The 127509-nt window shown below is 37.4% G+C and overlaps 1 protein-coding gene across 8 annotated transcripts; it reads left to right on the top strand.

Annotated features, from left to right (window-relative positions):
- Positions 1–6003: 6003 nt before the first annotated feature.
- CBFB (core-binding factor subunit beta) lies at positions 6004–115055 on the top strand. Of its 8 annotated transcripts, none has more exons than XM_016427679.2 (7): positions 6004–6439; positions 6726–6812; positions 14685–14801; positions 62766–62882; positions 67868–67991; positions 109517–109618; positions 112775–115055. In XM_016427679.2, exons 1-7 carry the CDS (start codon positions 6362–6364, stop codon positions 112795–112797), a joined length of 648 nt encoding a protein of 215 aa, XP_016283165.1. In that variant the 5' UTR covers positions 6004–6361; the 3' UTR covers positions 112798–115055. The 8 variants fall into 8 exon arrangements, with proteins under 8 accessions (XP_016283165.1, XP_056659679.1, XP_056659689.1 ...); XM_056803701.1 differs by having other exon boundaries at positions 6006–6439; positions 67868–67960; XM_007477118.3 differs by having other exon boundaries at positions 6008–6439; positions 67865–67991.
- The last annotated feature ends 12454 nt before the right edge of the window (positions 115056–127509 follow it).

The following is a 127509-nucleotide window of genomic DNA, read 5'->3' on the forward strand; positions in this document are numbered from 1 at the left end:
GCCTCTAACCTAACTACAAGCCTTCTTCCACATCACCCCTCTTCATGCCTTCATTAGAGCCAAACTAAACTACTAGTTATGCTCCAAACATATGACATTCTCTCTGTCTCTGTTTCTCTTTGAACTCAGATCTTCCTGAGTCCAATCCCAGGGTTTCTACCATCTAGCTACCTCATTACATGGGTAGCAAATAGCAGAACTGGAATTTGAACCCAGATCATAAATTATCTTAAAAAATCTCTCTCTCTCTCTCTCTTTCTCTCTCTCTCTCTCTCTCTCTCTCTCTCTCTCTCTCTCTCTCTCTCTCTGTGTGTGTGTGTGTGTCTTCTCTCCTTCCCTCTCCCTCTCTATCCTCCTCTCTCCCCCACTCTTTCTTTCTCTCTCCCAACTTTTATACAAACCATTTGCCTGCCTGCCTCAACACATTTCCCCCTCATCCTTACCTCTCAGAATTGTTATCTTAACTCAAGACTCATCTCAGGAGATGATACCTCCTTCACAAACACTTTCGCTGGTCTGAATGTAATAGAAAGTGTACAATACTTTGAAAAACATATAAATCAGTCATTATGGAATTGTATGAAGCAGGCAACTGATGAAAAAAAGCTCCCAGTTATGTGATTTCCTTGAGTTCATGTGAGTTTATCCACTAATCTAATGAACAGGTAAAGTCCGCCCCAAGAACTGGATGATCATGTAAAATGATCCAGTGATCTCAGGAAAATTGGGATCCCTGATTCTGGCATGGTAGAACACGCTCATATGATAGAGAGCTGACCCTCAATTTAGCTTCCCCCACAACTGTGAACTGTGGGCAAAACTCCTCATTTAGGGCTTAGAAGACAGTAAGAGAAAAAGGAGGTGAGGGCACTGAGTTTAGATATCTTTTTCAAGGCCTTTACTTAAGAATGAGAGGAAAGATAAAGACAGCTATGGGGAATGATAGAATCAAGTGAAGATTTTTTTTCAAGGATATGGGAGAAAGACAAAGAGTATGTTTGTAAACAGTAGGGAAGGAGCCAGTAGATTGGAAGACTGAAGATTACAAGGCGAGAGGAATGACAGTGGGAGCAGATGAAAGGGTAGGAGATGGAGTTTATAGGTTAAAGAGTTAGCCTTGGCAAACAGACAGGCATCATCTTCATCAGAGACTTGGGTAAAGGTGGAAATAGTGGGGGACAAACTCAGAAGGATGCTATATGAGAACAAAGAAGCCGATGATCTGGTTTCAAATTCCGGTTGTGCTCTCTCTATGAACCATGTAATGATATAATTAGGTGGTACAGAGAACCCTGGGCCTTGAACAGAAACAGCTGAGTTGAAATCCTCAGACGTGTATTAATTGTATGATCCTAGACAATTAACTTACTCTCTGTCTGCCTCAGTTTCCATATCTGTAAAATGAGAATATAATAGTTTACATACCTCACAATTGTGGGGGAAGCTAAATTGAGGTTCAGCTCTCTATCAGGGCCCTCACAGATGTGTTCATCAAAAAACTATTCCACTATGCCAGAATCAGGGATCCCAATTTTAATGAGATCATGGAGATCACTAGATCATTTACGTAATGATCCAGTTATTGGAGTGGATTTTACCTTTTCATTCATGTCATAGATAAATTCACATGAACTCAAGGAAATCTCATAAATGGGAGCTATTTTTGTTATGTGGATAAAAGGAGAAATATCTTTGTAAACTTTAAGACACAATACAAATGACAGCTATTATTATTGGTAGAGTCACTTCCCCTTACTGGGACCAATTTCCTCATCTGTAGAAAAGATGATCTTTAAGGTCTCTTCCAACTATAGGTCTATGATTCTACAAGTGGATGCTTCCTATAAACAGAGAGTTCGGTCAGAGTAAGATATATAAATGGCTCTGTTTTACAAAGCCTGAGAGGACCCTGGTAACACTTTAAAAATATTCCTGATTGTAATTAGAGATTCAGGCTTAACTATTCCTCATATCTTGGTGAGTCTCTGAAGTCCTATTCATTTTTTGGAAGGTGGGAGGGGAAGAGGAAGAGTCTTATTGAGGCTGCTTGGGCAGTAGCTTTGCCTCAATCTCTTTCCAGTCTCCTTTTTTTCTCTCCTTCCATACTCGATACCCACACCCTTTTGCTGCTTCTCCCATGATCATGTACCCTCCCCCTAGTTCAGGTTCTGTTTCCCCAAATACATTTTTCCCTACTACACATATTCTCACTTCCTCTTCAGTCTCTTACTCCAATTCCTACTTCCTCTCTCATTTTTCTGCCTCCCCACCCTCACTCTCTTGCTTTTTGCCTTGGGAGGTCAGTGAGAAACTAAAGTAGGTAGAAGTATAAATCACCTCATTATCATTGTATTATTTTTCAGGCAGTGTGGAAGGGTGCCAGATCTGATGTGAGGAGACATGAGTTTGAATCCCAGGTCCCTCACTTACTTACAGGTTGAATGAGGGAGGAACTTTCCCTCTGTGCCTCAGTTTCCTCATGTGTAAAATAGGAATAATAAAGCTTGCATTTCCTTCCTCACAGGGTTTCATGGGGAAAGCACTTTATAACTTCAAAGCAGTAGAAATATGAATTATTATCCAATGTTTACCTATTGTTTCTCCAGTGAAACTGTAAGTTCCCTGGAGGATAGAGGATAGGAAGGTAGAGGCTTCACCTAGTATATCTTATGTTACCCATAAAGCACCTAATACAATGAAGGGCACATACTTAATGTGAAGGAAATTCTTAAGAATTGAGTAAATTCATATTCAATTTACCTCTTTGATCCTCAAAGGAACCTGACTATAGAGACTGTGCTACCACTACTATTCCAACTACACCAATATTCTAACTTGAAATATTGTCAAATCTACCAACAAACTTGCTTTCTGAGGCTAAGTAATTTCCTGTCTTGGGGGGGTCACAGTTTCCTCAACTGTCAGCTGAATAGACTAAATGCTCTAACGTCATAGCTCTAGTCTAACATTCCTTCCAACTATAAAGTTCTATGTTCTAAGGTTCCTTCCAGACTTAACATTCTATACTCTTCTTACTTAATATTCCAACATTCCATGATTCCACTGTGATCCTGAGCATTCATTCTTTATCACAGTATGCATTTGAGTAAATATCTATAAATGATAGGGTGTCCTTACTTTCCATATCTTTACTATTATCTTCTAGCACTTTTCTTTATATTCATTTTCCCCCTTTTCTCCTTACATCTGCTTGTTGTCCATCTACATATGTGCAATTTTCTCTTCCAAATTCAGAGCTAAAGTTGATAGGAGAATGCATCACTTCATTATCATTGTATTATTTTTGCTGACACACAGCAAGCAATAGTACATTTATGTGTGGAAGCTAGGTTCTTGACAATTAGGTGCAACCCTAACCAATGAGTGTAACAGCTTTCTTGTTTTTTGAACCAGATCTGTGGTTCAACTTGGGGAGAGAAAGCTCAGCCACAATCCAAGCAGATCAGTGACTCAACTACAAAGTCTGCCATGGAGTCACCTGGAACACTAAAAGGATGTGACTCCAAGAGAATATCATAGCCAGGAATTGAAATTCTCTAGCCATTATACCACCCACCTCTCCTTTCCAGGCTTATCTCACATGGTATCCTACCACACTCTGAATGTCAGCCAAACTAGACTAATCTCTAACACAACAGAGTGCAATCTTAGATCTCTCTGCCTTTGCCCAGGTAGTTCTCAGTGCCTGGAATGACCTTCTTTGCCCCTTTCTGCTAAATTCTTACCCATCCTTTAAAGCTCAACTCAATGGATATATCTTCCAGGGAGCCTTCCCCTTATTCTTCCTCATTGTTAAGTGCTTCTCCTGAACTAGATTTTGCTTTGCTCTTTTTCTAATTGACTTAGATTGTTGCTCAGTTGTATCCTACTCTTCCCTTTTGGGGCTTTCTTGATCCCGTTTGGTGTTTTCTTGACAAAGATACTGGAGTGGTTTGCCATTTCTTTCTCCAGCTCATTTTTACAGATGATAAAACTGAGGCAAACAGGGTTAAGTGACTTGTTCAGAATTACACAACTAGGATTTGAAGCCTGGATTTGAACTCAGATCTTCCAGACTCCAGGGCCAAGGCTCTAACTAGTGTGCTACTCAGCTGCCCTTTATCATAGAATAAAGTTAATTGTTGCTATCCTCACACATTACTAGGCTAATATTCTGTCTTATATATAGAAACTACTAATCTCCTCTACTACACAGTAGGAATTGAGTGTGGACCTGTGATTTCATTGATAAAGGGAACTTCTAAGTAAGGAAACTCCTTCTCCAAATATAAATTGGGGCCTTTTCTTTCGTTTATAATCTCAGAGTTCCCTAGAGCATAATGAAGTTGTGACTTGTTTAAGAATTGCCCAAATCATTATGTGTCTGAGCTGTTACTGTACTCTCAGGACTTCCAAACTCCTAGCTCTCTATTCATTATGTCATTACTCAGTTGTTTCAGTTATGTCAGACTTCATTCAGGCACTTAATATTTGTGTGAGCCAGGGTAAGTCACTTTACCCTGTCTGCCTCAGTTTCCTCATCTGTCAAATGAGCTGGAGAAGAAATGGCAAATCCATTTGGGATTTTCTCGGCAAGGATATTGCCATTTCCCTCTCCAGCTCATTTGACAGATGAGGAAACTGAGGTTTACAGGGTGAAATGACTTGCCCTGGTCACTATTCCACTGTTTTATATAAACTTTTCATCTTCCCCCAGCACCTAGTACATAGCAGCAGTTTAAATAAAGATTTATTGAATGTTCAGCATCCCTGAAACCAATTTTTTAAAGTTAATCCTGTTTGTATTTAAGGGATGACAAAAGGCTAGAATGCTGCCCTAGTGTTCTAGAAATGTTTTTAAAAAGACTCTGCTCATGACTGAGGACACCAGCAAGGACCATATTACCAGTCAAGAAGGCTTGTTTGGGTTGTACTCTGCCATTTTGGGAGAAGCCCCTTCACTGATTAGACATTGATTCACATAGACCTAATCTGTCTATGGGATCACCTTGGCAGGGACTTTAATTGAACGGGCTATGGCAAACTTAGACTCATAACTTGAGTTGGAAAAGGGACTTTACAGATCATGGAACTTAATTAACCCTTTCTTTTGACAGATGGGGAAACTGAGATCCAGAGAGTTCTCCATTGCTGAAGGTGTCCAAGTAGAGGCTGTATGGTAGTTATATATCCGGGTGTTGTAAACCAGTATTTAGCGCTGGGTGGAGGTCTGCTACTGACCTCAGCAGTCCATTCCTGCTCCAGGTCTTCAGACCCTAGCGCTGCCCAAGTCCAGGGCCCTATCCATCCTACCATACAGCCTATATACCCTTGAGCTGAGCACCAGGGGTCTGAGGGGCATCTGCTCTCGACTTCAAATCAGATGTGTCACTTCCCGCTTCTTCGTAGCTGAAGAGAAACGTCAATTACGAGGGCTCCTCAGGCCCTGAAGGGCCTCGGCTAGGCTGGGGAGTAGCTTCTTTCAAATTACCCCCGAGAGCCCTGAGACCAAGCACACGCGGCTGCAGCGCTGTCCGGCCAGAGAGCGCATGCGTGGCGGCTGGAGCGTTATGAATGGTGTGACTTGTTTGCCGGGAGTTTAGGAGCAAGTGGGTAGGGCAGGGTGGGGCGGGGCGGGGCAGAGAGGAGGTGGAGTCGGGTCCAAAAGGGCTGGGCTGGGCTGGGGAAGCCAACGCATCAGCGCTCGAAAAGGTGGAAGAGGACTCTGAAGGGAAGAGAGATGGGGATCGGAGAGAGAGCACCAGCGGGAGGAGAGGGAGGGAAAAGAGGGAGGAAAAGGAGTACGGGGAAGAACAGCGGGCGGGGCCTGAGTGTGGAGCTAGAGGGTTGGGTTGAGGGAGGGAATAGAGAGGTGGGCAGGGCCTGAGAGGGAGGGAACGGGAGATAGGCGGAGTCTGAGGGGGAACATGGGGTGGGTGGGCGGGGAGCGGGCGGGGGCGGGACCAGCGCGGGGGCGCGGAGGGGCTGGTGGGGGGGAGAGAGGGAGGGAGGAAGTCACCACCGCGGCGGCGGCGGCGGCAGCGGCAGCCGAGGGGGCGGTGCGCTAGCTCAGTCAGTGTGAGGAGCGGGCAACGGCCACGGCGGCGGCTGAGGCGCCCCACGAAACCATCCCCATCCCCATCTCCACGCGCGGGAGCCGGTGGGGCGGGCGAGAAACAAAGGGAAGCCCCGGGGCAGGAGTAGGGGCGGACCTCGGAGCGCCCGCGGCGGCCGGGGGCGCAGCGGGAGCCCGACTCCGGGCTCCGACCTCCGGCAGGCAACCCATCGGCGAGCAGGCGCCAGACTCGTTCTCTCCGCTGCTCTGCCGCCGCCCCCGCCGGGCCCGCCCTGGGGCGAGAAGATGCCGCGGGTCGTCCCGGACCAGAAGAGCAAGTTCGAGAACGAGGAGTTCTTCAGGAAGTTGAGCCGCGAGTGCGAGGTGAGCGGGCCGGGCCGGCGGCGGCTCCTGCGAGGAGCTAGGTGGGGGGGGAGGGGTCTCACAGGGGGGAAAAGTTTGGGGCTCTTGTCAAAACTCATGTCTAACTTCCTGGGCGGCGGCAGGGTCGGGGGGGGCGGTCTACAGCTCCCCCACCCGTAGCGGGGCTGGGGGCTCCGACGGTGCTCCCCAGCTGCGCCCCGGCCCGGGCTCACCGCGCCCTCTTATCTGCACCCCGGCTCCCTTCTCGGATTTGACTTGTGATTTCTGGCTGCACTGTCTTCCGCAGATTAAATATACCGGCTTCAGGGACCGGCCCCACGAGGAGAGGCAGGCGAGGTTCCAGAATGCCTGCAGAGATGGGCGCTCGGAAATAGTAAGTGTCTCTAAGTCCTGGAACCACCACCCCCCTCCTTCCTCCCCCCTCCCCCTTTCCTTCTCCTCCCCCACCCCCTGCTCGGTTCCCGCCATCCTCCTGCAGACCCCCAAGAAGATACAGTTTAGTTTTTTAGATTTCAAGGTTGAGCCATTTCTCTCCTTCTCCTTTTTTCCTTTTCCCCCCCTTTAAAAAAAATCTATATACCTGTTGAACTTCACTTCCCTCCACACTGTTAATAGAAAACGTAGTCCAACGTTTCGGCAACCCGGAACTGTGCGAAGCTGTGAAACCCGTCGTACTTCCTATTCAGATTTTGAAAATATGAAACCAGATACTGACTAGTTTGTGTTTTAACAAGGAGACGGTTTCCCTGTTGCCTCCGTGTTTGCGGCCGGGTTTCCTAGGCGCTGCCTAATAAACAACTTTACCAGCGTATCCCTTTTTAAAGTGAGTAAAGGGTGTTCAGAAGAACAGGAGCCAGACTAAACAAAGAATTGATCATTTCATTGGCAGGGCAGGGTAGTATTCTGATAAGGTTCTGTGAATGGAAGAAGAAGGGACCTTTTTGTAATTGTGTTGGGAAATAATTTGAAGGCTTCAGGAGGACCATTCCATTATATACATTCACCCCATTAGCTGCTAAGCAGAGTAATAGTTCCTTTCTTAGAAGCTAGATTTGTTACCCAGCCTAGAACCTTTGTAATTTGGGAGCTCTTCGGAAAAGGTAATAATGGAGCTGGAAGAGAAGACCTCACTTCGAACTGAAAAACAAATCCCTCCTCCAAATGTCCTTTTTAATAAAGAAATCATTTCAGTTCCCTAAAGAAGAAAGTATGTGTGTATATATAAATATATATGCTTGTATATCCTTGTTCTCTTCTGGTTGTAAACTCATAGAAGATAAACTTATACTGTCTCAGAGAAAGGGTATGAGCATGAATAATTCACGTTTATATAGAACTTAAAACATTTGGTTCACAACTACCTTGTGAAATAAATATTAAGATATTTCTGCCCTGTTTTGAGGCTGAGAAAGAAGTGACCAGTCATGGAGCTAGTAAGTGAGTGGGTTTGGACCCAGGTTTTCTCCAATATCCCTGCTTTTTCCACTGTACTCTGCTGCCAGCTTCAGTTTGATGTTAAAAATTGTTGAAGATGGTTGATAATTTAAATCCACTGGTCTGCCTCAAACTATCTTCTACCCCAGGCCTTGGGTCACTCAGTCCACATAACCCTCACCCCCACTTTAATTCCTTTTTTAATTGACTCCATTAAAATAAAGTTAAGTAAAATCGCATTATGGTGGTGGTGTTGGGGTGAGTCCATAGCAAATATAGGCTCTAGACTAAACCATATTATTTATTGGGGGGGACAGGAGAGTAGGATATACTAATGATGTAGGATGTACTAAGAGACCCTGCAACTGAGTTTAGGCCTCTCGTGTTTCTTTTCCACTATTTTGGTTGAAGATGCTAATGAGCAGTGATAGGGTGAAGTAGGTAGAGGGGAAGGGGAAATCTAAGACCTAGGCCCTATTAATTTATTTAGTGCTGAGTCATAGAATCATAAATTCTCAAAGCAGGTAGGGAACTTAGAGATCATATAATCCAACTCTTTCATTTTGCAGATGGAAAAATTAAGGCCTCCAAAGAGGTAGAATGATTTACCTAAGATCACATAGGAAATAATAGTTGGGCTTTGTATAAATTTCTTGACTCATGGGCAAGTGCTGTTTCTACCATTCCATGTTGTCTGTAAACTTAAAAATTACAAAAACACATTTGTCTGATACATTTGAAGCATTATTTAACGGGAGAAGGAACATAGTTTTATCTACTTCATGATACAGAAAGACATAAACTTGTACAGTTAGGTTAACATTGGAAGAGAATGCTACAGAAATTACAAATTAATTTTTAATCTCATGAAGTTTTACCATTAAGATGAGGGCAAAGGGGGAAAATTCTGTGATATTTGGGCAGGTAGAGAAGGTAAATTAATATTCTTAAAGGAAAATACTTTGAAAATAGAACTATCCATTTTTTTGGTCACTGACTTATAAGTCTCATGAAAAAAAAAAAAGGACCTTATGTTACCTCAATGTAATCATAGTCTTTCCAGAATACTATGTAAATGAGATCTATTTATTTCTTCCCATCCATAAAATGTGAAGAGTCCAACTCTCCTTATCTATCTCTTGGGATTTTGTGTGGATAAAAGGAGCCAGTTGATGGAAAGAACTTTCAAAAATAAAAGCCCAGTGATACGAATGAACTTTGGTGTAGTGAAAAAGCGCTGGTCAAGAAACTTGTGTCTCATATTCTCTCTGGGTGATTTTAATCAAGCTGCTTCTGTGGGCCTTAGTTTCCCCAGCTACATGGAGAGGAGGGGTGGACTAGAGCATCTCTTAAGTTCCCTTCCAATTCGAATATTCTCCAATTTAGAAATTCTTAGTATGTTGACAAGAATGGCATCCAGTAAATATATAGGACCATCTTCATAACTGTAGTGAGAATGAGATTAATATTTACCCTGTGGACTAGTTATGTTATATGAAATTGTATTGTTTATTGTTATTTTAAGTGTATAATTTGACCTAAAGTAGATCCCAATCTTAGTGAGCTATGTTAAGAGCATTCTCTATTTGTTACAATTTTCTTTTTTTTAGGGATAAATGAATTTATTTGGTAGTGATTTTTTTGGTTCACATATCTGAATTTTAAAATTATAAGCCTCTTCAATTCTCCCAAAATTGCTGAAGATTAGAGAAAGTAGATTGTATTTTATTAATTTGATACTTATAAGGAGAAAATGATTAAATTTAATATTCGATTTTGTTTAGTGACACAATTTTTATATTTGGGAGCTAGTTTACATTTTTTTCCATTTAAAGAAATATTTCTTAGTATATATTTATACTACTTTTAAGGGTTAAATGGCAATTTGCATTTAAAAAACATTCTAAGATTTGTTAAAGTTCATTTTGACCTGAAATTTGAACTAACTTCTTACCTATTACATACATGTAGGAACTGATTTTAAATGCTTCATGTGTTAATAGTAATAATAATGCCCTCCCTAGCTTCTGTGGTACATATTAGCTCCTAGGAATTTTGATTTATGAAGAGCCTATTATAAGGGAGGGTTCTTTGGAGAGAGGAGAGAGCTATTGGGAAGTGATAGCAATGTATATTTTCTTAAACTTTAATAAAACAACCAATAAAAAATCTAGCACTTGTTCTTTATCCATATGACTGTGGTTTCTTAGGGATCTTTCCTCCTAAAAGAAGAGTGATCATTAGTAGTAGACTTATTAGTTAATGGAGTAAAGTACGTTAGCTGCCCTAAACTACTCTAAATTCTACTCCAGTTGCCATCTTGGCAATTCAAAGCAGTATGACCGGTGCAAATGAGAGAATTTTTTGATGCTTGCTAACAAATTTTATTAAAGTCTATAAGGTATGAGTGACACTGTTAGACTCCTCTTTACTTTAGCTAAGTTCCCTCAGAAAAAATTAGTATGAAGAAAAGTAGAACGTAGGAAGCAATTGATTCTGTTTCTGTTAGGTTCTTTCCCGTGATGTTTTGGGAGAAAGCCATCATACTTCTTGATGCCATTTAAATGAACATTAATGTTCTATACCTCTTAACGGTTGTGAGACCAGATTCAGGCAATATTTTAGAGTAAGAAATTGAGACTTATTTTAAAATTCAATATCCAAAAGTATATTTTGAACTCCTTTATAAAATGTGACTTTATTTGGCTATTTAAAATATTTGCCATCAAGATGGATTAATATTGGGAGGAATCTTTATTTTATTTTCTTCCTCTTGACATTTTAACAAACTGCCTGTAAATTTTTAAATCTAGACTGGGCCATTTTAACCATCTTCTCTGCATGTAGAGAATTAGGAGAAGGAATATTGGTGACATGATGGGCAGGAAATTTATTCCTGAAAATAGCAGTTAAACAAGAGGTAAGGTGGTAAATCTCTGGGCTATTGTAATCTTTACCTGGCAGAGGCTGTCAGCTTGGGGTCCATTGGAGTTAGTAGAGGATATTTATCAAATTCCATTTGCCAGAATTGTCACCTATATTCACAAGTAGTATTTGAAGACTAACCCATTCATGGATATTCAATACTGTCTCTGCTTTGAATAAAATAGCAGTAATTTAAAATTGACATTTATATGAGGTTTGCAAAGCTCTTTATAATGAAAATCTTTCTTATGTGTTTACTAGGATGCTGAAAATATTTTATGTTTTCAACAGACTTAATAATTGGGGCCCATTTTGTTTTAGTTCATATCTTTCAGTTTACTTTTTCATTATTTTTTTCTAAAATACTGAGGAAAGTTTAAAGAAGTATAATAGTGTAGTCTTAAAGAGCTACAACAATATTGAGACAAGTGCTTAAAATATGTATTTCTTATTCAGACAAAGGATCTATACATGGAAAGAGAGTGGGGCACTGCAAGGAGATGCCATCAAAGAGTTACGTTAGTAAACAGTATTTAGTTTATGTGTTTAGGTGGCAGGTCTGCATAGATCTGGCAGAGGGGTCTCAAGGGAATTTGTATTTGTAGCTTATAGACTTTCTAAAAAATGTCTTAAAAGAATGTTGTTTAATGGAAGCCATAAAATCTATTGGAAATTCTTTAAGTGTACCATAGTATAGTACCTTTATAGAAGATAAAATTGCTTTGTTATACAAATGTCAAAGCAAAAGGCTTAACCGTTTTTTAAATGGTGAGCCTTGGTCTTTAATATAACAATGAACACCATTTTTAGTTACATTCTAAACAGTCACTGTACTCAGTTTAAAAAACTTCATCATCTCAGGATTTTGTAGGACCCTAGAGATTCTGTTTCATAGATGAGGAGGTTGAAGGCCTTGCTTTGGGTAAAGTGCTAATGAGAAACCGAGTTCAGATTTAGGCCCAGATCTTTGCTCTTTGTACTTGACAACATATTTTCTTTCCCACTAAGATCTACCTGTTGGGAATTTGTTTCCCTGAATCAGCTAAGGCAGATGACTTGTAAGGGCTTTGTGGACTTGGAATTTCTCTTGTTTTCGTTGACATTTAGATCAGAATCTCAAACTAAAAGGAACTGTAGCTCCTATATGAAACTCATCGTTTTACTGAAAGGAAGCTGAGACTCAGAGAAGGGTCATGCCTATCCCCAGTCAACCAGATATGAAGTAGCCAGATCCAGGGCTTTTGACTCTCTTCATTATGTCATACCACTTGGCTTTTTAATTTAACCAAATTATACATATTTTAATTATTAGATTTTATTTTAAAAAGAACATTTGGGTCAGCTCATTAGAAACGTGATAAATTCACTGTAATACATAGGATAGTCATTGCTCTTCTCTTTATTTTCAACAAGTATCATAACAGAGTATTATACATTTGCCACTGGCCATTTGAGTTGTCCATCTACTCACGTTGAATTGCCTTTTTGTTTGGACAGTTGTTCACTTTTTACCATGCTATTATCAAAGTTATTTATTGAACAAAAATGCCTAAAATATCCATCCACCTCCCAAAAAATCTTAAATTAGTTTAATGCCTTGGGAAAATGCTGGAGTTGGAGTTAAAGCCTGGATACAAATCTTTTCTCCAGTGCCAGTGATTTCGATATTTAGAGGATTTCCCTCTCCTTTTGTCGTGTGTGTGTGTGTGTGTGTGTGTGTGTGTGTGTGTGTGTGTGTGTGTGTGTGTGTAGACAGGTGCTTTTTCTGCAACTGTAGTGTCTTGGAGAGAGAGCAGAGGTGTCAAACACTCTACTCCAATGCATGTGTAGCTCAAACCCATATAATTGGGAAATACATAACAAAATACAGTAAAATGTAGATAATATTAACATGTGGCTTTCTAAGTCAATACATGGCCCTGGGGAATCCTTTCTGTGGTTTAGTGGCCTTCTATTCTATGGAAGTCTGATACCACTGGCCTAGGGTATTAAGAGGTCTTGGGACTTGGCCACGGTCACACAGCCATTATGTGAATGCAACAAGACTTGAGCCCAAGTCTTCTTGGCTTCAGGGCCAGCTCTCTGTGCATTATACCATGCTGCCTTATCTATAGTATGAGGATAACATTTCTATTGCCAGCTTATAATACCTGTGCTATTTTGTCAATTTGAATGTAAGCTCCTTGTGGAGAGGGGCTGCCTTTCTGCTTTTGTTTGTATTTCCAACCCTTAAGAGAGTGCCTGGCACATAATAAATACTTGCTGAGGCACAGCTAGGTGGTTCAGTGGATAGACCATCAGGCCTGGAGTCAGGAGAAACTGGGTTCAAATTTGGCCTCAGACACTTTCAAACTGTATGACTCTGGGGCAGCAGGTTTCTTAACCCCTGCTTGCCTAACCCTTGCTTTCTTAGGGATGTTACTAAGACAGAAAGGGTTTTAGAAAAGAAGTGCTTATTTACTTAACTTTACATTTTAAAAACCCTTCCAATTACTAAAATAATCAACTTCTGAATATTGGAAGTTAGAGGATATTAATTTGAATTCTGACCTTCTCCTTGTCTATATGACCTTGGGCAAGTCTCTTGATTTTTCTAGGCCTATTTCTTCTATAAAATAAGGTTATTAGACTAGAAGGTATAAGATCCCTTACAAATGTGAATCCTTCCTCTGAGCTTTTTGTATCCAGTTTAAGACTTATCACCAACTTGAAAACAGATTTCTTGAACATGTTCCTTAATTAAAAAAAAAAAAATCTAATCCTTCCTACTAGATATTCAGCAAGTAAAATTTTCATTTGTTTGATGGTAATGTATTTGCCAAAAATATATATTCTTTGGGTTTGGGGATTTAAAAAAATTAGTTATTCCACAGATTAGCCCAAAGGAGTTGGGATAGTATTGTTTCCACTTTGCAGGTCAAAAAACTCACTCATACAAAGTTAAAATGTTAAGAGTCATAGAACATTTGATGTTGCTGGCTGAGCCATGTAAATGGTCTTTTAAATACATTGCATGTTGGGTGAATATTCTTATACTTAGTCTCATGTTCTCTCCCCTTTTTCCATTAAAAACTGCTTTGGAAGAGTATGATAGTTTCCAGTTCATCTAAGAGTTTAATAGTTGGCAGTTGCTTTCCCAATGAACATTTGAGAAGGGGGAAAATTTTTTTAATATCTTTGTCTCATGCATTTTTAGTGCCTGAGGACTTATCTTGAAGTATGTTGTAAGTAGAAAGAGTACTAGATTAGAATCAAAGGGATTCAGATGGAGATGTGGCACTTTGCTAGGCTGTCTATGCACCCTGAGCAAACCAGTTCCTCGTCTATAAAATGAAGGAGTTCAACTATTTGATCTCCCAACTCTCTTCTAGTTCTAATTCTGTGATCCTACTGTTAGCATAAATTCATGGAAGTCAGGAAAAATAGAGAAATGTTTTATTTATAAGTGCTTTGAAGCCAAACAAAAACATTTTTGGAACCTTTTTTAAAAATTATGACGTCCTGTAAAAATCTAATTCTTTACATCTTGAGTAATTTTTTGTATTAATTTTGTATTTATAAAATAGCCATTTTTAAGTGTAGAATTGATGGCCTCTAGTTTGAATTTTGCAACATGAGATTCTAACGTCAGCAAAAAATGACCTGAAAGAAAGTATTGATTCCATGTCTTTTTTTATATCTAAACAGCCAATGGCAAATGTCGTCAAAATGGAATCAGATGTTTGTAACTTAATACTTAAGAAAAATGATGAGTGTGTGTTTTTGACTTTAAGTATTCTTTTTGCTGCCTGGCTTAAGACATAAACTGATGTAAAAATAAATGACTGCTTGCATAATTTATGTAATGTCTTGCTCCTGATCCTGTTTGTATTGATTTTTCTAAAAGGCTTTTGTGGCCACAGGAACCAATCTGTCTCTCCAGTTTTTTCCGGCCAGCTGGCAGGGAGAACAGCGACAAACACCTAGCCGGGAATATGTCGACTTAGAAAGAGAAGCAGGCAAGGTAAGAGAAAATTCTTTGCATTTTAAAATAACGAGTTGTGTGGCTATAGACTGTACCTTTTTATGAAATCACAGATCTAATTACATAGTCATAGTCATGGAATGTGTAGACAACATAGCATGCCATTTTGTTGCAATGAAAATGCCTTGTAACTTCTGTGTTTTCTAATGTAACCATTTATTATAAAAACTTACAGCCCTCAAAGAATTTTGTACTGGGGCTTACCATATATGACATTTAAAACTTGATTCTTTTTTAAATGTTACAAATAAGTTTTTCCGTATTTATTAAAATGCTTTAATGAAATTTTATAACTCCAAAGTTTGGACTTGAGAAAGCTAGAGACCTCTGTAGGCATTGAAAAATGTTTGCTCATATACATGTTGGAAATGCTATTTACATTTTGGTTTATTTCAATTTAAACAAACAAAAATAGCTGTATTATAACAGATATATGTATGAAGCAGAATAAGAAGAATCAACTATTTTTACATAGTATTGGAAATTTTGAAAATTCAGAAAGAAATTTTTAGCTCTCAAATAAAAGTTAGCAACTTCATATTTGCTTTGCTTCCTGTGGGTTAATATAGAGAACTTAAATATTGAGGGAAAAATATTGAGGGAAAACCTTGTATAAAACATAACTTTGTGTGTTTTGAACTTCTTGGTTTTCCTTCTCTTCCTTTTCTCCTTCCCTCCCTCCCAGATTTTAATCTTGAAAATCTTCAGGAAAAGTAATTCAGTTGGGTCCTTAATGTTATTTTAATGTTAATAGTTGAAATGTAAACATTGGATGTGGAAATAAAGAAGAAAATATTTTGAACAGCAAATTTCTACTGAAAATCTCAGTTCAAATTATCCCAAGTAATTTTTAAAGATACATACCTTAGGTTTGGTTGAACTTTGTTATAGCACTGGTTGATCCATAAATTCCAAGTTGTATACCAAGTGTATGATTTGACATCTAGTTTAGTGTAGATGAACCATATTAAAATTCTAGAAATCAAATTAAAATTATTCCCCAAATAATCATTGGACTGATTTTACATGCAGAGTTTCTCAGCTTTTCTTAGAATCATTTTGGTCCTGTAACTTTTTTGTTGTTGTTGTTCAGTGACCTAGTTTTTCCTCTATAAATCTTTGATGCATAAGAAAGCTGTCATTTTTCTTGCAAGAAACAAACTTTTCAGTGTTCCTTTGAGAGTATTTAAGCATTAAACTCTACTAAGCAAATCATTTCCCTGCGTCTATAAACGTATGTATTATATAGTAATGGTCTTTTTTATTTTTATTAAATTTTAGGTAAGTGTAACCTATGAGCTTTTTGTGGTTGACAAACCAAACTAAACTTGGTTTTTGGATTTCAGGGAGAGAAAATATTTTATTAGTTTAGAAAAACAGAATGAAAAAACAGTTTTCTGTCTTCTTGTTTACTTGTTAGTGTGGTCGGTGGGGAGAAATTAAAGCAAATGATTCCCTTTTTTTTCTTATTTCAAATTACAGGTAAGAAGGGACAATTTATATGGATTTTGGTGCCTTTTTGGTTACCATCTCAAAGCCACATGTGTGATGGTCTAGAAACTAACTTTTGTTACACGACTTAGTTGAAAGTTGCTTAACAATAATTTCTAATGTCATTAAGAGTTAGACAATTTCTAAATTTCCTTCAAATTTTTATCCTAACTTAAACTTAACAGAAAATTTAAATAATGGGGCAAATGTTAACAAGCCACCTTCTTTTCCAGTGACTCCCATTATTCTCTTTTATTTGCTACTTTAAGGCATTAACCAATTTGAGGCTAAACTTTTGTAGCTTTGTATAACACTTGGGAACATTGATTATAGACCCAGAAGCACAATTTTCCTGGACTTAAGCCAGCAAGCTGTTTTCAATTATAGGAACAAAAAGTGTCGTCCAAAAAAGAGATTTATAATATATAATCATTTTTGATTACCTGAGGAAAATCCAAAAATTATTTCTCTTGATTCTAAGATGATATATTTGCATTTATTTTTTATTATAGATGTCTCTTGTTCTGAAAATGCTCTGTTTTGCAAGAAAGAAATAAAACCATATTATAAATATTTGTCATAGGAGAAACTAGAAGTCTTTATCTTTCTGTTATCATTTACATAGACTATTTTTTTAAAAGCCCTTTTTTCTTAGTACCAATTCTAAGATAAGAGTGGCAAGAGCTTGGCAATTGGGATTAAGTGACTTGACCAGGGGTCACACAACTAGAAAGTGTTTGAGGCCAATTTTGAACCAAGATCCTCCTGACTCCAGGCCTAGCACTTTATTCACTATACTACCTAGCTGCCCCTCTATTTGGATTATTAAAAATGCAATTATGCTCTCAGCCATCTCGTTTACATACAAACTCTGAGAGGTCCAGAGAGAAGGGACTTATCCAAGGTTAGACAATGTAGCCTAACCAGCCTAATGTAGAACTGGTCTTTCCTTCTAAACTTAACTAGTTCCTACCTTCCCAAGCCAGGAATAGGATAATTTTGAATTTTGTTTTTTAATCTAAAATCTTATTTTCAAAAACTGCTAGTCTAAAGAAAACCAGTTTAATAGAAGACTTTAAATATTCTAATTATACAGATATTGTGATCAATAAGTGAAAAAAGCATATTTATCACAAAAATACCCAGAATACAGTTTTCATATATAACATCTGGTGACAGACCATGTGTCTGTCCTTGGCCCAGCCAGGCTCAAGGAAACCCATTACTAGTTTGGCTGTGGCCCTTTTTTAATCTGGCCACTCTCCAAGTCTGTTCTACCCCCTTCCCCACCCACTCCCAGACATTTAATAACTATTTAACAAATCACTTACACTCCCTGGTCCTTAGTTTCTTCAACAATAAAATGCTAGGGTTGGACTAAATGACTACTTAGGACCTTTGGTCTTCAATCCTGGTATGTATCTACCGAGAACTGGAGATACTACAATCTATATTAGACAAAAATCCTTGATGAGAGATTTTGAAGTTTTAAAGAATGTAGTTTCCTGGTTGTCTTTTTTCTTTAAGGAATGGGAAGATAGTTTGACTTTAAGTTCAGATATACTCTGCTTTGAATAAATATGACTTTGTCATTTGTATATTTAAATAGTTTACCAAAGTGTTTTCTTTACTGAACAGATGTGGTGTACTAAACAGTTATAATTATTGTGTATATCATGGCATCTTGATCTTTTTAGCTCATATAAAATTAGATTATGTAGGTTTTAAAATCTTATATAATATCTATATTTAAATAAAGAATTGGAATCTTACTAGATGGGATATATAGCAATTTGTTCAGATTTCAAAAAATGACCTAAAATATTTTTCAGTTTGTTTTTGTGGAACTTGTCCATTATTTTAGAAATGTTGAGATTATTTAATTATGCTTCCAGAGTTGACAGGGTGAATTTCCCAGTAGGATTGTGCTCTGCTTCTTGTACAAAATTAAAAGGACAGTTAGACATGCTGTTAAATTATTTGTTTATATGCATTTATAGTATACTTCTGAAAGAAATTGCATTTAAAATATGATTTTGTACAGAGCAGCTAATACTTCTTCTACCTTCCTCTCCCACTGTTTTGTTTATGTTTTTTGTAGAACCAACTCAAACACAAATAGAATGTTAACATAGTAAATAGGGGGGGAAATCAGAACATTACAAATAGCTGTAGACCATATTGAGTATTGAAGAAGCTAATTCAAGTCGCTCTATCTAAATGGTCTATTTAAAAGAACTGGAAAGGAAATTCTGTGATGGAAGCTGCCTAGACCAATGAAATCCCAAGTCCGATAAAAAATGTGTGTAGATGCTATTGTAATGAATAAAATACAATTCATTTAAACAAAAACAATAACAAGAGAATTTTAGAGGTTAATGAGATTATAGTTTAGCCCTTTCATTTTATAGATGAAGAAATAAGTTTTTAGAGGTTGTCTTTGTTCCAGTCAAACAACTAATGTGTATCAAACCAGTTTAGATGTTGGATTGTTTGATTCCTGATTCCATGCCCTTTCTACTGCGTATTCAGATAAGCAAAGAAGTCTGAAAGAATTTTATACAGGTTTGCCTTAATAAGTAAAACTTGTGACTCGCCATTATTATGCCAACTGATTTCAGTTCTCATTAAAAGAAGCAACTATTTCTAAGACATTTGGGGTGGGGTTTGATATAGTAAAAAAAATTAATAATGTATGTAAGCTGGGACTTGAAATTTTTGATAAATGTGTGATCTATTTGATTAAACGTGAAAAAAAAGTTTAAATTACTCCCACTTTTTCCTCATAAAAATTTATCTTTGGTATATTAGAAAAAGCATTACATTTGAACTTAATGGACCCGGATTCAGTCTAGATTCTGCTATTTGCCACCTTACCTCTCAGAGCCTCCCTTTCCTCACCTATAAAATGAGGGGGTTGGATGAGATGATGTTTAAGGTCTATTTCCACTCAAAATCAATAATCTGTTGTTAAACCCTCTTGACTATGCTTGACCTTATTCAGAAAATAAATGCTGTGACCTCTATTGGCCTAAGAAGGTACTGCAGCAACCTCCCCAACAAAGAGCAGCCCATAGAATCATTCTTGGAAAGGACCTTAAAGATCTTCTATTCTTCATTTGAGGAAACTGAAGTTCAGAAAGTTTAAGTGACTTGGCCAAGGTCACCCCAGGTAGTAAGGAGCAGAGCTGGAATTTAAAACCAGGGACTGTATACCTCCAGACCTAGATTTCTTTCCACTGTACTTTCCACACATCACTGAAAAGTAAATAAGGTATTGCTTGGACCTTACTCCCTGAAGCCCAGGCTATGGGGCCTTTTGTATTTTCTCTCCATCCATGCTCTATATTCTGTTCATCACTGCTTATCACTGACCTATATGGGGCCCTTGTCCTTCAATACATAGGCATGGGCTTAGAATTTATAGTAGAATGGGAAAGACTTCCCTAAAAGTGACTATGAGGTTCTGTAATTTGGACTGGCATATTTCTTGACTCTCATTGCACTTCTGCAAATTTGGGCATTTCAGATAATTTTCTTTTTCCTCATTCTAGAACTGTGTGAATTTGAAGTCAGAGGACTGCATTTTTAATCTCTCCTCTCTTGCTCACTAGCTCCTGGACTTTGGCAAGGCACTTCTCCTTGAAATTTGATTTCCTCATCTGTTAAACAAATGATTCCTGAGATTCCATTCAATTCTAAATCCTTTGATCTTTTTTTATTTGTAGCAGGCCAGTTTTCTTTGAACCCTTCAATTTGGGTTATATCTCCCATAGATATTTGAATCTTCTAGTTGCCATTCTCTTTAGCCCAACCTGCTCTTCAAATAGATCTTCTTCCTGATATGTGTTTATTGCCTCAGGGTCCTCACTGCTCTAGTGAGGTGAGGGGTTCTCTTGCTCTAACCTCAGCTCACTCAAGCCAAATAATAAAAATGATAATAATAACAATGAGCTTTCATACAGTGCTTATGCTGTGCCAGGCACTGTGCTAAGCACTTTACAAATATTATTGGGTTTGATCCTTACAACCATCTTGGGAGCTAACATTTCCTCTATTTTACATCTAAGGAAATGGAGGCAAACAGGTATAAGGGACTTATACAAAGGTGATGGGGGGTCAGCAGACTTTTAACAGAGGCATAAACCTTTATGCTAATGAAGGCCAAGTCACAAGTTCAAGACCATGATTGTTGAGGGTGTGTCATATAGCAGCTTTGAAGGGTGGGGTTGACACTAAGGCCTATGCTAAAGCAGTTATTTACTTAATTCAAAACCTTAATACTTATACTAGAATAATCACAAAAGGCCTACTAAAATAATGACTTTTGCTAACTATCTTAGAATTATAAGCCTTATTATCTCAAGACTACTGCTAACATTAAACTCTAATCCTCACATAAGGGGGTAGGGGATTTTTCTCTCACATTACTACCTAGCTACCTCCTAACGGTGTCAATTATCATTTATGAAAGAACCATAAGTAGCAGGAAAGAGAGCACTTCTCTTTTTGGAGATTGACTAAGGAATTATTAAATATCACAACTTCCTGCTAAGAAGTTTGGCTTGCCATGGCCTTTTGAACTGACTGTAATCCTGTTTATGGTGGTTCTTCATAGCAGTGTTTCAAAGACTGAACTGCCTCACCTCCAAGATCTAAAGGCAGTATGTTAGAGTAGAAAGATCATAGAATGTTAAGTGGGAGAGCTAGATTTCAATCTTGCCTCTGATGGAGAGTGACTTTGTGAACATGAATAAGTAACAACCTCCTGGAGACAGTATTACCTGCTGCTGTACCTACCTTATGCCATTATTGAAGACAAAATGGGATGATGTATTGCAAAACCCAATGTGTCACATTAATGTAATGTAAATGACATTTTAAGTACCTACCATGTTTATTAAGACAATTTTATGCTCCTTTGGACTAGGGACTATATTTTATGCATTCTATAGTCTTCTCTATTGGTTAGCACATAGGCTAGACATTCAACAAATATTTGTCAAAATAATGAATCATCTGAAAGTATTCAGAGTATTTTCTATAATGGCATTATACAATTTGGCCTTTATGGAGATGGAGAAAGGAGAAAAAAACTCTTAATAGCTGGAAGTAGTCTGAAGCCCTAGACTGGTAGTTAGAGCTGGGTTTTGGTATCAGATCTGCCACTAATGAGTTCTGTGACCCTTAGGCAGCTCCCTTCATCTTAGTGACTCATTTTATAGTTTACTCATCTATAAAATGACTAGGTGAACTCAAGAGATCTGTGTAGCATTAACATTCCATGCTTTTGCATATTTCATTCTTTCTGGCTTTGAGGTTCCAAGATTGAAATCAAAAGAAACATTAGTAAGATCCTCTGTGGATTAAGAGCCTCATCCATATGCATTCTATAACAGTAATCAATATTTATTAGGCACCCACTGAGTGCGGGGCACTTCACTGGGATAGAGACAAAAGTGGAAAAAGTCTTTGCTCTCAAGAAGTTTACATTCTTAAAGGGAAGGGACAGTGTGTACATGTAAATAGAGAATATGAACAAAATTATTATGAGGTAGTTTTGGAAGGACAGGCATTAGTGTCTGGTTGGGGGAGGTGACACTCATGAATAAAGATTTTGTGAGGAGGATAGTTTGTGAGAGAAGTTTGGGAAGAAATTGGCAATTCCAAGATGCATACCTGAGGAGGACAGGCATTCCAGGCATAGGGGACATCCAGTGCAAAGACATGGAATTAGGATACCTTGAAAGTCCAGTCCAAATGTCAGATGTTTTTAGTCTGTGTAAGTCTAACATTGTTTAAGTAACTTTTTTTTAACCCTTACCCTCCATCTTATAATCATTACTGTGTATTGGTTCTAAGGCAGAAGAGTGGTAAGGGTTAGCTAATGGGGATTAAGTGATTTGCTCAGGGCTACACATCTAGGAAATGTTTAAGGCCAGATGTGAACTCAGGACTTCCCACCTCTAGGCCTAGTTCTCAGTCCACTGAGCCACCTAGCTTCCCCCTAAATCACTTTTTATATTCTTGCCTTGACCATTGTGGAAAGAGCACTGACTTGGAAATTTAGAGTTTTGTAGTCATGGTCCAGCTCTACCACTCATCTACATGACCTTAGGAAATCACTTTCCCTTTCTAAGCCTCATTTGCTTCATCTTTAATAATAATTATGATGATAATAGCTAACATTATATAGAATTTACTATTTCCCAGGCATTTTGGTATGGGTATTACAAATATTATTTCATTTGAACCTTACAGCAACACTGGGAGGTAGATGCTGTTATAGTTGTTCCTCACTATATCACAGTTCACTTATCGCAGCTTCACTATATCTTGGGTTTTTTTTCAATATATATGTATAATTCTGTATTGCAGTTATACTTATCGCAGTACTCTATTAGCTAATGGAATGAAAGGTGACCAGCCACAGTGCTGTGCTCTGTATCCTGGGTGCTGATTGGCTCAGTGATTGTAGATTAATAAGAGTGTGGAAACGGTTTATAGGAGAGTGGGAAGGGTTTATAAAGCCTTAAAATATATAGAAATAATAAAATAAATATAATGCTGCTACTTAGTATATTTTCAGCTATTGCAAGGGTCTCTGGAACAGAACTCCCACGATAAGTGAGGGATCACTGTATTATTATTATTCTATTTTATAGCTGAGGAAACTGAGGCAAATAGAGGTTAAGAAACTTGCCCAGGGTCACACAGCTATTAAGTATCTGAGCCCAGATTTGAACCTAAGTCTTCTTGACTCCCAAGTCCAGTGCCCCATTCACTGCCCCACTTTAAGGATAGGAGCTAGGTCTAGCCAGCTTGTAAGTCCCTTGCGAACTCTAGCATTCTGTACTCTGATGTAACTTCTAGCTCTGATATTGTGGAATTATATGTTCTACAACTAATTACTTTATTGGTTTTTAAAATATTAATACGTTTTTAAGAACTGAGTCAGGTTAAGGTGTATTCCATCATGTCTATGACCTTGACTTTTTTTTTTTTTAATGAGAAAGGAGTCCTTCACCTGGTTTGCAGACTAGTGTTTTTCTCCACCTCTAGAGCAGGGTTAAACTGTGACCCTTTGAGTGGAGCCAGAAGGTTTAGCTTTGGAGACAATTGCAGCTGTCGGAGTGGGGCATTAAACGAAACATTGACAAAGGACAGTAAGGCTATCTATCACCTCTACCTAATTCCATTCTGAACAGATTAATGAAGACTAGAGTTCCAGGGACCACTGAAGTACAGACAAATTTAACAGCTCCAGGACTAGAAGATGGTAGCACTTTTATCAAACCTGATTAATTCTAAACCAAAAGACCCTAAATTTGGCTATTACTGACATGGCTATGCTTATGGAGGGAAGGAACAAACACTTATCAAATGCTTAATGTCAACTAATCAATCATTAAACATTTTTTTAAGCATCTGTTATGTGCCAGGTACTTTCCTAAGTTCTTTACAAATATTATCTCATTTGATCGTTGGATTTGAGAATACATTCTCTACTTTTGAATTAGCTAAAACTAATAAAATTATAAAATATCAAATAGTGTGCATCTGGCCCAGAAAGACTATAGAGTGTACAGTAACAAAAGATTTGATTTATGGAGGATTCTGGAAGGCTGGAACTGAGTCCGTTATCCAAAGTAAAAATCTTGTCAGAAGTATGGCAGTCTTATGAGAAAATTAATCATGCAGGACCAGATTAGATGAGGCAGGGATCTATACACTGAGCACATCACTGGGGCAGGACACAAAGGGAATATAAATGAATAGTACATTTTTTTTCTCTAGTTTTAACAAGGTGTAATTATTTTGATCTCTTAAGCCTGTTTTATTTATCCTGTATTATTATTTATTCAGAAGGAAATTTTTTATTGGAATCATTGTGAAATGGCTTGATATTGGAACTTTTAAAATATTAATTGAATAAATTTAAAATATATGTTCTAATAACTAATTTACTACTTTTGCCCTCAGAACATCTTTAAGCCATTCACACTGACTGATGTCTTGTTTAGTAAGATGTACAAGCCTAGAATCTACTAGATTGAGTTTAAAAATAACTTAGTCATACAATTTATTCTTAACTGAAGGATACCTGAAAAGATTGTCTTCATCGTACGGTAAATGAATACTTACTCATGCTAATGATTTAGGTTGTATATTTTCTTCAAGAGTGTACATGTACACTCTTAGTATTTTGTAGTTGCCTCTCTTCATGCTTGTCATCCAGTCAGTTGAAAATGTGTTCCATCTGTGAAAATTAAATTTTTCTGTAAATTTTTTCATGGAGAATAACCCACCTTCCTTTTCATAGAAAATCACAAACTCAAAAGACAAAATTCAAATCATGCTTCAATTAAATCTTTTCTTCCTTGGACTAAACAATTATAGTTCTTTTGACCTTTCTTCATAGAACCTATTGCTAAGTGTTTATTATTGCAAAAGAATGTAAATGGTTATTATACTTAACTGGAAGCCATTAGTCTTGTGTAACCAGCTTAGTGACTGTACATCTTGTGTTTATTCCCATCCTCAGTGGGATTTGAGGATTCTGTACTTTGAGGAGGATTTTGAATTAACATAGTATTTTTCTGTTCATGCTTTTAGTTAATGTGTGAGCTTTACATTTTTCCTTTATAAATCTAGGAAATGTGAAGTAGGAGATTTTAAGGACCAAGAAAATAAGCCTCACCTAAATATAATATAGTGTTTGAATGAGTGCAACTCCAAATCTGTTGATTTGGATCAACAGAGTGAGAAAAATTAAAACTTGCTTTTGGCATGTATGTCTTTATCTTGTTAATCATGGTTAAAAATATTAAGAGCAGATATTCATCCATTCAAGGCATTATATTGTCCTCAGTTTGATCATCTGGACATTTTTTCTTGTTTCCTTTTTATGCTTTTATACTTCTTTGTATCATTACTCAAGACTTCAGTATAAAATATCAAAGCTCAAATTTATACAACTTATAACTAATGGGAACAGAATCCTGTTTTTAATAGTCTTCTCCAACAATTGGCTCTGCTTCTTCTGGAACATTTACAGTAATATGCCTGCAGGATCTTTGTCCCAGAATAAATATTGTTTCTGTTTATATGCCACCCACAATTTGGCAGGGTATAACCAGGCCACTTGGATGTTAGCCCCAAGAAATCCCTAGTCAAACTCAACTAGTTCCTTTTTAGCTAGCCTGGCTATGCTAAGTAAAAATAAGTATTTTAGAAGTTCAAGAGTAAGATTCTTCCTGTTGTAACTTAAGAACTTTTTCATTATTGGGGCAATCAGAAGGCATATACACAGACAGAGGGTGTGAGAGTAAGTTAACTATGGTGATATAATATCTACATATAGCCCCATGCCCTCAAAAACTTAAGAGGTCAAAAAGAAGATTGCTTTGGGAGAAAAGGGAAGGGAGAAGTAGAGTGGAGTAAACTATCTCACATGAAGAGATGTGGAGTGAGTTATTACTGTGGAGGAGAAGTTTGGGGTGATACAGGTGATGTGCAATACTTGAAGCTTACTCTCATCAGAATTGTTCAAAGAGGGAATAGCATCCATACACAATTGGTTATAGAAATTTATCTTATTCTGTAAGTCAGCAGGAGGGGAAGGGGAGGGAATAAAAATGAAGGGGGAGGGCTGATAAAAAGAACAGCAAATTGGGGGAGACAGTGGTCAGAATCAAAACCCTTATGAGGTGGGACACAATGAAAAGAGAAAGGAAGACAGAGGAAAACTAGGATGGAGGGAAATGTTATTAGTAATCATAGCTGTGAATGGGATAAACTCACCCAGAAAACAGAAGCAGATATAGCAAAGTAGATTAAAATCCAGAATCCATAAATATGCTCTTTACAAAGGTACAGTTCTCCCCAAGTCATTTTTAATCAGTGTTAATCATATTGCACTTCTGGGTTGAACACCACATTTGTAGACTGCTGTAAAGATTACAGTGTTCTTTTTTCACAGTTTCTATATGAGACAGAGATAACTATCATTTCCATTATACGGAAAAGGGAAGTGAGGTTCCAAAGAAGTTACATGACTTCTCAATGGCTACACAGCAAGTGTCTGAGATGGACTGGCACTGAGTTCTCCTGACCACATCCAGGGATCTTTGCCCTCAATCATACACCCTTTCTCTAATTCTCCTAAAATGAAAAGATGCAATTTGTTTTTTGTATTAATGTGTGAATGTATTTTAAATGTTTTCCATTTCCTCTAAAATCTTTGCCAAGTATCAGACTTAGAGCCCTGCCTCTAACGTTTATTGTCCTTGTGAGGTTGAAATACCTATGTTAGGGTTAACTATTAGAGCTATAAATGTGTGTGCAATTTATACTAATATAATACTAATAGTTGAAACTAATTTTGGAGAGGCTAATTTGAAATCGAATGTCTGAATATTTTTTAAGGAAATAGCTATTCAAGTTATCTGGAGACAGTCGTGTAAAAGAAAAGTGATTTGTAATATATCTACGCTTCTGTGGAAAATGAAATTTGCTCAACAAGTAGTGAATCTAAAGTGCTTGAAAATAGTTTGTCCCTAACATAAATAACTGTTCATTTGATAATTTTGCATACCTGTTAATTGCTTGGTAAAATTTTTTTTTCTTAGTATAAAAGTAAAGTTTACCCCTGTCCTTTTTTAAATTGAATATTACAAAACCCAAAATGGTGAATTCTAAATTAATGAATTTTCTAGCCAAAGCATCTTATAATCCAAAATACTCTAAAAAATCGATTCTTAAAATATTATCCTAATGATGTAGATTATTGAACTCTTTAAACAACTACAAAAGTGATTTTTATATTGTAAGATCAAAATGCCAGCTCTTTCTTCTTCCTACCTTCTCCACATCTAGAAAAGCACTTCATTCTATTTTTATTTATTTATTTGTTTATTGGGGCCCTTGCCTTCTGTCTTGGAGTCAGTACTGTGTATTGGCTCCAAGGCAGAAGAGTGGTAAAAGCTAGGCAAATGGGGGTTAAATGCCCTGGGTCACACAGCTGGAAAGTGTTTGAGGCTAGATTTGAACCCAGGACCTCCATCTCTAAGCCTGGTTCTCAATCCACTGAGCCACCCAGCTGCCCCCAGCACTTCATTTTATAGGACTTATTAAAACTAATCTTAAACTTAGCATTTCTTCTCTTCTACAAAATGACTAATATGGGAAAATTTTTTACATGATTGCACATGTAAAATACATATATTGCTTATCAGTTTTTAAAAGGAATGTTTAAAATTACTTTTACATTTAATCTGGGGAAAATAAAATATTATTTTAAAATCTTAACTTCTTAGTATATTTTTCCTCAACTGAATTTCTTTGAACATAGCTTTGTGATACATGGAATATATCCCTTTTGGTGCCATTCATATTCTCTTTACTTCCTCTTGTCCCTCCACATTGAAAGATATAACCTTTATTGCTACTTTTCCTCTAGTATTGAATTTCCTGATTTTAAACTAAATTTTTATGAGGGACCAGATTTAAATAGAGAAGCATTGTTATTTGTGACCAGAAAATCCCACACTCTATTCCTATTGCAATTACTCAATTATGATATAATTTTGGATTTAGTCATTTTCTTTACAACTCAATTTCCCTATCAATTTTTTGTTCTTATTTTTTAAAGAGAAAGAAAAGTCTATAATACTGGTGATGATGTTCCAGGTAAAAAAATTTGAACATTTAAAATGTATTAATGTTGATCTAATATTTTTCTTTTTTTATATACTTTAGGAGACTGTTAAAGATCTGTCTTGGATTACTGTTTTTCCCTTTTTTTTTCTTTAGTTGTAATAAAGCTAATAATTTTCTATAAGAATATTGGTAGAATGTTAGCTCCTCAAGGCAAGTTCTTGATTTACTTGTTAAAGAATAAAAGTAGAGGGGAATATAGCTCATTGCTAGAACAAATGTTTCGTGTATATAAGGCCCAGGAATTGATTTCCCCTAGCCTGATGGAAGGATCAATGAATACCTAGATTCTAATTGCAGTTCTGCCACTAACTTGGTATATGACCTGTATCATTTCTCTGATCTTTGGTTTCCTTGCCTAGAAATAATGGGGTAAGGCTAAATGAGCTCTTAGATTCTCAGATGCCTTTCAACTATAGAGTTTTTTTCAATTCTATGATAGCAATGAAGAGATTACACTGTATGGAATGAAAACTTTCATGGAGTTAACTGTTAGGATAAAATGACTTAATGTTATGAACATGGAAATGTTTAATGGGCACATTAGGAATATATCCATCTGGAAAACTAGTTAACTTGGCAGATTAACTTAGGAAACATTGATCATACCTGACAAATGGGAATTAAATCAAAAGGCTTCCTTTTCTCTCACATGGAATACTACAGGCATTTCAACCACAAGCATATTTTGCCAACAAAAAGATTCTCACAATTGCCTTTGGATGGGAAATGTCCCAGATACTTGAACACAATAAGATTGTTTGCTTTTTCTTTCCTCTGACGCTCATTTTCAAAACTCTAGTGCCCCACTAAATCTTCATAGACCGTGATTACAGGCAGAGTTCAACTATATTCTTCCTTTGTGGAGAAAAAAAAGCGAGGTTTAGTTCTGTTTTACATGTATCAAGAGATGCAAATACATATAGAATTACATATTATGAACATTAAAAATTTAAGTCAACTCCTCTCCCGAGTCCCCCAAATTAGCTGCTGGAAAGCAGGAATTTTAGTAAACATTTTAAAATTACATACAATATTGTTATTGCTTCCTTAAGAAGCTACTTGAATTACTGACATCAATTGTCACATCAAGGTAAGCCTGAAGGATATCATTTCAGTGTATGAGACCAGTTGAGCATATCCCATTTTTAAAATAAGTCTTAGTTCATAGAGTAGAAAAAGGACCTTAGAAATCTAGTCCAACTATATCCTTTACAAATGAGGAAACCAAGACCCAGAGATTTTAAGTGACTTACCCAAAGTCACAGGTAAAATAATGAGCAGTTTGAAATGTAACCTGACTTCTTTAGTTCTAAATTCAGTGCCCCTTCTACTTGGTCATCCAAATCCCTCTTTTAAGAAGGGTGGAGGAACTGATGGCTTCAGGATTTCTACTTTGAAAACTTGGTTCTTTTTCTCTAAAAATGTGAATTTTAAAAGTCTCCATCTTGGTCTAGCACCCAAAAAATTGTGCAAACCCACACTACACGGGCATGTGCTAGTCGATGACAAATCAGAAATAACTAACTGCCCACCTGGGCTGTCCTAAGCCAAGCTAGATCCACCATTAGCACTTGTGAGGCACAAGAAGTGAGGTAGGGAACAGCCTCTTGAATTCGCTGACTTCCTGTAGAGAGGGCTAGAGACCAGTTCATGTTAGAAGCTTGAACAGAGAGGAGGCCCACAGACAGCTTCCCTTCAGATTGGTCATGTGAGTCAAGGATTGATTCCTTCCACCTTGGCCCTTTGGGCCTAAACTCCCTCTGCCTTGGTCAGAGGTTGAGTAACCCCTTTCCCTTTTCTCCTCTCTCCTTCTCTCCCTCTCCTTTTCCCTACTCCCATTGTGATTAAACCTCCATAAACTCTATTCTGACTTTAGTGTTTCATTTTAGGAATTTCATAAGTAAATTCCTTGGTGGCCATTGTTCAATATTATAATAATCTTAAAAGGTGAAAATTTTCACCACAGCAAAAGGAGATACTATGCATATTGGTTACAGGTTTATAACTAATAGTGAGAATATTAGCTTCTACATATATTACTTGCAAAATTATCAAGTATAAATAATGAGCCTTTTTTTGGAGAAGTAACTAATCTGCCTTTTGGATTCTCTGGAACAAATCTTCCCAGTGATTTTAGTTGGCCAGTGTTTCTAGTTGTTGATCTTCTCTCACCTCATCAGATGCAATAATGTAAATGTTTTGAGACTATCTTACCATTTCTGAGAAGTTCCCCCTTGTGTATATTAATGCCCTAAAATCCTAGTGTCCTGAGATCTGAGAATTCAGTGTAGTTTTTGTATGTATTAATATAGAAAAGGGAAGCATGGATGGTAACTAGACAGCTGGCCACAGATTAAGGAAAATTTGGGATTGAGTCACTGCTGATCTTCTAAGGGGCTGAGTGAAAGCATGGAAGGGGTGTTCTGATTAAGAATTATCCACATATATAAAATTATAGTTCTGGATAAAAAATAAAATTGTTTTCAATAGAGTTCAAATGCATGATGTTAAATTGTAATAAATTATATCAGTTTCTTGTGTTTGTATTTTTTTGTCAAACTTGCTTAGGTTAGGATTATAATCAGCAACATCAAAGTCCTCAATAATACCTAAATGATTTCAAGAATGCAAAGTACTTTATAGTAATTCTCACTTGACTCACAAGAACTCTGTGAAATATCGGTATTATCAACCTTATTTTATAAAGAAGGAGACTGAGGCTCAGAAAGATTATGATTTGGCCATGGTTACATGATTGATTCTCAAGTGGGATTTGACTTGGGTCTTCCCTAATCCCAACAACATTCTTTTCACTTCACTATGAAAACAGTGGAGCTTCTTTTAAAAATTAAAGATAGTGGGGGTAGCTGGGTAGCTCAGTGGATTGAGAACCAGGCCTAGAGACGGGAGGTCCTAGGTTCAAATCTGGCCTCAGCCATTTCCTAGCTGTGTGACCCTGGGCAAGTCACTTGACCCCCATTGCCTAGCCCTTACCACTCTTCTGCCTTGGAGCCAATACACAGTATTGACTCCAAGACGGAAGGTAACGGTTTAAAAAAAAAATTAAAGATAGAGTCAGAGCCAAAGTGGCAGAGTAGAAAGAAGCAACACAGTTGAGTTTCTGTCCACAACTCTTCCAGACAGATCTATAAAATGCATCAGACCTAATCCTGAGGGAGGAAAAAGACACTCTTGAGTCTTTTGCCAAAGTAGCATAGGGAGGTCTACAGACACTGGGGTCAGAAGCACACAGGACTTGGAGCAAGCACTCCATTGCCCAATTGTGCACTAGCACAAAAGGACATCTGAGATCTATACTGGGGCACTAAAACAGACACAAGTGTCAAATGGCAGTTTTGTCACCGCTGTCCAATCTTGGGTCACAGATCCAAAGCACAGTGGAAAAAGGGATCTTCACCCATCAGTTCAGCAAGGAGGAAGTTCAAAAGGCTGCAATAGCAGTATTGTCACCCAGAGCACGGTCTCATTTCTAGCATATAGCCCATCCTGCAGAGGAATAAACAAGAAAAGAAAACCCAGACCAAAGAGGAACCTTATATTTCTCCCACTTTGAACCAGTAGCTTTCCCCTGTATTCATAGGGGCAGTCTAGCAGACTTCGTGTTTATGCAGACTAAACCTAGGTCAGGAATTTACAGAACTCAGATTAGAGAGACAGCAGACAAGACTTTTACCCTGGATCAGACCCCTTTGGAAACACTAAAAGCTTGCAAGTCCTCAGCCTGTCCCTGAAGATCCTGGAATAATACAAGTTGTGTTATTGAGTTAACACCCAAAAAAGTAGCAACAAAACCAGCTCAGACCTTCCTTATAGATGTGTATCTGAGCTCAACCCTAAGATCAATTCCAGAGTCAGAAAATAGACTGGAGCAATGGGCAAGCAAAAAAAGAATCCCATTATAATGGTGGCAATGATATCTAAAATACCAGTGTATAAGAGAATGACTCTAAAACATCTACAAGCAAAGCCTCAGAGTTAAAACACAGGACAGAAACCCAACTAGAATTCCTAGAAGAGATAATGCAAGACACTCTTGAGTCTTTTGCCAATCCAGTTAGCATAGTGTGAGATTTAAAATGGTTGAGGTCTTAAACTGTAGTGATTAAAATAGTGGAAGATATAAATTGTGATAGATATAAGAGAGGGTGAGTAAATTTGACCACAGAAATATGTTTCACTACAGTGTCTTGGGTTTTAAAATCAAATATAAGGTGGTCGCCAGGGAAATATTCCCAATTATTCAAATACCCAAGTCAATTGGGTTTTATAGAGATTTTAATTAACAATACAATGAGTAATCAGAGAGAGAGAGAGAGAGAGAGAGAGAGAGAGAGAGAGAGAGAGAGAGAGAGAGAGAGAGAGAGAGAGAGAGAGAGAGAGAGAGAGAGGAATAAGTATGAAGGGCCTCAAGCCAATATGGCCTAGACCTGAGTCTTAAAAGAGAAATCAGTCAGTTTTTTAACACTCACCACAAGGTCTGAATAAACAAGGATACCAGGCCAGCATCCTTCCTCAAAGAGTCTTCCAGCCAGAGATTGTTTCAAAGGGCCTATCTCAAGAGCCTCCAGAGCTCCTACCGCAGATGGACAGAGCCCCTCAGAGGAGCTCCTCAAGGAGCTCTCCTCCAGAATGAGAATCAGAAGTCGAGATCAAGATCTCCTCAAAATGAGTTCCCTCAGAATCAGATCCAGCTCTTCTCTGAGCTCTTATTTTTAAGGGCAAAATCTCCTATGTCACCTCCCCTAAGTCCTTACATCTACCAATCACTGTAGATGTTTCTAAAGGACCGCCCATTTTGAATTCACAGCTGAGTAGTTTTAATCTCTTTAGTAAGTCAGAAAAAAATGCTGCTATGTCGACAAATTTCATTAAGAAAAAACCTCTGAATAAGTTATCACCCTTTTAGGTTTAAGTAGTTTACAAGTTGCCCCACCTTTATAGGTACTTAGTATCCCATTGTATCAATTCTAAAATAGTCATGATTCAAAGAACTTCCTGTCCTTTACATAAGCATGGGTCAAAGCACTTTTCATTGTTCTCAAGGAGCTCTCTGTCCTAAAGCAGTCCTAAGTAGGGTGGAGTAGGGATAGTCCCAAGGCAAGAAGCCCTCACATTCAAGTAGAATTCTCACTATCTGCTAGGGAATTTTTTTAAGTAGAAGATTCCCCAATGGGGGAAACCCCTAACATTCATAAGTCTGAGAAATTTTGAGGTTTACAATCCCCCCTGATGATCATGGGAGACCAGTCTCCCCATTGATCAATTAACATAATCAATTTTGTAATTCAAAATACACTTCTAACTATAGATATACGCTATTAAATTTTTTAAGAGAAATTAGAATAGTGAGAGAGGAAATAGGGAAGGGAAGGGAAGGGAAGGGAAGGGAAGGGAAGGGAAGGGAAGGGAAGGGAAGGGAAGGGAAGGAAAAGAAAGCAAAACCAATGTTTTGCTAGGCACATTGACAGAAAGCCAAATTAGGGGCAGTCCCTTTTGGCATGAATGTGTACATTTACAATCAAAGTTCAATTCAACCAATCATATCCAAAGTTCATTCTTGATCTTCTTGATGAAGTGTAAGTTTTCTGGCATCTTTCTGCAACAGTTCATTCTCTGGATATAAAAGTTTCAAGCTTCTTTCTTGAAGATCTTTTCTCGAACAAAATCAAAATCTTGAATTTTTATAAAAGTACAATCTTAAACAAAAAATCAAAATTCTTGGATTTTTATAAAAATACAATCTCAAACAAAAAATTCAAAAATGCTTAGATTTTAAATTAAAATACAATCCCCCCTGAAGTAGGCGCTAAAAAACATCAAGTTTTAGCTCAGAATGCAATGTTCAGTTATGGGGGTGTATGAGTCAATTATCAAAAGAAGAGAAAAATAATCAAAAACATAAGAAAAATTCAAAATAGGCCTTGTATAGGTCCAGTTTAAAGTAATTTCTATCCCACAAGTATGTAGGACAGAATGCAGTAATATTTCACTTAGTCATTTGTAGCCAAGACTACAGGAAGTTGCCATAATATAAGAAGAGAAGAATTAGAATTCTATTTTGATGGGGAAATGTCATTCCCTCGTCTGATTTTTTTTTTGTCATTCTCAGGGATATAGGGAGCCAGCATGATAGTCAAATTTTGTACTTGTATGAGTACTTCGTAAAGAGTGTAGATACAAGGAAGTCCTACGACTTAGCATATGTCAAGCGTCGCAACCTCGAGTCTCACATTAGTATTTCCTGTGTGCTCTTTTTGGCACTATTCAGGTTAAGTCTATGCTCCTTGTTTTTTTTATCCCTTTTTCTAGAATCATACATAAACATTAATCACAGTCCTATAATATTTTATCAATAAATGGCAGGTTCCCATAGTTTAAAGCTTTTAGGTATATATTGATATTATAGCAAGAATATATATTAACTTCTATTACTGCAGGAAAAATATTAATAAATAAAATATTAATAAATAATAATATTAATTATGTGTACCTTCAGTACAAAAATGAGAAAAATCAAATATTCTAATCAAAATAAAGAAAAGAAATAATATAAATAAGGAAAAATCAGTAATTCAATGTGTTCTCAAAAAAAGAACAGCATCCATTTGTCTATGGATTATTATCTCCAATTCATATGATAGGATATAGTCAATCAGTCTCTGCAGAAGATGCTTTCTTCACATGTGAGCAGTGAATCCATGAGTCCTTTTCTCCAATCTTCATGGATGTTGGAGTAGTTAACAATATTTGGAATGGTCCTTCCCACGAAGACTGAGTTGCTCCATAACGCTTGAAATTCCTCTATTGAAGGAGGGACATCAAGTTGTTCAATGGAGCGGTTTTGGGGGATCTGGTCAAGGTCGCTTTGGTCGACTGAAGAGGGTCGGTTGAGAAGCTGACTGAAGTGTTCTTTCTACCTGTTGCTGATGCCTTTTTTATCTTTTATGAGAGTGTCACCGTCAGAGGATAGCAAAGGAGTGGTGGTGGGTTTTGATGGCCCATAGACAGTCTTGAGGGCACTGAAAAATTAATTGTAGTTTTTCATATCAGCAAACCGCTGGATTTCTTCTGCCCTTTTTTCCCACCATTGGTCTTGCATCTTCCTGATCTCACGCTGCGCCGTGGCTTGGAGAGACTTGAATCTGTCCTTTTTAGGAGCAGAGTTTGGGTTATTTTGCCACTCCATAAAGGCTTTGTTCTTTTTGCTCAAAAGGTCTTCAATAGCAGTGTTGTTCTTGTCGAACCAGTCCTGGTGGTTGCGTTGTTTCGGGCCTAGGACTGTCTTTGATGTTTCCTTCACTGTGTCTCTAAACTGGTTCCATTTCTCGGTTGAGCTTCCAGTGAGTGGTCCCTTGGCAGACAGCTTGTTGTCCAGGCAGGACTGGAATGTTTGCAAATAAGATGGATCTCTAAGATGACTCATGTTGTAAAATGCGCGAACTGTCTGGGCGTGTTTTGGATGGCGAGGCGCAATGTGCATTTGAAGAGTCGCTCTAACCAATAGGTGGTCTATCCAGCATTCAGCTCCTCTCATGGCTCTAGTGATCTTTAAAAATATAAATATCCTGAGTTAAAGAACTCACAATGTAAAATAAAGAATTTTTTTTCAAAAAAAGACCAATGAAATGTTATCAATTATACATGTTTTTAATGGGTTTTATTTTTCTTGTGTTCTCAATTGGAGTGGGATGATGAGAAGATGGGATTATCTGATCTAATTTGCACAGATAGAGAACCATTTTTGAAGACATGTAAGTGAAGCAAATATAGAACTTCCATTTTGACAAGAGCTGGGAAAACTGGAAAGCAGTTGACAGAAATTAGGTTTAGACTTACATCTACAATAAACTAAAAACAGATGTACATCCTGAATATGAAAAGTCAAGCTATTTTTTAAAATTAGAGAATGAGAACAACCTTTCACAACTATGCTTGAGGGATAATAAGTAAAGATAAAATTAGAGGAGCAAGAAGATATCTTTTGTACTTGTGGATAAGAGAAGACCTAAAAGAGATGTAAAAGGCATCACAGAAGAAAAATTGGATAGTTTTAATTACTTAAAATTAATGGGAAAAGAAACTATTTTTTTGCATTTCATTCAAGTGTTTTTTTTTTTGCTTAAGACTACCTTAATCTATTTTTCATCATTTTCCTGCAAAAACAAAATCAACAGAATTAAAAATTAAACAGTTAACTGGTGTCTCTGGTAAAGGTCTGTTATTCACAGATTTGAATATCAAAAGAACTTCTAGAGATAAAAGATCAAAGGATGTGGATAATCCATAAAGGAAGAAACCCCAGTTATCAACAACCATATTTTTTTTAATGTTCCAAATGGCTAATAATAGAAATATAAATTAAAATGCCTCTGCAGTTCTACTTCATATCTGTTTGGCAGAGACCAAAATGGAAAATGACCATTGTTTCCATCACTGAGAAGTTCAGCATACTACTAATGTACTTACTGTTGATGGAACTATGAATTGGTTCCACCATTTAGGAAAGAAATTTAGAACTAGCTCCCCCCACATGTCACTGTAATCACTATAAGTAAAATCACTGTGCTGTGCATACCCTTTGACATGGCAATACTATTAGGTCTATGCCTCAAAGAGATAAAAAAGAGAAAAAGAACCCAAATGTACAAAAGTATATATAGCAGCCCTTTTAGTTGTAGCAAAAAAAAAATCAGAAAATAAGGGCATGCCTATCAATCCAGAGCAGAACAAGTTAAGGAATAATGGATGTGATGGAATATTAATGCATTGTACAAAATTGTTAAAAAATAGGGATCCAGAGAAGTCTAGGAAGATCTATATAAAATAAATAGAACTAGGAGAACCTACAAAATTGTAAAGAAAAAGAACCTTTTAAGACTTAAGAACATTGATGAATACAATAAACATTATTCCAGAAGAGACTTGAACAGATTGTGATACATCAGCAAAGAATGGAGGAAAATCCTGCCCTCGAGGAGCTTACATTCAAAAGAGAAAAGACAACACATGAAAAAGAAGCCGAAAAGTTGAAGAAGGGAAAAGCAGAGTAGAAAAATAGTCCAGAGAATCAGCACCTAAGCTGGCTTTGAAATGAAGGTGATTGGCATGGGCATTGCCTAAAAGGGAAATTCTAAGGAGGAACTCACAAATCAAGGCAGTATTATATGGGGTTGGCAGCATGGAAAAACTTCTGACGTAGAAGTAGAGAAGCAGTCAAGGAATCATGATCTGAATATGGTTTGAAATCATATTAAAGCAAAACCTTTTCTTGATCAATGAAACATGTAAAACCTAGTGGAATTGCACCTCAGCTATGGGGGGGGGGGGAATAAGAAGAGAGGAGGGGAAGACATGAATCATAACCATGGGAAAATATTCTAAATTAATTTTAATTATTAATTTAATCTAAATTAAATAAAATTTCAAAAAATCTAAAGAAAAAAAAAAGCAAAACCATTTATAAAAAGGTCTATTAATTGCTCCTCCCTCCTTTTCCCTCCTTTTTAATACCCCCCATCTCAACTTTGTTATTCCCTCTCAACTTCTCTGTAGGGTAAGATAGAATTCTATATTCCATATATATTCTATATATTCTATACCCCAATAGATCTGGCTGCTCTTTCCTCTCAGCACTGGTTCCACTGAAAGTAAGGTTTAAGTATTACCTATTACCACTCTCTTCTTCCCCTTCTTATAATAGTATTTTCCCCCACCCCTCACTATGCGGTTTAACTTATCCTATTTTTCTGCTTCCTTCAAGTTTTTCTTAGTACCATCCTCTCTTCTCCTTTTTTTCTTTTCATATCATCTTAAACACTTTAGTACTACAACCTCTACATCTACTATGATAATGAAAATAATTTTTAAGAGTTATGGATATAGATATATGGATTTTTCCATATAAAAATGTAATCAATTTATCCTTACTGAAGCCCTTAAAATTTTTCCTCCCTCTTTCTTGTTTACCTTTTTATGGATCTCTTGAATTTTGCATTTAGCCATTTAGTTCTGGTCTTTTCTTCAGGAATGCTTGGAAATCTTCTGTTAAATGCCTATACTTTCCCCTGAAAGTATATAGTCAGTTTTGATGGGTAGATCATTCTTGGTTGTACACCGAATTCTCTTGCCTTCCTGAATGTCATATTCCAAGCCATGTGATCCTTTAGTGTAGAGGCTGCCAGATGCTGTGTAAACCTGACTCGGGTCCCTTGATATCTGAATTCTTTTTCTGGCTGCTTGCAATATTTTCTCCTTGGCCTGGAAGCTCTTGAATTTGGCTATTACATTGCAAGGGGTTGTCTTTTGAGGATTTAATGTAGAGGGTGATCTATGGACTCTTTCATTGTCTATTTTGCTCTCTTGTTGAAGAATATCAGGGTAGTTATTTTGGATAATTTCTTGCAATATGATGTCAAGGCTTTTATTTTTTTCCAAGTTTTCAGTTGACTAATAATTCTCAAATTGTCTCTCCTGGATCTGTTTTCTAGGTCAGTCGTCTTTTCAATGAAATATTTCATGTTTCCTTCTATTTTGTCATTCTTTTTATTTTGCTTTATTAATTCTTGCTCTCACATGAGATCATTGGCTTCTACTTGCCCAATTCTGGTCTTTAAAGATTGATTTTCAGCTATAATCTTTTGATTTCCCTTTTTGGTTTGGTCTATTCTGCTTTTCATGGCTTCGAACAGGTCAATTCTAGTCTCCAATTTGCTTATTATTTAATTTAATTTTATAAAAATTACAATTAGATCTCAGTAATAAAATATTATATTTAAGGGATTTATTAATGATCATTAGAAATCAAGGAATAAAGAGGATACAAAATAAAGATCACATGTCCATGGCTGATCAACCCATTTCAAAATCTCCACTTGCCACCATCACCATGCTTGCTGCATGGCAAAAGCCAGTTAGGGGGAAGTCCCCTTCAGCATAAGAGTGTACGTACAAAACAAATGCATTCAACCCCACACAGTTCAGATCACCACACTCAAAGTTCACTTTGGATCTTCTGGTGCAGTGTGGTCTGGAGGCATCTTCATGGTGCCTTCTCCAAACAGTTCACTTTCTGGATTTGGAGAGGTATCATATTTCTTAACCTAAAATTACTCTCAAAAGAATTTATACTTTGCAATTTAGAATAATAATATATTCCCCCCTGAAGAGGGTGTTGAAAAACACAGGGATCACTTGGGGATGCATGGCTGAGTTATGAGGTATATGAATCAATTGGCAAGAGAAATCAAAAACATCAAAAAAAATTCAAATAAAAGAGAAAAGATAAATTCTGGATGAAATATAGACTATCAAAGTCTTACGTGAAAAAATTTTAAGTAAAGGAAAAATCTATAACAGGCCCTTGTATCAGGACCCAAATTAAAATGATTTATGTAATCAGTAGCCAGGACTACAGAAAGTTGCCACATTATGAATGACAGAAAAGGGACTCGATTTTTGCATCAAATGGGAAACAGCATTACTTGGCCTTATTTTATGTATTTTTTCCTCCCTTCGTGGTTGCCAAAAAGTCAAAATAAAATTAATCTCAATAATAAAAATGATATATTTTTAAGGGATTTATTAATGATCATTAGAAATCAAGGAATGAAGAGGATACATAATAAAGACCATGTGCCCATGGCTGATCAACCCACTTCAAAATCCCCACTCACCACTGTTACCACATTTGCTGCACGCCCAAGAGCATGAGCAGGACCACCCACTCAATATTTATCCCGTCTACAGGAAGTACATAATGACAGGAAGTCAGTGGGCTCCTGGGAAATGTAGTTCTTTTTTTGGATAACAGATTTTTAATTATACAATTTCTGTGCTTCTTTTTCCATGTGGACTATTTTGTCTTTTAAACTGTTATTTTCTTTTTGGATTACTTTCATTTCTTTTTCTCACTTTTCTTTCCATTTTTCTTCTATCTTTCTTACTTGGTTCTTGAACTCCTTTTTCAATTCCTCAAGAGCTTGTGACCAATTTCCATTTTTTTTTAAATTTTGGATGTGTTTGCTTGTTTGTCATTCTGCTGTTATTTCTGTATTTTGCTCTTTTTCTCCATAGAAATTATCCAGGGTCAAAAGCTTTTTCTGCTGCTGCTTAATTCTTTTGCTACTTGTGGATTGCATTCCTATACATTGGTGGACATTGCTTTCTTAGCTTCTGCCTTGCAGGATTTTGTGTTGATAGTATTATCCTGGCAGTTCTTGTGCTTTAAAGTGTTTTGCCCTGAGGCAATTTTCCAGTCCCAGCTGTGGGGGCCAGCCTTGGTTCTGCCCAAGCGGTTGTGCCCAAGCTCCCCACTCTGCTATCCAGCTTCCTTGCTCTTCAGGGAGTCCCAGGTTTCACTGCCAAGACCTTGCACTGCCCTCAGGGATAAGTTTCTGGTGCTCTGAGCCAGCCCTTGAGAACTTAGAGATTGGCCAGCCCTTGCTCTGATTCTGGTGCAGTAGGTGGTGTAGGGGAGGGGTGATTAGCTCATGCTTTGAAAAGTGTAGTTTTTGACCCCTTATAGCATGGAAATCCCCAAACACTGCCTACCTCTCCCATGGGAGAGCCTCTTTACTCATCTGATTTTGATTTTTGTCCTTTTGAAAAGCTTTGTAATGATTGGTTAGAAAGAAAATCCTATGGTTCCTGCAACTCTGTTGCCATCTTAGCTCCGCCCCACCATGGTGTGAATTTCAAAACTACTCAACCCTATTCAGACCATTCTTTAGAAGATGGGATTTGATCAATAACAATAGAGATACTTGGAATAACAGAATCAGGTCTTGGAAACTACAATCTCCACCCTACTCAGGGTAACAAGATTAGGAAGGGCTGCAGCAAAACTCAAGATTTAATTATTTGAGAATATGGCCTTCAACAGACATGTGCAAAAAGGACAGACCTCTGAGCAGTCCTAGGTCAAGCTAGAGCCACCATTGGCATATGTGAGAGAGAGGAAGTGAGGTAGAGGACAGCTCAGGAGTTCTCGTGACTTCCTGTGAGGGAGAGAGGTTGTTGGAGCCTGGTATTTGGGGTGGAGGAGCCCACAGACTGTTTTCTCCATTTTGGTCACGTGAGTGATAGGGACTGATCTCTTTTCTTTGCCTCGGCTATCCAGGGCATTGGGCCTTTGGCTCAGCCTAAGCAGAGTGGGTATTTAAGCCGTATTTCCTTCTCTCCCTTCCCCCCCCCCCCCCCCCTAATACTTTTCTTCCTCCTGTTTGTAAAAACACCATAAAAAGGTTGACAGCTGACTTGAGTTTTCATTTAGGAATTACATAGCTGAATTCCTTGGCGACCTTAAATTAATATATATCAGTCTTTTAAAGTGATTTCCATATCACAATGGGAAGGTTTGTATGAATTGATGTAAGGTACAGTAAACAGAATTTTAATATACAAAATGACTATCATGAGTTGAAAGATAAACAAAATTGAATTTTTTGAAATTTTTATGATCAAATTTAGCTCCAGGTCAAGAAAATGCACTTCCTTCGCTTCGTTGAAAAATCAGGGGTTTGGGTTTAAAATATTCCATATGCTGTCAGTCAGTGTTTTTGTTCCTCTTTTGAAATTTTTGTGACCTAGGTTGGCTTGCTGGATAGCAGGAGACAAGGCAGAATCTAGTTAGAAATGAAGACTGTGTAAAATCAAAGAATAATGATAAGAAATAATTAAATGCATGCTTAAGGAGAGATGTTATAGTGTCAAGACAAAAAAACATATCAACTTCTTCTATTGTACATATAGCTGAATTAAGTAGCCAAGGTACTCAGCAAGGCTGTATGTTGTAGAGTAAAAAGCATGGTTCCTAGACTCAGAAATATGATAAAATATTGCCTCTGGTGCCTTACTCCTTGGGCTAGGGAAAGGGGAAGGGATGAGGTAGGACATGATGTATTTAGAAAGAAAAGTAGCAAAAGGCATAACATTTTGAAAAGAAAAGTCCCCTCTAGTATCATGAAAAGATCATTGGAGTAGGAGCAGTTAGACCCAGTTTCTAATTCTTTGAGCTGTTTACTAATTGCACTTCCTGTTGGCCATTCTGAGCAGGATGTTTCATATCCATCTCCAATTCTAAAACAGAACTTAATATCTTTTCCCCATACACCATCGCCTCTGAATTTCTGTCTACACTCTCAGAATCAACTGCACTCCCTCATTCTCTTTACATCACCAAGTCTTGAGACATTCGGTGTCCTTTGTTTGACTTTTTTGGCTTTGCTGCTTACTAGCCAAGGATACAAAGTTGTTGATTGATGGTATAACTTCAGTTAAGTCTTTGCATCATAGTCCCATCTTCTGTAAAGTGAAAAGGGTCTGACCTCCTGTTATAACCTTCCAGCTTATAAGCCAACTAACCTCCTAGGGTATCAGTTTACTTGTAAAATGGAGTTAGACCAAATGGCTTCTGATGTTCCTTCCAGTTCCAGATCTAAGAACTCTTGTGAGAAATACTGATATATCAAAATTTTAAATGAACTGCTCCAGAGTTCTAGTGGCTCTCTATCACCTCCAGGATAAAGTATAATTCCCTGTTAGGCATTCAGAGTGCTTTATAACCTGCCCTTTTTCACTCTTCTTCCATTCTCACACTCCACTTTTCCAATTTTCTTATATCATACACTGATCCATAAATTTTGGATCCAGTGACACTGTCCTTATTGCTTCTTGAACAAGATATTCCTAACTCAAGCTAAACTAAGGCTCCCCCAGTCCCTAACATGCTTAATCTCCTCATCTCTACCTGGCTTCTTTCCATTCCAGCTAAAAATCCCATCATCAACAAAAAACCTTTCCTAATTCCTCTCTGTTGATTATTCCCAACTTGTCTATATTTTGTTTGTATAGAGCTGTTTGCATGTTGCCACTCCCATTAGACTGTGAACTCTCTGAGGAGGAACTGCCTTTTGCTTTTTTTTTTTTTGTATTTAGCTCATAGTAGGTGTTTAATAAATGTTTGTTGACCGACTGGTTTAACTTATGTAGCTTTTAAAAAATCATCTTGATAACATTCTAATAAAATATAAACTGATTTTGTCCTAACAGTATTTTATTGTTACATATGAAAATGTTGCCAGTATGCTTCATGGTCCTCCCTCCAATTTTTTGTTCTTATAGTAATTCATCTCCAAAGCAAATAAGCTGTTACCTCCCCTAGACAGTTTTCACCACCCACTAACTCGTGAATCAGCAATCAGGAGCCCCAGGGAGAATCATAAGCCTAAGGAAATAACATATTCCACTAAAATCATATTCCTGCTCCCTCTTTTTACTTATAATCATTTTCCCACCATGTAGAACTATGAGATTCTTTTATAAGCCACTCAGTTGTGACTCATCCAGATTTCATCACATGCTATGGTTTCTTCTCATAAGTGCACAGTCAGCTGCTTGTCTTTTGGATGATCACTGCAGTCATGGTTACTCCCACCTGCTTATGAATCACATTTACCATTCTTTATGCTTAAAATAGCCTCTTTAACAATAATTTAAGTTACCAAACACCAGACATTGTGTAATAGATGAAACATAACATGGACAGTTGCAGAGTATGTTGTATGCTCAACAATCAGTTTTTAATTACTTAAAAAGAAGTTACCAGAGGCCAGGATCCTGACTACCATTTTCTCAAATTCATCACAACTTTTTGTTAGTATAGAGTGGCAAGTTTTGGGGCCAAGTGATACAAGGGAATATCTTGGATTTTTAAGAAATAGTTTGATTGTACTTGTTTTTCTATCAATTACTTCTCTCCCTCTCCATTGAATCTTTCCTTGTAAATATACAAAATTTAGGCAGAACCATTCAACATTGCTGTTTGCTCTGCATATGTCCCCCCAAGGTGGGAGGTCAGCTTCCTTAATAGTTGTACTGACCCAAAATTGTCCATTAAAGTTAATGATTCAACTACTTTCTAATTTAAACCAAAGGAGAATGCAGGAAGTTTTAAGTGTCTTGATCAAGGACCCAAATGTAGTAAAGCAGCAGAATCAGGTGCAAATCAGATCCCCTGACTGACACCAAATCCTGTGTTCTCCTCATTACAGTATATAAACAGAATGCACACCACTAGATAGGCTTTAAAAGGTCAGTATCTATAATACCAATCACTTACGTTTATATAATGTTTCACAGTTTACAAAATGTCCTCTAAAACCTAGTAGGGTAGGTAATGTTTTACCTCCATTTTACATCCATTTCATGAACGAGGAAACAGAGGTTCAAAAAAATTCACCATGGTCATGCAACTGTGTCTTGTGTTCCTGGTTCGTTTGGTGCAATGAACCACTTGGAGCCTGAGGTTACTTAGTTTAATAAAAATATTCTGTGGTGGCAACTAGGTGACTTGGTGCATTGAATTAGGCCTAGAAACAAGAGGACCTGGGTTCAAATGTGACTTTAGAAACTTCCTAGCTGTGTGACCCTGGGAAAGTCAACCTCCATTGCCTAGTCCTTTACGCTTTTCTGCCTTAGAACATAGTATGGATTCTAAGACAGAAGGTAAGGGCTAAAATACACAATAATACCTCGATTTTTGTTGACATCAGTTATCATCGGTTTCGGTTTTCCTTGATCTTTTCCAAAAAATTTGTCTTGGTTTTCGTAGGCATGCCCACCTGACCTTGATAATAATTTTGTGAAAAACAAAGGGCGACCTGTGCATTCTTCTGCTCAGTGTGAGCAATAGTGTATAGAAAAGCAAATAAATCCATTTATCCATCCAGATAGTTAACGAAAATCAGATAAAGCACACAGAGGAGAATATATACCTGACTATACAAAATGAATGAGCTCTCTCATTGCAAGTGAGATATCTCATCTCAGTCAAGTAGAAATTCTCCCATAGTATCTCAACTGGAAAGAGGGACATAATCAAGATAACAACTCCTCTACATATCAGCTTCTTTCCAAAGTCTTTCCAGATAATGCCTTGATATCTGAGGTCCTTATGGAGGGGAATTCCCCTTCCAAATAATAACCTCTCTCCCCTCCTCATGATCTTCCATACACCAAGAAGAGTCTTCAAAAAGGTAAATGCCATGTTAAATGTTCATTTATTCTTTACATTAGTATTTTATTTTTATTTTATATACATAATATATTTGTTTCTTATTGTTTTGGTATGTATTTTGAAATATCTAGAATGAATTAATTGGATTTACTTTCATATGGAAATAATTGCCTCAGTTTTCATTGGTTTCAGATTTTGCTAATTGTTTTCAGATAAATTATCAAAGAAAACTGAGGTATCACTGTGTGTGTGTGTGTGTGTGTGTGTGTGTGTGTGTGTTGTATGTTGTATGTTGTGTGAAGGGAACCCCCTCCCAAGATCACACATTTAGGTCTGACCTGCATCTCTGCACTCCAGGGTGGGTCATGGGACAGTGGCCTAGGCACATGAAATCTGGAAAGGATCAGGTTACTATCTGGTGTAAAAAGAGGGGATTCCAGGAAGTGGGGCATTTTTCTCTGAGATTACATTCCATCTGCTTTGCCTATATCTTGTATATACATAACTTTTGGGAGCAGCTAGGTGGCACAGTGAATAGGACACTGAGCCTCAGGAGGACCTGAGTTCAAATATGGCTTCAAATAGTTACTAGTTATGTGACCCTGAACGAGTCACTTTACCCTGTTTGCCTCAATTTCTCATCGGTAAAATGAACTGGAGAAGGAACTGGCAAACCACTCGAGGATCTTTGCTAAGAAAACCCCAAATGGGGTCATAAAAAGTCTGACACAACCAAAACTACTCAGTGGAACACCACATATAATTATTTACATTTTGTCTCCTTCATTAGAATATAAGGGCATTACATTAAATACAGGAACTCTATCTTTCTTTGCCTGTCTTTGTATCCCTAGTACTTGGCTTGATGCCTGGCACTATTGATTGACTGGTTGAAGTCCACATGAAAAATTATCTGAGCAATTAAATATCTTTACAGATCATAATGCAATGAAAATTGTAATTCATAAAGACAAGTATAAATTTAGCATTCTGGTACCTAATTCAGGCATCTAATCATGTGCTTCTATAAAGGAAAGGAATAGGTACCAAATCTGTGATTTCATAAGTATGAAGAACTTTGGGGAAAGGAAACTCCACTTCTAGTTATACAGTTTGACAACTTCTCTTCAACTTAGTCTTAAATAGTTTTTCTCAGAAATTAAGTAATTTGTCTAGTGTCATACAGCTAGTATATGTCAAAGGCTAGACTTCAGGGCTCTCTCCATTCTGCTACACTGCCTCTTAAGTGTCTATACAAAGCATGTTTTTCTAAATCTGAAAAACATTGGGATATAGAATGTTAACATTTCAACACAACACAAAATTATCTATACTGTGTCTTAGGAATAGAGGCTTTTTATGATATTTAATAAGAAACAGCCCATTGGCATGCCAAAAGCAGCATCATTCTAGAATTTCAGGCAGGAAAGCTGAGCGGAAAATTACATCTAAGCCTAACTCCCCACCCCACACACCCCCATCACCTTATAACAATAAGAAATATACCACAGAAAAATAAAAACAGCAATAAAGGAGAGAGGGAAAAAGTTCTCCCAGGGAAATCTCCACCAAAAAACCAGCAGAGGATCATGCTATGCTCCAGGCTTGTGCCTGGCTTCACCCTGCACTTCCTCCTACTCTTACTAGTAGCTGTAGGAACAAGAGAATTACTACAATTATTAGGAAATGTGGTCCTTCTTACCATGAGTGTTCTGTTGTTGGTCTTACTAGTTGTATGACCCTGAGCAAGGCACTTCACCCTGTTTGCCTCAATTTCTAAACACATATATTTGTGCTCGGGTGTCAGGTGGGGGTCAGAGGCTAGAGAGCTGCCCTAGGAGGGCACGACAAGCCCTCCAAACCAGAGATACTACCTCTCCCTGAGCACCCCATACACCCCAAAGAGAGGGCTGCTCAGTCACCCAGGATGCAGCCCTACAGGGCCGAGCGACCACTGGTCCATGGGCCACCTACGTGCAAGATCGTGACTACAACTGCCAGTGGTCACCTCCACCTGTTGCGTCGCCACTCCCCCATGGCCACAGGTCTTGAAGAGGGTGGATGGGGTTAGGATAGATGAGTGTGCACAAAGATACTTGTGCGTGAAAGAGATTTAAGTGGAAAAGTCAATGCACAGAGACAGTCCCACTCTCTCGGCGTTGGAAGCCTGGGTCCATTGGCACGAAAAATTGTTATGTCTGGAGACTTCCTCAGCTGCATTGGATGGCCGTGTTGTCTTTTGTGCTCCAACACACCCTAAGCACTCCACAGTGCTTTGATGTGTCGCCCTCTTAGCCTTTGAACCTTCTTATTGGTTTCTTCCGTCTGTTCAGCCGAAGCAGTCTTCACATGCTGGGTGAGCAAAGCCTTGGTTCACCAGGGGTCGACAACCCGATGGCTACCCTCACGAGGTTTAGCCAGCTTGTCGCTGCTAGCATGCGGCAGCGGCCACACCCCGGGCAACGGCTTCAACAGGCCTGCTAAACCTCGTGAGGGTAGCCATCAGGTCATCGTCATCGATCCCTGGTGAACTAGGACTTTGCTCACCCAGCATGTGAAGACTGCTTCGGCTGAACAGACGGAAGAAACCAATAAGAAGGTTCAATGGCTGAGAGGGTGATGCGGCAAAGCACTGTGGAGTGCTTAGGGCGTGTTGGAGCACAAAAGACAACACAGCCATCCAATGCAGCTGAGGAAGTCTCCAGATGTAACGACTTTTCGTGCCACTGGACCCAGGCTGGACAGACCACTGATTGGTTAGAGCGACTCTTAAAATGCGCATTGCGCCTCACCATCCAAAACACACCCAGACAGTTCGCGCATTTTATAACATGAGTCGTCTTAGAGATCCATCTTATTTGCAAATATTCCAGTCCTGCCTTGACAACAAGCTGTCTGCCAAGGGACCGATCACTGGAAGCTCAACCGAGAAATGGAACCAGTTCAGAGACACAGTGAAGGAAACATCAAAGGCAGTCCTAGGCCCCAAACAACACAACCACCAGGACTGGTTCGATGAGAACAACACTGCTATTGAAGATCTTTTGAGCAAAAAGAACAAAGCCTTTATGGAGTGGCAAAATAACCCAAACTCTGCTCCTAAAAAGGACAGATTCAAATCTCTCCAAGCCACGGCACAGCGTGAGATCAGGAAGATGCAAGACCAATGGTGGGGAAAAGGCAGACGAAATCCAGCATTTTGCTGATATGGAAAACGACAAACAATTTCTCAGTGCCCTCAAGACTGTCTATGGGCCATTAAAACCCACCACCACTCCCTTGCTATCCTCTGACAGTGACACTCTCATAAAAGATAAAAAAGGCATCAGCAACAGGTGGAAAGAACACTTCATTCAGCTTCTCAACCGACCCTCTTCAGTTGACCAAAGCACCCTTGACCAGATGCCTCCATCGTAGCCCTATACAAGAGCAAAGGCTCACGAGCAGCCTGTGATAACTACAGAGGCATCTCATTACGCTCCACTGCTGGAAAGATCCTCACCTGTGTTACACTCAATAGACTCCTGTCATCTGTTTCAGAGCAGAACCTGCCTAAATCACAATGTGGCTTCCGACTAGATCGCAGCACCATCGACATGGTCTTCACGGTGAGGCAAATGCAGGAAAAATGCCTTGAGCAGAACCTAAGGCTCTACATTGTCTTCATAGACCTGACAAAGGTGTTCGATACAGAGAACAGGGACGCATTGTGGGTGATCCTCAGCAAGCTCAGTTGCCCAGCAAAATTCATCAAACTGATCCAGCTCTTTCATGTTGACATGACAGGGGAAGTCCTATCTGGTGGAGAGACTTCTAATCTCTTCAACATCTCCAATGGTGTGAAACAAGGCTGTGTCCTCACTCCGGTACTATTCAACCTATACTTCACCCAAGTATTACAACATGTTGTGATGGATCTAGACCTGGGCATCTACATCAAATAACGGCTGGATGGCTCACTATTCGACCTTTGCCACCTGACTGCAAAAACAAAGACAACAGAGAGACTCATCCTGGAAGCTCTCTTTGCAGATGACTGTGCTTTCATGACCCACCAAGAAAATCATCTCCAAACCATTGTGGACAGGTTCTCCACCGCAACAAAACTGTTTGACCTGACTATCAGCCTCAGCAAAACAGAGGTGCTGTTCCAACCTGCACCAGGGAGGCCAACTCACCAGCTGTGCATCACAATTGACGGCACACAGCTTTCTAACATCAACACTTTCAAGTACCTGGGCAGCACCATCGCCAATGACAAGTCCCTAGACCATGAGATTAATGCCAGGATCCAAAAGGCCAGCCAGGCACTTGGGCAGCTGCAAAGTCCTCCAACACAGCGGTGTAAGCACTGCAATGAAGCTCAAAGTGTATAACGCAGTGGTCCTCAGCTTGCTCCTGTACGGTTGTGAGACATGGACACTGTACCAGAAGCACATGAAGCAGCTGGAGCAATTCCACCAACGCTCTCTCCGGTCAATCACGAGGATCCGATGACAGGACTGAATCACCAATCAGGAAGTCCTCGACAGAGCCAACTCCACCAGCATAGAAGTCATGGTCCTCAAAACCCAGCTACAATGGTCTGGACACGTAATCCGCATGGACCCACAGTGAATACCAAGACAGGTATTCTACGGTGAACTGTCAGCTGGACTCGGGAAACAAGGCCGACCAAAGAAAAGATTCAAGGATCACTTAAAGTCAAACTTGAAGTGGGCTGGCATTACACCAAAGCAACTAGAACTCGCTGCCTCTGACAGAAGCAGCTGGCAAACCCATATTAACCATGCCTCTTCCACCTTTGAAGATGAGCGACGTCGATGTCTTGCCGCTACGCGTGAACGCTGACACCAGGCCACAACCACACCTCCCATATCAACTGGCGTCCCAGGCCCCATGTGCCACAAACTCTGCGCCTCAGTCTTTGGACTTCAAAGCCACATGAGGGTACATCAATAGATGATAATGCACAAAGACAATAGTCATTCTCAGTTACCGAGAGACTACCACTATATTTGTGCTCTCTCTGCCACATAGAGCAGCCCTTCTTTGTGTTTGAAAGGATGAAAAAAATAAGTAATAAAGAAACAGCATAGGAAGATGGTAAGAGAATAAGTTAGTTGTACTTGAAGTCATATCAACAAATTTTGAACAAATTGAAAAAAAGGGCTGATCTTTTTTTAATATCATAAAGGAAGGTACTACAGTCCTCAGAAAAAAGAAAAATGACATTCCAGATTTCAAAAAGAGGAAGCGGGTAGATTTATTTCAATAAAACATCTGACAAAGTCTCTCAGGCAGTCCTTATAAACGAGATGGGAAGATATTTGCTAGAGAGTAATAGAGTTCAGTAGATTTGGAAATGGTTGAATAACTTTTAAGAGTAGTGATTTGAAGCTATATGTCATCTTGGAGATAGGCTTTTAGTGGAGTACCTCATTGATCTGAGCTTTTTCAAATATTTATTATTGATAGGGGCAGCTAGGTGATTCAGTGGATAAAGAGCCAAGCCTGTAGGTAGGAGGGCCTGAGTTCAAATGTAGCCTCTGACACTTCCTAACTGTATAACTCTGTGCAAATGGCTTATTTCCTGTTGCCTAGTCCTTCCCACTCTTCTGCCTTAGAACTCAGTATCAATTCTAAGATAGAAGGTAAGGATTCTAAAAAATGTTTATTAATTATAAAGATGTAGATGGGCATCCTAATCAGATATATCTATAGATAACACAAATCTAGGAGAGTTTGCTAATATGACAGGTGACAGGATACAAAAAATATCCTAATAGTCTAAAACTTTGGGACAAGAAATATAATTGGGATACATTGAGGTTCAGATATTAACTTCCCAAGTAAAATATAAAGGTCACATTTATTTTTCTTAATTGATAAATTATCCAAATGTTAAGTAGCATCACTCACAATAATTGCTTATTTACATAATGCTTTACTTGCAAACTACTTTACACGTTTTATACTCTTTAGCATTTTCCCGTAAGGGTGGCAGTTGTCAAGAAGGAAATTTGAGGCTTGATAGGAAAAAAGATCCCTAACAATTGGAGCTGACCAGAAGTGAGACAAATTCTCCTGACAATTAGCATATTCTCACTCACTTGTAGCCTTGAAACATGAACTGGAGGGGTCTTAGAAAAGGTGTTTTGTGGTTGTTATTGTTTTCAAACAAGATAGACAAGATGATCTCTGAGTTATCTTCTCTACAAATTTTATGATCATTTCACAGAGATATGGGAGAATAGAGATGGTGCTAGTCAATGTTTAACGGTTGACTCAGGAAAATATTTACTCATGACCTGCTTTGAAGTTTGCTCTGCATTATTAACATTTTCATCACTTTAAACCCAAATAATTAACAAAATAATTAATCATACCCCATAATTCAAGTAACATTTACTGATTTCAAAATTAGAGTTTAGCTATGGAAGACTTCTAAGCTAGAGAGGCTAAAATAAAGTACTTCAGAAGAAAAATATTAAAATACTAATATTAAAGTAGGAGCAAAATAGTTGGCAAACAACTGTTAAAGGATATTATTTAATATATTAAAACTATGCCTTATTAATAAGTTAATGCACCCAATTTGAGAAATGCCCTAATGGGTCCCAAGGATTAATTCTAATATAATTCAGATGCCACTGTGGGTGGCCTTTATGTAAAAGATTACAAATAATGGAAATAAATGTAATATTCTTTGGTGGAACTGTACTTGCAGTTACTCTATAAATATATATTCTTTCTGATAATGAGTCAAAAAAATTTGAGAATCTCAGGGGCATAGCCATGTTCTCAACTCAATGGGAACATGCCCCCCAAATTACAAGCCAGGTTTTCTAGGATCTTGTAATTCAATCAGTGCTAACATAGACAAAGTTTATTCAGGAAACATAGAATAGTAGACCAGTGAGTTCATGGTGGGGAAGAAAGCTATTAAATTGTAACGGTAGAACCAATGATAACTATTGCTTATGTAACAACATCTATTAAAGAGGATGAGAAATCCTATGAAGAATTGGCCAGATCCTTCAAACTGTTTTGAACTGTTTTGAAACTACAAAGTGTTTGTATGTCTATATGTAGACATACACACAAATTCTAATGTATATGTGGGTAGAGAGAAAGATTATGAAAATATATTACAGGGAGCAACTGGGTAGCTCAATGTATTGAGAGTTAAGCCTAGAAATGAGAGGTCCTGGGTTCATATCTTGCCTCAGACACTTCCTAGCTGTGTGACCCTGGGCAAGTCACTTAACCCCCATTGCCTAGCCTTTACCATTCTTCTGCCTTGTATTGATTCTAAGATGGAAGGTAAGGGTTTAAAATGTATGTATGTATGTATGTATGTATGTACACACATGAACATAACAAAATATAGTTTAGTACCAAAAAATAAAAAGTCAGGTTTAAAAATTAGTAGGTGATGAACATTATGTAAACTGATCATCTTCATCACAAAATATAAAATTGACAATATAAGCAAATAGGAAACAACTTATCACTGACCTGGGAATCCAAATAGGATTTCCTGTGATACCAGAATTAGCTCTCCATGTAGTCAGAACTGTTTATAGCAAAGGTCAAAATCAGTATTAAATTATAAAACACAAATATAAGATATTGCCTGTGATTTTAGAAACACCAATCCAACCTGTTTAAATAAGCTATCAGTTCAGAAAATTGGAAAAGACAACACTAAAGGCACTAACAATCCCCATTTCTTAGATTATCTATATGTAGAGACAAACAGTTAAAAATGAGGACATTTCAAGAGCCCCTAAATCACCTCAGCCAACAAACATGTAATTCAGAGACATAGCATCCAAGAACATGTAATTGTTGAATAAATAGGAGAATCATTGGAAGTTGTGAACAATACCACTTTCACAGAACATCAAAAAAGTTGGGGGAAATAGGTCTTCAGAAGACTTGGCAATGGCTCAACTAAGCCATATCATCCCAAGTGCATTTGTTGCTAAAACTGAAAAGGCCAGCACAAATAGAGGCAAAATAAAATACTGCCACTATGATGATCTGGTCTCTTAGAGGATGACTGTTGGTGGTAGTTGTGCTTCCTACTCAAAAGGGACCAAAATGACATCAATATTGGTAATATCTTTTAACTCAAGCAAAAATTTAATTTTAGTAAAGCAGAGTTGCACAAATTGTTCTCATCCACCCCTTCCATCAGGAGTAGACACCCCCCCCCCCCAATTCACCACCAGGTTTGAGGCCTGTCGGTTATCCCCAACCTGGTTTTGTCCATCTGCCATTATGGTTTTACTAGAGTGTGGCTGCTGCATAAGCTATAGCTTCTTGCTGCCAGGAGAAACTAGTACCTCTGCTGTGAGGGCTTGCCAAAACCTTTTCAGAGCTACTTTCCTCCTTTGCTGTCCACCTTCCACCCAGTTCTCATTTGTGATGAGATTAGAACCATCACTTCTAGCTATTTAAGGCCTTCAGAGGCATGCCAATCAACTATTTCCAATCAAAGAGATTCATGGTTCATAAAGAGAGTATAAGATATGGACTATCTTATTGGAGCATTTTAAACTTCATTTGCCCTAATTACTAATTACACATTGAGTGTTAGAATTCCCTCCCTTGCAACAGGTATTCTGACTCCAAATCACTTTCCTTTCATCAGGCTTTCTCTCAAGAACTGGCAACTGATTGACTATGTGGGTAAGGGAAAGTTGTGGAAAGAAATTCATTAGACGGACAATTTGTAGGAGAAAGAGAATGCGTTTTGTTTTGTACACGTGGAGTTTGAGGTGCCTATGGGACATCCATTTTAATATAGCCAATAAGCAGGTAGTAAGCCTTCCCAACTTTTCTGAATTCTCCATACTTAATCATTTTTCTACTGTACATTAATATTCCATTTCATTCATATGCCACAATTTATCCAGGTATTCTCCAGTTAATTGTAATCAACTTTGTTTCCAATTTTTTGCTACCCACCCCACAAAATGCTGCAATAAGTATTTCTGTATGTATAGGACTTTTCTTTCAGTTTTAAAGTCCTTGGTTTATATCTAAACAGTAGTCTCTGGTTCAAATAGTATAGGCACTTCAGCCATTTTCCAAGCATATAATTCCAAATCGCTTTCAAAAATGGTTGGTCCAGGGGAAGCTAAGCGGCTAAATGGATAGAGTACCAGGCCTAGAAATGGGAGGACCTAGTTTTAATATTTGGCCTCTGACACTTCCTAGCTGTGTCACCCTGGGTAAGTCGCTTATGTAAAAAATGGATATTTTTGAACCCCAGACTTCAATCCCCAGAAGTCCTTGGTGTTCCCAGAATTCCCTATAATCTCACCTGAGTCCCCAGGTTGGCGAGATCACAATTGGTATTTAACTGGCAGTAACGCCTCCCTCTCTCTCTTCCATTCCATTGCAATGATGTAGTAAGTAAGCTAAGCACGGGGACTCTGAATTGGCTAATCAGCCATGGGCATGTGGTTATTATTTTGTAGCCTTGGATTTCTAATAATCCTTAATAAACCTCATAAAATATAATATTTTTTATTACTAGATAATTTAATTTTTACACTTAGCACCACTTGCCTGTAGCCCTTACTGCTCTTTTGCCTTGGAACTGATACTTAATATTGATTCTAAGACAGAAGGTAACGGTTTTGTTGTGTTTTTTTTTTAATGGTTGGTTCATTGGGCATCCATTCCAACAGTTTATTTAGTGTCCTTGCCTTTCCATAACCCCTGAAACTTTGACTCTTTCCTACCCTTGAAATATACATTTATATCTGAAATACAACCCTTTGCATTTACCAGTGATGTAAGAATCATTCATGATGTAAAGTAAAAGACTTTTGATTATGATCTGTGTACTAGATTTTGGGTAGAAGAATTATATTAGTCAACAGAACTTTAGTAATAGAAGAAAACTTTTAAAGATTATCTCTACAACCTTCATTTTACAGATGAGAAAACTGAGCCCTAAAGATATTAAATAACCTTCCCAATGTCCTGTTGCTATTTAGTAACTGAATAATGACTACAAATTTACCACCTGAGATTGAGATTAAAGAAATATAATACTCTTGATGCTAATATTTTTCTCTAATTTAAAAAAATCATAATTAAGTCTTAATAGACTTCTTAATGGGGAAACATGACCTTTTCTCTTGTAGCTTCTTATTTGTTTTACTATTGAATATTTTCCTTCATTTCTCCTTTTTATACCTATCTCTGATACAAACTTTGTAGTCACCTAATCTTTCAATACTCTAGCCCAGTGGTGTAAAATTCAAATAGAAACAGATCCTTGCTGACCACATATTGACTTTAAAAGCCACAAATTAACATTATCTATGTTGTATTACATTTTTATTTATTGTGTTAAACATTTCCCAGTTACATTTTAATCTGATTTAGGAGCTTTGCTGCAAGAGTTTGATACCTCTGCTCTTGGCAGCTTAAATCTATGAATAGCCAAGAAAATACCAGTCTGCTTTAGAGGAATGGGTTTCCTCATCTGGGAGTTCCCCATGTGTTATAAATTATGTGTTATAAAACAGACTTTTCCTTTCATGAGAAACTTTATTGGATCTGATTGGTTCTTCTAATTTACTCTGCTGCTAGATTCTTTTCTTACATTGTGTGGCACCACACTGTCTTGGTTTCCCTTCTACGTTTCTGAGCATTCTTTATCTGTCTCCTTTACTTCCCCTTTCTTTTCTCTACCTATTCTAATATTCCATCCTCACCTCTTGCCTACAGAGAATTCATTTATTCTTATCAGAATTTATTACTGATGACTTTGAAATCCTCATCTCTGGCCCGACCAAGTCTTACTTGTATACCTGTCCTCTTTTTCTAACATCCTCAAATTTCTCACAATCACTGCATATTTACCACCTTCAAAACTGTAGACTCATTCTCCTTCTAAACTAACCATAGTAACACTTTGCCCCATGTTTATGAAACTTGTCGTGTCTGAATCTTTGTGAACCCATGTGAGGTTGAGTGGTTTACCATTTCTTTCTCTAGTAGACAAGGAGACTAATGCAAAAGGAGAGTGACTTGCCCAGGATCATACAACTAGTAAGTGTCTGAGGCCACATTTGAACCCAGAAAGATGAGTCTTCCTAACTCCAGGCCTGATACTCTATCCACTGTACCACCTAACTGCTTTATATTGCCAAATAAATATGAACTTAACTTTCTTCAATCAAGGCAGAGATTGAAAATAGTAGACAAGTACCCAGACCAGTGAAATCACAAATAGTGTAATGGAAAGGACACTGAACTCACGGCACCTAGTTTCTAATCCTGACTTTTCCACTAACAAGTTCTGTGATTTTGAGCAAGATTTTGTCCTCCCTCTAAGTCTCAGTTTCCTTCTCAGTAAATTGTAGGAGTTAAACTCAACAATTCCTCTACTCCCAGCTCTGACATTTTTTGATTCTTTTTCTATATTCATAGTCAAATTTTATGGGGCAGTAACTATTTCTTAACATTTTCATTATAGCAAGTGTAGCATTATGTGTTATGGTAGTTTTGTAAGTATTTTATTGCCAAATGATTTATTAAAAATCTAATTTGGATATCATTTGAACCAGGTAAACTTGCTTAAGCAACTATATACATATGAATTCATTTCAGTACCTAAAAGGTAACTTTGATTGCTTCCTCTAAGTCTTCATTTGACTTCTTTGTCCACTGCCTCATTTGCTTTTTCTCTTATATGATCATAATGTTAATAATTTTATTGGATTGTGGCTTGAAGTTTGCATCTTTAACTATAGATATGAACATTTGGGTATTAGGGACGGTTCTGCATGAAAAATGAGCTTTATTAGAAATATATATATATATATTGTGTTTTTAAAATATACTCCTTGGGGCAGCTGGGTGGCTCAGTGGATTGAGAGCCAGGCCTAGAGATGGGAGGTCTTATGTTCAAATATGACCCCCATTGCCTAGTCCTTACCACTCTTCTGCCTTGGAATTAAAATATAGTATTGATTCCAAGACAGAAGGTAAGGGTTTAATATATATATATATATACTCCTTACTACAAAAGTGACAGGATTCTTCAACCCCACAAGAAAACTTGACATGGTAGTATTTGTGTAATCTAGAGTGAAATTTACATTACAAATGGCCAGTGACAAGTGATAGAGCAGCAGATACTGCAATTTGTGTTATATGTCTAGAAGCCTGGAGTAGTGGGTTGTGTACTAGTGAACAAGAGGCAACCTGGGGTGGTATGGCTTTGGCCTTTAATCCTCTGAGCCTTAGAACAGATGGCTTTTATGGTCCCTTCCATCACTAGTCTGTGATTTAAAGAAAATTATGGGTTCAGATTTTACCTCATGACATTTAATAGACTGTGTGACCATAAGGATATTTAAGTTCTCTGAGCCTCAGTTTCTTTCTCTGTAAACTGTGGATTATTATATATATTATACTTGTTTCCTAGGGATGCTTTGAAGATCAAATAAGATCTCGTATGAGAAGTGCTTCACAATCTTGAAAAGGGTATATTCAGTTCATTACAACTGAAGCCTGTAAGGGGTGCCAGGTAATCAATGAAAGGACCTGATTTTCTGCCATATCAATGGTGGTGGTAGTTATTTCTTGAAGGCAGAGTAGGGAAAACACAAAGTTTGTTAAATGACAACCCATATTTCTTTGATTTCCTGTGATTCTTCAAAAACATTCCTTGGCAATAAAATCAGTCAGTAATTATTTTTGTGTTTGTGTGGGGCTGAGCTGACTGGACCATCTTTACAAGTTGAAGCCCTTACCTTATGGAATGAGGTCTAGTTAAAATATTTAATTATTCTAGAAAGACAGTGAAATGAAGCCATAATCTAATAAACTGCTTCTTTTCAAATTCTCAAATGAAATATATTTGTAGGTTTCAGTGAAAAATGAATCTTTGTTAAGCTTTAAATGAAATTATGGAATTACAGGAGAAAATGCCAAACCATAAAGAGACAGTAGTTTCCTTACCCAATTACATAGAAAATTTGTTTTCATGACTACATAAAGATACCAAGAATTTACTTTGAAGAACTCCACATGACTGCTTCATTTGAATGTGGGATTCTGTTACCACTGTTTGACTTGTCTCTGGAAGAAACTGTACTTTGAATCCTAATACTGGGGTTTGTCTACCCCTGCCCCCATACTTAGTGGTTGCATTACTCTGGGCAGTCACTTAGCCTCCTTGTCATACTTCTTAGCTGCTCTTTGGACTTGGTCTAAGTCATCATCTAGATTGTGAATCTTACAGATTGATGAAGGAAGTTTCCCAGAGTTATAGAATCACAGCTCCTTTGTATATTCATTTCCACTCTTCTAGCCACAACACTGAGACCCTCAAAATCCATTTGGATCATCTTTAGAGACTAACATTGATATAAAAGTAGTTAAAAATAACTCAATATGGATAATAGATTTAAGGAGTTCACTGGTAGAGAAGAAAAGTATGAATTTTAATGAAGTCGCTTCACTAAAGTCTTCTTCCAGTGCCTCTGTGGTGATGAAATGCCCCTGAGTTCTGGAAAGATACACTGCTGGGGCCCAAGCAGGGAAGGAGGTGGGGCACTAAACTGAAAAGTGCGAGTGGACCTGGCTGTGCACATGCATGTGTTAGGTGAGAGCCAACCCCCTGAAGTTGACAACAGAGCTCACTACTTGGTTGGGTGTAGGATGAATTTTTCAGCCATAACTACTTAAGTCAGAGACAGGTTGGTATGTGTGTCAGTGGGAGGAATACCTACAGCAAAACAAGAGAGTATCACAATGTTATTAAAAGTAAAAAAAAAAGTAGTTCATACATACTACTAAAGAATCAGAGCCACCTTTGCAGCCACCAGTGTGTAAGCACCTTTTTACTTTTAAGCTTTTGTTTCCTTTCTATGAAAAAGAGAAAGGTATGGGGTCTTAGTGAGAATGGGGTATTATTGATTATATTTCTAGAATGCATAGAAGATTACTTTTTTATGGGGTAGAGTATGAAGTTGCTATGGCATAAGCATAGTCAGCAGATATGAAGAATGCGTGTGTGTGTGTGTGTGTGTGTGTGTGTGTGTGTGTGTGTGTGTGTGTGTACACATATGGTTTTATGCTCAGGATGGTAGAGGAGGGAACCAACACTTATCTGAACAGAAGGAAATATGTGGTTAAACGGTTTCAGCTATAACTGCAGACAATTTTTCTTAGTTCAAATGGGGGACAAAATGAAGCCTTATATTTCTTTCCCTGAAATGAGGATATTACATTGGCATGGTTTATTGGATCTTTTAACAGGAAAAGTAATTTTGTATAGTAAGGAAAAAGTAGCATAAATATGTATACATGATTAACAGCAGTCTAATACAGATTTTATTTAATAGAATTTGGAGGGTAATTTTCCTGGGTATTTATAGTGACCACAATTTATCTAATATTAACCAAATCTTAACAGCAGAGTGTATGAAGCTCCTCTGTGAAAAGCCTTCTCACATCAATGAAACTGGTTTGTATCGAGTCTGAAAAGGACATTGGATTTGGAGCTGGGTTCAAATTACAACTTTGCTTCTGACTTCCTTAGAGACTCTCAACGAGGCCCAACGCTTGAGACTCCTTCCTAATTTGTACAGGAAAGGCTAGCTCTAAATAATTTTACCCAAAGTCTCTCTGGTTTAAGTCATAGTCATTTTTGCCTGAAAATGTAACAGTTACCCAGTTATATATATATAATGAATGAATGAAATCTGATCTTCCATTGAGATGGTACTAAAACTCATGCAAAACAGAGAACATACATTTGGTGTGAGTAAATGGAAAAAACTATTCATTTTTACACTGTAAAAAAAGAAATTACAAAAACTTGATCAAAGAGGTTTTCGTAATGCTTATTACTAATTACCAAGCAAAACTTAGCCAATTCAGTAGCCAGTTATCACTGTTAACTGTACCAATTCAGCAATAATGTTTCATGAGAGCTTGTGGGCAACTAGTGCTTCACTGCTTCTTTGTGGGATGGAAGTGACCCCAGTTACTTTTCTTAAAATAAGCTTTATTAATACTTCTTGTTATTATTAGCACAGTAATTTTCCAACTTTGCCATTAGTACCATCCCCACATACAAATTAACCCTTCCTTGTAACAAAGAAAAATAATTAAACAAAACTAACCAACACATTGACTTTATGGCAGTGTTTGCAACAGTCTCTGCCTATAGTCCCCTATTTCTCTATCATGAGACTCACAGAATTTTCTTAGTTCTTTTCTGGGCTAGTTTGAGTCATTATAGTTTGTTTGCTCTGCCTTAAACTTCACATGGTGTTCTTTTCATTGATATAATTATAACTATTTTATAAATTGTACTTCTGATTCTGATGACTTTGATATCAGTTCATTTAAATCCTACTATTTCTCTTAATTTCTCATATTTGAAGTTTCCTGTTTTTTTCCTATGTTGAAGTAACCAAATGATATCAACAAACAGTTCACAAAAGAACTGCAAATGATTAACAATCACTAGGAAAGAGCTCCAAATTACTACTAATAATAAATAATTAAAATAATAATTCATATCTAGCAAATTGTTAAAAATGGAAATGGTGTTAGAGGGGTTATGGAAAGATAGGCAGGCATACTACACTGTTGATAGAGCTGAATATTGAAAAGCAGTTAGGAATTATATTAAGCAATTTAAATGTCCATACATTTGACTCTAAAATCCTATTACTGATCTAGACTCTAAATAATCACTATTGCAAATATTAATAATATGGGAACAGGTCTTGATCAAATAATACATGTAAAGCTCAGCTGAATTGCTCATTGTCTACAGGAAGGGGGAAGGAAGGGAAAAAACATATATCATGTAACCTTGGGGAAATGTTCTTAATTAATTAAATTATAAAAAAATAAAGTGATAATCATAGTATTAAAAAAAATAAAATAAAATCCCATTACTAGGTATTCTCCAATAAGGTAAATGTTTTTGTTTTTTAAAGAAGATGTAATCTATGCCAAAATACTTATTGTATTGCTTTTTTTTTTTAATTATCTTAGAATCAATGCTAAGTATCAGTAAGGCAGAAGAGCAGTAAGGGCTAGGTGATTGGGGTTTAGTGATTTGCCTAGTATCACAGAGCTAGGACAAGCCTGAGTCTAGATTTGAATCCAGGAATTCCTGTCCGGACTTGGCTCTCTATCCACTGAGTTGTCCTTAAGCAATTAAATCTGAATGTGTAGGAAAATGGGATTTTCCAGGTGGCAAATAATATTCTTCATCTTAATTTTGCTGGTAATCTCCTTAAAATTGATCAAACTTATACCTTATTACATATAATCCAGTGAGCCTGTTCAGTGATTTTAGAGTAATCATTCTAAATTTTACTTTTCATTTTACAGTCATAGTAGATAGGAATTCTAAGTACCTTTTGCCCCTTTTTCTGCCACTATCATTGCATGAGTGAAAGGAACCAGTTCAGGTCTGTGGGTTGTTTCTCATTTTTTATACACTTCATAATGAACTACAGCCAAACAAAAATTATCCCCTGGTGGCCAATCTTCTGGTGATGAACTAGGTATCTCCATGATTAATTAGACTAGTCCTTTAGGCACGAGCACACAGTTCATCACTGGGATTGGTATTTAGTGGTCCCAAGTTGCTTGGACTCTGCTTAAATTTAAGCAGAGCTTACATCAATTGTTCAATACAATGAGACATTGAAGAAAGACTTAAGTAATACAAAGAAGGTGTGGGAAGTTGGATTAAAATGTCTGGAAGAATCCTGCAACATTTTCTGCTGGGTTTTTATTTTGACTGAATATTGAATGCATATCAGCGTATTTTCTTATCTTTCCTCCTTTTTCAAAAATTGAAGTAAAGGAAAAATTCTGCAATTTGTTGGATGCTGTGAGGAGTTGATCTCTTCTGTTTAACTTTTTACCTTGCTCTTTTGAAAGAGATTATGCCAAAGTTTATTCCATTGTGGTTTTATCTAAATTACTAGATTAATTAAACTTCTCTTGATTTCTATCCAAATGGTTGGCAGTAGATAGATAAAGGTTTTTTAATTTTCTTGCAAAATCTAAAATCTTGTTTAATTGGGAGATATCATGTTAGATATAGTAGAGACATTAGAGAAGTGAAAAAAGTCTCTGTCCTGAAGTAACCTATTCTCTGCTGACAGGTATACAATTATGCACAGATTAAATAAAAGATAATTTATAGAAGACAGCACTAACAATTAGGGTTTTCAGGAAAAACTTTACAAATCATTCAACTTAAATCTCATTCAAAGAACTATTGTTAATTTTGATTTACAGGTCTATAGCATGTAGACGTGAGAGTAGCCATGTATTATTTAATGTTTTTCAATAAATTCCATTTAACTATAAACCTACTCTAAATATAATTCTATGTGTTAGAAGCTATTATGTTATTTGATAACAATTAACTATTGTGTTTGTAGCCAAGAGTAGTAAGATCCTGATCAGAATTAACCCAGTAAAAACGTACCCAAGAAATTGAGGTTTTATACCATTTTATAGTTCTTATAGACTTACTTATTATCTTATTTTTCTCCTCTCACACCTCCAAAAAATAAAGGTTTTCTATAAAATAAGCTTTGATTCCTTGACCTTTTAATATGTGGTAGAGATTATGTGTTTTCATTATTGCTTTCTGTTAAATTGTGTTTCAGGTATACTTAAAGGCTCCAATGATTCTAAATGGAGTTTGTGTCATCTGGAAAGGCTGGATTGATCTACAGAGACTGGATGGTATGGGTTGCTTGGAATTTGATGAAGAACGAGCCCAGGTAGGCTCATTCATTAGCAAGGAGTTTGTTGTTTTATTTATTTAAAATTTTGCTCTTATAGCTTGAGTTTAATTGAAGCCACATAATAGAATAATGGAAAGGACTTGGAAACAGATTTGAATTCTAGTCCTGACATCGTTGCTGACTTTGTGGCCGTGTACAAGCTAATTAACCTCACTTTGAACCTCAATTTAGTTTCCTTATCTGTAAGATGAAGATAATATTCGCACTACCCTCTTCATGAGATCATTTCAGTAGGACTTCATTTTACTTAAACTAAATATTCAGATTTAAGTATACATGATTGGAAGTTTAAAAAAAACAAAGGCAGAAAAATGTATAAAATAAAAACTTTTAATTACACACTAAATCTGCGACAATTTTCTAAGTGGCTTAAATTTTGCAGCTGTTCACCATTTATACTCACTCATTCTCACTCTGAGAAGCATCAGCATGAGTCATTACATTGTTTGGCATCAAACATTAGTTCCCACATCAGTCTTAGTCTGTAGTTCTTGCTTTAACAAGTCATATCCAAGTCAGAGTAATGTTTCTCTTTGTTTCTAACACTATTTAGTTACTAATAATGCTCCCAAAGTACAAGGGTAATGATGCTGGTAGCACTGATAAGCCTAAGAAAAGTCATAAAATGCCTAGGTATGCTCATATAAGAAATATTTATTAAATAATGGGGTTCACTATTATGCACAATTTTCAACTTGTGCAAGGGATTTTGGAAAGTATTAGTCACACAAAAGAAGGTATAGGGATAGCAGTTCATAAACTTAAGAATACTGTATGAATATGAGGGTTCTTTTATTATTACTTTGCAAAACATTTTATAAATGTGTGATGTGTTTAACTTGTACCGTGTTCGGTGGTATAAACATAGATTTTACTCTCATCTGAACTGATCAAAAGAGAGAGAAATATCTTTCATAAACAGGAAAATAGAGGGGGAAAGGAGAAGAGGGAGAGAGAATTAGAGAAAGGGTAGATTTAAGACAGAGATTAGTCCTAAGCAAAACAAACTCAAAGGATATACAAAAATATTTGTAACTTTTTGAGGTTGTGAGGGATAGGAATCTAAAGAAATGCCCACAAATTGGGAAATGGATGAACCAGTTGATGATCTATCAATGGGATGGAATAACTATTGTGCTGAACTCTTCTCAGCATAATGACCAGTCAGGATTTCAGAAGACTTAAGAATGAGATCTCTACCTCCTGATAGAGATGTAAAGGACTCAGAATGTAGAATGAGACAATTAATTGAGTTGGAAAGAGGGCATTGCCATTGTGGAAATTTTTTTTGTAATAGGTCTTTTTTATTATTGTGCTCTTATTTGGAGAGGAGAGATTGGAACGGGAAGGCGAGAAAGCTCTTGGCTAAGTAAAATAAGTAAAATATTTTAAAAAAATAAACATTGACGGTTTTGAGACCTCAGTTCTCATTCTATTCTGATTCTGCTTATGTGCTTTATAACCTGAGAAGTAATATAAAATTAAAATAGATTTAATTTAACATTTTTGTGTCTTCTGCCTCAATACTATTTTCCATATGAGAAACTTCATATCAAAACATAAAACTAATTTTGAAAATTGTCTCTGAAATTAAGCACCTACTATGTTCAGGGTACTATGATAAGCACTGAGGATCCAAAAAAAGAATCCCTCCTGCTCTCAAGGAGCTCACACCCTAATGGAGGAGACAGCATTTAGAAACTGTGTGCAAACAAGTAGATAAAGATATAATGGAGAACATCTCCAAGAAAAAGGTATTAATAGTAAAGGTGTATAAAGACAGACCTTTTGCAGAAAGTAGAATTTTAAGAAGCCAAGTATAACAGATGAATGGTGAGATAATTTCAGACATGGGGAATAATCATGCACAGACTTGAGAAATTAGTCTTAGACATATTCTGACATCCGCTCTAAATGGACACATGACCATGATACTAAAGATTATACTATTAAAAATTAGGAGAAAAGCAGATGATATACCTCTCTGGGCCAAACAGCATAAGGGTAGGAGATATGTGCTTTTCTTTTTTTAACAGTTGATCCCTATACTTTTTAAAAACTTTTTTTTCAAGTACATATAGAAACAATTTTTGACAATTTTTTTTCTGATATATGCAATTCAGATTCTATCCCCCCACTCCCAAGGCAATAAATCCTCTGAGATAGGTTATACCAGTGCTTTCATGCAATATATATTTCCATATTTCCTGTGCCATGATAGAAGACACATCTCATGCATACAATAAAAAACTCAGGAAGGAAATAAAGTGAAAGATGGTGTGCTTTGATCTGCAGTCAGATCCTAACAGTTCCTTCTTTGGGTCTCTGGGGGTTATCTTAGAACTTTGCCATGCTGATGATAGTTTAATCTTTAGTACTACACTAAGGGTTGATCATCATGCAATATTTCAGTTACTGAATACACTGTTCTTCTGGTTCTTCTCACTTCACTTTGCATCAGTTCACATAAGTCTTACCAGCTTTTTCTAAAACTCAACCTGCTTGTCAACCATTCCCCAATTGTTGGCCATCCCCTCAGTTTCCAATTCTTTGCCACTAAAAAGAGAGCTACTAAAACATTTTTCATACAAGTGAGTATTTTCCCCCATCTCTTATCATTTTAGGTTACAGACCCTGTCACAGGATATGCATAGTTTTATGACCCTTTGGGCATGACTTCATATTGCTCTCCAGAATAATTATGTCAGTTCATAGTTCCACCAAAGTATGCAGTGTCTCAATTTTTCCATATCTTCAACATTTTTGAATAGTGAAGTCTATTAGCCAGTCTGATAGGTGTAAGGTGGTAAAGAGAAATTCTTAACTAAACAAGGGATAGAGATAGTTTAAAAAGATTAGACAGATAATTTGATTATATGAAACTAAAAAGCTTCTGTACAAACAAAATTAATGTTCCTAGAATAAGAGATACAGTCAAAAGGGAAAAATATTTGCATTACATTTCTCTGATAAGGATTTGGAATCTTAAGATATATAAACTCTCTCTATATATATATCATATATGTGATAGATAGATAGATAGATAGATAGATAGATAGAAAGAAAGAAAGAAAGAAAGAAAGAAAGAAAGAAAGAAAGAAAGAAAGAAAGAAAGAAAGAAAGAAAGAAAGAAAGAAAGAACTAAAAGCCTTTCCCCAATTGAGGAGTGGTCAAAGGATATGAACAAAGTTCTCAAATGAAGAACTACAAACTATTAACCATATGAAAGAATGTTCTAAATCACTAATAATAAGAGAAATGCAAATCAAACCCCAAGGTTTTACCTCACCCTTTACAAATTAAAAAAGATGAGAAAAGATAGGAATAGTCAGTGTTAGTGGGATTGTGAAGATAGAAACTCTAATATATTTTTGGTTGAACTATGAATCAGTAGACCCTCAAGAATTATGCAAGTAAAGTGACTAAAATACACATATACCATTTGTTCATGCCATTCAAAGAGGCTATTAAAAAGAAATGTTTTTCATGGACACCAAAATATTTATAGCTGCACTTTTTGTGATAGCAAAGAATTGGAAACAGAATAGAAACCTATTAGTTGGAGAATGGCTAAACAAATGTTGATACAGAAATGAAATGGAATTTTTTTACTATTTGTTTTTACATTTGTAAGAAATGGCAAATGAGACAAAGGAAAACAGGAAAAGATCTGCATGAACTGGTGTAGAGTGAAGTTAGCAGAGCCATAAGGGGAGAAAAAAAAGCAAAAGTGAATTCTAAAGAACAGGCATGGCTTGAAAGAAGAAATGAGAGACATTCACAGCCTTTTATACATGTTGTGCATTCCATGTCTTCTCAATCTTTGTCAATGTATCAATCAGTTACACTGATTTTTTTTTATCTTTAAAAAAGTACACTATGGGGGGGGAGGTACTTCTTGGAAGAACAAGGGAGGAATACTAGGGGAAGCTATGTTAATGTTAAAAAAACAATACATCAATAATTTTTTGGTTTTGTTTTTAAAGAAATGCATAGACTGGGAAGACAGCATGTTTTTTTAACCAGCAAGGTAGCCATTGTCACTGGATGTTAGAGTATATGGGGAGGGGTAAGTTGTAAGAATACTATAAAAATAGGAAGTTGCCAAGTTTTCAAGGATTTTAAGAGTCAAAAAGGATTTTAGAAGTATTAGGGAGCCACTGGAGTGTATTAAAACAGAGGTGGTGATATGATTGGACCTGTGCTTTAGAAAGATTTTGAGTAGTAGCGAAACTCAAATAAGGAAACATGTAAGGCAGAGAGACCAACCAACAGACTGTTTGAAGAGTTCAGGGGTGTGATGATGAAAACCTGTACCAGAGTGATAACAGTGTCAGAAAAGAGAAGGAATAATACACAAGAAATGTTATAAAGATAAAATTTACAGGCCTTGGTAACCAATTGGATATGAGAAGTTGAAGATGACACCTAGGTTGGAAGTCTAGAAACTTCCAATGGTGTGCCCTCGGCAGTAATAGGGAAGATGGGGAGAGGAGGGAGGAACAGATAATGGGTTCTATGTAGGACATATTGAATTTAAGACATAACAAGACATCTAGCTCCAGACGTCCAGTAGCCAGTTGGAGATGTGAAACTGGAGAGCAGCAAGAAAGGGTTGGGCTGGAGAAGTAGATATGAGAACAGTTTCCATGAGGTAAGTAGCATGAGTGCTATTTTCCATTTTATGTATGACAGAGCCATTTTCCAAAAGGTTACAATGACAATATTTGCATCCAGATCTCCTCAATATACTCCTAACATGTTGCCACTCATTTAGAAACATGAAAACACGAGGTTTTTTAAAGTAGCATAGTCTTGGTCTACAAGCCCTAGCATTTGCAGGAATAGTCTTTCATTTTGTGTATCGAAGAGAGTAGTGACAAGTAAGCCTGTTAAAATTAGTGTTGGCTGTTCATTGAAAGTCAAAGGACTCCTCATTTCACATCTCTTTCTGACAGCAGGAGGATGCCTTGGCCCAGCAGGCCTTTGAAGAGGCTCGGAGAAGGACACGTGAATTTGAAGACAGAGACAGGTCTCATAGGGAGGAAATGGAGGTGAGAGTTTCACAGCTGCTGGCAGTAACTGGTTAGTACTTTACCCCAAACTCCCAGGGTGGGTTTGTAATGTTTGTTTGATAATGTATCAAAAAATTGTTGGTGATTTATGATGAGTTTTTAAAGACTAATATTTTTCTCTTAGTTTTAGAAGATTTTTTTACTGATTTTGAATTTATTAAATTCTAAACCTGAATAAATGAAAATAAATAAATATAAGATAAGATAAGTAAAAGCTGGTTCTCTGACATTGTTCTGACAATCATTAACTACAGCATATTGTGTCTTCTCCCAAATTTATGGTTTTAATATCTATTTTCCTTCAGTTTTTTGAAAAAGTTACCTCTTCTTAAAATGTATCTTTAGATCAACATGGAACCATTGGGCATCAGTGTTACTTCATGCTGTGCTCTACTTATTAATCTTGATTTTGAAAGATGCTTTTAAAAAATCCCTTTGGCATAGTAAAAAGTGTAAAGATTTTGGAGTTGGAGGGGATAGTCATTTTCCGTCTCTTGATTTCTTTTCATCTTTTGTATATCGGGAAAGGTTGAAACAAGATGCTCCTGGATCTCTCCACCTTTACATCTCCAACTTATTCAGAATCATTTGTATTATCTTCATTGCTACTTTCTTACAGAAATGGTTATTTCTTAGTCTTTGAGGTATTTTTGAATAATAGATACATTTGTAACTATTTTTATACAGATTTAAAGTATGAAAATCCACTTTTACAAGATGTTTAAAGGGAGACAATTTGTTTTGCAAAAAGATTTTTCATTTTAAAGAGGAAAAGAAATCTCAATTCTTGAAGAGAATGAGTTTTCCTCTGTTGTATTTAAATTTATTTATAGAAACTTATCAAGAATATATTTATTGAATAAATGAGACGCACTTGTATTTAAACTATTTTAGATGACTAGCATTTGAAATTAGCCCAAATATGCCATTTTTATAACTGATAATCAAACAAATCAAAAGGCCATTATAATTTATATTTTTATTTCTTTTAGTATCTAAGAATATGATCTAGGCAAGAGAAAAGCAATGCTTCATTATGGTTTTCTGACAATTGTTCAGTTATGTTCAGGCCTCATTTTCTTTAAGCACCTATTTCTATAATACTGAGTTTCCTTTTGAATTCAGGAAATATTTATTAAGCACCTGCTGTATATGCCAAATAGTATGCTTGGTTTTGAGGATACAAAGACAAAAACAAAACCATCCCTTTCCTTAAAAAGCTTATATTTTCCTGAGAGAAGGGAATGCAATGTTAGTGGAGAAGAGGCCAAGCATTGACAGTTGGAGAATACCAGGGAATTCGTTTTGCAGAGGTTACATTGGACCTGAGCATTCCATTAAAACCAAAGTTAAGGATGCTGGGTAATGTTAGAGCCATATTGTAGAAGACAAAAGGAGCTTGTATTTTAGCTTTGAGATAGTACATAGCCATTAAATATTCTTGATCAGGGGAATGGTATGAACTGATCTGTGCCTTGGGGGCATGGAGTTTGGCAACTATATGGAAGGTTTACTGGAGAAAAACTAGAACCTGGGAAACAAGTCCATCAACATACATATATTAAGTGCTTACCATGTGCCAAAAACTATGACAAATTCTGAAATAAAAACTAAAGAGTCCTTACTCTCAAAGTACTTAACTTCTAGTAGGGAAGTCAACATGAATATGTAAAGCATACATATGATCTACTCAAAATAAATTGGGGTGGGGGGCAGCTGAGTGACTCAATGGATTGAGAGCCAGGCCTAGAGGTGGGAGGTCCTCGGTTCAAATTTGGCTTCAGACACTTCCTAGTTGTGTGGCCCTGGGCAAGTCAATTAATCCCCATTGCATAGCCCTTACTGCTCTTCTTGCCTTGGGACCAATACACAGTATTGATTCTATGACAGAAGGTAAAGGTTTTTTAAAAATATAAATAAATGAGAGGGGGACATCGAGATGACTTTAATAGATTGAGAGCCAGCCCTGGAGATGGGTGGTCCTGGGTTCAAATTTGGCCTCAGATACTTACTCTGTGACCTGGGCAAGTCACTTAATACCAGTTTTCTAATCCTTACTACTCTTTTGCCTTGGAACCAGTACATAGTATTGGTTCTAAGACAGAGTTTTAAAAATAGATAAATAAATGGGAAAAAATTATGGAAGAGAAAGTTCTGGTAGTCAGGAGGATTAGATTAGATAACTTATTACACATTTTCCAGCTCTAAATCTATATATAATCCTAGACAGATTCTTCCACTTAGCCCTCCAACTATCTTTTTTCCTCATAAGTCTTCTCCAAGCTATTTATCCTCTCTTTCTTCAGTATATCCTTACATGGCATTAGCTCAAGACTCTTTCCATCCTGGTGTCCCTTCTCTGAATGCTCTCATTTATCAGTGTCATCCCTAAATGTGTCTTCCATATCACCATACACTAGATATGGTCTAATGTGGCAAAATGGCAGAGGAATCATAACTTCTCTATTCTAAAATGTTGTTCCTCTCTTGATGTAAACTAAGATTACATTAACTTTCTTGCTGCCTTATCACACTGTGGCTAATTGAGCTTTCAGTACACTAAGGCCTCCAATTCCTTTTCAAGTGAACTGCTCATTTATCCACATATCCTACACTTATAAGGCTGATTATAAAAATCCAAATGTAACGCTTTATTTTCTTCCCTATCAAGTAAGTCATGAGTTTATAATCCATGACCTAGAATCAAAGCTCTGGTTTATAGAGGTTAGGTTTGATCTTCAGGAAAAGTATCTCTTAAAGATATCCCCTTTACTTATGTTCCCGCCAAAGATCTTTTCTTTGAGAATCCAAATTATATTATGTGTATATAGGTCTTTAAGGTAAAAAGTCCCTTGGATCTCATGTAAGTAATCAGACTAAAAAACATATATTGAATAAACTGTGTCACTCAACAAAACACAAAGCACTTTTACCTAAGTCCATATATTCAGAACTCCTTGCTCTCCAATGAGCCACATCTTTCCCAGGGATCTGTTCACATATTTAGATGCCCAGTATTGCGGTGGGCTTGATATTTCCCCAAAAAGGGATAGTACTTGGGGAGGATAGAATCGACTATTTTCCCTCTAGTGAATCGAACTTTCCCTGGGGATCTATGGTCCTCCAGATTTACAGTAATACTTTGTGGTTAAAGCCCTACCCTGAAAGGAGAGTGAATTTAGGATTGCTTCTATTCCTGGGCCTTCTTTGTCCAATAACTTACAATACTAATGAAGGGCAAGGTCTGGATATGTTCTTCCACATGATTATCTCTTCTTCCTTCACTATAGCTCCTGCTTGGTCCAGGAACTATCATCTGCCATCTCCATAGCCACATGGTTTCTCTTGGGGATACATGGTTCTTCCTCTCCTAGGGGCAATTCCTTGTAATAGCCCAGGAGACATGTGTATTTCCCTTCCAGGGAACCAAGCCCAAGTGTCTGAAGACCCTTTATTCTCTGTGCTTCCCCAGTTTTGTGTCTGCTCTCTAATTCTGAAGGCATGGCTCCACTATATGGTGACTTAGACACTTTCAATGTAGTATCAGTAGCAAGAAATACTCAAAAAGGTATTCATATGCAATCAATGCCAGGAAAGAGTCTTGAATATTATATCAGATGGGATTCTTATATCTTCCCCTGGGAAATATCTTTGTGTGGAAACAAAGGCCTTTAAACATGGTCCAGTTTAACCAGGTATCCCCGAGTCTCTACAAGTGTCACATATTGCAGAAAGGTCAAAGAGAAAAATGAATTTGAATTTAGGAGTTGGGCTATTTGGTAACCTTGAAGAATAGAGTTTTAGTAACTTAATGAGATAATAACAATAAATTATTTTTTGCTATTTTATTCATTCAGTTAAATAGAGATTCTCTCTACATCCTGCCCCCCAAAAAGATTTACAACTTCATGATAATCCTTATCCCCTTTTTAACACTAGAAGTATAAAAAAAAATAGCCTGAGGTTAACTCATTTAGAAATGTATGGACAATTTATTGATAACTTTGAGTAATCAGCCTCTGTTGACTTTAGAAACCACTAGCTAAGTGAATGCCCATAGATGGGAGAAATGGCTGAATAAATTATGGCGTTTGAACAATGGAATGTTCTGTGTTTACTAAGAAATTAATATGATGAATTCATAGAAACATAGCAAGGTTTTTTGAATTGATAGAGAGTAAAATAAGCAGAACTAGAAGAGTGCTATATCCAGTGTGACAACATCACCAAGAAGAAACTGCATTTCTTGGCATCTTTATTTCTGCCAAGAGTACCACCAACTCTTCTGTTGGCCAGATTCACAATCTGTTAGAGGCATCCTCTTCATAATACCTCCTCTTCTTTATAAATCAGTAGTGAATTCTTATCCATTTCACTTCTATAACAGCTCAAATTCATTAGGTAAACTCAATAAACAGTTTGTAAACATTTAGGATGGACTTGATACTAAATTTACAAATACAATCCCAGCCCTCAGGGAGCTTGAAGTCTCTTCCCAATGATATCCCATTCTTTCTAGAGAGTTCCCACCATAGATCTGGCCTTTCTCACCTCTTGTCTAGACTATACAATGATCTGTTCATTTGTCCCCCTACTTCCAGTGTTTATCCTATATATCTTCCTATGAAAATCCTCTATATCTTTTTTCCCCTTTTTTATTGTTGTGCAAAACACACTTCCATGTTGGTCATTGTTTTAAGAGCACACTCATATGTAACCAAAATCCCAAAATAAAACCAAAGATACACTGATGTGAAAGTTGAATCTAACAGTTCTTTCTCTGGAGTTGGATAGCATTCATCATCATAAGTCTTTCAGGATTATCCCAGATCATTACATTGCTGATAGTAGCCAAATTTTCATAGATAATCATCATCCAATATTGCTGTTATTGTGTACAATTTTCTTGTTCAGCAGAACAATAAGTTCTGCTTATTTCTTTCTGCTCAGTTTCAACAGATCTTTCCACCTTTTTCTGAAATCATTTTGCTTATCATTTCATATAGCACAATAGTATTCTATCACCATCATGTACCACAATTTGTTCAGCCCTTCCCCAGTTGATGAACTTGCCCCTCAATTTCCAATTCTTTGCCACCACAAAAGAACAGTTATAAGTATTTTTATACAAGTAGATCCTTTCCCCTTTTTTATTATCTCTTTGGATACAGCATATAGCATTTTCCTTTACTGCTATATTGACCAATCGGATAGGTGTGAGGTGGTACCTCGGCATTGTTTTAATTTGCATTTCTCTAATCAAGATTGATTTAGAACATTTTTTCATATGATTATTGATGGCTTTAAGAAAATCCTCTATATCTTGAGGAAGCATTAGCCTTGATTCCCAAGTTGAACTGATTGGTGGCACAATCAGCAATACTTCTCAAGTCCTCACTGTGTAAAGTATTGTGCCAAATTCTGGAGATACAAAGAAAGGCCAAAGCAGTCCCCGCCATCAAGTAATGGGGAAACATTATACAAACAACTATGTACATATAAGATATATCCAAATTTATATATATATATATACCTTCATATACATACACACCTATATTATACATATGTATACGAAGGTATATGGGAAATTTACTGGTGTGGATATTAATTTACCTAGTCATGTTGTAACCAAGTTCCTAACATGCCTAAGACACATAGATGTTAAGTGACTTGCCCAGTGTGTAATAACTAATAAGTGTCCGAAGTAGGATTTGAACTCAGATCTTCCTGACTGTAAGCCCAGCACTCTATCCTCTCTGCCTAGCTGACTCTGTTAGTAATGATACAAGTTTTATATTTCATTTAGTGTAGAATCCCTAATTGAGCCCTGGAAGGGGCCTCAGGGTATCTGGTCTAATCTCTTCAATTTGCAAGTAAAGAAATTTAGATCTAGAAAAATTGTAACTTGTCTCATGTCATATATGTTGGGTCAAAAAACATTTTGTTAAACATTATACTTAATATCATAATTGTAGAATACTTTAGATGTATGAGTGTTAGACTCTTAAGAGTTGGAAGGTATTTTAGACATTATATAATCCCCTCTCAATTTTTTGTAACTTTCATTACTTAATATCAAATAGCAATAAACCAAATAAACTTACATCTTTTTCTATATGCACACTTGGATCAGTGCATTTCATGGTGTAAAATGTAAAGACTTGTCATTCACTTCCTCTAGGACCCCATCAACTATTTTTATTTGTTCAGATTTGCTTATCCTTTTCTGCATTTCTTGTGGAGTTGGTGCTTTTAGTTTTGCATTTTGCTTTATTCCATCAAGGTCTTTACCAGTTCCTTTCTATTCTTTCTGCTTATAGATATTAACTTCAGGAATTTGTTCCATTATACATGTAGGGAGAGAGGGAGAGATTTACAATTGATGTTGTTAAAAATGGATTCTTACTCTTTTTGATTATAGCCAACCCTTTCACTTTACAGATTAGGCAAATGGGAACTGGAAAAGTATTTCAGAGTCTGAACTGAATCCCTACTAATTCTAGAGCATACATTAGAAAGTCAGGGGATGGAAGCATAAAGTTGTGCATATTTCTTTGCTTAAATAAATTCTTGACGGTAGCCCATTTTCATTCTATTTGCCAGGATATGAGTTCTGAGTACATTGCTACACTTTCATCTTAGTTTTTGCTTCCCAGGCATAATCAAAATCAAACTGGAGTACATTGGTTGGTTGTTGTTGTTGTTTTTTTTAATTTGAGAATTCCAGTTTAGATTTTCCTTCATGGACACATCATACTGAAAAGATCAATAGAGATTGTCTACTCTAATCTCCTTATTTTGTAGATGAGGAAATTAAGGTCCAGAGAAAGATAGTTATTTTCCAAAGGTCCCATAGCAGTATAGAGTCTGAGCTAGAACCTAGAACCCAGGGCTCCTGTCCATAAGCACTCTTTGCTTTCCTACTGTACCACATTATGCTTCAAAGGATAACTTGCAACCACACTACCCACAGAGATATGTTAGAAAATAGTAACTGCCTAGGAACCCTATGAGAGAAACTAGGATTATTTTGCCTTTAAAAGTGAAGTCTGAAGAGGTTTAATAAGGTCTAAGTGGGTGGTCCCTCCTGCCTGGTTTATAAAGAGGGACAAAGCAGTAATATAATGGCAACAGTCGAAGTCTGGGATACCGCTGATAAGAATTACATAAGTACAGGGGAAAGAACCTTTGAGCTTAACAAATTAATGAGTTTTGGGGAAAACAGCAAGGTAAGGGCAGAGGGATTAGACTTGGAGATAGAAGGATAGCAAATCCCACCAAAGACATGGACTATATAAGACAAACTGGAGAGGTCACCTCACCTCCTATGCAAGATAGGAAGGATAATGATAGCCTATACTTCTGGACTTTTGCAAGGATCAAATGAGATTGTGTATGTCAAGTTTCAAAAACCTTAAAGTATGTGTCAGTTATTATCCCTGCCTTTGCATTTACTAATCCAAGAAAGATCATTTAGAATAAATTTCTCCTTTTTCAAAATATGGAAAATACTCAATTCCTTCAGTGTAAGTATCAAATGGGCCATTTGTATACTGCTTTTCTGCTGGATTTTTACAGTAAATTTTCTTTACTTCTCAGAAATCTTGTCAACTTATCCCTATTGGAAAACAATGACTTGACTTGGCAAATGAGGGATACTTTCTGCAGTAGAGGGAATAAACATGATTTACTCTGGGAACCTTGGCTAAATTACTGTTAAATCATTGGTATGCTGGAAAATGATTTGCAGAGCAATGGAATAAAAAGTCCCAGAGTTCTATTTCTGTGTACTCCTGCATTTCCACCCATACTTGGCTCCCAGAGCCCTGTAGTCTTCCAAAAGAATTAACTCCTCTGTGTTAATGTTAGTTGTTAAGAGAAGAATAAAAACTTATTTGCCCTAACCTTAATTGAAATAGTAGAAACCCAACAAGCCTGAGATTTTCATTTTAGTTCCTATTTTTCAAGATGCAATAAGGAATTATTTCATTTTCCTCAGTTTTTCTATTGTCACTTTAACTTGACTAGCTTATATAAAAAATATTTTTTCATACCCTGATAGACATAATGGCATAAAATGTGGAAAGTAATTCTTTTCAGTAAAAATCTTGCCTATCACATTTTCCCAATTTGTATGATTAAAATGTTGAACTTAAATATTATATGGTTCATTATTTAGGAAGCATAATTTGGCAGTTAAAACAAATACAATTCATATAACTCAGAATCTTTTGAGAACTCTATTCTGTCCCCTTTATGGGTCAGATTAGGAGAATTTAAACTATGGCAATATAACAAGGTTAGTTTGGTGAATACTGAATATAACATCCTGGAGAATGGAGAATTTAAAATTTAATGGAGATTTGCCCTGTTTTAACAGAAAATAATTAGTGATGTTGGACTCAAAGGTTTTGAAATAGGTCTTTTCAGTACTAAAAGGTAATTCATGGCTTAAAATATCTGTTTAAAATTAGAAAGAATTTAAGACTCTAGTAATTGAAATGACTTTAATGGAGACCAGATTGTGTAGTTCAATAGGGGGGAAAAATCCTTGCAATATTCCACCACCCAGCTTCTGTCCCAGGAACAGGCGCCAGCTTTGGTCTTTGGAAACATTCATACACTGTTAGGCAGCATATGAAAATAATCACATGTAGTTGGGTCTGTCTTTAAACATTTTCCCCAGTAGAGTCTCTTGCTTATCCTTCAGATCTCTATTAGATACTTTCCCCACCATAACAAATAGGTAAAGCATTGCCAAAGACTGATTACTAGTTGAATATTTCAGGTAACCTGCTCTGAGGTATGAGGCCAGAAGATAGGGGGAAATGGAGGTCTCATTTTCTCTTTAAGAAATTAAAAGTATCAGAAGTTATGGGCAATTGATTGTGGGTGTTTTTTTTTTGTTTGTTTTCAGAAAGAATGGTTTCAAGAACCAAAAATAAAATTATTCCAGTATCTGTTTTATAAGAAATTATGTGTTTTATATGTTTGTATGTTTATTTTAATTGATTTCTACACCAGTTGACACTTTAAATAAATTAAATGAACCTTTATACTGATATCTAGTTCATCACTCAGCGACTGCTACTAGGCAACAGTTAGCTTTTCTATGCTTTGTAGTCTCTAGATAATCAGATTTTAACTTAATTTTTTATATAAGGTTTGGTGGAAGATGTTCAGATTTTCAAATGCAAAATGTTTACTATATGAATGTTCTACAACACGTATGTGCCAGAATTGACATAACTAAGCTAATGTGTATTCTGATGTAAATATTAGCAGAATCCCTTTAACTACTTAGTATAGTAGGACTGGTGCCAGATGATATCAATTACTATTAGGAAAGATAACCCTAAGTTTACCACAGGAGTTTTAAACTTTTAAAGACTTCTCATTTATTTTTCCTTGAAGTTGGCTCAAAACATTGCAGTTCTGAAAAGAGGACTCTCCGAGGACTTAGTAGAGATTGTGTTCTTATTATAGAAGTGGTGTTTTAATTCCTATAACATACTTGAATATGAGATAATCTAAATTTAGAGAACAGGAACACTCAGGAAAATATTAATACTTAATTTTGAATGCCCTCAAAATGTTGAATTTCTTTACCCATAAATTCAATAATAAAAATTACAAAATATTTTGGATTTTTGGCATTTTTTCAAAGTGCATCTCTGATTCCTTCAAAGTAAGTAGTCCCTTTACCAATGCTTTTCAAAATCCACTCATAACATTTCATCTTTTGAGAGTCTTGCTGGTCTCTTTCTGTGTTCCATAGTTATTAATGAAAAACATATTTAGGTGAGTGGTCTTCAGAATGAGAGCCAAGCACCCCTAAGGAAACTTGGGATAACTCCAGTGATACAAAACCAGCCAGTTTAAAGGGTAGGAAGAAGAGTTATAGCCTATATTCCTTGTGATAGCCAGTCATGGAGCTTATCTCCCCTGGACCCCATCATTCCCTTCATCTATTCAACCTCAACAATTCTCCCCTCTGCCCTCTTCAGCTCAACTCTACATGTTCCCATCAATTTCTTTCTGGACCAGGCTTAACTATGAACATTCCTTCCTCACCCAGCAAGCATATCCACCTGCCTCAGATCATCTTATGGCTGCATGCCCCTGGACTGTTTCAGACTCCTAGGTTGTGGCCAATGAAAAGAAGCCCCACAACCCCTTTGTATTTTCATTGAGTCACACAGGATGGAGAGGTATGGATGAGTTGAGATCAAAATAGCAGGTCTCATCTTTCTCACAAAACCTACACCTCTTCCAAACTTCACTGTTTCTCTGAAAGGAATTCCCAGCTTGGTATCATCCACTCACTTTTCCTCACCCCACAAACAGAATCCAATCAATTGCCAAATCTTGTATCTTTAGCATCTGTCCCTTTCTTTGTGGTTTAGCACAGCCTCCACTTTAGTTCAGGACCTCAGGACCTCTCAACTATTGCAGTAGCCTCCCTGCCTCAAGTCTCCATCTCTATTCTGTCCCACACAGGTGCCAGTGATTTTTCTAATGGATAGGTCAGATTATTTCATTTTTCTTACTCAGTAAGAGTAAACTTGAGGGATTCCCTGTCACCTGTAGGATCAAATAGAAACTATTCTGTTTGGCATTTAAAGTACTTGAAATCTTTTGCTTCAACTTACCTCTCTAGCCTTAACCATGCACTGACTGCTGTAGGGAGAGAAGTTACCAAGTGCACAGAAGTTGTAAGAGTTTAAGTGACAGCCCTCAAGCCTAGAATCTCCAAGAGCTTACTGGGTAAACGTTCTTAAGCTGTTGAAGGAGGAGGTTTCCAACTGTGAGTGTGGTGCTGGAGTTCAATCCTGGAGGTGTGGATCTGAGACTCTCCCTGGACAAATCTATCTATCAAGCTGTCTGCCCAAAGGAAGTTCCCCATACACTCTGGTGGATAGAGTGATTTTGGAAGAGCTTTTCTCTCTTTCCTGGAGCATCTAAGGACCTAACAACTGGATTCCTGTTACCTGACCCACCAAGGACTCAGTGTGTGAGATTCTGAATTCCCTGTTGGACTTACCCTTAGAAAATCTTTAGTTGAGTTAGACAGGTTAAGCATAGGAAATTAACTATAGTGGGTTACATATCTTGAGGCAAATAGTCAGATGCAAATCTTTCCCTTTTTCCTTCCCCATCATTCCTATCTTTGTTAATAAACTCATTTATTTAAGTGTGTTTTTCCCCTTTGTATAAACCTTTTCCCCTTTCCTAAAATCCCCATAACACTTCCCTCCTTGCCTGAAGTTCATATCTTCCTCACATCTGCCTCTAATCCTTATTTCCTTCAAGATTTGGCTAAAATATCACCTTCTACATGAAGCTTTAACTGAAACCTCCCCCCCACCCCAATGCCTTCCATCCTAAAATTAGCTCATGTTTATTTTGTATAGAATCTGTTTAGACTAATTTAACTATACATAGTTTTCCCTAACTGAATGCTGATAAATCAATACACAAATTTTTTGACATACAAATGAAAAACTTCTATTTAAAACACACCACCAACATAGTAGTGCCAATAACAATTGATGTCTTAAAGTTGTTGTTTTTTTCCACTTAACAAGCATTTATTTATCTCTTTCATCCCTTACTCAATCTCCCCACCCCCACCCTTGTAACAAATAATGCATGGTCAAGGAAAATAAATTCCCACAATAATCATGTCCAAAAACATATTCAGGAAGTAGAGGTTTCACTCAGCAAGTATTTAGAACCTCTAAAGTGGTAATCAGTGGGTTAGACAGTAAGGTTACAAGGCCAAAATAAAACAAACCCAAAATGATGATCCATGCTCATCAAGGAACCTGTTTCATTCTTGTCTTTATATCCCTATTGCCTGATTCACTACTTGGCACATAGTCAGCACTCATTAAATGGAGTGACTTTTTGGTCTTTGGAACTTCCAAATCAAGTAGGTCATAAATCTATTTTTTTTTGTATTTGAGAATTAAGAGATTCACCTTTCTGTATCTACTAACAGCTCAATCCCTGAAATCATGAAACAAGCTAGTGGGAAAATATATGTTTGAGAAAAGATATGCAGTACACTGCAAAAACATTTGCAGAGTTCTCGTCTGAAGCACATATTGGAATAAAGGCAAATATTTCTCCACAAAGTAATTCATTTGGCAAGTGTTACCATAACAAATTTACAAAAATATCTCTGAAACCTTTTACTCCCCAAAAATTATATATGCAGACATTTTCTTCACGCTAAAATCTTCTGGCTCTGTCCTACAAAAATGATTTCAAAAGTTGTAGAATGTAAAGATGTCATACATTTTTCTTTTACAAAAACTAGCTTAATGATCTTTTAATCATGACAAGTAGCTCTTGGTATTTTTTTAAATAAACATGCTTATCTGTCATGTCAAGATGACATTTTTAAAAGCATTTACTGATCTTCAGTTTTTTAGATCACCTTCATTTCCCCATAAACATTCTCTTCCTACATCCAGAAAGCCATTCCTTATAACAAAGAAGAGCAACTGAAGAAGTAATTAAGGAATACTGCTAACTCCTTGAGTCTTAACAGTATATGCCATGTTCCACAACAATTGTCACTCACATCTGCAAAGAAGAGAGAAAAGTACCTTCTCATCTCTTTTTTAGGACCAAATTTGGTCATTACATAAGTCAAGTAATCCTGTCATACTCCCTAATTGACTCACCCTTCCACTCTACAATAGCTTTTCCAAACCTTTTCATCTCTTCAAATCTCACATATGTCTTGCTTTCCTTCCATCCTCTCAACTGAAAACCTTGTTTCATGTTTCACTAAAAAAAATTAGACCATTCACCATTACCTCCTCTTACCTTGTCTGCTTCAAAATCCCCACTCTCTCACTTAGCTTCAATTTCTCTTTCTACACAAATTTCCCTTATCCTTAGAAAACCCTCTCTTGATCAGTACATATCCACTAAATATTTCCCATACCTCTTCTCCCTTTGTGGAGGCCATCTCCAGTTGAGGCCTCCATGTTATTCTTAACTCTCTCCAGTCTGACACTGGGTCAACCAATGAAAATACCCAAAAAGAGGAGAGGGATTCTCCCATCCAAGAAATGGTAAGTAGGCCAATGGCAGTGGATCAGAGCATATATATAAGGTGGTGGGGATGGATGGGGTTATGAGGGGCTTTGTAAGCCAACTGATATTTTCATTTTGAGCCAGGAGGTAATAGAGAGCCACTAGAATCCCACTTTCTGCAAGAAGGAACACCCCTTTCCACCCCCTAACCCCATTGATTATCTAATTAACCTTATAGAAGTCTTTTTTATATATAGTTGTTTCTATGTTAGCTCAGACTGTGGGTTCCTTGAGACAGTTTGTCTTTGTATCCCTAGTGCTTAGCACAGGACTTCACACATAATAGGCTCTTAATGTTTATTGACTGAGCAATCAATTTTGATTCTGGTATTGCTCTTTATGTTTTATTTTTTAAATTGTGTTTTATTTTGCTTCAATCCAAGTAAGTCATATAAATCTTCCTGTGTCCTCAAATTCTTTATCTTCATTCTTTCTTAAGGTGAGAAAGAGTGAACTTCTATTAAGCTCTTGCTATGTGCCAAGTTTTAGGGATACAAATAAACAAGTAAACAAAATGATGCATATAAGGAGGAGAACAAAAGGAGTGGAAGCAACACTTGTGTGGATTAAGATGAATGTGGTGATGGACCCAGTAGGAGAGTGAGCTGAGAAGAAAGTACAGTATCTGGCATGGCAGAGATTTCTGATACAACAGTACTTAGCAAATACTTGCTAGTCATTGAGTTGATTCTTCAAGGTGGAGGTCACCCTCATAGAGGCAAAGCATTTTGTAATAGAATAATATTCCTTCCTGTTCATGACCTCCATCTATCTAACCATTCACCAATTGGATAATCATTTTTTTTCTATAGAAGCTTCATTTGGAACTTCTACAAAAAATGCTGATGTCCATCTTTTAGTGATTCTTGGTCCTTTCTCTCTTTGATCTCTTTTGGGTATATGCCTCATGCTGAGGTTCTCACATCAAAGGATATGAATGTTTGTTGTTATTGTTCAATTGTGTTTTATGACCCCATAGACCATACCTATCCATAGGGTTTCTTGGCCAAGATACTTAGTCGTTTGTCATTTTCTTCTCCACTGAATCCCTTTATGAAGCAATCAGAACCTAAGTGACTTACCCAAGGTCACATAGCTATAAAATGTTTGTGGCTGGATTTGAACTCAGGTTTTCCTAACTCTTGACCCAGGACTTCATCCACTGATCCACCACCACTCATGAACATTTTAGTTATTGACCTATTATAATTCTAGATTGCTTTATACAGTTATTGGATTGTTTCACAGTTTTTGAGTATAATCCAACTTAAAAATCCAAGAATTGTTTTGATTTGCATTCCTTTTATTATTAGGGATTTGGAGCTTTTTGAGAACTATTCATATCCATTAGGGAATGATGAAACATTTTTTATTAGTTCCTTGTGTATCATGGACATTAGACAATGATAACATTTTAACCAAAAGTGAAAAACAAGTAATTTTTCTTTTTTTTTTTCATTTGAATTAGTTTATTTAGTCAGTTTGGAACATTATTCCTTGCTTACAATAATCACATTATTTCCCTCCTTCCTCTCCACCCACCCTTCCCGCAGCCCATACGCAATTTCATTGGATATTACTTGTGTCCTTGATCAGAATCTATTTCCATGTTGTTGATGTTTGCACTAGGATGTTCATTTTAGAGTCTACATTCCCAACCATATCCCTTCGATCCATGTATTCAAGCAGTTGTTTTCCTTCGGTGTTTTCACTCTCTGAATGTAACAAGCAATTTTTCTAAGGAAAGTTGTATTATGGCAAGAGCATTTTCAAAATGGAAATGTCTTCATAACTGATGTGATTTGTTGCCTAAAATGATGTCATGTATAAAAACACTCATGTATGTATAAATTAAACTTAGAAATACAATTTTCTAACTAAAGATCTTCCAAACTGAAAGTTTCTGTAGATATTGAACCTATTTATTTATATATATGCGTGTGTGTATTAATTATATATACATGAAAATGTAACACTTTTAGATTAATTTGTAAAAATAATTGGTTGATTTCAGGGAAGATAGGAGTTTACTAACTAGATTTTTACAAAGACCTGCATAATTGAGATGGATGGGATTAAATTAGGATCATAATTGAGGAAGGGTAGCTAACAATATACTTCTTTACTTTGGATCTGTGTATCTTTATAAATGAAGTGTTTGTTAGCTATGGCAGACACTAAAGCCAAGTATTAAAATAAAATGAACTTAAAATCATATCATAAATATTAACAAATATATGTAAATTGAGAGTTTTTGCTCAAAATTATTTTACTGATATGGTAGGTAATTAAAAAAGATTCATGTTTTAAATTGCTGGAGGCAAATGTAAAAGCCCATATTGGGAACACGTGTCATAAAGTAGTCATTCATAAAATGAAGAGTTAGGAGGGATTTTATTTTCATATTTTACTGATGTGAATCACAGGAAAGTGATGTGTCTGAAGTCAATAAACATTAAGCACCTACAATATGCTAAGCACTAAGGATGCAAATTTAAAAAAAAGATAGGTCCCCTACCCATGAGGAGCTTACAGTCTAATAGAGAGAGGCATCCTTCAAAAGGAAAGATTGTACATGGTACACATGACATGGTGAAGTCCAGACTAAGGAGTACAAACTGTTGGGGAAAAGAAAAGAAGACTGCCTTGGGAGATGTCTTTAAATGAAGGCTTTGGGGAGGAGTTCCTTGTTTTGCACCCCCCCAGTCAGAGTGGTGGAGGGCACGCACCTAGGATTCTGACATGGTGTACCAAAGCTGATATAACCACACAGTAAGTTAATGTCAATATGACCAAAAAAATCATGTAGAAATAATTTTATGGTTGTATTTGTTAACCTTACATGTGTACCCCTAAACTGAAGAGACTCATCTGAAAGCCAGTTTGCAAACACATAATCATTGATGCTTATTTATGAACTAAGATCATTCATGATTTTTTTTCCGGAGGGAGTGACCAACAGACTTGTGATTTCAACTGTGTGAAGAACTCCCAAGTTGGAAACTCCCCTTCACCAATGCAAGTTATCGTCTATAGCTTGTACTTTTAGATAGATTTATAACTTCTCTTTGTCTCAGTTACTTGACTTATCAAGTGAAGGGGTTAACCCTTAAGTTCCCTTCCATCTCTAATCTGTGATCCTCTGGGACATTGCCTTATTCTTACATAAATGAGGAGGAAGAGGAGGAGGAGGAGAAGCAGGAACATTTATAGATAACTTTAATGGCTGTCTGGCTGCATTGAAAGATTAAAGTGACTTGAACTCAGGTCTTGATTCTAGGACTAGCCTTCCTCTACTACTACATTATCTCTCACCTTATTATCATAACCCATTTATACAATGCCTTGAAGTTTAAAAAGCACTTCCCTTTCAGTGGGAGGGAAGGGTTCTTATATGAGTCTGTAATCTCCTTGTTAGGTTTATAACTCTCACAGGTGTAGGTCACAGCCAACTCATACCTTCCTTCTCAATGCAGTTCTTGCGCATGTCTCCATAAATAATCAAGGAGCCACTACTAAAACCTTCCTCTGAATCTAGTAATATTTCTCAATTATGTTCCTAATTCAATCCCATCCATCAGTTATGCAAAGGTTTTTGCAAAAATCTAGCTAGTAAATTCTCATCTTCTCTGATACCAATCAGCTATTCTTACAAACTAATTTGAAAGTGTTGAGTTTTCATGTATGTTATTTGTTAAAATATATTGAACTTATTTGTAAAAATATATTTTTTTAACAAATAAGTTCAATATCCACAGAGATTCTCCATTTGGAAAATCTTTAACTAGTTAGAAAATTCTAATCGAACGTAATGGACTTCTCCATTAGTGGCGGTGTAATGTCCCTGAACAACTTGCAGGGATCCAGGAGAAAAAAACACCATTCATAAGGAAAGGATAAACTATGGGAGTGGAAACGCCGAGAAAAAGCAACTGCCTGAATACAGAGGTTGAGGGGACATGACAGAGGATGGACTCTAAATGAACACTCTAATGCAAATACTATCAACAAAGCAATGGGTTCAAATCAAGAAAACATCTTGATTTGACTTACGCGTTGGCTATGGGGGGTGGGGGGGGGGAGGAAAAGAAAATTATCTATGTCTTTAACGAATAATGCTTGGAAATGATCAAATAAAATATATTAAAAAAAAAAAAGAAAATTCTGTTTCTAACTTCAATATTGGGACTATCTTGTCTTTTATCCCCTACTTTTAGTACATTACCAGCTGAGCTCTTTTTCCTTTTATAATTAAGCATTATTTATTAAAAATTATTTTTTCAGGTTTATTACCCCCAAATTTTATGATATTATACATGTCTTTTATTCCCACAAAATTATGTATCTTTGTACTTTTTGGGGAAGGAGTAAAAATACTTGAAGTAAACTTTCTTGATATAGCAGATAGAGGGTTGAACTAGGAGTCATGTTTGGATTTGTATCCTAGCTCTGCCATTTACTAGTTAAGTGGCCATGGACAAATTGCTTGATCTCTATAAACCTCTTAGTTGTCCATCTTCCAAATAAAGATAATGCATTCTTTATCTGAGATTGTTTTAAAGAAAATATTTTGTATACCTTTAAATGGTAGAGAAATATTAGGTAAGTTCAAACTCCATTTTACTCAAAATAGTAAGTGGTATTAGTGCTATCCTTTCAAGAATATTTGATGCCTTTTCTGTAATCCCTTTAGTAACATACCAACCTACAATATCCACTTTGTGTCTGTACATCTTGCTCTGAATTGAATGGTATCTGGACTGTTTGAGATAATAATTTAGGATAGCATTTAATTTTATTCCCTAAACCACCTCTTGTAGGACAGGGTTCTAAAGGTGATTAATTCCTTTTTTTACCTATAAAACCATTTTTTACCTTCTAAATAAGAATATGCTAGAAAGCAGAAGTGGTCTTTACATTGGGGATGGAATAACCAGGAAAAAGTGCTTGCTCTGCTGGGTCCTTGAGTAAGCACAGCTCAGCAGTATATGTGGAGACTATTTTTGTAATAGAAACAGGCACAAGTCTGCATGTGGTTTTTGTGTTTGTTTTTTGTGTATTCCTGGAGCCTTAGATTTTACATGTTCCAAGAAAAATCTCTTACTCTATTTATTTTAACCCCCTACAGAGTTCAGTTTTTTAAGTTGCCAAACTGTGAATTCTGAAATTTCATATCTGCAGTGGGCCTATCCTAGAAGTTAAGCTGGGGAGATGAGGGAGGAAATCAGCCGAAGACTTACTAATAAACTAGAGACTACCATAAAGTAATTTTGACAGAAGAAAGAGTGCCTAATCTGTGTTTTTTCTTTCCCTTTTTCCATTTGTGATGAGCAAAGGGTGTTATAGCATTTCTTGTCCTATTTCAGTGGTCAGATTTTGTTCTGTGTATGCAGTAATTTTCATTTTAGTTCATTAGCAGTAGGAATTTTATTTCCCTGTTTATATTAGAAATTCACAATAAGAAGAATACTGGATATAGATTCAGAAAACCTGGGTTTGAATTTCACTTCTATTTACTTAATGTGTGACCTTGGACAAGTTTCTAGGCCTCAGTCTATAAGCTGAAGGAATTGAACTGAATGATCTTTAAAATCCCTTCCAGCTCTAAGTCCTAAGATCTTTTGAGAAAGTTAAAGTTTATATATAAATGCTGAGAAAGGAAATGCCTATAGTTTTGTGACCTCCAGATAACCAGTTAAGAGAGTTTTGTAGAGCATGTTATACAGATTAATGAGCATATAGATAGACGGTGGCTGCTTGTCAGGAAAATGCCAACTTGTAAAGATTTTTCTTATTCAACTCCTGTAGCCTAGCTTTATCACTGTAATAAAAAAATTATTACTCATATTTTAGTAGTGCTCAGTGATTTACCAAGCATTTTTCCCAGTAACTATAGTCCAGATGACTATAATGTAAATAGAATTATCTATATTATACAGATAAGGAACTGAAGCAGAAAGAATGAAAAAGAATTTAAATATTGCTCCCAGGGTCACAGTTATCAGAGGCAGCATTTACTTAACTTTGGGTTAAGGACAACATTCTACTAGTCATTCAAGCTCAAAATCAAGGCATTATTCTTGACTCTTTACTCTCATTCACTGCCCATATCTAATCAACTGTCAATTCTAATCAATCTGACCTTCATAACATTATCAGTGTCTACTTGTACTCATGTGATTACCATCGTAATTCGAACTCTCATCCCCTCTTTGCTGGACCATTGCAGCAATTGATGTTTTTGTATCCGGACATCCACTCTACAATCTATTCTCTACATAGCTGCCAAATTATTCTCTCCAAATGCTCAGAACTGACCCTGTCACTTCCTAGTCAAAATCCTACTATTGCTCTGTATTGCCTCTAGGTGAAATTCTTCATCTTTTTGGTGCCATGGACACCTCCATCAGAACGTTTTTAAATGTATAGTAGAAACTCTGTAGAATTTCTTGTTGGCTCTGGGAGAGGGGAGAGAAAGAAAATGATTCATGTAAGCATGGAAAAAATACTTTAAAATAAAAAAAATTTAAGAGAAAGAAATAGGAGGCAGCTGGGTAGTTCAGTGGATTGAGAGCCAGGCCTAGGGATGGGAGCTTCTGGATTCAAATCTGGCCTCAGACACTTCCCAGCTGTGTGACCCTGGGCAAGTCACTTAACCCCTATTGCCTAGCCCTTATCCCTCTTCTGCCTTGGAACCAAAACACAGTATTGAGTCTAAGATGGGAGGGAGGGACCGAAGGAGGGAGGGAGGGAGAGAGAGAGAGAGAGAGAGAGAGAGAGAGAGAGAGAGAGAGAGAGAGAGAGAGAGAGAGAGAGAGAGAGAGAGAGAGAGAGAGAGAGAGAGAGAGAGAGAATAGAAGAGAAGTGGAGAAAGGGGTGGGAATAAGTCTTTATTTTAGTGCCTACCCTGTGTCAGGTTCTCCTTTTACAAATATTACCTCATTTGATTCTCACAACAACCCTGAAAGATAGGTACCATTTTACAGTTGAAGAAACTGAAAGAAAATGGAGATGAAGCAATTTGCCTGGGGTCATACAAGTAACATGTTTCTGAGGCCACATTTGAATTCAAGTCTTCCTTACCCAGCCCAGTGCTTTATCAGCCATACTTCAAATATGTAATATTACAAAGGAAACCAATTATTTTGAACTAGTTATCAAAAACATTTTTAAACAAGTTAATTGAACACACACACACACACACACACACACACACACACACACACACACCTCTACCCTAGGATTAAATGCAAATTCCTCCCTTATCTGTCATGTTATGCCCTTTTTGCCTGACCCCAACCTGTCTTTCCAGAGTTATTACACATATTCTAAATTCTAGCCAAACTCTTTGCTATTCCTATTCCATGACACTCCAACTCTTACCTCATGCCTTTGTCCAGGCTGCCCCTTGTACCTGGAATGCTCTTACCATCTCACCTCTACCTCTTGAAATCCCTAGCTCCTTTCAGATCTCCCTTCAAATACCACCTTCCACAAAGACTCTTGACTTATGGGCTCCAGTTGGTCTTCCTAACTATTCCCACCTCCCAACAAAGTTACTTGGTATTTTGTATTTACTTATCTGCATCATGTTTTCCTCACAAGACTATAAGTTCCTAGAAGGCAGAAACTTGCCTTTTGTCTTTGCATGCCTAACACATAATAGGCTTTTTTCTTTTTTTTTTTAATAAATTCTTTTTGACTTGAACTATAATCAGAATTGCCTGCAGTATAGAAACTTGCATATTTCACATTTGTAATGAGATATGTGATATTAGAAACTGCTGTATTAATAATAAGATGTCCTTATTTTATTTGTTAAATCTTAAATACTTAGTGCTATATTGGCCCTTTTTTATAGTCTATTTCCCCTGATTTTACTTTTCAATGAATTTTAGGAAAGTGATCTGAGATAACTTCATTTCTTTAACAATTCTTAGAATCATTGCCTTGCTGTCTTATTAGCCTCCAGCACTCATTACAATTAGAAATTAGTTATTAGACTTAGAAATAATGTGAGGAATGACCTCAAAGTACTGTGATATTGTAAATTAATGCCAGCCCTGGAAACCCCAGTGCATCTTTTGCCCCAGACCTATAAGCTTATTTAACTCCCCAGTATTAGTTTGTTATTGGTAAAAGATGAATAATTCTAATCCCACCCACCTCACTGGGTTGTCTTGATGAAAGGACTTCATCAACTCTAAAGTGCTTTGGAGACACAGTGTAAGTTGTTCTCAGAAGTTCCTTGTTGCCAGAGATCGGGTTCATTATAATCTTGAGTAATTAGGTTGAATTGAGATGATCCCTAGGGTCCTTTTTAGTGCTAAAATCCTGTTCTTTAACAGCAGTTTCCTTTCATTTGTCTCTATATTTCCTTTAGAAAACTAAATACATAAAAACAATGTTCAGTAGTTTAACTTAATAAAAAAGGAGACCAGCCAGATAATGTTCATTGATTCAGAGGCCTGTGTCTTTAGTTACTTCCTTCACTCATCTTTGGCTATTAGAAGAAAAGCCTTGGAGAATGGTGCCATTTAGATTTACCCAGTCTTTGGTCATCCAAGGCCTATCTTTTTAGGTTGATAGGAATAGAAACTGTGTATATCAGATATATTGGTATGTCATATTCCTGTTCTGAACCACCTTACTGCCCAAAAGGAGCAGTCAGCATTATTAGATGACTGTATAAACTATTAAAATTGGAACTATATCACCAACTCAGAATTATTCACATCTGTTTTATATTAAACACTATGAAATGATTATTAGAAGATTGGAATAGGGACTAAGAACAATGAGACAGTCATTATGGACTGAATGAGTAGTAGCAAAATTGTTTTTGATTAGTTCTCTCTCCTACCCTACTAACAGACAAGACCATAATGATGGAATATAAATTTATTAACATCATGCTTCTAGTGTCATAAAATGTAGAAGTTGGAAGGGCACCTTACAGACCATCAAATTCAACTTTCCATCCATCTAGGAATTATGATGTCCCTGACAGGTTTTCTCAAGTTAGCCTCTGAGTGAATACTTTTTTAAAAAACAAAAACTTTAGTATTAATATACTTTGCATCTTAATAGATGCCACCCTTTCCAATTCAGAACAATTATTTGTGAGGACATTAGTTCTTATGTTGAGCAACAAACCTTTTGCCTCCTTATAATTCCTTCCTATTTGCTCTAATTCTGACATTCATAGCAACAACAAACAAGTTTTGCTGTCTCTTCCATAAGATATCCTTTCAGACATTTAAACATAGCTGTCATTTCTCCTCTAAAATGTATCTTTTCTTAACTATCTTCCATTCTTTGAAATGTCCTACAAATGGCATGGTTTCTAGACTCCCTTTCCCTCCAAGTCACCTTCCCTTAGACTCTCTGCAGTTTATCACTTTGTCCATTTGGTGCCTTATACCTTATGCAAACTGACATGGAGTCTCCCTGCTTTCTGTTTCTTCCTCATCACATGTTGCCCTCAGGCATTGCTCCTCTGAAGCTGTTGCCTTCCTTTCTTGTCTTCACTTATTCTTAGTGGAATTGCCTCAATGCAGAAAAAAAACTTTTAAAGTGTTTTTAATGGCAGAAAAAAACCCAGCAAAATAATGTTTCATGCTACACAGCACAACCTGCCACACAGTTAGCAAACACTGAAACAGAAACATGCAATCTTGTACAAGTTAGAAAAGAATGGCCATAATATTGCCATTTTAAAAATTGTTCTCTTTCCAAGACAAAAGCCTGAAACCTTGGCTTCTCAGAAAGTATTATTGGTGGGCTGGCAGTGATGTTATAAATATATAATTAGTATTGATTCCTTTCAGTCAGTTTTTCTTCAGTGCTCAGCCCCTTTCTAACCTTCATTGACTAAAACGAAATGCTTATATTAGTGTTCCCTGATTGTGCAAAATTGATCTGTCTCATACAACATTCAGCATTGATTCTGTACAGAACATAAATTGTTTTTCTGATATATATGCATTCCATAGCATTTTTAAATCCATGATTGCAGGATAGCTTTCAGTTGGATTGTTGATTTTAATATTTAGATAGTTCCATATAAGCTGATGTTGAATTTTATTTACGCTTAGAAAACTTCATGTGACAGAAATTTAAACAGTGAGATAAATAGAACCTCTGATGATATATGAATGACAAGTATGACTTCTTTGTAAAATTTATTTGGGAAAGCAAACATTATCTCAGTTATTTGGATATCATTTAAATAGTGAAAACAGAAACTTGGCTAATTTTGTCTCCAAAAGTTAATGAATGTTGTTGATAAATAGCAGGTATGACATTAGTACTTCTGAAGCATATAGAAGTCAACTTTTGCTATTAAAACATTACAAAGAGCAGCTAGGTGGCTCGGTGGATTGAAAGCCAGGCTAGAGATAGGAGGTCCTGGGTTCAAAACTGGCCCCAGATACTTCCTAGCTGTGTGACCTTGACAAGTCACTTAACCCCATTTCCTATTGATTCTAAGATTCTAGGTAAGTTAAAAAAAAATTAAATATTATAGTATAGTGGTAGTCTCTCAGTGATCGAGAATGACTATTGTCTTTGTGCAGTTTCATCTACGGTGTACCCTCATGTGGCTTTGGAGTCCAAAGGCTGAGGCGCAGAGTCTGTGGCACATGGGGCCTGGGACGCCAGTTGTTACGGGAGGTGCGGTTACAGTCTGGTGTTGGCGTTCATGTGCAGCGGCGAGATGTCGATGTCGCTCATCTTCAAAGGTGGTGGCGGCCTGGTGAATGTGGGTTCTCCAGCTGCTTCTGTCAGAGGCAGCGAGTTCTAGTTGCTTTGGTGTAATGCCAGCCCACTTCAAGTTTGACTTTAGCTGATCCTTGAATCTTTTCTTTGGTCGACCTTGTTTCCTGAGTCCAGCTGACAGTTCACCATAGAATACCTGTCTTGGTATTCGCTGTGAGTCCATGCAGATGACGTGTCTAGACCATCGTAGCTGGGTTTTGAGGACCATGACTTCGATGCTGGTGGAGTTGGCTCTGTCGAGGACTTCCTGGTTGGTGATTCGGTCCTGCCATCGGATCCTCATGATTGACCGGAGGGAGCGTTGGTGGAATTGCTCCAGCTGCTTCATGTGCTTCCGGTACAGTGTCCATGTCTCACAACCGTACAGGAGCAAGCTGAGGACCACTGCGTTATACACTTTGAGCTTCGTCACAGTGCTTACACCGCTGTGTTGGAGGACTTTGCAGCCGCACAAGTGCCTGGCTGGCCTTTTGGATCCTGGCATTAATCTCGTGGTCTAGGGACCCGTCATTGGCCATGGTGCTGCCCAGGTATTTGAAAGTGTTGACGTTAGAAAGCTGCGTGCCGTCGATTGTAATGCACGGCTGGTTCGTTGGCCTCCCTGGTGCAGGTTGGAACAGCACCTCTGTTTTGCTGAGGCTGAAACCTGTCCACAACGGTTTGGAGATTATTTTCTTGGTGGGTCATGAGAGCACAGTCATCTGCAAAGAGAGCTTCCAGGATGAGTCTCTCTGTTGTCTTTGTTTTTACAGTCAGGCGGCGAAGGTTGAATAATGAGCCATCCAGTCTGTATTTGATGTAGACGCCCAGGTCTAGATCCATCACAGCATGTCGTAATACTTGGGTGAAAAATAGGTTGAATAGCACCGGATCGAGGACACAGCCTTGTTTCACGCCATTGGAGATGTTGAAGCGATCTGAAGTCTCTCCACCAGATAGGACTTCCCCTGTCATGTCGACATGAAAGAGCTGGATCAGTTTGACAAATTTTGCTGGGCAACTGAGCTTGCTGAGGATCACCCACAATGCATCTCTGTTCACTGTGTCGAACGCCTTTGTTGGGTCTATGAAGACAATGTAGAGGCTCAGGTTCTGCTCAAGGCATTTTTCCTGCATTTGCCTCACCATGAAGACCATGTCGATGGTGCTGCGATCTGGTCGGAAGCCACATTGTGATTCAGGCAGGTTCTGCTCTGAAACAGATGACAGGAGTCTGTTGAGTATAACACGGGCGAGGATCTTTCCGGCAGTGGAAAGTAGTGAGAGGCCTCTGTAGTTGTCACAGGCTGCTCGTGAGCCTTTGTTCTTGTATAGGGCTACGATGGAGGCATCATTCTGGGGCCATGTCTTCCTCTTCCCATATGCTGGTCAGTACTATGTGGAATGCCTGGAGCACCTTTCCATTTAAGGCCTTGTACACCTCGGTTGGGATCCCGTCTTTACCGGGTGCCTTGCCTGCACTCATTTGTTTAATGGCTTTTTGGACTTCCTCTATTGAAGGAGGGACATCAAGTTGTTCAATGGAGCGGTTTTGGGGGATCTGGTCAAGGGCACTTTGGTCGACTGGAGAGGGTCGGTTGAGAAGCTGATTGAAGTGTTCTTTCCACCTGTTGCTGATGCCTTTTTTATCTTTTATGAGAGTATCATCGTCAGAGGATAGCAAGGGAGTAGTGGTGGGTTTTGATGGCCCATAGACAGTCTTGAGGGCACTGAAAAATTGTTTGTAGTTTTTCATATCAGCAAACCGCTGGATTTCTTCTGCCTTTTTTTCCCACCATCGGTCTTGCATCTTCCTGATCTCACACTGCGCCGTGGCTTGAAGAGACTTGAATCTGTCCTTTTTAGGAGCAGAGTTTGGGTTATTTTGCCACTCCATAAAGGCTTTGTTCTTCTTGCTCAATAGGTCTTCAATAGCAGTGTTGTTCTCGACGAGCCAGTCCTGGTGGTTGCGTTATTTTGGGCCTAGGACTGCCTTTGATGTTTCCTTCATTGCGTCTCTGAACTGGTTCCATTTCTCGGTTGAGCTTCCAGTGAGTGGTCCCTTGGCAGACAGCTTGTTGTCCAGGCAGGACTGGAATGTTTGCAAATAAGATGGATCTCTAAGACGACTCACATTGTAAAATGTGCGAACTGTCTGGGCTTGTTTTGGATGGCGAGGCGCAATGTGCATTTGAAGAGTCGCTTTAACCAATTGGTGGTCTGCCCAGCATTCAGCTCCTCTCATGGCTCTGGTGATCTTTACATCCTGGATGTCTCGCCAGCGTACAATGATGTAGTCAATGAGATGCTACTGTTTTGATCTTGGGTGCATCCACGTTGTTTTATATTTGTTTGCCATTCCGAACACAGTGTTCATGATGGTGAATTCGAACTCTGAGCATTTGCTGAGTAGCAGTAGGCCATTGTTGTTCATTTTGCCCATGCCGTGTTTGCCGAGCACTCCTTTCCATCTTTCATGGTCCTGGCCAACGCGGGCGTTGAAGTCTCCCAGTAGTATCAGCTTGTCATTTGTGGCCACTGAGTGCAGGACGGCACTCAGGTCAGAGTAGAACTGCTCAATGGTCTCCTCTGTGCTGGTCAGTGTTGAGACATATGCGCTGATGATTGTGGCATACCGGTCTTTGCTGAGAGGCAATAAATATTACATATGACTAAAAGAACTTAGGATGTCAATTGTAATTCAGCCTAAGGACAGTAAAATATAAGTCATAGAATAAAAAGTTTCATTACAATTTTTTATTGAGCATTGGAGATTCAGAAGAGATAAGAGGGTTTGGGAAATGACTCAAAAGGTGTTATCCGAGGATCTTAGTATCTAATATAGGCTATTGGCACAGTATTGAGTATACCCAACAGAGGTTATTGCTAAGCAGTCATAACAAAGATTAGATTTAAAATATATTGACCTGGAGTCTTGAGAATCCAATCAAGAGGACTTTTAAACCAAAAAGGAAGGAAAAAGTAATTTTTTTTCAAGTTTGAAAACTTGGTACCAAAGAGAGAAACAAGCATAGAAAACATAGGAAGACTAGCAAAAGAGAGCGTAATAAGCAGTATGACCTGAAGCTACTGAGGCCAGGAGCTCAAATTTACTTGATCAATGTCTCTAGGATTTGATGGAATTGGAACTTGCCCTAGTAATTTGATTTTGACCCTCTAAAGCAGTTGGTCAGAATTAGAGAAGCATAGTTGTTTGATGTAAGGTACAATTTTCCTACCAATTAGAACTTTTCAAAAGTAGGTTTCCTCAGAAGGTAATGACCACCATTCAGTGAAGGTCTTCCATCAGAGAAGGAAGGTCGGTGACACGGTAGATAAAGTGCAGAAACTGGAAAACCTGGGCTTAAATTCTATCTCAGACACTTACATAGAGGTGTGATCCTGAGCAAGTCACTGACCCTCTTAGCTTCCGTTTCCTTATCTGCAAAATGGAGATAATAATAGTGTCTTCTTCACAAGTTTATTGTGAGGATCATTTGTAAATGCTGGTAGCTAGTTGGATAGATTGCTAGGCCTGCAGTCAGGAAGATTCATCTTCCCAAGTTCAAGCCTGTCCTCAAATATTATACTTAACTAACTCTGTGACCTTGGGCAAGTCACTTAACCCTGCTTGCTTATTTTTTCCTCATCCATAAAATGAGCTGGAGAAGGAAATGGCAAACCACTCCAGATCTTTGCTAAGAAAACCCCAGATGAGGTCATGACTGAACAGTATAAATTGTAGCTATTACTGTTTTCAGACAGACAACCTTATGTTCGGGATATTGAGGAAATTGGGGGATTGAGTGAACCACACTGACTCCTTCTTGTGACTCAATTCTAGAACTAGCTCAGTTCCCTTTCTATTATAATTATGATTCTAGTCCAAATTGTGTCTTGTGAGAAGATTGTTCAATTGTAGGAATTGGGAGAAAACTTATTGCATTGTTTGAACCTAGCTCTTCATGGCTGGGAAACTGGACCCCATCTCCCTGCTGCTTTAGAGACCCTTAACCAAGAATCTGGTTATGCTGATCAGAAACCCAGTTAGAACTAAAGATCAATGCAACAAATTTTCCCACAACTATATATCTCAGGCAACCTATATGTCTTATTTTAAAACTGGCCCTGTACTGATATGCTGTTGTTGTTTCCATGTTTCTTTGATTGAGGGGAGTAGAATTATCTCTTTTCTCATTTCAAGAAATCTTACTTGTCTACTCTCTACTCCCACCCCAAATTGGAAGGTCCCTAATCATTCCTCCAATTAGAAATCAGATTATATTTTCTCCTGGTTAATTAATGGTTTTATTTTTATTCAGTTTTTTCTTACTTGGTTAATTGTTATTAATGTATAAAAGTCTGTCTTCTCCTGTGTTTAGGATCCACCTTAAGTTGAGGAAGGGGCCTGGTCCCAATTTGTTAGGCACTTGGTGTGCATTGCTTAATAAGTCTAAATGCTTTAAAGCTAGAACCTTTGTTTCCTCTTTCAACTGCCAGTGTTCTGTTACAAGGGAATCACTTTAAAAGACTGATATATATTAATTTAAGGTCGCCAAGGAATCAGCTATGTAATTCCTAAATGAAAAACTCAAGTCAGCCGTCAGCCTTTTTTGGAGTTTAATTACAATAGGAGCAAGAAAGGAATTAGAGATATATATAGAGAGAGAAAGGGGAGAGAAGGGAATAGGGCTTAAATACCCCTTCTGTTTAGGCTGGGCCAAAGGCCCAAGCCCTTAGATAGCTGGGGCAAAGAAAAGAGATCAGTCCCTTTCACTCACGTGTCCAAAATGGAGAAACAGTCTCAGAGGCCCCCACCTTCAGCTTCCTTCAGAGCAAGCTTCCTCAGAGCCCAGGAACCACACCGACCAAAAACTCAATCCTCCTCCCCCGAGTCTCCAGACCCTCCTATCTTTAAGGACACCCTCCAAGTTGCCTCCCCTCAGTCCTCACATCTACCAATCACTCTTCATCAATTTCCCTGTCAATGGAGGCTCTCGCTTAACCCAGGACTGCCCAGAGGTTTCTGGCTTTTGCACATGTCTGTTGAAGGTCATATTTTTCAAATGATTAAATCTTTACTCCTTTGTTCCAGCCCTTTCTAAATCCTGTTAACTTGAGTATGGTAGAGATTGGAATAATTAAATTTTGATCTAGGCTGCAGCCCTTACTCAATCCTATTAGGACTGAATAGGGTGGAGTATCTCCATTGTATCAATTCTAAAATCAATCAAGACTCAAAGAAATTCCTGTTCTATGCTCAAGCATAGGTCAAAGTCCTTTCCATTGTTCAGCAAAGGGTTTCTGTCCTAAAGTAATCTTAAGAAGGGAAGAGAAGGAACCTCCCATGCCAATGGAGTTCCCATTCCAATAGACTATCAGTAAGAAATTTTCCAAGTATGAAATATCCCAATGGTGAAATTTCCAACATTTATAAGTCTAAGGAATTTTGAGGTTTACAGTTCATAGGAAATTTTTGGTCAGATGTGGGTTGGACTCACCTATAAGGTCTTTCTAATTCCTGGATATTTTGAAGTAACTTTAAAAAAAAAATAGGAAGACTGCTAATTATTTTGAATTTTAACAGAACTGATTAAGCATTTAGAATTAAAACTTAACTGTTCTGCCCAAGCCAAGTTTCTCTCTTTAGAACTCCAATCCCACATCACCAAATGCATGTCCTGAACTGGATACACCATAGGCTTCTCAAATTCAACATTTCCAAAACAGAATCCAAACTCTCTCCTCTTCTGAACTTCCCTATCACTTTAAGGCACCATCATTATTCCAGTCTCCCAGGTTCCAATACAATGTCTTCTTCAGCTCTTCATCCCTTTTCACTCTTTTCTTCCGTCACAACATTTCTCAAGAATAGCTTCCTTATCTCACCTTGGTCTTGGGCCCACCACACCACTTCCCAACAATCTATAGTCTTTCTTTGACCCTCCAAACCATCATAAAGGCTACTGACTAATTTCCTAATATGTATAGATCTTATCATGTCTCTCCTGATTAGAAGTTTCTGTTGGCTTCCTCTTGCCTCTTTGGGCATCTTGGTAGTACAATGAAGACTTGAGTTCAAATCCAGCTTCAGACACTTACTGTGACTCTGGGCAAGGCACTTTATACTGTTGGCCTCAGTTTCCTCAGCTATAAAACAGGGATAATAATAGCATTTACCTCATGGGATTTTTGTGAGGATCAAATAATTTTTTAAGCATTTAACACAGTGCCTGGCACATAATAGAGACTATATAAATGCTTATTTCCTTCCTCTTCTCTTTCCCCATCCCACCATACTTCTCTAGCTATATCTCATACTTCCTTTGCATTTGAGCCAAACTGGGCTATAAACATAGCTTTATTTTCCTGCCTCTGTGAAGTAGAACTCTGATATTTTCCTCAAAGTTTATCTTGCAACCCCATTGGTAACAACCTTCTTGCCCTTAGTGTTCATAAAAGCACTTTGTTCTGTACTTCTCTAATATATCTGTAATGCATTATGTATGATATGTATGATATGTGTAATATATCCATGTATGTGGACTTGTTGTTTTTGTCCTCAACTTTATCACATCTAGAACTGTATTCTAGAATCTTCAGTCAGTGAGTATTAGGCACCTACATTGTTGAGGCATGTGCTGTAAAACAAAAAGTGCTTATCTGAAATCACACAATCTTGTCACTTTTACTTATGTAATCTCATATCCATCCACTTCTCTCAATCACCCAGTCTGTTGTAACAGCATTCTAATTGGTCTTCCTGCCTCTGATAGATCTCTTTCCTCTAGAGCAGCGGTTCTCAACCTCTCAATTTGTAGCAATGAGAATACATAATGCATATCAGGTATTTACATTCCGAATCAGAACTGTAGCAAAATTACAGTTTTGAAGTAGCCACCAAAATAATTTTTTGGATTGGGGTCACTGCAACATGAGGAACTGTATTGCGGGGTCACGGCATTAGAAAGGTTTTGAAAACCACTGGGCTAGACCCATCTTCCACATAATTACCAGAAATGAATCCCCCCACTCCAAGAAACTCTAGTGACTTCCTCTTGTCTCTAAAATCCAGTATCTTATTCTACATTACTCTCCTTCACACACTGTACACTGTTGTTCCCACAATCCATCCCCATGTCTTTGCCTCCTGGAATACATTGCCTCCTCACTTCTACCTCAGAATATCCCTAATTTCCTTTGAAGCTCAAGTGCTAGACTTCTGGGTTACATGACATTTTCTCCAATCCCCATGACTTCTCAGTTCACTCCAAAACAGAAATTATATACCTAAGATAAAGCAACTTTCGCTATTTCTGTGGTTCAGGACACCCTGTTGTTTTTTTAAACAAACCCAATTGACACTGAGCTTACACAGCACCCTTCCCCCACCTGCTATGTTACTGGCAATTAAGCTGCACTACCCGACTCAAGAACACAAGAGGTTTAAATCAAAACCCCTCCCCGTACTCTTCCCCCCCCCCTTTTCCAATGCCAAAGACACCCCAATTCCAGGCTATAAATTTGCTCAGGCACAAGCGGCTTGGCCATAGCCCTTCAAAAGTAAAAAAGCTTGTCAAAGGCTGCAACCAAGAAGCACAAGCACTGTAAAGCTCTGAACTCTTAGATCTGGGGAAAGCGGGCTCAAGGAAAGCAGGCTCTCAGCCACTGGTGCTAGGCCAGAGAACCAAAAAATAGAGGTAGTGTGATAAGTCACCAGGACAGAACACTGTACTTGTAGAGAGTTGTGTAACACTACACCAAGCTTGAAGGAAAGAACAGCATCCAGCTGGAACTAGTTCTGACCACTCAAAAAAGTGGTGCAGAGACCTAGGCTGGTAAACTATGAATTATCCAAAGCAAGAGGAGGTCAAGATGCCTTGAAATACTCCCAAGGAAACCAAAGTCAGAGGGAAAGGTTTCAGGAAGTGAGTGATAAGGGAAATAGGAGAAAAGGGAAGAAAGACTAAAAATACTAATGATTCCAGGATGGAGAAATCTCAAAGATTAAACATAAATAGATAAATCAACAGGAAAAACTTAACAACAGAAGGAAATATGACCTCCAGATCTAGTAAATAAATTCAGACATCTGAATAAATACTGTAAAATGAAAGGAAATGATCTAACAATTATGAGACAGAGAGAAGACCCTGTGGAATTTAGGAGAACATGGAGCCACAACACACTGTTCTTTAGTGGTTTAAAAGGGAAAATGGAATGTATGAGAAATGGAAATTATAAAAGCACAATTATATCCTAACCAGCAAAAATAATGAGCAGAATAAAAACTTGAATGCCATGGCAAATCTTCCCAAAGAAACAAAAGAAAGAATGATAGATTGAAAATGCAAGTACACAGAAGTGAATGATAGCCTAGAAACAATAATATGAAAATAAAATATGCTCACTTGGCAAGCAAAACATAGAACTCAAAGATAGGATATGAAGAGACAATCAAAAGATCATGGGTCTCCCAGAAGAATAGATGAGAATAAACCTTAACACAATAATGAAGGAAATAATAGAAGTAATAGAAAACTTCCTAGAACTTCTGAACATATAAAATGAAATCCCAATTGAAAGAATTCACAAATCATCTCCAGGGCGGGGGGGGGGGGGGGGGGGGGGGGCAGGACCAAGGCTTCAAATTCCAAAACACATAGTAGTTAAATTTAACAATTCAATTCAGAGACAACTTCTGCAAGCCATCCAGAAGAAGATCTTCACATACAAAGGAAAGAACATTCATTTGAAAATGGAGGTAGGAGTGGAATAAAGTATTTCAAAGAGCATTGGATCCCAGGATGCAATCTAGGACAACCTATTGAAAAAGAACAGGTCCCTAAATGAGAGTAATCCACCTCAGAGAGCTGCCTAGATACCCAGTTGTTGTCTCTGGGTATCTCAGCTCCCAATCTGTGAGAGGAAAGCAGGTTTCCCTCACTGGGCCAGTAGCACACAAAATCCCTAGAGACGATGTTATAGGGAGAAACAGTATCTATTTTATTGTAGATCAAGGTTAGGAAGTGAGGATTAGGAAAAGGGGTTTCTCTAGCTCTAATTTTCTTAATTCACACCCACCAAAACTAAGTTCATCACAAGATGAAAGCTTCTGGTCTTCACACTCCCTATCAGCTCCCTATTTCTGGCTGAATGTCCTCAAAATCTGACTATAATTCTCAGACTGATTCAGTTATTTCTCCCAAAGTTGTCTCCAAATTGTGCTGAGTGGACCCAAGATGGCTGAGTCTACCCAACTGGGTCTGAACCCTGAGGAAAATCCTCAGAGCCCAAGAGTCAGGATTTCAAGGTAAAATCGCCAGGCAAGTTGACACACACAAGCAGGGATAACTAATTCTTCTCCAAGCTATTCATCAGATAAACAGGAACCTCAGGAAAATGGTTTGAAAATTTTCCTTCATCTACCAAAGGTTTGAGGTAGAAAAGCCCACAAAAACAGCTCTTCCTCTCCCAACTTGGACAGAAAGTGCCACTTGTACCTTCAAAACTCTTCTTCCTCTGCCCCCTGCATTCCAGAATCCTCTCTCCAAAGTTCCTAGTGTGTGCCCATGCTAGCACCTTAAAGACAACCTTCAACTTTTCTTAAAACTTACTCTTATCTCTATAATTCATCTATTACACTATCCTGCAAATCTGAGCTTAATCATGCTGGAGAAAAAAATGGACATTCAATAACAAAGAAATGTTTGAAATATTCTTATGAGAACAAGATTTTTTTGCTTCTCGAATACTCAAACAACAGAGAGTAAATAAATGCAGATAGCAACAGAGTAACAAGAGAAAGACCAGGAAGAAACTTCTTTCTAAATGTACAGAAGGAAGGAGACAGGGTGAGGTTATGGCCTGAATCTGGTGACACCCTGCTTATAGATGAATGCTTATTTTGTGTGACTGCTATATAACATAAGAGGGTACATGAAAGTTGGGGGTGGGGTCAGAAGGATAAAGGATAAAGGGAAGCCTTACTTTGGAGATGGGAGGTGATTTCACTGATAAATTCTCCTACAGATGAAGGGAGGTGAGGACTTTATGCTGGATGCTTGGAGGATTTGGTGTCTAAAAAGTACTTGTCTAGGGTGGGATTGGGGTTGAAGAGGATTTGTAAAATAGATTTGGGGGGGAAGGAGAGTGACACCTGTAATAATTGGCATTGTTCTGAGAATGAGGAACAATGGAAAAGGGAAATCCATGAAGTAAGCCCTACAAGGTTGTGGCAGGAAGTGCTTAAGAGAGCCGAGCCAAGAATGGATACCTTGGAAATATTGGTTGTATGAAGAGTACAGAGCAAACAGAGATTAAAGGAGCTTTGAATCAGAGAATGAGAGTCTAGAGTAACAGAATTAAATAAAGATAGTGGAAAGAGTGAGACAAATCCTTTTTGAAAATGAGTATTAAAAAAGTGAAATTTTTAAAGTATTGAACAGGAGTAGCTAAAGGGAGGAAAGGAAGAGAGTATCAGCTTGACTAAGGAGGAAAGAAATAATCAGATAAAAATAGGAGAAAGGAACTAATAAACAAAACCCAAAAGAGAAGTGGGTAACATGAGAAGAAGGGATTAGAAGTGAGGCAAAATGAGACAAGTAGGAACAGGGCCACCTTTAAAAAAAGTTAAAAGTAACGGAACTTATACTGTGTTAACAGCAGAATAGGAAGAGAAAAAAATCTTTAAAAAAAAACATTTTAGAAACAAATAGAGGAAAAAAGAAACCTAACTCATAATTTTAAATGTGAATAGATTAAGTAATCCAGTAAATTGAAAAAGAGTAAAAGATTGGATAAGGGGGAAAAAACTCTACAATCCATTGCTTTCAAAATATACATTTAAAAAACAAAGACATTCACAAAAGAAAACTGAGAAGATGGAGGAAATAATCTACTCTGCAGTTGCAGTCTACTATTTGACAATGCAAAAATAAATATTGAAAAAAACAAAGATTATATTATGTTGAAAGGAACCACTGACACCAATATCAGTAATGTATATGCTTCAAATGCATTAACTAACATCCAAATTCATAAAGGAAATATCTGAGCAACAAGAAGACAGATACACAGTGGTGACAGGACACTTTAGTTTTTAGATAAGTCTAACCGAAAGATAAACAAAAGGAAAAATAAAAAACTTTAAAAGTCCTAATAAAGTTAAAAAATTTATTGTGAGTTTTAATGGATAGAAAGGCAGGCGTGGAGATAGGAGGCCCTGGGTTCAAATCCAGCCACATATACGTTATAACTATGGGACCCTGGGCAAATCACTTAACACCATTTGCCTAGGTCTTACCACTCTTCTGCCTTGGAACTGATACAGTAAAATAAAAGATTGATGGCATCTTTTAAATAGGCCAGCAAAAGAATCTCTGTACCACATGAAACTTTTATAAAAATTGACTATTTACTAAGGAACAGAGATATTTTCAAACAAATCTAAAAAGATAGAAATAATACATCATTAATAGACCATAAAGCAATAACAATTGAAATTGGTTCAGGGACTGCAAAAAAGAGATACAGATCCAAATGAAGACTTAATGATGAAACCATAAATAATAAGTGGGTCAAAGAAAAGTCATAAAAACAACAACTATGTAAAAGAAAAATTATAACAGTGAAACAACATACCAAAATTTATGGGATGCAGGCAGCTAAAGCAGTCCAAGGGGGGAACCATATCCTTAAAATTATACATTAACAAAGTAGATAAAGAAGATTAATTAATTGAATATACATTTTTAAAATTTAGAAAAATACCACATAAACCTAAAATAAGCACAAAAGAGAAGATATTAATGAGCAGGGAAATAAATTCATTGGAAACAGAAAAATACTGTAAAGTGGCATATAGTCAAAAGCTAGTTCTTTGAAAAGACTAACAAAATGGATACCCTTGACTAATTAAAAAGAAGAGGGCAGAAAATAAAATCAATAAAATTGCAAATTGGCAAAGTAAAATCATAACAAAACCAGAAGAAATAAAAAGTGATCAGAGCATATTATGTACAGTTATATTATTTTAAATTTTATTTTATGTTATTTTTTATTTAATTAGTCCTTTTAGAACATTTTCCCCTGGTTACAAAAAGCATGTTCCTTCCCTCCCTTCCCCCTACCCTCTCCCGTAACCAATGTACAGTTCCCACTGGGTTTTATATGTGTCCTTGATCAAAACTTATTTCCATGTTGTTGATGTTTGCACTAGGGTGATCATTTAGAGTCTATATCCCTATTGACCCATGTGATCCAGCAGTTGTTTTTCTTCTGTTTCTACTCCCACAGTTCTTCCTCTGAATGTGAAGTGTTCTTTCTCAAAGATCCTTCAGAATTGTCCTGAATCATTGCATTGCTACTAATAGAGAAGTCCATTATATTTGTTTTGTACAGTTATTTTCTAACAAAACTGAGAAACAAAGGAAATAGAGGGATACCTTTAACAATAAAAAACACCCAAACTATCAGAAGACCAGATAGAAATCTCAAATAATCCAATATAAGAAAATGAAAAAGATCTAGCTATAAAAGAACTACCAAAGAAAAAGACACCTGAAGAATTTGATGGATTCTATCAAACTTATTAAAAAATCATATTTCACAAATTATTCTTCAAAACTAAGAAAGATCCCTACCAGAATCCTCTAATGAGATAACTATAGTCCTAATACCTAAACCAGGGAAAGATTGATCTCTCACTGTCTGCTGACTGTCTCTCGCTCTCTCTCACACACACACAAACTATAGGCCAATATCATTAATGAACACTGACTGAAAAATGTTTAATGAAATCTTATCAAATAGCACAACAATATTGCCAAGAAATCATTCATTAAGATCAGGTAGAATTTATATGAACATTGCCACGATGACTTATATGGGAAAACAAATCAACATAGTTATATTGAAATTCAAAACATCCAAAACCACATGATCATCCCACTAGATACAGAAAAGGTCTTTGACAACAAGTACAACATCCTTTTATGCTAAGACTCCTACAAAGTATAACCATAGAGGGAGGAATTTTCTTTTAAATATCAATAAAAGCATCAAACTAAAAACAAATAAATAAAAGTAAGCATCATACTCAGTGAGGGTACACTAGAACCTTCTCCAATAAATACAGAAATGACCCAAACATGCCCTTTACCTCCACTATTATTTGATATTGTTCTGGAAATGCTAGCCATATCAATAAGATAAAAGAAAAGAATTAAAGGAATAAAGATAAGCAGAGAAGAAGTGGGCAACTAGGTGATGCAACAGATAGAGTGCTAGGTCTGAAATCAGAAAGACTTATTTTCTCAGTTCAAATCTGACCTTAGAAAACAGATGTTAGCTTGAGCAAGTTACTTGACTCTTATTTGCCTCAGTTTCCTCATTTATAAAATGAACTAGAAAAGTGCAAACCACTCTAATATCCTTACCAAAAAAGGAGGGGTATGGGTGGGAATCGTGAAAATTCAGATATATGGGGGGGGGGTCATCAGGCATGGTGGAGAGGCAGGAAACAGGGGAGAGGGTGGCCGCATGCCCACAGAGAGCATTCTGCATGTCATCTTTGGCACCTGTGCCATAGGTTCACCATCACTAGTATAGAGGATCTTTTCAAGCTCTTCCTAGACTTGTTCTACCTATGGAAAACTTTTCACTAGGTTCATAATGAGAGCTGCAAGGAGAGATAAATGTCCTAGAGTTGTTTTTGGACACCCAGTGAAGCTAACTATTTTATGTGTTTCTCCCAAGGGAACCTATGAGCTAGCCTTCCATTTAATAGCAACTTCTTTATGTTTTGTTTTATTTATAGGAAGAATGTCTATTAAAATTATTCAGTTCCTCCAGGAATACATTCAATCACTAGACAAGGATCTTACATTTACTTTGCCTAGAGTTAAATTGATACTTACAGCTGGTCTGAAAACTGGTTCTTAGAATGCTCTCCTCCCTTTTTTGCCACCCTTACTACAGAAGGAGAAAGGGCCCCCAGAGGACTGCAGCCAATTTCATGTTTTTCTTTGTTTCACAAGTTGTTGTAACCCAAGAATCCATCCCTATTATTAGCCAGCCTTCTGAGCTTCAGAAGCCCAGGTAGCTAGTTTCCCAGCATGCTAGAACTTGTCAAAGCTTGCAGTCAAATCAGTAAATATATCTTTCCTCCATTTGGCAACTAAACTCTGAGAAGGCCATCTCCCATAAGTATCTCTTTTCCCCTTCTTATCACTCTCTTAACTCTTTGTAGTCTGATCTCATCATTCAACTAAAACTTCTGTCTCCAAAGTCACCGGTGATGTTTACCAAATCCTGTATCCTTTTCTCAATCTTTGTCCTTTTAAACACTTTAGCCTTTGATACTCTCTTCTCTCTAGGTTTCATGATGTTACTCAGTTGGCATTGTTGTGAGACTCAAATTAGATAATGGATCTAAAGTACCTTGCAAACCTTAAAGTACTAGGCAGATGCCAATTATTGTTATTTTTGGCTGCCTGTCACCAAGTCTCCAGTATTTTGATGACTTCATTCTCTGAACTTTCTACTTAACAACTGAGCTCAAGTGCAGTATTTATAGAACAGTAAAAGAATTTGCAAATAAATGTTTAACAACTTGGGGAATTGGGGGATGTATGCCCCACTTCTATGTTGAATCTGAATTTTATCAACAAAACAGTGTCATACCATGATTATAGCAGTTGCTGATCTCTGAGGCATAAATGCTCACACTAAAAATGCAATATTCCCTTCAAACTGGTTAGAGCTGGCTCTAGCTCTTTTCCATATTACTCTCTCTTGGTTCTTCTCATACTTATCTAATTACTCTCATTCTCCTCTGCTAGATCTTCATCTAGGTTACACCTTCTTATCTTCAGTGACCGTGAGGACTCTCTCCTCAGGCCTCTTCTCTTTCTATGTATTTTTCTTTGTGATTTCATCAGCTCCTGCGGATTCAATTATTTCTATGCTGATGATTCTCATAGTATTTATCCAGCCCTAACCTCTCTGTTGATCTCTATATTATTTTAAAACCCTTGCCTTCAATCAATACTAAATAATGGTTCCCAGGAAGAAGAGTGGTACGGACTAAGCAATGGGAGTTAAGGACCTAGGTAGGAAGTATCTGAGGCCTCCTTTGAACTCAAGACCTCCTATTCTGTCTGGCTTTCAATCCATTGAGCCAACTAGCTACCCTTTGACCTTCATTTTTAACATCTCCAACTGCCTATTGGGCATCTCATACTGTATGTCCCAAGGTCATCTTGAACTTTTAGCATGTCTAGAATTGAATTTATCTTTTCCCCTCAAACCCTCCTAAGTTCCATATTTCAATTGAGGGTACCACCATCCTCCCATTCACCCAGGTTCACACCTAGACGTCATCAGCTCCTCTCTTTTTTCTTCTCCTCCTCCTCCTTCTCTCTCTCTCTCTCTTTCTCTCTCTCTCTCTCTCTCTCTCTCTCTCTCTCTCTCTCTCTCTCTCTCTCTCTTTCTCTCTCTCTCTCTCTCTCTCTCTCTCTCTCTCTCTCTCTCTCTCTCTCTCTCTCTCTCTCTCTTTCTCTCTCTCTCTCTCTCTCTCTCTCCCTCCCTCCCTCCCTCCCTCCTTTCCTCCTTTTTCTCCATCCCTCTCTCCCTTTCTGGTTGTTCTCCATTCCTCAAATCTCTTCCCATTCAAGTACACTGACTGGACTGTCAAAAGGATCTTCCTAAAACAGTTCTAACTATATCACTACCCCCCTATACTTTTCAATTTAGTGACACTGACCTCCTTGCTGTTCCTAGAGTGCCTCCTGGCATCCTTCAAATCACAACTAACATATCATATCTAAGCTGAAGACTTTTCAAAGTCTCTTAATTCTAGGGCTTTCCATCTTGATTATTTAGCCTATATGTACCTTGTTTGTACAACTCTCAACTTTCTTTGTATCCCCAGCACCTAGTATAGTACCTGTCACATAATAAATGTTTATTGACTAACCTGCAATCTTTTGGCATGATTTTTAAAAACCCAGGGTCACTGCCCAACATAGCCAGGGTTTGGAATAAGATGTTTATCTCAATAACATCGCTGATACATTATAAGCAAACTATGTATCAAAAAATGTCCCTATAACATTGTTCAATTGATCGCTTAAGGCAATCAGACGGTCTGTATAAGGAACTAGCTTATTCATATACAATATACCTAATGTTTTGCATTGGAGGAATAGTTACTAATATTAGGTAAGGGAAGTAGACACCTTTAAAAAATGTATTCTAAAGAAAAAATACTTTAAAGAACTGAATGCAGACCAATAGAGTAGCCAACCACAATTCCAGAGGACTGGTTTATTCTGTCCACCTCCTAACAGAGTTGCTGATGGACCATCACTGATACAGAGTGAAACATATTTTTGGACATAGCCAGGGTTGGAATTTGTTTTGCCTGACTGCGTATTTGTTAAAAGGGATTTATTTTTCTTTTTTTTCTAGTTGGAGAAAAAAAGGGGTAAGAGAGAAAAGGGGGTATAGGAATAGAGTAACCCCCAAAAAGAGAATCATTGAAGTATTTTTTAATGCACAGAAAACAGAAGGCCAGCAAAAATCACAGATAAGAGTTTTGAAAGTTTTATGTTAAAATTTATTATATATTTAAAGGAAAAGCAAGCTATAGGTAAAAGAGACTTAAGGTTTCATGAGGTAGAGTGTGTACACACACATACATAAAATGTTGGACCTGGAGTTAAGACCTAAGTTCAAATCCTGCCTCAGACACTTAATAGCTTTGTGATCTAGGAGTAAGTTCCTTAACTTCTGTCAGCGCTTACTTCCTTATCTATAAGTGGGAAATAATAACACCTACCTCTGATGGTTTGTTGTGAAGCTCAGATGAGATCATATATAAAACACATGCTGGCATCATATACAATCCTACTTTTCTGTTACTCTAGTGGGTAGATGGAAATTCCCTTTGTATTTGTGGTGTTAAGTTCAGATTTTTTAAGAATGAAACTAAAATGTAATATATTTCCTTAAGATGAATGTCTTTATTTAGTATCTAAGGCACAGTATCATTTTGTAGAGAATGTTTTATTCATTCTTGTGGTGTTACTATGAGATAAATGTTATATATTATCTACATTTTATAAACAAAGAGAAGGTAATTATAAACAAGACTCAAAAAAGGATCAATGAAAGATAATGGGGGAAAGAGGAAGAAGAGATTTTTCTTCTCTTTCAGAATAATTTAAAGGTAGCCTTTTACTTAAAGCAAAGGTTCCTAACCTTTATTTATGGTTCACCTTTGGCATTCTGATGAAGTCGGAATATCATTTTAAAATATGTAAAATACATAGGAATACAAAGAAAACCAATTGTGCTGAAATGCAGTTATCAGTAGTTTTTTTAAAAACAAATTCATGGAGTCCCTAAAATCCTACCTTAGAGGCAACATGGTGTAGTAGATAAGAGAGCCAGTCTCAAAGTGAGGAAGCCCTGGGCTGAGGTCCTGGCTCCCTGTCTGTGTGACACTGAGCCAGTTCCTTAATGTCTCAGTGCTCTAAGCTTTATGACTGAGTTGCAGAGAAGATACTGACTTGTATTAGTAGACGTTTTCTCCCCTGGGAGTTCCCTATACTGATGAAATCACAGGTCCAGTCCCCTTTCCTTATCCCTTTTGCTTAGAGAGTCAGAGCCCTAGAATGCTGGAGCTGGAAGGGACACACCATAGAGAACACCTAGTCCAAATCCCTCATTTTACAGAAGAAGAAACTATGGTCCAGAGAGGTGAGTTGTAAACTTCATTTCATATTGTCTGTTTACTATTATGTAGATTAGAAAGTAAGCTGGTTCAAAGGCTACAATATAGATTTTTCAGACCAGTGAACAAAGATCAACGTAACAAATTGTTATTCTTATCAAAATAAGGAATTTTTTTTTACATCTCTCCTTCAAACTTTCATTTTTTGTTTTTTTTCTCCTTTAATCTTGCTGTGTTATGTCTTTGTATGGGCTGTAGACGTGGAGTTTTTGGGAACAGCTTCATGAAATCTAAAGTAACTCACTTTTATGTGCTATTTCAAAACCATGTCCCTGAAACAAATGCAAGGACCACAGATAGGAGGCTAGGTCTCAGTCATCCAGGCAGCAGATTGGCAAAACTGAGGCTTCTCATTCTCCATCCAAGGCTCTTCCCCCCACACCACAATGCTTCATTGGTTCTATGGTCTCATTAACATCCGCAGTCATTTTATTGATACACATTACAACTTCTCTTAACTCCATGCTATTCCTATCCACAAAAAGAGGATCTACTCAAAATACAATAAGTCTTCCTCCGATTCCCTCACTGTTTCCTGGATATCCATTCAACACTTGGCATGTCTGTATGTGGTCTCCCTACTCTTGCTACACATTGACCCACATTGTGTAGTCAGACATACACTTGATTTATCTTTAACATGCCATCTCTCAAATGCAAGTCATTGTTGGTCATATGCTGCAGCAGCAAGCATGGCACCCTGAGAGAGAGACAGCATATACCAGACAGATGGATCAAACCACTGCTCACCATTTCCCCTCAAAACTCAAAGCCCAGTACTCAAAACCCAAGAGCAACAGGGATAACAGTACCCCGTCCCTTGCCCACTAGTCCTGCTTCCAGCCTGACCCTAGTAGCCATCACTGAAGGGAGAAAACCTTAGGGGGAAACGTCCCTTCCCTAGTCCTGCCACCACTAACACCAAATACCATCAAGGGGCAGGGAAGTCCAAGAGCCCTAGTCAGCCTGTAAGCATTGATCAAACACTTCTGATGTGCCAGGCACTGTGCTAAACACTAGAGTTTCAAAAGGGGGGAAAGACAACCTTGGGGAGCTAATGAGGGAGATGACGGCCAAACAACTCTGTGCAAGAAAGATAGATTCAGGATGAAGGTAGCCAAATCAATAGAAGAAAGGCACCAGCATTTTGGCAGGGTTGCAAAAAAGCTTCCTGTAGGTGAGGTTTTAACTGGGTTTTGAAGGTAGAAACAAAAGGGAAGGTAAATTCCAAGTTTGGGTGAATAGCAAGTGAAGACATAGTCAAGGAAACAGATTGTCTTGTAGAAGGAACAGCAAGAAGGACCACTATTACTTAGCTTGAAATCTTTCTGAAAGCCTTGTGGGATTGCTAAAATGACTATATCAAAGACTGCTTTGGTAATATGCTCATTAGTGTGTCATAGAATATTAGAAGATGCTTGCTATCTAATTTACTCTATATAATACATCTAACTAGCCCTCTTCATTCTAATGTGGAAATTCTTCAAACAGGACATTACAGGATTTAAGAAAGGGACCTTAGAGCTCTTCTAGTTTAGCTCCTCATTTTTATAATTGAGAGAATCCCAATAACATCTCACAACTTTTCCTTTGTTCACCCTCAGCAAAGTCCAGATTCAAGCCTGTGGCTTCAGACTCCTCATCTAGTGATCCTTCCTCAGCATCACACTGTTTCTTGAGGATATGTTCATTTGAAGATGGATATATATTCATCTATCTGGTTGGGATATAGTGGGATAGAAGTGGAAAGAACAGTGTCACTCAACTGGCAATTAGATTCAAGTTCTAAACCCATTTCTGCTGTTAAGGGCTGTTACCTCTCTGGACCTGGGTTCCCTTATCTGGTTCTAGCAATCTGAGTATTCAGTTAAATATTAAGTATTTACTTTCCAGAAGGGACTGTGTAGCAATAGAAACAAAATGAAATGTTCCCATTTCTTCAAGGAGTTTATATTTTACTAGATAAGAGCTAGTACAGTAAATAGTGTTGGGCCTGAATAAAACCTAAGTTCTAATCTTCCCTCAGATATTCATCAGCTTTGTGACTTTGGGCAAGTCACTTAACCACTCTGTGCCTTTTCCTCGTCTGTAAAATGAGAATAATAATAGCATCTACCTCCCAAAGCTGTTGAAAAGATAAAATGAAATATTTATAAAATGCTAGCTTTTTTTAATACTGTCAAAATTCAATATCTATACAAATAAGCATCGTACAAGGCAAATTGAGGGAGAGTGCGCTAGCATTTGGAGGGGGCAACAGTTCAGAGGAGCCTTAGAGGTAAGCCCCTAAGCTGAAGTGCAAAGAAAATTAAGGATTCTCAGAGGCAGAAAGGAGGAGCTTACACATGACAGGCTTGAGGAACAGCTTCTGTGTCCACTCCAGGATGAATATATTAGGAAGTAGAGTTCATACTGATTCACTTGTAGATATTTGTTTTTATTATTAATAAACTCATCTACATTGTAAGGATTTAAGATTTACAATATGCTTTCTTTACAACGCCCCTAGAAGATAGGGAGTTAATAGTACTAGGACTAGTATCCTATTTTACAGCTGGAAAACAAACAGGTTTAAATGAACTGCCCGTCCATGGTCATCAAGCTTATGAGTGTCAGAGCCAGTGCTCTTTCACTGGTTCCTGTTGAGCCGAAGTGGCTATAGCTTTCTATATTGTCCTCAAGTTACCTCTAGTTAAAACTGAGATAACTCCAAGGAGATGCAGTTCTGTAAGCCCTTTCTTGACATAAGGTGCCCCATTTCCCAATCAGATGATTATCTATTAAACCATCTCACATACTAAACTTATTTGATCTTGTGCTCATGGTACATTTTTATGTTAATTTGGTTTTGTAAATAAAATAATTTTATTTTTCCCCTTCTATTTCAGTGGTGGCATATTCCACAAGTAATAATAATCTACTGAAATCTAAAAAAAAATCAATACAATAAACATTTTGCCTATGGTTTACTTTTATACCTGAATCTTTTATATATTGAAAAGTTCATTCATGCCTTTTAGTTGTGAATTATTTTCTAGTGCTGTGCTTCATAGTTTAAATATGAAGAGTTCCAATTTTCAAATTATTTTTTTTTGACCCAAATTCTCATTTTCTTATTGCAGGCAAGAAGACAACAAGACCCTAGTCCTGGTTCCAATTTAGGTAGTGGGGATGATCTCAAACTACGTTAATTAGCAGCAAGAACAGATGTACCCATCAATCTTGACATATATATTGCTTCAACTTAGCAGAGATAATTGAGTAAAAGACCAGAAACTGTGAGAACTGGATAGACTATGGTCTGTTTCCTGACCTTAAGCAGTCACAGGCATCATGAACTGCCATGGTTTGCACTATGTTCATGTTATATTATAATAATCCCTGCATTTCTCCTTTTAGGCATGTAGCTAATGATAGAATGTTTCTTTTACTATGCAAACTTAGTTTTGGTCATTACTTTAGTAAAATTAAAATTTGTCCAGTTGTAAAACTATTTTCTCTCAATTCTAATTAAGGAATTGATGGCATTATAAAATAGGTCAAGAAATTACAGATGAGTTTTTTCTATACATTTTTTAAATTTTTTTATGGACTTTTAGAAATTTTGGTTATTGCTTCATTTTAGATATGCATTCTTAAATCTTTTGCCATTTTCTTTTCTTAGTATAAAATATCAGTAAAATGATATCTTCGCATTATTTTTACATTATTTACAAGCTAAACCTAGTAGCCCAGAGCTGTCTGCCACAACTTTCTAACATCAGTTTCCAACTGTTAAAGTTACAGTATCCTCTTAAATGTTAACAATTGGTTTCCCTTTTTCTTTTCTTAAATGTGTTTAAAATTTTATACTGCTCTCATTCTGTCCCAGATCTGTTTGTAGATTTTCTTGTGTATTGAATGAGTTTAAGTTGTGGTTTGCTTCTTTAAAATATTCTACTAAAGTTCATAAGAAGTCACAGGTTGGCTTCTGTTTTATTCAGGGATTTTTTAAAGTTATTCCAAAAAAAAGGGATACTGTAGCTTCTTCACAGATATGGCAGGTGGTCAGACTGGAGACAGTGAGGAAGCAGCTACAACAGTGATCATTGTATTAAAAAAAGCATGTTTCACATATCTGCTTTTATCTGTATTTTCTATTACGTGCCTTTTTTGTTGTTTCTGACAAAAAAAAATGACAGATGTTGAAAGGACAGACATACAGGAAACGATAATCCTGAGAAGATCATCAGTTTGCTGTCTTCTATGAGCTATTGGGGGGGGGTGGGAAGGGGAGGTAATTTAGATGGCATTTTCCAAGATTCATAGTAGAAATTGTTTGAGATGAATTCGTGTAAGAATATTTTTTTAAAATAGGCTTCTTACCAAAATGATACCATCATCCTTTGTTTAAAACAAAACTGGAAAAAGTATTGTCACTTGATGCCAATTTTTTCCTGATGTTTTTCACAGCCATATTAATTATCGTCACATTTATGAATTTACAAAATGTATTTAGTTATAATAAAGTAACTACTTATGTTAAGGGTTTAAAAAGAAAAAAAAAGCCCTGACAGTTTCCTGTCCAGTTCAATAAGTGAACTAACATCTCTCTGAGGTAATTATATTGAAATTGTGTATAATGTACTTGATTGTGGAGAAAGGAGTTATGGTCCGTATGGATATAGATAGAACAAATAATATCCTGTATCTCGAAATAAAATTGTTTGATATATATTTGAAGTCATGCATGATAAGCAGTGTGGTCAAAAGGTCATAATATTAATTTATGAACAAAGATCATGTTGATCTTTTCTATAATTAAGTATTTTGAATGCATTATTCTCACCTTGGTTAGTATTTGGCATTTTCTGACTTCCATGTTCACACACACACACAGCTCTTATATCCCTTAAGAAAATCACCTTTTGAGAAGTTCTTACAAAATATAGTAAGGCCTTCTCTATATAAAATCCCTGTTGATTCTTACTTCTGTACTTATATTTTAATTGGGATGATCTGATGATTTTTCTTTAACATTTGGAGCAAGGGGGTTTTGTCATATCATTAAATAAAAGTAGATTCAGTCACATGTTGACATATCTCTATCTTTCTGTAAATACTGAATTTCTCCTCACATCATTTAGCACTGTATTGCTTACTGTATATCTTAATGCTGGCATTAAGATCATGAGCCCTTATCTTCTAATAGTGCAGACTTTTTAAAGTGTACCCCCTTTTAAGTTATTGATGCAATTTTATATTTTTCATATTCTCTATTTAAATAAAAGTTGCATCATCTTTCTTGAACTCATTTCTATTAAAGACTTGCCTTAAGCTTCTAGATTGCTTTTGCCACCATTAGTCATATGTACTGTCCTATGTTTCGTTTGCTTTCATAATAAACTGTGTAGTGAAAAAAAATGGTCTGTCACTCCTGGTTTATGACATTTGAGCCTCATGTTACTTTTCTGTGACTTAGGAATAGTATGAAGATCTGACACTCCTCAGCTTCTTCATACGTGAAATAATGCCATTGATAGTGCTGGATGAACCTTAAAACGTCTTCTGATCTGATTCTGTTATTGTGTGCCATGTATTAACTTGTTCATTTAAAAGCAACAGTGGCATCTAGTGGTTGTTTGGACTGATCATAAACATGTCCTTTACTCCAAATGTCCCAAGACATAGATTTAGAGATGAAGGGCAGAGCACCGGGCTTGGAGATAGGAAGTCCTAGGTTCCAATCTGTCTTCAGACACTTCCTAGCCATGTGACACCGGAAAAGTCACTTAACCCCAAATACCTATACCATTCCACTCTTCTGCATTGGAACCAATACTTAGTATCAATTCTAAAATGGAAGGTAAGATTTTTTAAAGTATTTTTTAATTTTGTTTTGTTTTTTATGAAAACCCGTACCTTCCATCTTGGAATCAATTGGTTCCAAGGCATAAGAGTGGTAAGGGCTAGGCAATGGGGGTCAAGTGACTTGCCCAGGGTCACATAACTAGGAAGAATCTGAGTCCAGATTTGAACCAGGACCTCCTATCTCCAGGCCTGACTCTCAATCCACTGAGCCACCCAGCTATCCACTAAAGCATTCATTCATATAGAACACAGCGATAGGTGCTAAGAAGATGCTGTTTTAGATGATAAAAGGCTTTTGTTTCCATAAAACTTTTATATTCTTCTAGGAAAAGAAATTAGACACAAAATGATTATGACCAGCTTCTTAGAAAGTGTCATTTGAAAAATATAACACCCTCAAAATACACATTCTGCAATGCTATGTTAAAGCACTTACTGTGTGCATTCAGTGCTTGAGTTCAAAGACCTTGTTCTCAAGGTATGATATGTAACTTTTTTTAAAATGTTAAGCTTAATTTAGAGCCAAATAAGTAATGCACCTGATTTTATAAATCAAATATACCAAAATTTATGCATCTAAGCAAGTGTATTCCAAAGTGTATCATCATTGAAAGCATTTCTTCTAGTGTTATATACTCATCCAGAAATATTTAAAACACTTATTAAGAGATCTCGCCATCAAAGCTTTTTCTAGCCTTCTGCATAAATAGTTAACTATTAAGATTACTTTACAAAAACAGCATAGAGCTGAAAAGAGCTATGCCACCCACCATAATTTTAACAGGAGAAAACTAGCAAGCTAGAATGAGTGATCTGCCCAAGGTCACTACTAAGGTAGTCACAAAGTGGACACAAGAACCCAGGTTTACCTTAGTGCCCGTCCAGTCCCCTTACTGGGCAAACACTGGCCTCAAAAATTATATAGTTCAGAATGCCGCCATGGTGGTATCTTCAGAGTCACTAGAGGAAGACTGCGTGATGTAATAATAGAGGGGGCTAATGAATCTACAAACATTTGCTATGACTTTCTGCATTGTGCCAAGCTGCTAAGGATGCAAATAAAAAGCAGAACAATCCCTCCCCTCAAAAGAGTTTACATTCTACTGGGAAGAGATAGGTTATACAAATACAAGGATACCCTTAAGGGGAGGATGCTCCAAGGGTGGGAGGGACCCAAACGGCTCCCCCAGGAAGGGACTTTTTAGGCAAGTCTTGAATGAGGACTAAAGGGTTCTAAAGAGCATTCCATGAAGGACAGCTAGTGTAAAAAAACATGGTGAAAAGAGTTAGCATGACATGAGGAACAGCAAGCAGGTCAGTACGTCTGGACCATAGAGTTTATGAAGAGAAGTAATGTGAAAGAAGAAGGGAAGGGGACACATTGTGAAGAACTATTTCGCCAAACACAGGTATGTAAGAAAGCACTTGTATTTGATCCTAGAATTAATAGGGGGTTACTGGAGTTACTAAGTCGAAAGTTAACATGGCCAAGCCTATCCCTAAGAAAAATCAATTGCAGCTGTGGGATAGACTAAAATGGGGAGAAACAGGAAGGGGATCAGTAAATTTTTGAAATGGTCCAAATGAGATGGGATGAGGATTTGACAGCCAATTGGCCATGGATGTGAGGTAAGAAAAATTGAGGATGACACTAATCTGGGTTTGTGGAAAGATGGTGGTACCCTGGATAATAATAGAGAAGGTCCAAAGAGTGGAAGGTTTGTTGGGGAAGATAATGAGCTCTGTTTGGTGCATGTTAAGTTTAAGATGTCTAATATGCAACTCATGATGTTAGACTGGAACTAAGGAGAGACTAAGGTTGGCTTTATGGATATGGGAATCATCTGTATAGAAATGTGTTGCATCCAGCACAACATATAAACATATAAATGGATTCTTAACCTGTAAGGGAAACTGCAGATGGGAAGGAAAGAGAAAGAAGGCAAACTGAGCAAGAGAAGACACAAAAACAGGGATTGGAGGGAGCCTTGAAGCTTCTTGCCAGGAGTTTAGGTTTCTGTATTTATTTGCAAATTGACTAATTAACTGACTAGCACATCTTGATGAGAATTACAATGGTTCAAAGTCATAAGTTCTGTTTCCACAAAGATAAGTCAAAACTGTTGATACAGGATGTTTCTTCCTAAATTCCATGATTCTAAAAATGTTACAAATAGACATGTGATTTCCTGGAAAGTATGATGTAGCATGGGCCTTACTGAAAATCCTCCGCAATGTATTTATCTGTAGTGTCCTTTCCCTGCTGTGAGAGTTATGTGCTCATGTAGATAATGAGAAATGCTTGTGATGTGGCTTTTGGAAAGCTGAGAGAGAACGAATCTGCTTACTCTGAAGATTTGGGAAGCTAGGAGGATGCCTTTCTTTTGAGAAAGGGCTAAATTAAGTTTGTTTCCTGCCATTTACATTTTAGTTTTTTTAATCCAAATCAATTCTTTGAAGTTTTCAGTACTTCTAAGTCTTTGAATTTTAATATAGCCATAACAAGAAAATTGCCTTTGCAATTAAATCTTGCTTTCAACCATCCCTAAACCCGTGATGGCGAACCTATGACACGCATGTCAGCACTGACACTTGTGGCCATTTTCAATGACATGCAGCCACATACAGAAAAGTATGGGTCCGCATGACGAGAAGGATGTTTTTTTCTGGAAGTGACACACCACCAATCTCAATCCAATCTCAAAAGGTTGCCAGACACTCACTGCCCATTGTCTTCAGGATCAGCTTTGATGATATTTCTAATCTTAAGATTCATTAGTTCTGATATGTTCCGAAATGATAGTTCAACCTATGAGAACTGATGAGATTATGAAATGAGAGGGAGAAGAGGACTCAGGACAGAGCCTGGGGGTGGGGGTAGGGAGAAGGGGGGAGCAACTACAGTGGGTATATGGATGAAGAATAGCAAGAGACCAAGAAAGACTAGCACCAGGAGAGATCACTAGGAAAACCAGAGAGAGAAAAGAATCTTAGAAGAGAAGGTGATCAACTGTCAAATTTAGGGGTGAAGAGAAAGGTAAAGGACAATAGCTAATGGTTAGGATTGAAACTAATGAGTTTGTCGAGGGTGGTCTTAGAGTCAGAAGAGACTTGGACATGCTTTGGGAATGAATGAGTAGATTGGGAGAAATGAAAGATTAGGGAAAATGAGGATAATCTGACAAAATGCTAGATAAGGGAGGGGAGGTGATCAAGGATGCATGTCCAGGGATTGGCATTGGCAGGAAGTACAAAGAATTCTGGATGAAAAACAAAACTTTCTCCTAAAAGTGCAAGGGAAGTTCAAGAGGTCAAAGACAAAGGGAGATATGGGAGACTAGAGGAGAAAAGAAGGTTTGGAATAGCTGCTGTGGTAAAATGGAATTAGGAGTAGGAGGGTTGCCTTATTACAACAAGGGCCTAGTTTGAGATTGGATAATCAATTTAGAGCAGACCCAGACAGCACAATTTAATGGAATCTTCTAGTTCCTTTCAGCAGCATGTAAGTAGGAGCAAAGGTGGCAGATTGATGGGTATAGTCTAAGGTTGAGGTTTGGCAAATTATGATTGGCAACAGGATAGGGAACAAGGGATTTAGGAGATTTGTAGAACTGAATTCTTTCAAAGAGTCAAGATTGGGAATGGATGAGAGGTTAACCAGGTGATGGTTTGGGAAAGTACTGAGGAGTAGAGAGGTTGAAGATTACAGTGGGAGTGGGGAAATGGGGTTAAGGAATCTTAAGACATAGGCAGAGAAAGAATGATAAAAGATTGTGATCAGATGCAAGAATTTTGGAGTTCTTGAACATGAAAAAACACTTGTGGGGCAATGGCAAGATCAAAGGAATGATTATCATCTGTATTTTGCAGAGGAAGAGAATTGTATATTAGAATCCCCTAGATTGAGAAGTGGAGTTAGGGATGGAGAGGAGATGCTGTGTAGCATGAATAGACAGCCAGGGTCTGGACTGAATTTTATATTTGAATAATAAGAACCTCAAAAGAGAAGAGAGTAAAAAGAGCATCTTCATCGAAGGGAGGGAGAGAGAGAAGAATAAGGCAATTAGAAAGTGTTCTTTAGAACACTTAAAATGATCGTACTCATTTGACCAATAGATACAATTGGTTTCATATAAAACCTATGTTTTACTAAATATGACTCAACAACTGATAAATTTAATTTTTCATCTCCTTTGATGATAGTATTATAGTCGAAAGGAATTTCAGAGAACTAGACTGATCTAGTTGACAAACTGCCCTTCAAATTAGATCTCTTCCTCTCACATTTCCTTCATTTTCTTGCAATCCCTGAAAATGCAGCTATCCTAAGAAAACTGTTTCCAACCTTTCACCCATACTTCCCCATATACTGAACTAGGAGGAAGAATGGGTATGCTCCATGCTTCTCATTAATCCTTCCTCTTCATTCCTGCTACCAATGTTATGGGGTTCAGATGTGTACCCCTGGGGTTCAGGAAGTATACCTTTTGCAAGAATGCAAGACTCCAAAACTTAGCTTAAAAACAAAAAGAGAAATTTGTTAATTTAGGAAGTAATGTTGAGAATGGCCAGGAGGATAGCAAGATGGGGAGCAGTTCCTTGAGAGGACAGCATGAATGGAAAGGCTGTTCCCCTGGAAGGACAACATGGATGGAAAAGCTGTCATCCCCCCCCCACAACATCAGTTGTGGGGGTTTTGTACTTTTTACAACTGAGAGTGTTAGTCACCCAGGCATTTGGTGAGGTGGGGTGATCATCTGCCTAAAGACATAAAGATTCCTTAGTTTTAGGGAACAAATGGATGTCTGAGATGTAGCCTAATAGGATCAAAGTGCATCTCTCTCTGTCCATCTCAAATCTAGAGGATGATCATCTCAGGACCCTAGAGGGGTCATTGGATGTTTTTAGGCTCAGAGTCACAAGGATGTAAGGGAGCAAGGGAATTTCCCTGATAATAGTTTGCCTGAGTTTCTGGGGGTACAATGCCCATGTCATCATCACTCTAGCACCATTTTCCTCTTTTGAGGTTTATTCTGTCCAGTTGCAATTCACATCCATCTCCCTCTTCCTCATCATTGTCCACATTGAGTCCGTCACTAAGCATCATGTATTCCATCTCCACAGTTCTTGCCCTTCTCACCTCCCCTGTTTTCCATTCAGAGAACCACCACCCTAATTCAGGGCCTCACCACCTCTTTCCTGAACTATTGTACTTGTCTCCTAATTGTTCTATCAGCCTTTGGCTCACTGCTCTCCAATCCATCCTCTAGGCAGCTGCCAAGTCAATAAAGTACAAGGCTAATTCATATTACTCTACTCAAAAAAATCTTTAGTAGCTCCCATTTGCCTCTAAGGCATTTATGGATCTTCCCAGCTTTACGTACTCATTCATTCTCTCAAAAAATGTTTTTCTTGTATTTACTTTGAATATATGATTTGCATGTACTTTGTTGTTGGTATTTTAAAACTTTACCTTCCATCTTAAACAAGTTATTCCCTTGACTGTGCATTGGTTTCCTTTTCTGTAAAATTCAATTCAATTCAGGGCAGGTAGATGGCTCAGAGCATAGAATGCCAGGCCTGGAGTTGGGAAGACCTGGGTTCAATAGAAACTTTGTAGCTGCATGACCCAAGGCAAGTCACTTAACACCATAAGAGTTGTTGCTCTAAGACAGAAAGTAAGGATTTTTTAAAAAATTCAATTCAATTCCACTTAATTGGACAAGCCTAGTTTGTGTTAGCTGTAATAGCCTTGGGAAAGTAGCATCCCTTCTCTGGGCATCAGTTTCCTCATTTATAAAAAGGGAACACTTTCACAAAAGGCAGCTTGGACTGATGGATAGATGGCCAGCCTAGGAGCCAAGAAGTCCTGGGTTCAAATTCTACCTCTTATACCTACTGGCTATGTGACCATTGACCTTAGCACTTACCTTTGTGGTTCTCCATGATTCTCTAAAGTTACAAATTACTGATAAATTGTTGCTCTGGACCAGAGGAGGGAATTGCAACTCAGTAGCTCCTTACACAAATGAAATCATTTCTAGGTCAAATCCCACCCTCTCCCCAATAACACATTGACTATTCTTCAAAGGTCTCTCATTTCAAAAATAAGTGTTTTTTCCTCCACAGATTATATCACAACCCCTCCATGTCATAGGGTTCACCAGGGGTCCATGAACTTGTTTTTAAAATACTTTGAAAACTATTTCTATATTATCAGCTCCTTTTATAATCCTGGATACTTTACTTTAGAGACCTAAAAGAGTTCCGTGGGCTTCACCATACTTACAGAGGAATCTATGATTACCCCCCAAAAAAAGGTTAAGAGCCCTACATCCTTCGTATGGCATACTAAGAACTCCTAGATATCAGGCAGCTAGGTGGCTCGGTAGATAGAGTACAGATGCTGGAATCAGGAAGAACCGAGCTCAAATCCAGCCTCAGACACTTACTATAGCTGTGTTACCCTAGGCAAGTCACTTAACCTCTGCTTGCCTGTTTCCTCAACTGTAAAATTGAAGTGATAATAATAGCATCTACCTGCCAGGATTATTGTGAGGATCAAATGAAATAAAGAAAGCACTCTGCCAACTTTAAAGTGCTATGTAAATGTTTGCTGTTATTGTTATGCTCTAGGAAAGTTTAGTGTCCCAAAACAAGTAAAAAGCCAGCCCTTTCCTAATGATCCACTCCAAACTCAGCCAGGCTGGTCTTAGAATACTGGATATGATCTAGCTCTAGATCTCTCTTCAAAGCCTACCTATCTCAACAGGAGCTGCCAAGAATTGTGCTCTGCTGCCTCTGCATCCATCCTAAAACCAAGGGTTAGAACAGTGAGGTAGCTCAGTAGAGTACCAGACCTGGATACAGGAGAACCTGGGTTCAAATTTGTCCTCTGACACTTCCTAGCTGTATAACCCTGCTCAAGTCACTTAACCCCAAATTCATAGCCCCTGCCACTCTTCTGTCTTGGAACCAATACTTAGTATTGGTTCTAAGGCAAAAAAGTATGGGGGTTTTTTTAAAGACCAAAGAGAGGGAGGTGGCTAAGTTGGATAGTAGGTAGGGCCTAGAATCAAGAAGACTGAGTTCAAATTTGACCTCAGTTACTTCTTCGTGAGTTAATAAACAAATAATTTAGCCTCTGCCTCAGTTTCTTCATTTGTAACATGGTAATAGCAACTACTCTGTGTTATTGTGAAAATAAAATGAGATAATATTTGCAAAAGCATTTTGCAAACTTTAAAGCACTAGATAAAAACTAGCTATTATTGGGACAATGGATAGAGTGCCATGCTTGGAGTCAGGAAGGCTCATCTTCCTCATCTATAAAATAAGTTTGAGAAGGAGATGGCAAACCACTCCAGTATGTCTGCCAAGAAAACCCCAAATAGGGTCACAAAGAGAAACAATTCAGAAATGACTGAGCAACAAATTATTAGGAGATCTGTGCTAGATAAATAGATCTGAGAATCCCTTGAGAATTGAGTAAATGCAGGGTGCTGATGATGTCACCAAGTGAAATAGTAAAGAGGATGAAATGGGGTGGGCAGGGGAGGAGAGAAGAGGGGCCTAGCCTGAGACTTAGCAATGTCCAGGATTAATAGGTGTCAACTTGGAAAAACACAGAACCACTAAAATAGTCATAAAACCAAATCTTTAATCAGGAAGAGAGGCATGTCTTTTATGATTGGGTCTCCACACAGAGCCAAGTGCTAAATATCAAGCAGAGTCAATACTTTGGAGTTCTGGGAACAGTATCTCTGAGAGAATCACACCAAAGATGATTCTTCAAAGAATAATAGAATATAAAGATCTTATATGCCTTTTGGGGAACTAGGGACAGGGAAATATGATTGATTGGCTTTACAATGGCTACAAAGAAATGAAAATTCCAGGGCTAGATTATCACTAGTCCCACCTAAACTGGGTTCATTAAGTACTTCAAGGTTTAATGTTTAGTCATAAATCAAAACTATCAATAAACACATGAAAAATTATTCCAAATCTCATAATTAGAGAAATGCAAATCAAAACAACTCTGAGGTACCACCTTACACCTAGCAAATTGGCTAATATGACAGCAAAAGAAAATAATAAATGTTGGAAGGGTTGTGGCAAAATTAGGGCACTAATGTATTGTTGTGTTGTGAACTAATCCAGCCATTCTGGAGGGCAGTTTGGAACTATGCCCAAAGGGCACTAAAAGACTGTCTGCCCTTTGATCCAGCCATAGCACTGCTGGGTTTGTACCCTAAAGAGCTAATAAGGAAAAAAAAAACATGTACAAAAATATTCATAGCTGCTCTCTTTGTGGTGGCAAAATTTTGGGAAATGAGGGGATGCCCTTCAATTGGAGAATGGCTGAACACACTGTGGTATATGTTGGTGATGGGATACTATTGTGCTGTAAGGAATGATGATCTGGAGGCTTTCTATATAAACTTGGAGAACCTCAATGAACTGATGCAGAGTGAAATGAGCAGAACCAGGAGAACATTGTACATAGAAAACAAAATATTGTGAAACAAGCCAATGTAATGGACTTTGCTACTAGTAACAATGCAACAAGCCAAGACAATCCTTAAGGACTTATGGGAAAGTATACTATCCACAATGAGAGAAAGAAAAAAGGGAGTAGAAATGCAAAAGAAAAACTTATGACATCACTTATCACATATATATGTATGGGTACATGATTTGGGGTTTATGTTTTTAAAAATCACTATAGCAAAAATAATAATGTGGAAATAGGTATCAAGTGATAACATTTGTACAACCCAGTGGAATTGGTTGTTGGCTCTGGGAGAGGGGAGGGAAAGAAAATGAATCATGTAAAGGTAGAAAAATATTTAAAAATTTTTTAATTAAATAAATATTTTTAAGTGGGGAAAAAAGAACTTGACTCTTATCCTGATTAAAGATTTGGTTTTTATGACTACATTAGTGGTTCTGTTTTTTTCCAAGTCAACAACAGGAAGGTTTACAACTTACCTCATAATAACCCTATCGATTAGATAAAATATTTCCTTTATTCAGTCATTTGTCTTGTCTGACTCTTTGTGACCCCATTTGGGGTTTTCCTGGCAAAGATACTCAAGTGATTGCCCATTTCCTTCTCCAGCTCATTTGACAGATGAGGAAACTGAGGCAAATAGGGTGAAGTGACTTACCCAGTATCACACAGCTAGTAAGTGTTTGAGGCCACATTTGACTCATTAAGACACATCTACCTGACTTTAGGCTCTCTGCTCTATCCACTGCATGATCCACAGATAAATATACTGAGAGTGAGAAAAAGAAAGTAAGTTGTCCAGGGGCACATGGTAAGTGGCAGAACTGAGACTTGATCCCAGACCTTGAAGCAGTCAGGAGTATACTGGTAAATATTTAACAACCAGCTCTACTGGGAAAAAAAATATGCTAAACACACTTTGAAATTTAATTTGCATTATTAACATTTTATCCACCACTTTGTTATGTTTATTCAGTTATCAATTAGCAAACAAAGTCCTGATTTATAGTGTTTGTCAATTGTTATTCAGTGGTTTCACCCATGACGAATTCTTTGTGACTCCATCTGGAGTTTCTTCAGTAAAGATGGAGAACCACTCCAATATCTTTGCCAAGAAAATCCCAAATGGGGTCATGAAAAGTAAAACACAACTTTAAAAAAAAAAAACAGTGGCAGAGATACTCAAGTGGTTTACCATTTTCTTTTCCAGCTTATTTGACAGATGAGAAAATTGAGGCAAATAGGGTTAAGTGACTTGCCCAGAGTCAGAAAGCTAGTAAGTGCCTGAGACCACAACTGAACTCAGGATTTCCCCAACTCCAGGCCTGCAACTCTATCCACTTTACCACCTAGCTGCTGAAGTATAAATGCTCACTGAAAATTTAACAACTGGCTCACCAGCATATTCCTGGCAGTGGAAAGAGCCCTTGGCTCTGGAGTCAGAGCTTCTGAGTTCAAATCCTAACTCTCTGATGTTTACTACTTGCATGACTCTGGACAAGTCCCTTTACCTCAGTTTCCTCATGAGGAAAATAAGGTTAGACCAGAGAACCTTTAAGATGTAGATCTAAGACTGACATCTGCTCTTTCCACATTTCACCCTTCCTCCTGCCTCACACAGTGTCAGAGGTAAGAAGGCAGGTAGGAGGTGTTGCATCAATGTGTATGTGCCAATGAGCCTGGGATCAATTCCAGTGGAACATCTCAGGTCTTCTCAGAGTCATCCAACCAGATGTCCCAATTGAAACTGACCAGAGTGGGGACATTAAGCTGAGTTCAAAGCACATGGTCCTAACATGTGTTCACCAGCTTGTCTATGGCGAGGGCGGGACAGGAAGAGGCAGTGTGGAGAATTTTCTGGGATTTCCTGAGTCAATATTTTAGCAAAAATTAATCTTATATTTTTATAGGAAACCAGATGAATGGGAGCTCCATGGCAGTCTGATGACAACTTGGCAACTCAAAAAGTGTGTTTGCTTTCAGGTCACAATCCTTTTTATATGAAACTTAGAATCATTCCAAAGTCTGCAATCTGCTTTTAGATTTAGCAGTCACCACCATGACATTTAGCATCAATATTTTGCTGTCCTTTGCAGGCTCCTCAGAGCAGACAGGACACGAATACCAGGGACCCACACCAAAGGAAATATCTGGTTTGGAGTGTTTGACTGTTCCATTTTTAATCTGGTTCAAGGCTTTTAAAAATATATAAGTTCAGTTACCAATTCAAATGAGCTTTCTACGTAGGTTTAGTTGAAGAAAAACAAGAAATGGCCACCTTTAACATCAAATTAATAAAGATCATAGATTTTTTGACCCTAAAAAGTCATTGTTCCTTTAAATTTAGAAATTATAATGTTTTTCAAATATTTTAAAAGCGAACTAATTAAAACCATTAAAGGTCATACAACCAAATAGAGGGTACGTAATAGAAAAGAATACTGTTCTGAGAGTCACAAGTCCTAGAAGCACAATATAGTGGAAATTATGCTGGGGGAAGTCGAGGTAAGGATGGGAATCTACAAGTAGAGGGGATGGCTCACTTTTTTCCCCTCTTTTTCTTTTTTACTTTGGGCAAGTTCCTTTCCCTCTCAGAGTCTTAGTTTCCCCATCTATAAAATAAAAAAAAGCTTCAGGGACTCAACCTTTTTTGTATCAGGGACCTCTTCAAGTCTATGGGCAGATCTCCTTACAATCATGCTTTTTAAATATGTACATAAAAGAAAACAAGTAGTATTACAAAGGAAACCAATCATATTGAAATACAGCTAAGGCAGTTAGAAGCCTGCCTTAAATCATTAAAAATGATTCATTATTATCAAATCTTTTTTTAAAAAGCAAATTCACAAACCCCAGGCTAAGAACTCCTAGACTAGAGGGTTTTGTTTTTGTTTATTTAGTTTCATTCAAGACCTGGCATAACTTTTTATTCAATCACTGAACAAGCCTATATTAAATGCCTACTAGTCACTGGAGATACAAAAATGAAAATTTTCCTGCCCTCTAGAGCTCATATTCTATTGGGAGAGACAACATATATACATATATAAGTATATACAGCTAGATGGCATGGTGTATTAATAGGGCACTGGAACAGTAGCTGATATTATTATACTTATTTTGCAGATGAGGAAACTGAGGTAAGCAGCAGTTAAATGACTTACCCAGGCTCACACATCAAATAGGTATCTAGGGCTGAATTTGAACTCAGATCCTCCTGACTTTAAGACTTATTGCTGTATCCACTACCCCACCTAATTGCCCCCTTCGCTACCTCACTACCTCTTAAATCAAAAGTGATTTGTCCCAAGTCATGCACGGACCTCCCAGGATTGTTGTGAGGACTAAATAAGACACTAATTAAATTGTTGTAAAGTACTTAGCACAGTACCTGGCACATAGCAAATGTGATATAAATGCTCACTGTTATTATTATATACAAAATATATATATACAAGTATATGCAAAATAAATACAAGTTTATTTTGTGAG

The sequence above is a fragment of the Monodelphis domestica genome, chromosome 1 (assembly GCF_027887165.1).
Source record: "Monodelphis domestica isolate mMonDom1 chromosome 1, mMonDom1.pri, whole genome shotgun sequence".
Lineage (NCBI taxonomy): Eukaryota > Metazoa > Chordata > Mammalia > Didelphimorphia > Didelphidae > Monodelphis > Monodelphis domestica.

What these genes read in the sequence shown, in the direction of transcription:
- CBFB (XM_007477118.3), top strand. Translation starts at nt 6,362, where the DNA reads ATGCCGCGGGTCGTCCCGGACCAGAAGAGCAAGTTCGAGAACGAGGAG. An exon ending in ACAGCTGCTGGCAGTAACTG is followed by an intron (nt 67,992 to 109,516) that starts GTTAGTACTTTA and finishes CCTTTTGCTTAG; the next exon opens with AGAGTCAGAGCCCTAGAATG. An exon ending in AGAAACTATGGTCCAGAGAG is followed by an intron (nt 109,619 to 112,774) that starts GTGAGTTGTAAA and finishes TTCTTATTGCAG; the next exon opens with GCAAGAAGACAACAAGACCC.